The following is a 144,179-nucleotide window of genomic DNA, read 5'->3' on the forward strand; positions in this document are numbered from 1 at the left end:
GAATCCCAGGGACGGTGGAGCCTGACGGGCTGCCATCTATGGGGTCGCACAGAGTCGGACACGACTGAAGTGACTTAGCAGCAGCAGCAAACTGATTTAACTTTCAATAATTATACTTTTTTAATGAATTAGTAGAAAAATGTGGCATTCTGGTAAAGTTTGGAGACTCTGGTTCTTATCAATCAGCCTTGAATCTTATGTAAGAGGCAATGTTTAATCTTTGGAATGTATTCTTATTTCAGTAGTGAAGGTGCCTATGCAAGCTACTAGTACTCAATAAACTGTCTTAGCTATAAACGTCTTGTGCTCAGTTCACCTTGGCTATGACTTCGAAACTGATCAGAAGGTTTTAGTTAATAACAAGATTCACAATTTAGAGAGCACCTACAATACGTGAGGCACCATCCTGAGCATCTTCTACATAAAACCTCACTAAACCTCACCGCTGCCCATCAGACCCTGCATCACCGTGCAGAAGGTAACTGAGCCAGCCCATAGAGGGCAAACAACTAGCCTGCATTCAGCTAACTGGAAAATAGAGCGCCTGAAAGTGAAAGTCGCTCAGGCGTGTCTGACTCTTTTCGACCCCGTGGACTGTACAGTCCATGGAATTCTCCAGGCCAGAGCACTAGGGTGGATAGATGTTCCCTTCTCCAGGGGATCGTCCCAACCCAGGGATCGAACCTAGGTCTCTCTCATTGCAAGTGGATTCTTTACCAGCTGAGCCACCAGGGAAGTCCAAGAATACTGGAGTGGGTAGCCTATCCCTTCTCCAGGGGATCGTCCCAACCCAGGAATTGAACCGGGGTCTCCTGCGGTGCAGGCAGATTCTTTACCAGCTGAGCCACCAGGGAAGCCCTAGAGTATCTGAACTCTGGCCTATTTGACCTCAGAGTCCATCTCTTAACACCTTCACCAAATCACCTTTTCAAACCTCTGGCACTCAAAGGCTCTGCTCTTAGTCTCTGTGTGAAAGAAACTAGAAAGAAACAACCCCTAAGTATTAATTGATTGATTGGCTGATTAAATGTAAAGATCTATAAGTCCTATGACTTTTGCTTTTAATCAGAAGGAGATAGTCGTTCACTTTAAATTTTTTAAACTTTCAAATTAATTTCCTCCAAGGAGAACAGCTGGCCTATTTGAATTTAACAGCTAGATTTACTGAGTACATGTGCTCAACTGTATATCGTTGATTCAATATATCAAGTATATCATTGATTCAATAAAAACTCCTTTGAGATCAATAAGTTCTCAGATTTATTTTGAAATTGTTTGGAAGATAATACATGTGTTCGGGAATCAAGAAAATATGGTAAATTATCCTAGCTATCTGGTGGCTAACTAAACAAGTCGTCTATTTGCAAACTGTCTATATGTTCCTTAAAGACAAGAAGTTTGTTTTACGCCCCCCTCCCATGAACTCTAAATATATAGCTGTTGGATATGTACATGAATGAATAAACATTTTCTAAAGAAAAAAAAATCACAGAAACTGAATTGCTTTGAACAGAATTTAACAGGATCAGAAATGTAAACTTATTTCACAATAACACCAAATCAATTGGAGAAGACTCTTGAGAGTCCCTTGGACTGCAAGGAGGTCGAACCAGTCCATTCTGAAGGAGATCAGCCCTGGGATTTCTTTGGAAGGAATGACGCTAAAGCTGAAACTCCAGTATTTTGGCCACCTCATGTGAAGAGTTGACTCATTGGAAAAGACTCTAAGCTGGGAGGGATTGGGGGCAGGAGGAGAAGGGGACGACAGAGGATGAGATGGGTGGATGGCATCATTGACTTGATGGACGTGAGTCTGATTGAACTCCGGGAGTTGGTGATGGACAGGGAGGCCTGGCGTGCTGCGATTCATGGGGTCGCAAAGAGTCGGACACGACTGAGTGACTGAACTGAACGGAATTAGTTACTCCACATCCTTACCAATTTACAATTGGAAATTGTCAAACTTTTATTTTAGCCATTCTAACAGGTACAAAGCGATATCACATTGTGGTTTTAAAGTGCATTTCCCAAATACTAACAATGTTGAATCATTTTTATATGTCTATTCGTCATTCTTATATCTTCTTTGGTGATGTGCTTGTTCAAGACTTTTGCCCTTTTTTTTTTTTTTTTACTGAGTTGTCTATTTATTGTCAGTTTGTAAGAAATCTTTAATTTCTAGGAAATCCTTATCTATTCTGGATGTAGGTAATTTGTCAAATGTATGGATTGGATTGTGAATATTTTCTTACAGTCTGCAGTTTACTTTTTTTTTTTTTTTTTGGTTGATGTCTTGTAAAGCGGTAGTTAATTTTGATGAAGTTAACTTTAAAAATTATTTTTTCCATACTGTGTACTTTATATGTCCTAAGAAATCTTTTTTACCTCAAGGTCAAAAAGATATTCTCCTGAATTTTCTTCTAGATGTTTTATAGTTCTAGCTTTTACATATAAGCTTGTGATCCATCTCCATTTTTATTTATACCATGAAGCTATAGAGGCTGAGGCTTATACTTTTCCCTATGAATACCCAGTTACTCCATCTCCTTTGTTGAAAAGACTTTCCTTTGCCCTAAGAATTCCTCACTGACCATGTGCCTGGATGGAAAATCAATTGATTATCTATGTGTGAGTCTATTTCTGGGCTCTATTCTGTTTTATTGATATATTTACTCTATTCTTAAAACAGTGCCTTAGTGCTGCCAATAATTGATGCCTCTTGATTATTGTAGCTTTATAATGTGTCTTGAAATCAGGTCCTACAAATCCTCACACTTTGTTTTTCAAGATTGTTTTGCCTATGTTAGATTCTTTTCTTTTCCATATAGGTTTTAGAATTTGTCTAATTTTCCAAAAGTTTTAACATTTATTATTTCTTTAAAAAGTTTATTTGGACTGTGATTGAGATTGAGTTAAATCTGTAGATCAGTTTGGTAAAAACTTAACAATGTTGTAGTTTAAAACAGTCCACAAATATGGTATTTCTCTATTATGTTTTCTTTCATTTCTTTTAGTAATGTTTTATAACATTCAAGGTAGGGTTTTGTACATTTTTCATTAGACTTATTGTCAAGTATTTGATTTTTTTTTTTTTTGGTGCAGGTGAAAGTGGTATATTATTTCAATTTTGTTTTCTAATTGTTAACTGCTATTTTATAAAAATTCAATTGATTGTTTCATATCAATCTTATACCTTGCATTTTCATTAAATTATTAGTTCTTGTAGTCTTTTTGTATATTCCATAAAATTTTCTTTGTATATTATTATATCACCTACAAAGAAAAACAATCTTATTTCTTCCTTTCAATTCTCTATACGTCTTTTTATCTCATTATACCAGCTAGGATTTTAGTTGAAAAGAGGTAATGAAAATAGATATCCTTTCTTCTATCTCAATCTTAAGGCAAAAGTATTTAGTATTTCATCATTAAATAAAATATTAACTGTAGGCTTTTTAAATAGATGCCTTTATTAGGCTAATGAAATTTCATTTTTGTTCTAATTTGCAGAATATTTTTTTATTTTGAAACAGTTTTAACATTTTTACTAGATGGGCATTTCTTAATTTTATCCCTGAAATTCAAAATTTAGGCTTATTTTTCATTATAGCCATTTTGCTGCTGCTGCTGCTGCTGCTGAGTCGCTTCAGTCGTGTCCGACTCTGTGCAACCCCATAGACGGCAGCCCACCAGGCTCCCCCGTCCCTGGGATTCTCCAGGCAAGAACACTGGAGTGGGTTGCCATTTCCTTCTCCAATGCGTGAAAGTGAAAAGTGAAAGTGAAGTCGCGCAGTCGTGTCCGACTCTGTGCGACCCCATGGGCTGCAGCCCACAGGCTCCTCCGCCCACGGGATTCTCCAGGCGAGAGTGCTGGAGTGGGTGCCATTTCCGTCTCCAATGCGTGAAAGTCAAGTCGCGCAGTCGTGTCCGACTCTTGGCGACCCCATGGACTGCAGCCCACCAGGCTCCTCCACCCATGGGATTTTCCAGGTGAGAGTACTAGAGTGGGGTGCCATTGCCTTACATTGTTTTGTTTTCAAAAATCATTATTTGGTATAGCTTTTAAATTTCATATCCCACTTCTTGAATCAAAATACATTTTAGGAATTCAGTTAAACTGGTTGATTGATTTTGAATTTCATTTAACTATTCTTGTATATCCCTAAGCAAAGAGTTTTTGCAATTTAGTGAAGAAAACCCCACTGCGTGCTTAAGCTAGATGAAATGAAATAAAGATAGCTATTCTGTGCCTAGAATATGTGTCTAACTAAAATAAATGGAGGTGTTCTGTCCTCTTTATTATAAACCAGTAGGCTACCTACATCATATTATGTGGTAAGCCATAGAAGATTTCAAGACCTCACCCATCCCCTCAAAATCATAGGACCCAAAGTCTCATAATTGAAGTTAATCTTTTGTATTAAAGCATTTCCTTCAGAAGACTCTTTCAAAGCACACAAGCCAATATGAGGGCTAACTAAACCCTAACACTGTTACCTTAAATTATGGAATCATTCATTAAATCAGCAAGCTTTATCATGGGAAGCAGAAAGGAAGAAGTTAGAAGAACACTAGGTAGGAAAATTAAGTATTAATGAATAGGAGAATTTTTTTTAATTAGAAAAGCATACCAGTAAGAGAAAATAAGTGACTCTCCTTAAACTATACAGGCTCAGCAGATTTGCAATATTTATTTGGAGGTAGACAGTTGACAGTAGCCTAGGGTTAGGACATGCAGAGGAGGGCTGGCTCCTCACCAGATTGTTGATCATTCCAGAAGGTGAAGGGTCTTCAAAAAGGAGAGTAAAGAACACCAAGGGGAAATTTGGGATGGCATTCTAAGGAAGACTGAAAGAACAGGATAAACTTTGCTGACCCAAGCAGTTTATCTAAGCCAACCCTACTGACTGTACTCCTCACTTAGAAATAAATCATACAACCAAACAAATATTTCAAACCAAATCTAAGTTATCCACAGAACATTTTGAACAGAGAAAGAAAGGTGACTTATTTCCAGGGACTGTTCCAAAATACTTCCCTAACTCATCTATCTTGTTTTATCGTCCTTCCCCACCTTCAACAACTTCAGTTAGAATCATTCCCTTGAATTAGAACAATGTTCCTCAAATTTCAGTGGGCCATAAAGAAAGAGATCATTTCAAGAGCCCCAGTGTTGATACTAGATAAACTTGTTTGCTTGCTTGCTCAGCCACTTGTGTTCGACTCTTTGCAACTGCAGCCCACAAGGCCCCTCTGTCCATGGGATTCTCCAGGCAAGAGTACTGGAGTGGGTTGCCGCGGCCTCCTCCAGGGGATCTTCCTAACCCAGTGATCGAAGCTGTGTCTCTTGACTCCTGCATTGGCTGGTGGATTCTTTACCACTAGCGCCAGCTGGGAAGCCCCTAAATATACTTAATGTTTTTTAAATATGTGCCATCATAAAACCATATATAAATATTTTATATTTATAACTCAAACTTTAAAGCACAAAGTCAATTTAAGCTATGAAAATACAACTTATATTAAGTTAAATGAAAGAATAAGCCAATGAAAATCAAGTTTGCAACCTTAATTTAAATAGTAGCCGAGTTACTACTATTCCCTGGTAACTCAGCTGGTAAAAAATCTGCCTGCAAGGCAAGAGACCCCGGTTTAGTTCCTGGGTTGGGAAGATCCTCTGAAGAAGGGATAGGCTACCCACTCCAGTATTCTTGCCTGGAGAATTCCATGGACAGAGGAACCTGGCAGACTACAGTCCATGGAATCACAAAGAGTAGGACATGACTGAGTGACTTTCTCTAATTTAAAGGGATGGACACTAATTGCTAGTCAAACATCAGAAAACATTTATTCCTATGCAATTGGTTGTTTTGAGTCCAGCATGCCTGAAGTGTAGGGCACTGAATAGTGGCTCAATTTCTCCATCACTGGTCTCTACAGGAAATACCATGAAATCGCCTATAGAAATATGTATCACACTCTATAATGTGAGATAGGTAACTAATTAAAATTATACTTTCTATACCTCATATTACTTTACAAGACTAAGAAGCTCCTTCCACCAGGCTGGCAGCACAAGTAAAATCTCAGACTTCCAGGAGCTCACACCCTAGAACAGAGCTACAGTTTCCTTGTGCCAATGCATCAGGGAACTGGGGAGATGGAGCCAGCTCTGGACCATCAGTCCTCACAGATTGCCACTGGAAGCTTGTCACACCTTTCTGCTCAATCCCAAACAAGCTACCATCCCTGTGTCATGCCTTTCTGAGGTTGCCTTGGTCTGACTTCACCCTACTTACTATGCAGTCTCACTTTCTAAGCAAACACTTGCCCCCCATAGCAAAACTATAGTAGACCTAAGTAGAGTTTCCCCGGTTCCTGGAACCCACGCTTCCTACTGAATCCTCCCATAACATGGACGGGACCTACACCCTGTTCTAGGTGCGTTCCTCCAATTCAGAGAACCAGAAAGTGAAACTGAAAGTGAAGTTGCTCAGTCGTGTCTGACTCTTTGCGACCCATCGACTGTAGCCCACCAGGCTCTCCGCCCATGGGATTCTCCAGGCAAGAATACTGGGGTGGGGTGCCATTCCCTTCTCCAGGGGATCTTCCCAACCCAGGGATCGAACCCAGGTCTCCCACATTGCAGGCAGACGCTTTAACCTCTGAGCCACCAGGGAAGCCCAAGAGAACCAGAGAGGGTCTGAATTCTGAGCTGGAGGAAACACTGAGAGAAAGAAACACACACATGCACACACACACACACAGAAGGCTGGTCTCGTCCACATGCCATTTCTTGCCACTGAGCTTCAGGTGCCTCTTCTTCAAAATGAATAGCACACAAGATGATGTATGTAACGATTCTGGCACAGTGCAGCAGTTCATAAAACTATCATTACTATCATTATTATACCATGGACTTCCAAGTAACACCACTGTCACCTAAGCTTCAGTGAGCAGCATTCATGAAGCTGAGGAGAATTGCAGCTGGATCCGCAGCAGCTGCACAGTAGAGACACAATGTTCTCTTTGCCGTCAAGTATTTAAATGGAAGAACTCTAGACTATCTAAACTACAATTTTTGAGAGGTATAGAAAGAGGTAGAAATCAAACTGCCCAAATCCTTGGCCCAGTTTGCGTTAGGTATTTGCTACAGTTTGTAAGTTCATGACCTGCCTGCTCTGAGACTCAGGTTACTCCTCCTTAAGCCGGAGAGACCCTGATGCTGGGAAAGATTGAAGGCGGGAGGAGAAAGGGACAACAGAGGATGAGATGGTTGCATGGCGTCACCGACATGAGTTTGAGCAAGCTCCGGGAGATGCTGAAGGACAGGGAAGCCTAGCGTGCTGCAGTCCATGGCGTCGCAGAGGTGGACACGACTGAGTGACTGAACAACAATAAATGTTTTCTATTTCACCTACCTCCAGGATTATTGTAATGCCACATAAAGTGTGTCAGGGCACTCAGAAACATAAGGAATTAGTAGTGATTTTCAAAATCAAAGTGGTATCTTGTCCAGCTCCCTTATTTTACAGAGGACAAGACAGAATCCTGAAGAGAGAGCTGGGGCTTGCACTGAGGGTTAAAGGTCTCTCTCCAGGTTGTGGGCATCAACCATCCCCCAACCTCGCCTTCTCTCTTTCTTTCTTCCTCCCTTTTTCTCTCTCTCCTCTCTCCCTCCCTCTCATTAAGTAGACAAAGCACCACATACACACTAAAAATTAAACTTAGATTTCTTGTTTGAAATGCCAAGGTGATAGAATCGGAAAGGAAACGGAGTTTACAGTCAGGGAAGGTTTCATAAAGATGAGTTCCCTGAGCAGGTGTCCTGCAGTTCACAGGATCTCCTTTCAATTCCCTGTCCACAGCCATTGTTTATGGGCACAGCAATAAACTTCCCCAGCACTTAGCACTCCCTGGGACCTCTTTAAAGGGCTTCCCGCTCTCCTACGCTGCTCGAGAAAGCTAATTAATAAGCCTATCTCAGCTCCTTTACTGGAACCTTTCAGAGAGCCGCACACTTTATGAACCCATCAGTCGTTTCCTACTTTTCATGAGGTGGCTTATTTTGGTCAACGCGACACCCTGACACCTCGGCCAACTCGTGAAAGCTTTCACCCCGCTCTCGTTTGGGCCTTGTTTACAGGAGAAAGTTTTACTCTCAGTACTTTGGACTTGGAGCACTATTCGGAAAGACAGCTCATAAAGTCTTACAGTTCCTTTGTTGGCCTTATCGTGACCTGAACATCTTGTTAACAAAGCGCCCTGTTAATGTTTTGACCACAAGAACTAATGTGCTGGGGGCTGATGGTGCTGCCAAAGTGGTGCTTGCTCCTAAAAAGGGAAAGTTTTAATTCTATTTTCAAAGTAAGTCATCTCACCCCTGCTATATTAGGAAATGCCATCTATCAGTCCAAGAAGCCTGCAGGGTGAGGGTGAGCAGTGTTGGGTGAGGGGTGCATGAATTCCCTTGTTGTCAAGGCTTCCCAGTGTCACCAGCCTCAACATCCTGCAGGGGGATAGGTGGAATGCAATATCCCCAGCTTTAAAACAGGCTTGAAATTGGGCCTTTTAATTATAGAATACATAAAGGTTTTCTCAATGGATGCAGCCTTGCTGATACTCAAGAGACTGGGGAGAAACTGTAAAATAATAAAGGTGATCTGCAGGTAGAAAGACACAATGATTCAATTCATTTCCTGAATAGTCACTCTCAGCTGAAGAAATGGCCTGAACAGAGTCATAAGCATGATTCCTCTAAGAGTGAATTTGCAAAGCTGTCTGCCTACCTGCACCAGGAGTGAAACAGCAATCTCACAGGAAGTATATTGCCCTGTCGCAGGTGCCCAAGGGAAGGAGTTCAAATCCTCAGAAGAGGAGCCATATTACAGAGCAAGGGGCTCAAGAAACCATGCTATGTCAAGCACAGACTGTGTAGTGGAAAATGAGATGAAGAGAGTGCTCCAGAAAGAGACTGCTGAAGACAACAGTGCTCAAGTCCCAGCAGCCCATGTTCAAGCAAAGCAATCCTGTTCCAGATACGCCTGAGTGGGAAGTGGAGTCCAAATTCCCAGGATAAAAAGAACCAAAAAGCAGAGGAAAGAAGAAAGTCTGCCCCAAACAGCAAGGCTCTGGGTACAGATTAACTCCCTGGACCCTTCTGCTCCGTGCAGATTTGCAGACCACCAAAGGATCCCTCTGGGCTTCCCTGGTGGCTCAGTGGTGAAGAATCCTCCTGTCGATGGATGGGATGCATGTCTGATCCCTGAGTCGGGAAGATCCCCTGGAGAAGGAAATGGCAACCCACTCCAATATTTTTGCCTGGAGAATCCCATGGACAGGGGAGCCTGCCAGACTATAGTCCATAGGGTCACAAAGAGTCAGACACAACTGAGCTGACTAAACAGCAAGGATACCTCTACCTCATGAAACACCTCATCCTTCCCCCAAAGCTTCGTCTCAATCCTGCAAAATCATATTCTTTCCTTCTCTTTTGCAGAACTGTTTCAACCTCATCCTGCTTTGATGAGTCTGTGCATTCTAGAGTTTACATCACTGTGTAATACTTCATTCTATAAAGTTACAAAAGCTTTCATGCGTTTTATGAGTTGCTTGTCTCTTGTCTCCACCAGTTTGTAGATTCATTGATAGTATCTAAGGAGTTTGTTCTTCAAGTATCTGCTGTCTGACAGAATGACTTGCTATGTTTTTAGCGGATCTTATTTCTTACCTTTGCTGCTGCTGCTGCTAAGTCGCTACCATCGTGTCCAACTCTGTGCGACCCCATAGACGGCAGCCCACCAGGCTCCCCCGTCCCTGGGATTCTCCAGGCAAGAACACTGGAGTGGGTTGCCATTTCCTTCTCCAATGCATGAAAGTGAAAAGGGAAAGTGCAGTCACTCAGTCCTGTACGACTCTTCGCAACCCCATGGACTGCAGCCCACCAGGCTCCTCCGTCCATGGGATTTTCCAGGCAAGAGTACTGGAGTGGGATGCCATTGCCTTCTCCAGTGTTGACAAAAAGTCATTAAAATGAAGGAATCCGTGAAGAAAAGAGGGTAAGAGTAGTGAGAAGCCTGGCTCAGCAAGCTGTCTCAGTTGCCTCAGTTTTCCTGAAAACGGGCCAGACCCCAGACCACTCTTGAGTCAGGATATTGACATTAACCAGTCTCCATGCCCCACGCTCAGGGCCAACATGGCTGACAATCTTTTCTGTTAAGTACTGTAATCACAATCCCATGGGAACAATGGTACCCTTCTCTTGTAGGTCAGAGTTCACCCTGGTCAATTTACATTCCTGAACCTTTTAAGATTAAGCCTTCTTGCTTCATGGTCCAACCTACAAAACACTTTGATAGGTAGGAATCTGTATTAAGGTGAAAATAGCTGGTAATGACCCAGGCATGACCCAAGATGCCTAAATTGAATAGAAATTTCCCCATCACTGGGAGTAACAAAACAGAATTTAGGTGATGTATTTAGCAAAGTAATTGTCAATTAGCAAGGTAATATTCAGCAAGGCAATTGTCAATATTAGCAAGGTAATATTTAGCAAGAAATTAAAAAACAGAGACAGGAATGAGACTACAGGTCATCACATGCATTTCCAACGATTAGGGTTATGGATTAAGAATCTTTCTAACAAAAAGAAGATAGCAGATTTAGGTGAGACATTTCTACCAGCTGAGTTATTGAGCCAGAAGGAAATTTAACCCATATACAAAATTTAAATTTAAAGTAGTAGTTTAAAGAAGTAATTGATAAAAGTATTTATATTATTAACCTTGCAAAAGAGATTTTTAAAAATTATCTAAGGCAAAACATCTAATAAAAGAGTTCTACGTTTTGATCCAGAAGTAATCACTAAAATACTAAAAAAAAAAAAAAACCTCATCTTTGTAAATGTGTGTCCTATTTATGGAACAATGAGCAGTTTAAATCTTGAGAAAATTGAGTTCTTGTAAATTCTCATTATGTAAATAATGAAACATAGACTAAAATATAATTTGTTTAAAATTTTCCAAACAAAAGATTTTACTGCTTAGGGAATGCCCTTTGCGCTTTAAACTATTAAATTAAATTTTTTAATTAGTTGGGTTTTGTCATTCAAGCCTTGTTTCTGTTACATGAAAAAACAATGGGACAGAGCTTTAGTGGTCAGATTAAGACAAGCAATTCCCATGATTTGTAAACCATAGAACTGTGTGGCCAAGTGACTGAAGATTCAACACCTGTCTTAGACTCATATCAACCACATGTACATACAGTTGTTGAAGACAGATAGACAACTCCTCATTAATTTTGCAATAGAATTGAAAACATATGTATTATTCTAGCTTCTATGTGTTACAGCTCTGGACTAAACTTGTTCCATTCTCTATATTAATCAATTTAAGAACTAACATTTTAGGAAATTGCTTATAAACACAACACTAAAGTTTTCATGCCAATGTGTCTTTGCTGTAAACAAAGGGGCTATCCAGTGAGTGAAGCAGGTTTACCTAGCTAATGGCAGCAGTTACTATGGTTTGGATTTTAGGGAAAATCCATTGTGTACTAATGACATAATATCTCAGATGCATATTCAAGTTTGAAAGGCATAAAATACACTGGTATGTATTTTTAAATACATATTCACAACAGGAAATCTGTGCAGATTATCTAAGAAGACAAATAAAATGTTTCCAAAAATATGATTTCATAGGTCAATGATCAAGAAATACAATCACTGGTGCTTTTTCTATAAAGTTATATTTTATCCTATTTCATTCCAAACTACCTTTAATCATTTTATCACATAGTATATTCTATTTGAATAAAGCAGGTTTGAATGATTATTTCTGATTCAAGCATATTGAGTCTTACTTTTATGAAGTTTATAAAAATTCTCTTGCTCTTTCTGGTACTGAAAATGGTTTTAGCAAAATTCTATCATTTACAGAAATTGTCTATAACTGAAAAGAAACTCAAAAAAGCATGGATCTCAATTTTGGTGATTTTTTAATTTTCTGCCTTAATTATTAGAGATTAATAAATTAAAATATGTTCAGATTTTCAAATGTTTAGATTTCATCATAATATTTCAGAAATGAGAAATTTTAAACTCTTTTTCACTTGTTTGAGTGCCAAATGATTATCTTTGAAAAGAGATCTATGTGCTTCATTTTTACTTGGGAATTGTCACAGTTAATCTTTGCCGTGCATTTAGCCTTAGAAAGAAATCTTAGATTAGAAATCTAGCATTTAGTCTTTCACTTGTATCATCTAAAGATATTTATCCCATTTAATGTTATTTAGTAGAATTGTCCTATCTTGAGGTTTGTTTTTTTTTTCATGTTAAGATTGTCTTTAAAAAAATGAGATAAAAAAACATACTGTGAAAATGAACAGCCAGCAAAGTAGGAAGAAACCGGGCAAATGTGTTGTCCTAGAAGCCAACAAGAACATGTTTCTGAAAAGAAGACATGGTCCACACTGTCACATGCCATTGATTTGGTATAGTAAGAGTATACTGATTTAAATTAGTTCGAGCAAAGCCTGTGTGTATATCCATTCTCTTTCAAGCTCCACTTAAATAACAATAAAGAAGCAAAAAGAGAACTGAACTAAAACATAAAATAGAAGCAGAGATGACGGCAGGTGAGCAATATCACCAAAATGTTGGAAGATGGAAAGATGATGGATGAATAGTAACTGATTTAGCTGAGAGGAGAGAGAGCCCGAAGCCCTACAGGGGCAAGGTCGTCCACAAGAAGCAACATAATTCCTACTGCAGTACTTAGAAAGATCATGTTCTAGAGGTACACCTCTGGAGAGTCAGGGAGCTGACGACAAAGGAACCGGGTGAAAATCGTATAAGGAAAAAACAGATACTTGAAATCACTTCCCAGTTCCATATACCTTGAGAATGCCCCTCCCACACTCTAGTAAGAAAAAAAAAAAAAAAAAAAAAACAAGAAAGAACAAAGAAAATTCTCTAGAGAGTTCATAACAGAGAAGTTTAGTAGAACGGAAATTGGAGCCGAGACTCCAGACTAAAAACCTAGAATATTACATTACAATGTTTACACTAATAGTGGGACTCCCAGATTTTTCTCCCATCAGGCTGTAGGAAGCTGTTATCCAGGTTTATGCTCTCCAAGCAGGAGAAAGGAGGAAGACTGCATCCAAATGACCCACAGACGCCAAAGAAACAGCTGGTTCCCTGGTTTCTACCTGGTGACGCTACAGACACACGCCATGCACACTGAAGCTTCCCATCAATTCTGCACTCAAGTAAGATCAGATGGAAAGTCTCTAGTATGAATGTCAAAGTCCAAAGTGAATAAGCAGAATAAAGGTAACTTAGGAGAAACAGATACACTAACTAGAAACAAGAACAGTTGTAGCTCTGGTTCCCTGGGAAGCGGATGCTCAGATGGAGTCAAGTGTGCAAGATGCTTACTGTGGAGTGCCCTTGGAGGGGATGAAAGCAAGAGTGGACAGGGAGAAATCAAGCTGCAAGGGACAGCCCATGACAGACTCAGCCTCGGTCTCAGGGGTCACAAGAGCCTTTCCGAGTTACCCCAAGTTGGGTCAAGATGCCAGAGCATTCATACCCCATATAGAACAATCTTTGGATATGAATCATCCAAGAAAGCGGAGTGATCCTACATGAGGCAGCTCTCTGTAGCTGAGATGATCCTTGAAGGGCCATCAGCTGAAGATTCTCTGCTCACAGCACTCCCGGAGTGGGGGCCATGGGGCCTTCTTTGAAGGGCCCTCTGGGTCCTGTACCGCATTGTCCAACACAAAAACATCAGAGAAATCATAATAAATATCTTTAGAGTGCTAATGGCATTACGACATCTGCTGAAACACAGAAAAAATGTTATAGGTTTTGTCTTTTTTGCTTTTAATGTGGAATATTTTGAGAACATAAAGGAACTCTTGAAATCTAAAAATAGAGTGGCAGAAATATTAAAGCAACTCCACGGAAAGGGTGGAAGATAAAGTGGAGAAAATATGTCCCCCCCGACACACACACCGAAAATAAAATAGTCAAATAACTTAAATAAAAGGAATTTGGAAAGTTAGAGACACAATTCAATTCTTATATCTGAATAATGGAAGTTCCACAAAGAGAGAATGGATAAACTGAAGCAAAGAAATGGTCAAATAACTAGTACACAAAAATAACACCAAAAAAAAAAAAAATCACCAATGGTATGTGTTTCCAGACTGAAAAATTCCATTGTGTCCAGAACAAATAAGTGAGAGAAAAAAATATTTATTTTTTGTATGAAATTTCTGTACTTCAGAAATAAAGCAAAGATTCTAAAAACTTCCAAAGAGAAAAAGTAAATCCCATGTGCAAGATTATTCATTAAAGTAACACTGGGCTTCATAAAAACAAAATGGAAGCTAGAAAGTAATTGAAACAACACCTTTAAAATTTTGAGGGAAAATAATTTCCATGCAAAATGCCATAAGTAGCCAAACTTCTATAAAATATAAAGGCAGAAAAAAATACATTTCCTATCATCCAGCTTTTCTTAGGAAGCATAATAACTGGGAAATGAATCCTCCCCACTCTAAAAAAGAAAGAATAAACCAGAAAAGCATGTGATTCAGGAAACAGGAGCAAAGCCAGAAAAGGATAAAGACAATCCCCAATTTGTGGAGGCAAGGAAGGGGATGGCTAGTCAAAAAAAAAAAAAAAAAAAAAACTCATGTTTTGAATCTATTGAGTAGGGCTGTATACTTCTTTCTGAGATTTAAAGGATGAATTAGTACTAACTAGATAAAAATAAGTTAATGAAAAAATGATACAACTCTTCATTTAGGAAAACAAAAAGTTGAAAACATAGGTCAGAGCACCCTGCTTAGCTCAGCTGTGTGCAGCATTTACATAGTCATGATAAACTTACTCAACTGGAATTCCATCACCTCCACTAGCTTTGTTCGTAGTGATGCTTCCTAAGGCCCACTTGACTTCGCATTCCAGGATGTCTGGCTCCAGGTGAGTGATCACACCATCGTGATTATCTGGGTCGTGAAGATCTTTTTTATACATTCTGTGTACATTCTTATTCTGTGTATTCTTGCCATCTCTTCTTAATATCTTCTGCTTCTGTTAGGTCCACACCATTTCTGTCCTTTATCGAGCTCATCTTTGCATGAAATGTTCCCTTAGTATTTCTAATTTTCTTGAAGAGATCTCTAGTCTTTCCCATTCTGTTGTTTTCCTCTATTTCTTTGCACTGATCGCTGAGGAAGGCTTTCTTATCTCTTCTTGCTATTCTCTGGAACTCTGCATTCAGATGCTTATATCTTTCCTTTTCTCCTTTGCTTTTCATGTCTCTTCTTTTCACAGCTATTTGTAAGGCCTCCTCAGATAACCATTTTGCTTTTTTGCATCTCTTTTCCATGGGGATGGTCTTGATCTCTGTCTCCTATACAATGTCACTAACCTCCTTCCATAGTTCATCAGGCACTCTATCTATCAGATCTAGTCCCTTATATCTATTTCTCACTTCATGGTGATTGCAGCCATGAAATTAAAAGATGCTTACTCCTTGGAAGGAAAGTTATGATTAACCTGGATAGCATATTGAAAGCAGAGACATTACTTCTTGCCAACAAAGGTCCATCTAGTCAAGGCTATGGTTTTTCCAGTGATCATGTATGGATGTGAGAGTTGGACTGTGAAGAAAGCTGAGCGCTAAAGAACTGATGCTTTTGAACTGTAGTGTTGGAGAAGACTCTTGAGAGTCCCTTGGACTGCAAGGAGATCCAACCAGTCCATTCTGAAGGAGATCAGCCCTGGGATCTCTTTGGAAGGAATGATGCTAAAGCTGAAACTCCAGTACTTTGGCCACCTCATGCGAAGAGTTGACTCATTGGAAAAGACTCTGATGCTGGGAAGGATTGGGGGCAGGAGGAGAAGGGGATGACAGAGGATGAGATGGCTGGATGGCATCACTGACTCAATGGACGTGAGTCTGAGTGAACTCCGGGAGATGGTGATGGACAGGGAAGCCTGGCGTGCTGCGATTCATGGGGTCGCAGAGTCAGACACGACTGAGCGACTGAACTGAACTGAACTGAATAAACTTAACCCTGAACTTGGGATGAACTAAAAAGGATGACTTGACTATATTTAGAGGATGAAGAAATAGGAAATATAGGTCAAGTGGTATCGAGAGAATTAATAGTACTGGATTCTGTCCTCCTCTAAGTGGAAGCAATAGAAAATAGCTAAAACTTATTCATACATACACAAGAAGTACTATATAAACAGGTTATTTAGACATGTGGAGTTATATGCCAGAAGAAAGAGCTAAATAAATAAAAAACTGGTTTCATTTTTGCACGAAACTAGCTAGTAATAAAAAGTGGTGGAAAAGGGTATTGCTGTTTTTCATTATAAATTTTCTATTGTTTGACTCTATATACTATATATGTGTATTAAATACAGAAAATACTAATTAATAATCCCTGTTTCTATAATAATTTTACATATAATCCCTGTGAAAATTTGCATTTATAATGCTGCAATTCACTCCAAGAGGAATGATCTCAAGTTCAAGTATCATCTATGGGAAAAAAGAAATACATGAACTGATTATATTTGCACATTAAAGTTGGCTTTAATGATTTGAATTTGCATCTTAGCTCTGATGAAACACAATGGCTTTGCTGAACTTGACCCATTTTACCCTTTATCTCAGCTAACTTTTCTTCAGCCACCATTAAACAAGAAGCAGCAGCTGTTGGAATCTAGGTAAATATAACTTTGATTTCTCTCCAAGTTGTACATTTAACCTGGGTGAGTGAATGAAGAGCTGAAGGATTATCACATTCTTATGCTATAATTTATGTTTATGTCAGGCAAGGGAACACTGTTCATATATCAAACTGTCAAGTATTGTCACCTTCATAGAGTAAACAATTAAAAAGAAGAATTGTAACCACCATTTTAATGGGCTTCTTGTTCATTTATTTCATAGAAAAAAACTAAAACTGATTTGTAAAAATAAACTACCCATACTTTGCCCCTTTCTCTCTTTTTAAAGTGATCCATCAAACAGACCATCACAAATGTTCAGTAAATCTATTTTATTTTAATAGGAAAATTAGAGAATGGATCCAAGTGGAGAAGAGGGTGTTGTCTGGGTTCCTGTCATCTCTTTGTCACTCATAAGTTAGAGGAGATTTTCAAAGTTCTTTAAATTGCTTACTATTTTTTTTTTAAAGATCTGGGTTCCTTTTTCCAAATAAAATAACCCACCACCTCCCTCAAGTGGTCAGTTGGATTAGTTTTCTGTTTCCAGAACTGATTTGTGGCTTATTTCTAAGAACTGTAGAGTCATGTACAATGGCTGGGCAAAATGGGTTCTTTTCCTTTAATAAAGTCTTTGGCCTTTGGGATAAAAGAAGGAAGGTTACATTGAATTGTGCTGCTATTTTAACACCTCTGTGTTGAGAGAAAAAGGTATTTACTGGGGCTAGCAGTTGTTCATGGGGCTTCTGATTCAAGGCTGCTCTCCATCCCTCTCCTTTCCTGTTTAAGGGCTTAATCCAAACTTCATCATTTCTAGTTACTTAAGGCTTTGTAGCAACTTTTTTTCCACTAGAGGTGTTAATTCCTGCTTCCTGAACATTCTGGCCTTTCAGTAATTACCCACCACCCAACAAAACTTGTTTAGTAACGTTATTTCCTAACTCACATAGCATACTTTTAAAAATGTTTCCTCAGTTAGTCTCTGAGACCGGGAGCGGGGTGAGAATGGAGGCTGAGGCTATCTTTCTGATGAACAACAATGAATGAAATTCTCATTAATATCTATAGTCAAATCCATTCCAGAGCATTTAGTACCAAAACTTCATTTCAGGAGACACTTATAAAAGTCACAGCTCTAAGTCATGAGGCTAGTTACAGTTCTACCAATTTCCCAGAATAAAATATACCAACAAGGATGTCTGTGGGGTTATTAACTTGAAAGAAAATGCATGAGTTGATGTTACCACATAGTCACCATTCCAAAATATTAACACTCCTGTTGCTGTTCATGCTTTTGGATGGTAACTAAGTGAAATATCTTTTCTACCAGATTCACTCCTTAAGCTTCTGGAAAGATTAAAAGAAATGAGAGCAGATAGCCTGGCAGTCAGGTATAAGAGCAGACACCACTGAGTATAGTTTTGTTCTCTTTAGTACAAAAATAATGCTTATCCAGAATTTTCAGGTTGATTTAGCTAACCTAGAAATCAGCTAAATCAGATGTGGGGGAGAGGGATATTGCTAAGTTTTTTCTCCTTCAGCCCCAAACAGAAGATAAACTCCTACTAAAAAATACTCTGTCTCTCTGAGATATTTTGGCTCCTCAACTGACTTTACAATGAAGCCAAGAACCTAGGGATGAAAAAATGTCCACACATGCACACAAAAGGTATACTAAGCCTATGTCAAAAAAAAAAAAAAAGAGCCAAGACTGTAAGAGTGGAGAGGATCCATGCACTTTAATCTCGAAACAGAACAAGATAGAACAGGGTGCCATTTCTCTGTACCTCAGTCTACTCATAGAAGAAGACTGCCAGTTATTCTTGACAGGGAGACCTAGGTTCGTTTACCGTCACAACGCTATGTGTTTGAGACAGTCGACAGACCCAGAAAAGTAGTCAACGATACGAAACATTTCGATATATATATCCTTGCTGGCTGAAGATCTTGTATTAAGATCAAGATTGGATCATCTGAGGCCAATCCGGGAAAGCTGGCTCAACTTTGCTAATAAAACAGACTCCTTTTGATACAGTGTTCCGCAAAATAATCACTTATCTGTGCTCTCCTTGCTGCCACCACAAAAGAATGAAGTTGGGGCTCAACAGGAAGCTTCATTCCTCTCATTCACTGTTTTTTCTTCTCGTTCTCATTTGCTCTTGCTCTGTAACTGCTTCCTCTTTAAAAAAAAACACAACACACATCGCATAAATTTGCAAAGGTGACTTTACTGTTCACTCACAAAGAACTAGAAGCGTAGGACCATTCAAGGTGAAGATAAGAGTTGGACCATAAAGAAGGCAAGAAGGCTGAGCACCGAAGAATTGATGCTTTTGAACTGTGGTGCTGGAGAAGATTCTTGAGAGTCCCTGGGACAGCAAGGAGATCACACCAGTCAACCCTAAGGGAAATCAACCCCGAATATTCATTGGAGGGACTCATACTGAAGATCCGATACTTTGGCCATCAGATGCAAAGAGCTAAGTCATTGGAAAAGACTCTGATGCTGGGAATGATTGAGGACAGAAGGAAATGGGGGCAACAGAGGTTGAGATGGTTGGATGGCATCACCGACTCAATGGACATGGGTTTGAGCAAATTCTAGGAGATGGTAAAGAACAGGGAAGCGTGGTGAGCTGCAGTCCATGGGGTCACAAAGAGTCAGACACAAATGAGCAGCTGAACAATAGCACCCCAAACAGGAAATCCCCTTATCTAGATAAAACTTTAATTGAAGAGTTTTGACTTCTACTCAAGAGGCCTGTGATAATCAAAAGAACTCAATATTGTTTCTATTTTCCAAGAAGGAAAACTTCACTTATATTAACTTCCAGGGAACCAATATCCTGGTTCATTTTTTCATGTAAAGTGCTATTTAGGAAAGTGTGGTTGGGGATAGTGTTTGCTTTAGGGGCTTGAGGTTGAGACAAACATCAGCAATTTCCTCATTTTATGGGTAGAATGCCATAATGAAGTTTCCGTGTTTTGGTAAACTGAACGTCAAGCCAGCCAAAGAGATGGGAAGAGGTAAAGATTCCAAATTCACACCCTAACATGTCTAGGGGCTTTTAGTGGGCTTCCTGAGGTTTAACCAACACAGACTCTAGGCCTGTCTGAAATGAGAACATTCCTCTGTTTTCTGTGACTTATGCTCATCTGGGTTTGGGGTACTGGTTGCTTAAAGAAGCACTGAATGTTTGTGGCCTGTTGCCTCACCTTAAAGCCCACGGTGCCATTCCTGAAGGTAGCCTCTGTGGAGTGGGGGACGAGTGAGAGATGCAGAAAGGCGAGGGCGGAAGGGGCAGCGCCTTGGCCAGTATCCCCAATTTAACCTCCTGATTCCGGGGTGGGGTCTGAGATTCTGCACGTCTACTAAGCGCCCAGGACCACATTTTGAGAAGCAGGGACCCTGGACCAAGGCTTCTCGCACTATCTACTGAGAAGGAATACCTCCCCTGACCATTCAACACACCCAGGAGCTTGCTCCTATTTTTCTCGGACAAGAGAAAATTTTCCCGAGCCATAGCAAGATTCCACGGTAACACACTAATCACTTCTGCAGCACACCCAGGACGGGATGCACAGCCGGAAGTTCTGCTGGGTTCCAGAATGAGTGTCTGAGAAAGAAGGCACAACAAAGTCCCCCTCGCTGCACTGCTTAAGGCCGAATGGCCCCCGTCTCACATGGGGGAAGGCTGAGTTCCTTGAGTGTTCCTGAAAACAGCCGCTGACACTCACCTTGTATTCAGAGGAGGATTCAAAATCCTCCACAGCCTATTCTTTTTAAAGGAGCAGATCGCGAGGCTGACTTTCCATATGCTTCCCATCTCCGGGGGTCTCTTCACCAATCGACTCCTCGTCACACGTTTGCCCCTGCTGCCTTTCAGTCTCTCCAGATGAAACTCCAGATTCTCTGGTAACTGGAGCAGGACAACTCCTCAGAACAATGACCTTCCAAATAACCTTCTCATTCCTCTCTTGTTCAGAGAATGGGGAAGGATGCCAGAGAGCTATGTGAGGGTGAACGAGGGCCAGAATTGTAATTTATATCTATGACCTGACAGAAAGGTGGAAACAGAGGGAATGTTACTCAGGGCTTTCCCCCCCCCCCCCCACCGTTCTAATCTCTCCTCAAGGATGTTTTGCCAAGACAAAGCATATATTTTACATGACACATCTCCCATTTAAACTGTCTCTGCCGTAAACAGGCATCTCAAACTTAACAAGGGAGAAAGAAGTCTTTTACTAAAATGCTAGCTCCTTGAAGGCAGGAATTCTGTCAGCTCATTTGCTGCTATACCTCCAGCAACCAGAACAATGCCTGGCCCGTAGTAGGAGCTCAGGAAATGCCTGTTGGTAGATGGCTAAGAAATATGCCGTATTTCTATGGCATATTACAGCGGAGAAATAACTGAGATTCAGCCACTTTATTTACTTTGCAGGGTATACCGCGCGACAGGCAAGATCTTAGTTCCCCAGCTAGGGACTGAACCCATGCCCGCTGCAGTGGAAGTGAGGAGTCCTAACCACTGGACTAGAGGAAAGTCTCTAAGAATCACCTACTTTAAAAACTCATCTCCTCGGGTACTTCTGGGCTGCCCACTCGCCCTTTCCCTGCCACACCTACTAAGGTCTGACATCTTTTTACAGCAACCCATGTTCTGGACTCTCCTTCTCAGTCCATAAGCAAAACATACCCCTCCTGGGTCCGCTTCCTTCAGAGCTTTTTTCTAAGAGCAAAATCATCCAACCTGTTAACCCATGAACAAAAAAGCATTTGGTCTTCTCAGACACTTCTTTGCATATTACCAATGACCCTGACTAAAAGGAGGGGCTTTACAATGGGAACTTGAGGCCTGAAGAACAAATGTAGGGGAGAGCTTCATTGCTGGTGTTTTCACCACCTTCAAATAGTGCCCAGCAGTGCAGGTGGATTGTCTTTTTTATCCCAAATGGAAGAGGCTCCCAAATAAAAAACAGCTCATCCTGACACACCTATTAGGCTTCTTCTTTGAGCAGGACTGCAGTTCAGAGACACTGTGAGTTAGCATGCTGACCATCCTCTCCACGAGCTCTTGTGCTAACAATTCAGACAACTCCAATATTTGAATCTGACAACTAGACAAAAAATAAGCCATCCCATCTCAAAGTGAAAGTAAGGTGAGTGAAGTAGCTCAGTCGTGTGGACTCTTTGTGACCCCATGGACTGTAGCCTACCAGGCTCCTCCCTCCATGGGATTCTCCAGGCAAGAATCCCATCTCAAAGACGACCCATTATTTCAAACTTCCCTCTGCAGTCTGGAAACAATAGGGAAAAGAAAAAAAAAAACAACAACCCACCATCCAGTAAGAATACCACATGACAGGGAGTAGAAACTGAAGTTTTCATTAACTCACAGCAAATTCCAAATACTCTCAGGAGAAATCACATTCTAACCAGCACCAAGCCTACTTTTGTTGTTCTTTAAATTTTCCACAGCATTAATGAGGTTATGAGAATTTTCATAAGGCTGGAGTATGTTTTAAATGGTTATACCACAGTTCAGCAGCAGCCTCGAGGAAAAAAGCACCAGAATGCCTTCAGAGTTTGTAGGTCCAGAACACTGGCTCAAGCTAGCTGCTTTGCTGTCTCTTGATGTATGTGAAAGTGAAAGTGCTAGTTGCTCAGCCATGTTTGACTATCTGCAACCCCAGGACTGTAGCCTACCAGGCTCCTCTGTCCATGGAATTCTCCAGGCAAGAATATTGGAGTGGGGAGGGAGGTTCAAGAGCGAGGGAACATATGTATACCTATGGCTGATTCATGCTGATGTGTGACATAAAACAACAAAATTTTGTAAAGCAATCATCCTTCGATTAAAAGAAGAAATAAATTTAAAAAAAAGAATTCTGGAGTGGGGTGCCATTTCCTCCTCCAGGGGATCTTCCCAACCTAGGAATAGAACCCAGATCTCCTGCACTGCAAGGCAGATTCTTAACCCTCTGAGCCACCAGGGAAGAACCTGTTGATGTATAGATTGACTCAAAAGCCATGATTATAAATTAGAAGGTACTAATAATTTACAATCAGAAAGATTCCAGACCCATGAAATGAAACTGATAAGAATCAGTCTTATTATTAATATATATGCACGCACACACACACACACACACACACACACACACACACACACACACACGGGGCTTCCCCAGTGGTACAGAGGTAAAGAATTTGCCTGCAATGCAGGAGACGTGGGTTCCATCCCTGGGTTGGGAAGATTCCTTGGAGAAGGAAATGGCAACCCACTTCGGTACCCTTGCCCGGAAAATCCCATGGTCAGAGGAACCTGGCAGACTCCATGGGGTCTCAAAAGGGCCAGATGCGACTTAGCAACTAAACAACAACAACAACACATACACAACAGGTATTATATTAAATGTCAGGTGAAGGTATCTGTTCGTTTTTTTCATGCAGCTAAATTTTAACATCACAAAACATACCTCTAACTGACATCATGGTTTCAAAGACTTAGAAAAATCCAAACACCCTAAGAAGTATAGGGGAAAAAAATAGTTTGATTTGCTTGATTTCCAAGTTTAACCTATTATTTCTGTACCTCCTACCACTCAAGTACACCCAATACCACCACCCTCTCGTCCTATCTCAACAGAAACCTGGGGAAGACATTTTTCTCTTTAGAAAGTTCTAAGAAAATGGGGAAATGATACTTTTATATAGCTTTGGAATATGGATTATTTTTTAAGTGAGAGGTAAGATTTTTTTTAAATATTTTAGAATTCCCCCCCCACAAAAAAAAATCAAATAAAATAGCCATATTGGAGTCTCCTCCCCTGTACAAAAGAATTAAGAAAGCTGAGGAGAGGTATCAAACAATGTAAAAGAAAGATTTCCTGTTCAAATGAAAAACATGTCAATTTAGAGATTTCTTTATCTGAAAAAAAAATGAATAGTAACAGAGTGGTTTGAAGAAGGTGTTGCAGGGATTCCCTCCATCAACTGTAAAAAGGACAAGCACAAAGCCATGCCAACATTAGGAAGACACGCTTCTGTGAGAGAGAGGACACAGCTGAAGGAAAAGTTTTCTACTTTGCAGTTGTGACCAGGGCTACTATAAATCCATGAGTAAATATTTATGGAGTCTTCACGAGACTCTGAACAACGTGTGATATAGCCCATAGCTACCCGAGACTCTCTGGAGACCTGACACAGTGACACCACCACCCCGCCTTTGCTAAAGATTCTGCTTGGGGTTCTGCCACACAGTGGGAAAGACTGATGTCCAACCGGATCAGTATTTCTCTAATCATGTCATTTTCTGGAGTGACACTCAAGGAACCAACCAAAATGACATCTGCTTTGCACCTTACTCTCTTCTTCCATGTGACACTCCAGAAATTCCCCATGATGATAGAATCTGGGCCCCTCAGATAAACTTAATGATGCAGAAATAACTCAGGATATGAAAACCGAGAAAAGAAGGTGGTGTGCTTACTAAGTAGAATATGTTTAAGGAAAATATATTTTTTGCTTTTGATCAAAAAATTTGATCACTTCAAAAATATGATCATTTGCTCATGTTTCTTACTGTACACTGGAAGAAAAAAAAATAGGCTTAAGGAAAAGCAAAAAAATTTTAAAAACACAGTCTCAAGGTCTAACTTGGAAAACTAGAACATAAAATAATTTCCCCATAATAGCACTGTTACAACTTCCACTCTTGCGACAGACTACTTAGTGACTATTACTTCCCCAGTTCTCACACTAAAAATATTTTAATGTATGTTTTAGAAAAAACAAATCTGTTGGTTTCAATTTTTCTTAAACCAGCTATAGTTCAACAACCTGAAATAATTAAAAGTAAACGGGAACTTACTGTTTGGTAACCCCATCACAGCACATTGCTTAGTCGTGCTAACCCGGGCAACAGTAGCACCAAGTTATGATGGAATGAAACCATCCCACTGAAATATCCACCCCCATTCCCAAGACTCAGGATACAATGTCATGTCTCTCACTGGCGAGGAGTTCCTTCCTTCTTGCTACCGCAAACACTCCCATGATCAGCAGAAGCCTGAGGGAAGCGTGAGGAAAAAAAAAAAAGTGAACCTTTTTTTGCTCCCACGATGCTATAAAAAAATATATGGTCACCTTCAGAAATTCTTTCCTAAACTCTTTAACCTTCCCCAGAATAATTTTTGGTGGGTTGAAGCAGGTAAAACCAAATAGCTTGGAGTTCTTCTCTTTCTATAGTAATTACTCACTTGCAAACCAGAGGAAAGCAGTTCTAATGGCACCAGAAAAGAAGGTTAAAAAGTTCCAGTAGGACAACTGAATGGGTCTCGGTTGGCTCATTAAAATCACCTGGGACAGGAAAACAATTCCTCAGAGTTTCCAAATTGGTTGATCTGAGGGAGGACCCCAAGGCATTTACATTTTATCAAAGATTCTTGGGTGATTTTTACTGTGACTTGTAAGCAACGCAATTTTTACTTTTTCCACTTATTGTACAGGAGACAGGGATCAAGACCATCCCCAAGAAAAAGAAATGCAAAAAAGCAAAATGGCTCTCAGGGGAGGCCTTACAAATAGCTGTGAAAAGAAGAGAAGCAAAAAACAAAGGAGAAAAGGCAAGATATACCCATTTGAATGCAGAGTTCCAAAGAATAGCAAGGAGAGATAAGAAAGCATTCCTCAATGATCAGTGCAGAGAAATAGAGGAAAATAATAGAATGAGAAAGGCTAGAGATCTCTTTAAGAAAATTAGAGGTACCAAGGGAACATTTCATGCAAAGATGGGCTCAATAAAGGACAGAAATAGTATGGACCTAACAGAAGCAGAAGATATTACAAAGAGGTGGCAAGAATACACAGAAATTGTACAAAAAAGATCTTCACGACCCAGATGATCACAATGGTGTGATCACTCACCTAGAGCCAGACATCCTGGAATATGAAGTCAAGTGGGCCTTAGGAAGCATCACTACGAACAAAGCTAGTGGAGGTGATGGAATTCCAGTTGAGCTATTTCAAATCCTAAAAGATGCTGTGAAAGTGCTGCATTCAATATGCCAGCAAATTTGGAAAACTCAGCAGTGGCCACAGGACTGGAAACTGTCGGTTTTCATTCCAATCCCAAAGAAAGGCAATGCTAAATAATGTTTAAACTAACACACAATTGCACTCATAAAGTAATGCTCAAAATTCTCCAAGCCAGGCTTCAACAATACATGAACCGTGAACCAAACTTCCAGATGTTCAAGCTGGTTTTAGAACAGGCAGAGGAATCAGAGATCAAATTGTCAACATCCACTGGATCATCAAAAAAGCAAGAGAGTTCCAGGAAAAAAACATCTATTTATGTTTTATTGACTATGCCAAAGCCTTTGACTGTGTGGATCACAACAAACTGAAAGAGATGGGAATACCAGACCACCCGACCTGCCTCTTGAGAAATCTGTATGCAGGTCAGAAAGCATCAGTTAGAACTGGGCATGGAACAACAGACTGGTTCCAAATAGGAAAAGGAGTACGTCAAGTCTGTATATTGTCACCCTGCTTATTTAACTTATATGCAGAGTACATCATGAGAAATGCTGGGCTGGAAGAAGCACAAGCTGGAATCAAGATTGCCAGGAGAAATATCAATAACCTCAGATATGCAGATGACACCACCCTTATGGCAGAAAGTGAAGAAGAACTAAAGAGCCTCTTGATAAAAGTGAAAGAGGAGAATGAAAAAGTTGGCTTAAAGCTCAACATTCAGAAAACAAAGATCATGGCATCTGGTCCCATCACTTCATGGCAAATAGATGGGGAAACAGTAGAAAGAGTATCAGACTTGATTTTTTGGGCTCCAAAATCACTGCAGATGGTGACTGCAGCCATGAAATTAAAAGACGCTTACTCCTTGGAAGGAAAGTTATGACCAATCTAGACAGCATGTTAAAAAGCAGAGACATTACTTTGCCAACAAAGGTCTGTCCAGTCAAAGCTATGGTTTTTCTAGTAGTCATGTATGGATGTGATAGATGGACTATAAAGAAAGCTGAGCAATGAATAATTGATGCTTTTGAGCTATGGTGTTGGAGAAGACTCTTGAGAGTGTCTTGGACTGCAAGGAGATCCAACCAGTCCATCCTAAAGGAGATCAGTCCTGAGTGTTCATTGGAAGGACTGATGTTGAAGCTGAAACTATAATACTTTGGCCGTCTGATACGAAGAACTGACTCACTGGAAAAGACCCTGATGCTGGGAAAGATTGAAGGCGGGAGGAGAAGGGGACAACAGAGGATGAGATGGTTGGATGGCATCACCGACTCAATGGACATGAGTTTGGGTAAACTCTGGGAGTTGATGATGGACAGGGAGGCCTGGCGTGCTACAGTCCATGGGGTCGCAACGAGTCAGACACGACTGAGCGACTGAACAACAACATCAAAAGCATCCACTTGGGGGGAGTAGTTTGTTTTTAAGCAAGAGGCATAAATACATGGTCAGGGAATAAAACAAACTGGAGCGAGAAATAAGCAGACCATGTGAAATAACACATGAGGGAAGGCACCAAGAGGCAGAACACAAAACAATAGACAGAAAATAAAAGAGAGCAGACTGACAAAAGGAAAATAAGAATAAAAGTAGAAGACTGGAAAATTAAACACAGATTGTAGAATAAAAGGAAAATGCAGCATCAGAGAAAGAAAAAAAAAAAAGAAAGAAAGGAAAACCTAATGAGATGGAAGGGTTCCTGGAAAAGGGACTGTATGAAACGAATGCAAGAGAACACAAAGCATGGGAAGGTGAAGCATTTATGAGAGTCAGAAACAGGGACACATATAAAATAATATTTTGTCTGATTTAGTATTAAAAACCAGAAAAGGGGTTGCATTTCATATACTACGATTTTAATATTTTTTCTGATCATATTTGCAAAATTAAAAAAATAGGTTTTCCATAATCAACTGGAACCTGAAAGAAGGGCATAGTCTTGGGAGAGTGAAGAACCCCTTTCAGGTGACCATATCCTTCAGGAACTAATAGTTAAAGAGAGAATGAGAACTAACTAAACCCAAGAGCATCCCAGTTTTCTTGTCCTGTGTCATATTACAGGACCCGAAACTTTCTTCCCTCCCAAGGTGACCATAGTGGAATACAGCCTCCTTTGAAGCCCTAGTTGCAGGCACGCAATACCAACGCCACCATCCTTTTAAACATCTCCCCTTACAATGTATCTACAGACTAAACATGTATTGCCTACTGTTATGCCCAAGTCGCGAAATCTCCCAATAACCACCAGGGAGCCAATATCCGATGCAAAAGCAAGAGAGTTTTATTACCAAGCTCGAGCTGGGGCTCCCACCGATACCGACGCACCGGCTATAGGGAGGAGCCCCAAGCTCTGGGTTTCATTGCTTATATAGGGTATTCTCGTGCAAAAAATTTGAAAAACGAGAGTTTTCAGGTTGGAAGATGTCTAACTGGTTACCTTCTGTGGAAGGGTTAGGTGTTGGGTTCTGATTGGTTCCCATTTCCCGGGCTTGCCACGGGTTCTGATTGGTGGTGGGGTGAGGTTAAGGAATTTCCAAAAAGCTCTTTTCCGGGAATTTTTACAAAATGGAGTCTTCTTTAACAAAATGGAGTAGCTTAGGTCCTTCACTACCTAGTTCTGATGATTCTATTAGTCTTTCAGACATGGGAAACACTGAACCCAGTTATTGTCAAATTTACTTAATTGTAGTTAGCAAAGCCCATGTATTTTATACATTTTCAGTGGCCATTTCCACTCCCTTGCCATAACTCATTTCCATTACAAATTTTTAAAACTTTTTTAAAAACCACTCTAGTATCCCAAGGAAGAAAATTTAAAAATTGTTGAAGCCTGCTTTCCTTTCCTATGGATCAGGGACAACAAATTCAAATGCCTTCAAGGATGGGCTTTGTTATGTTAATGAGTACAGTGGGCATGCATTAATAGGAACACTGTGTGCTGTGCTTAGTCGCTCAGTTGTGTCTGACTCTTTGCCATTCCATGGACTGTAGTCCACCAGGCTCCCCTGTCCATTGAATTTTCCAGGCAACAATACTCTAGGGGGTTTTCTTGCCTTCCTCCAGGGGATCTTCCCAATCCAGGGATCGAACCCAGGCCTCCCGCGTTGCAGGCAGACGCTGGGCCGTCTGAGCCTGCTCCCCTTCAGTGTGGCTCCAGTGTGTGCTTCCAAGTGGAAATGCAGGCTCGGGGCTGTCACAGGCTGGTTTTGTAAGAAATGTGGATTCTTAGGTGCAATCTCCTGACTTCCAAATGTTGATAACTAGTTTTTGTTTTGGTATGATTCTTGAATAACTGTTTGCATTCTCCTTTGCTGTGTGTTAAGTCACTTCAGTCATGTCTGACTCTTTGCAACCCTATGGACCACAGCCCACCAGGCTCCTCTGTCCAAGGGATTCTCTAGGCAAGAATACTGGAGTGGGTTACCATGCCCTCCTCCAGGGGATCTTCCCGACCCAGGGATCAAACCCATATCTCCTGCATCTCCTGCATTGGCAGGCGGGTTCTTTACCACTAGTGCCCGTGGGGGAAGCCAAATTCTCCTTTAGATTTTGCATTTTCTTTAACGAAGGTGGAAATTTATACTAGGAGATCAAAAGTTAAATAGGTATGGGACAAGTGGATTCACCACAAGTGGACTCCCATAAAATACAGCAAAAGTGAGTCATACTTTTATAAGACATCTTTTCATCCTAGGAAACGGCAATTGTCCGTAACAGCCTATACGATCCGTGGGACACTATTGGCAAAATATGAGCCTCCCTATTAACGCTTGTTCCTATAGCTCTACACATTGGGAGCGTTTTTCTCTCCATTTGCCAACTATAGGTCAGTCGTGTCATTTACAGGTATAACTTTGTTCTTGGACATTGACTTGAAATTCCCTGGGTGAATCCTTTCTATCTGGATAAAGTCGGGTGGAAAAGCCACCAAGAAAGGCTTACTCTGCACTAGTTCTGACTGTGCAGGTTGTCTGGGAGGCCCAAGGTTGTCCGTGGAAGAGGAGAATTTTCATGGTCTCAGTGTTCAACATCAATACTCACTGATAAAGACTTAACATGATATAACCTGCTTAACACTTAACATGATAACCTGCTCCTGAGTCTCCTGGGGCCCCACTGTGGTTGATTTTCAGGAGGCCCACATCAGTCTTCCAAAACACATCTGAAACCATCCAGTGCGCATTCCAGCTATAAATGGGAGGCACTGACCCACGTCCAAACAAAAACAAAAATCATCTAAAACCTCCTTTCTTTCCAACATCAGAGACCTTTGAATGATATGTTTAGATTCTCCCAGGCTAGAGTTCCTCCAGACAGGCCTGGAGGACTCAGTAATGGTGAGCATCTCAGCTGACCGATCAGACATCAGAAAACCTACCTGGAAACACATCTGAGGTGTGAGAAAGAGGGCTGGCCTGATAAGTATATAGACATGAGGAAATACACCTCTGTGCTGATCATTTGCATACAATGGAGAAACATTAATAATTAAACAGACATAAACACAAGAACATTGCCTTCCCAATATTCACTGGTTCCCTCATTTTGTTTTATATCTAGGCTGTCCACAGGATAGCAAATTAATTTTTTAAGAACTAAAATAACAAGTTTACCAGGCGCTACCTATCAGTATTTTCACCTTTTGATTCACCTTGGCTTGTAACTTTGTTTCAAAAGTTTGCTAGAGAGAAATCATCGAAATCAGTATTCTGATAGTATTCAATTTTTTGTAAATTGAAAACCAGTTACTTCTGTCAAGCTTTACCTAAAAGAAGGCTATTGCTTGGAGATAGAGGTGAGGTTCTAATCATCATTTATCTTTAACACCTTTTACAGCTCTCAGCAGAAGTACAAAGCAGGCATGTCTTCTGTGTTCAGGTTAGGATTAAACATGTCCGGTCATGTCTGCAGGGGTGGTAACAGGAGGGTCAGAAGAAAAGGAAGCGGTTCTGCCAAGATTACAGTTGACTAATGAGCCTCCTGGAAACAGTTTATGCTGAGCGAACTAAGCAGAAACACAGCTATGCAGTCCTGGTGAACAGCAGGTAGAACGATACTCAGGCACAAAGCCTGTGCTTTGTTGAGACGACTGTCATCTTTCACCTCTCCATTACCACTTCTGGCTTCCTTCCAGCCCTCCATGGACTGGGCCATGAGTTCTGGGAAGATAGCGGCTCTTCTTTCAGGTGAATAAGTTGCTTCAAAACAAAACTTCTCAGATACACTGGGTGAATTTTCCCCAAATCAATCAAGTGCAGCGTGCCACTGATACAGTCATAAAGTGTGCCCAGTCATAAATAAATCCCTCCCTACAAAACATGATCTCTTTTTATAAATTGAATTGAGTCCCTCCAGAAGCTATGTTGAAGTCCTAACCCTTCGTACTTGGGAAGGGGCCTTATTTAAAAACAGAAACCTTGCAGATGTAATGAAGATGCAAATTAAGATGAGGTCATACTGGAGTAGGGCAGACCCTCAGTCCTACTATCGTCCTTCTAAGAGAGGAGGAGACAGAAACACAGGGAGGGTGCCATGTGCCAATAAAGGCAGAGACTGAGGGATGAAGCTGTGAGCTAGAAAACACCAAGACAGTCACAACCAGAAAGTAAGAAAAGGCAGGGAAGGGGCTCCCCTGGTGGTCCGACAGTTAGGACTCTGAGCTTCCAGTGCAGGGGCCATGGTTTTGATCCCCACTCTGGGAACTAAGCTTCCACAAGCTGCAAGGAGCACTACAAAAAAAAAAAAAATTAATAAGAAAAGAAAAGGCAGAGAAGGAATTTCCATACAGGTTTCAGAGGAAACACAGCTCTGCGGACACTTTGATTCTGTACTCTAGACTTCAGAGTTGTAAAACAATAAATTTCTATTATTTTAAGACATCTATGAAATTAAAAGATGCTTGCTTCTTGGAAGAAAAACGATGACAAACCTAGACAGAATATTCAAAAGCAAAGACATCACTTTGTCAACAAAAATCTGTCTAGTCAAAGCTATGGTTTTTTTTCCAGTAGTCATATACAGATGTGAGAGTTGGACCATAAGGAAGGCTGAGTACCTAAGACTTGATGCTTTCAAACTGTGGTGTTGGAGAAGATTCTTGAGAGTCCCTTGGACTGCAAGGAGATCAAACCAGTCAATCCTAAAGGAAATCAACCCTGACTATTCATTGGAAGGACTTATACTGAAGCTGAAACTCCAATATTTTGGCCACCTGATGTGAAGAGCCGACTCATTGGAAAAGACCTTGATGCTGGGAAAAATTGAGGGCAGGAGTACAAGGGAACATCTTTATCTTCCTGAGGATGAGCTGGTTAGATAGCATCACTGACTCAATGGACATGAATTTGAGCAGACGCCAGGAGCTGCTGAAGGACACGGAAGCCTGGTGTGCTGCAGTCCATGGGGTCACAAAGAGTAGGACACAACTTAGTGACTGAAAAACAAATGGCAGAAAATAGATAAAAAATACGTAAATCAAATACAACAAAAGCTGATTTCTCTTTCACATGACAGTTGAAGGTAAGCGTTCCTGGTCAATACTCAGCTTCCAAGCTCTTAACAGCTTGTGGCTCTGCCAGGCCAAGTGCCAGCAAACTACAGCCCATCCCTTTTTTGGTGAATAAAGTCTGATGAGAACAGAGTCGCACACTTGCCCATTGTCTATGGCTGCTTTTGCACAACAGCAGCTGAGTTAAGTAGTTATAAGACCATCAGTTCAGTTCAGTTCAGTTCAGTTCAGTTGCTCAATTGTGTCTGACTCTTTGCGACCCCATGAATCGCAGCACGCCAGGCTTCCCTGTCCATCACCAACTCCCGGAGTTCATTCAGACTCACGTCCATCGAGTCAGTGATGCCATCCAGCCATCTCATCCTCGGTCATCCCCTTCTCCTCCTGCCCCCAATCCCTCCCAGCATCAGAGTCTTTTCCAATGAGTCAACTTCGCATGAGGTGGCCAAAGTTCTGGAGTTTCAGCTTTAGCATCATTCCTTCGAAAGAAATCCCAGGGCTGATCTCCTTCAGAATGGACTGGTTGGACCTCCTTGCAGTCCAAGGGACTCTCAAGAGTCTTCTCCAACACCACAGTTCAAAAGCATCAATAAGACCCTGAAATTCTGCAATACTTATACTCTTTGTTTTAACCATAGCATTACCATCATTTGCATCTAGCCATCACAAAAGATAAGAGGTTCCCTTGAAAAGGCACACATCACTCCCAAATGTCCAGCACTGTGTAGAAATTACTTACGAGCCACAGCCATTGCTAGAATGACTGAGTAATGTAATCTAGCTGTATATCCAGGAGGAAGAGAAAACAGCTATTTCCTGGGCATCAGTGGAAGATGTCACCCACATCAATGCAGTAGCAGCAGCATGAGAGGCCACCTATAATAGGGATTCATAGAGTCCAAGAGATTTAAAGAAGATTTTACCAAAGGGAATCAAAGTCAGGCAACAAGTGAAGAGACAGAAAGATGTCCCTTGGTTGCCAAGGACGCTGTTTTCCAGAGCATACAGGAGACACCACCTGGAGACTTACAGGAGTAACATGTGACAGGAAGAGACTTTGCAGGAAGGAGAAGTGCCACAACCGCAGATGGGGCCCGTTGTTGGTTAGCAGCTAAGTCATGTCCTACCCTTTTGTGACTCCATAGACTGCAGCTTGACAGGCTCCTCTGTCCGTGGGATCTCCCAGGCAAGAATACTGGAGTGGGTCGCCATTTCCTTCTCCAGGGGGCTCTTCCCAATCTAGGGATCAAACCCCTGTCTCCTGCATTGGTAGGCGGGTTCTTGACCACTGAGCCACCTGGGAAGCCCAGGTCAGGCATAGAGCCAGAGAAATTGCTTTTTCCCTGAAACTGTCACTCCGCATTTGCTCCAAGCTTGATGTGACCTTGGTAGCCTAGTTTATATCAAATACAAAAGTTAGCAAAGCACATCTAGAAAATTTTTAAATTGCTGTACCATTTGGGAAAGCTTATCTCCCATCTGCCTGCAGTTTGGGGAGTCTTGCATATATATTAATAATTCAGGTCTGATCGAGGCACTAGAGTGTATAGTATATAATCGATTTAGGCACTATAAACGTCAACAATTTCTAAACTTATAGACAGACAAGCAGACATTATGTGCCTCCTACAGTTTTCCCAAATACCATCCCTAGTCATGCCAAAGACAGTAAACTTGAGTCTAGCATTGCCTCTGGGCAAGCTGCCAATTTGCAGGAAATAGAGGAGGACAAAGGAACACACTAAGCTACACCATGAGCGTGCAATCAGCAAAATCCAGACTGCGGGAAACTACATACCCAAGAGCCCATGCCTTCAACAGAAACGTAGGGAAAAGAAAGAGATAGGGGGAGGAAGCACAGATTAGAAGGGTCTTTAAAACATCAGATTTTAAATAACGGTCAAATTTAAATCCTAGTATCTAAGGGTGCACATTCGAATATCAAAACTAAACACACACGAGGAAGTGATTACTACAGAAATGAGGATAATAGTTACGTGTAGTGGAAGGGAGGGGATCTAGCATATAGAAGGGACTTCTGTGTGGCTGGCAAAGTTCTATTTCTTGTCATAGTGATGGTTACAATGGTGTTCACCTTAAAACTTCTCAAGCAATTCATTAATGTATACATAACTCCATTTGTGAGGGTCTATATCTGCATTTTATCTTACGATTAAAAAATGTAAAGACTAAATTATCAAAGGAAGAAAAAATGACTGAGAAACAACAAGGTAAAGAAAACTAGAGTGATTCTTCTTTTTAATAAAAGGTACTGTTCATTAATAGACATCCAAGTGTGGATTTCATTCCTTTTCATCAGACCCATCTAAAAATCTCCATGGTAAACTGGTGACTTACAGAAGATGTTGACGTAATGGGTATAATATTTTTGCAATATTAAACCAATGTAGCTTCATCCTTGGTGAATTTTAAACCCTCATTTTCCGGTAGTTTTCCCCATATCCCCCACACTCTCTTAATTCATTGCTTCAGGAAAAGGGCAGCACACAGCCAAGAACAGCAGTCATCAATCAGCTTACAGTTTTAAAATACAAGATTTTACATCCATAGCAAGACTATTGCCTGAATGCAAAAGCTTTGATTGAGAGAGACTAGCCTTTCCTGAAGAAAAGGGCTCTACTGAAACTTCCCAAAGCTGAGTATTTTGCATATAAAAGCCAAGCCTGAAGGACTCATCAGTGATTAAATGTTCTAGAGTAGAAAAGAAAGATGATGTGAACCAAAATCAATTTCTAGAAGACAGGAATTGTAGAGGTCAAACCATATCTGTGCTGGAAGGACAAGGAATCAGATGTGAGAATTTCACAACCCAATCCCCTGCCCAGGGGTCAAGTCTCAGGGACAGAGGGTAACACCCTCTTAAGTTTGGGGGAATCTGAGGAGCCATTACTGAGCCTCTGCTTCTGAGGGTAGAGACTGGACCCAACACAAAACTTTCTTAAAAACTGCATTTCCTTGCTATGCACCTTAAGCATTGCGGGTGATAGTTGCTCTGTCATGTCCAACATTTTGCAGCCCCATGGACTGTAGCCTGCCAGGCTCCTTTGCCCATGGAGTTCTCCAGGCAAGGACACTGAAGTGGGTTCCCATTTCCTCCTCCAACATTGAAAATCAACTGTACTTCAATAAAATATACATTAAAAAAAAAAACTCTACATTTGAAATGACATAGCATTTAAAATGGCAGCAGGAGTGCAAGTGAGACACGGTCTCCACAGCTGAGGAAGATGCCTGTGTGTGAATCTGGGGTTCATCCCCAGCAGGTTCACACACTCCAGTGAAGACTGGAGAAAGAAACCAGAAGATCCTCTAGGGAAATGTGAAGGTGCTCAGAACCTGGGTCCAGAAAGGACCTGCCACATTGATTCAGAGTCTCAAAATCAAAGGTACATAAGCACAAGCTACAGAAATGATCAGGATGCTGAAAAGACTGTCATGTGCTGGAACCAGGCAGGTCGGGCACTGCAGGATGAGACCAGCAGGGACCGGGAGACAGCTAATCCGCTGCCGCTGCCCTAACGGTGGCCACTCTCCCTGGCTCCCAGATGCCACTGAGGGAAACAGAAAGAAAGCCTTTCAGATGCCCTTCACTGAAAAGCAACTGCACTTTGAAATGAACGATGACGAAAATATTTAATTTTGGCTGAAAAAAAATCATTGGCTCAAATTGAGAATACTGGGTTGGGAGAAACTGAGTTGTCTTTGCAGAGCAGGGCCTCAAGAGTAAAACTGAGACTCTTAATCTGAGAAAAGAATATCACATTTCTGCCTTCCTTGGTTGTGGTGTATACATTTCTATTTGCTACGATAGAAACTGTTCCATATTTCGGTTAATGCCATCACCTGTCAAAAAGTCATTTCACCTGCTCTTTAAACTTTTACTACACACACACACAATCGTGCAATCACACAAGTTTTGCTTACCTTTCAGCATTGACATTTGGCTTGTCAGGACAACAACAGTATCATAAAAATTGCTAAGAAAACTGAACGTGACACTTAAAGAAATTTCAAATTGCACAAACATTATAGTTCTCTATATTAGATGACAACACTATAAAGGCTGAAAGCTCATTAGATGAGCGGTAGTCATAAGATCGTTTTATTTATTCCAAAATCAGGAGGCTTTTTAAAAGAGGCAGATATCAAGGGAAAGTTTTCATTACCAGAAACCTACACATGGCATACACTCCTCATCAGCGCTGCTGGTCCTGATGTGGAATCAACATGCTTGGTATCTGCCAAGCCACCTCAAAGACATCAGATGGTACACGGAGCTCCAATGTCCCTGCAGGGAGAATTACTCACTTGACAGTAGCTTAACCTGGGTACATCACGGGGAAAGGAATTCCCATCACACATTGGGTCTTTCGGTCACACCCACACACATGGTTAGCAATCACCAGCAGCACACCATTTAAAACACAGTGTGCAAAACATGCATTGTGGAAAACATTGCTAAAGGAGCTAAATTAGGCATTAATAAGACGGAGGTGGTTAAGTGGGTGCAGACTGACAATTTGAATGGTTTTTTCCCACTTTATTATCCATGATGTGGTTGTGTGTAGATTTGGTTTAAAAAGTTTATAAACAAAGCAATCTGCCCTTAGCAACTAAGAGATTAACCCAGCTAAATAAGGAAAGCACAACCACTAAGAGCTTTCCTAGTATTTTTTAAAGAAAGACTTAAAGTAACAGTGTCTTGTTAGTTACAGTTATATTTTTATATGATAATTTTTCCATTATCAATATTTATTCATTTGGGAGTTTTAGCCAAAAATGAAATATACCGACATATTTTGTTAACTTTCTTTTTCATTTTTTATTTTTTATAATTTATTTATTTACTTTATGTTGATTGGTTGCACTGAGTCTTCTTTGCTTGGCAGGGGCTCTCTATAGTTGCCACGAGTGGGGACTACTCTTTGTTGGGGTCCATGGGCTTCTCACTGCGGAGACTTCTCTTGTTGCAGAGCATGGGCTCTAGGCACGTGGGATCTTCCCCCACCAGGGATTCAACCTCTGTCCCCTGCACTGGCAGGTGGATTCTTATCTACTGTACCATCAGGGAAGTCCTAAATTCCATTTTTTTAATTGAAATGTAGTTAACAGATAATACTATGCTAGTTTGGGGTACACTACTTAGTGACTTGATATTTGCATCCATTATAAAATGAACCCCACAGTAAGTCTAGTAACCATCTGTCCCCAGAGAGTTATTATGTTATTGACCATATTCCTTAGGCGATATACTACGTCTTCACGGCTTATTTAATTTTATAACTGGAGATTTGTGCCTCTCACTCTCCTTTACTCATTTTGCCCCTCCACACCCTTCCCCTCTGGCAGCTACGTGTTTGTTTGCTGTATGTATGAACGATCCTGTTCTCGCTTTGTTTATTCAATTGTTCTGTTTTTTATATATTAACCATATATCAAGTGTAAGTAAATTATCACAATGTGGCTTTACTCTTACAGGAATTTCAAAACTGAATGAAATAATGAAGACAAAAATTAGATCGGAAAAGTTCATTTTTGTTTACTTCCATGTCAAGAGTTTTGCCTGTTGGTTCCTACAAATTAGCAATCTTTGGACTAAAACATACTTTAAAGGACATGTTCAAATGTTTTATGTTTTATATTTACCTTTATTTTATTATTTTAAAATAAAAAGTTTTAGACCTTTTCAAATGAAATCAGCTGTCCCAATAGGGGCTGTATAAATCTCATAAAGGTTACAGCCTTCCAAGGGGGAAATCATTCGTGAACTTTCATCTGATACTTCTAAGATATAATATTGCTGAGCAACTAAATAGATTTTCAGTCCTTCCAATTAATATGTTTATAGACCTTTGAGAGGTCCCTATATGTTTAACAATATCTGGAATCGTGAAAATCATCTAGCATCATTCCCTCCATTTTGCAGATGAAGTATCTGAGGGTCTGAGAAATTCAGTTGCATTATTTGGGTCAGAGCTTGGTTTAGATTCCATGTCTGTGAAAACCAGTCCAGAGGCCTTACACTTCCATAACTGCCTCAGCACAATTCTGACATCACCCTTCACTGTACTGTAACAGAAGTGACTGGGGAAGGGCTAGAAGCACGCAAATTAAGACTGACTGTTAAATAATAAAATCAGTACAACTGTCATCTTTCTGCCTAGACTGATATGAAGAACCTAAAGACTTGGTTGGAGCCAAAGTTGGAAGAATGGTAAAGAGCAATCAAGGTTCCAGCATCACTTCACACATAGGCCTGAGAAATAGTTGTTCCTATTTTTTTTGTATTCAACCTTGGAAATACAGTTAATATTACTCTCATTGTAATCTCTTAATTCCCATTGTCTTTTTCTAGCCCAAGGCAAGTGTGTCTCAGTAATCCTTCCATAGAGTAACCATAATCTGCAATTTCTCCTTATAATGCCAGTAATCCTTGGATTTTTCCCAGGGTGAAAGGCAGTGACTTCCCAAGTCAAGTCTTGTCCTTTTCTCAAATATACTATCAAGTCAAAGATAATTCTCTTTACTCACTTAAAGACTGAAGTATATTTACGTCCACTGTTTATTTCTTCATTATACATTTCCTTAAGTATGCTGATTGATTTTTTTCAGCAATTTGATGAAACTATATTAATTGAAAAAGAACAGTACACTGCAACATAATCCACACTTCAGAAAGTCATTAAGTTTCATTCAGCTAGCAGCTTTAAACTTTTTTGTATAGAAACACACACCCCACCGCCATACTTACCTCATCCTCAAAGAAGGAGAGAGAAAAAACAAAACAAAACTGGAATATATGCTGCCTGCAATAGAGAAAGAAAGAAAGGGAGAAAGAGAGAAAGCTAGCGAGGCGAGAGGGAGGGAAGGAGGGAGGGAAGGGAGGGAAAGAAAAAAGCATTAAAGTCAAATAACTAGGAATCGAGGATATTTAGTTCTTATTTTAATCCTTCAACTAACTTGCTAAGGGATCTTGGCAACATGACAAGTGAAGTCTCATAAATAAATTGGAAAATTAGGTAATTCTTTCTCAAAGAGCTTTGAGGTGTTCTAATTAGAAATAAAAAGTGCCAGTGCCAACCCGGAGTGTTCCATAGATTAAAATACATGAAAGTCTACTGGAAAGATAAAGATAAAAATGCTGATGTATATACAAACACCACAAGGGAAAATAAATACTCTTTCAAAAGTAGAAAATGAGAACTAATAATTCTGATAAATTAAAGGCCTGCTTAAAAAATTAGATGTGAGGCTTTTACTCTAGCCAATCATTCTGAACACCAATCCTGGCTCTGGTTATATCTCTATCACTCAAAAGTATTCAGGGGGGAAATGGAGCTACAACTTCACAGCTGAAATGAACCAACAGTTGCTTGTGGTGGCAGGGGTTTAGTCGCTCAGTCGTGTCCGACTCTTTGCAACCCTGTGGACTATAGCACAAAAGGCTCCTCTGTCCATGAGAGTCTCCAGGCAAGAATACTGGAGTGGGTTGCCATCTCCTTCTCCAGGGTATCGTCCCAACCCACGGTTCAAACCCAGGTCTCCTGCATTGCAGGAGGATTCTTTACCAACTGAGCCACTAGGTGCTTGGCCAGGCTCAAAACACAGAACTTTGCTTCTTAGAAGGATTCTGGTGACAAAATGAGAACCCCAAGCTACCAGAGTACTCCTTAGTTGGGAAAGGAGCGAGAACTCAGGAATAACCTGGGGTGTACTTAATGACCACTGAAACACTAATGTCTCTTAAGGCAAACTTGGAGCAGGCAATGGCACCCCACTCCAGTACTCTTGCCTGGAAAATCCCATGGATGGAGGAGCCTGGTAGGCTGCAGTCCATGGGGTCGCTAAGAGTCAGACACAACTGAGCGACTTCAATTTCACTTTTCACTTTCATGCACTGGAGAAGGAAATGGCAACCCACTCCAGTGTTCTTGCCTGGAGAACCCCAGGGACAGGGGAGCCTGGTGGCCTGCCATCTCTGGGGTCGCACAGAGTCGGACGCCGACTGAAGCAACTCAGCAGCAGTAGCAGCAGCTTAAGGCAAACTAGAGTTTCTGGAGATGTGGAGGAGAAACAGTTAACACAGATCCATGTTTTCAAACTTGTTTCTTGGCTTTTATAGATGATAGACAAATTGCTATGCCTTCGTATTAACAAGTGTTCCTTGAGCACAGACTGCACTGGGCACCGCAAACCCAGTAATGAATAAAACAGTGTCCATGTTCACGTTTTTGTGGTATGGGATACAGTGATTAATATATTGTGCTAAGGGTTATAAAGGGCATGTAAACAAAAGACCTAATGAGAAACAATTTAGAAAGTGAGGGGTGAGGGTTCGTACTTTGTAAGTAGCATACAACAGGCATGGCCCTTTTTATCACTTCAGAAGTCAGAAGAGATGCTTCCGAATGACCTAATCCCTTGTCTCTCAAAAAGGGCACAACTGGCATTTCAAGGGGAACAGTTTTTATCGTATTGTCGAGAGCACTGTGGGACATTTGGTATCCAGTTCCTACTCCCCAAATCCAGCAGCACCCCATCACCCCAGTCACCATGACAATCAAAAATTCCCCTGTATACTTTCAAACACTCTGCAGGGAGACAGCATCTCCCTCCACTGAGAACCACTCCTCTTTCCTGTCCTTTTTCTACACTTGTGCTTAAACAATATGAGCACCAATTAACTAAAGTAGTGGAAAGAACAGAGCCTTAACTCCAGTTCAATAAGAGTTTTAATCCCGGCTCTACAATTTACTCTTGAGTGAGTTAGTGAGCCTCAGTGTCCTTATCTGTTAATACAGGTGATAAAGCACATTTTAGCAGATGATTATAAAGTTACTGTTAAATAACATAGGTAAAACTGCCTCAAAACATGTCTTGCTTAATGGTGGATGCACAGGTCATTTATCTCAACAGTTAAAAAAGTAGAAAAAGAAGAAAGAGTGTTCCTTAGCAAAGAAACTTGTTTAGAAGTTGACTAATGCTGGAATTCCATAGTAGCTACAGTGCTAAAAAAAAAAAAAAAGCAATGACAGTGACTGTGCCAGGCAAAGGAAACACAATTGAAAGCTGCTGCTCTGCCAGCCTCTCTGGACACGGCATCCTGTTCCATTGTCAACCATCTATTTGGCTCCCCAGAAACACTGGCCCTAGGTCTGAAAAGACTAGCACTCATCAAAAAACTCTACTATGCTGATTCTGGCCATATATATTAAGGTAAGAAGAGCTCCCAGATGTCATCTGCTTTCTTTCATCTCTGCCATAATAATTATCACATGGTTTATGAAGCACAACCACACTCAGTCCCTTATTTAATTCTCATAGCACATCTGTGTGTAGGTCACAGCATCAATCTGTAGGTAATATTATCCTCATGTTACAGATGAGGAAACTAATACAAATCAACTTAATCAAGCATTATGATAATAATTGTAGCAGTAGATGACATTAGGTATTTTTAATGGTAATCAGTATATTTATTAAGCAAGTTATTAACAATGCAAACACAGTAACACTTACATTCATAATTAAGTCACTATTATTAATATTATCAATTTTATTTAATGGTGATTCACTACATATCAATCACTCTACTAGGTGACTTAAACTTTTAACCTTTATTTAAAAAAAAAAAAACTTTGCAATAAATACTACTATTATCTCTATTTTTCCAGGGAGAAAACAAGCTTAGAGAGCTTAAATAACTTATCCCAAATATTAAAGCTAATAAGTCGTGGAAACAAAACTTCAACTCCCATCTGTTTAGTTTCAAACACGTTTGCTTCCAAGAGAAGTTCCAATACAATGGCCAGCAGAACCTTTCATTACAGGGGCTTTCATGGAAAATAAAATACTTTTGGAAAGAATTATGTAACTAAACAGATCACATAAATTTCCCCTACACTTGATAAAGGAGCTAAAGGTAAAAATGCATATGTAATATCTTCTGTCATTTTTACCCTTAGGTTGATAGGCTGGGCATTGAAGGAGACCATTTAACTTTGCCCAGCATGTCCGTGTCGGTCAGGACACCATGGCCAGGGTGGGTGGCCAACCTCTGGTCATGAACCAGACTAAATGAGAGGCCAGCAAGGCAATACCAGGAGTAGCAGCAAACAATATTTCAGTAGAGTATGAACAAAATGAATAAATCACTATATCACTAGGTACAATTTAATGTTATCTCTCTCTAAATTTTATTTTAAAAGTATCATACAATCTCAGGATGTTTTTAAGTGCCTCCCTAATCTCTTTACAGTTGCAAAGAGAGAAATCCTGGTTTATGTTTTTAACTTCCTTCATTTACAGAGTCTTCAGCACTCACACCCTGCCCCCCTACCCGCCAACTCCCACCCCAACTGTCTTGATGGCTCCACTTTATTTTAAATCCCCATATCCAAAGTTTCCCTCGAGGTTGTGACTCTGGGCAAGTGCTGAGGACGAGAGGTAACTGCAGAACCATGTCACTCCATACAGTAGACCACTCCATACAATTTCCTTAATCAATGAAGGAACAGCCATCACAGACACTAGCTGGTGTTTACTGGTCACTGAAGCACATGCTTTTCCTTAGAAATTTAGTGTCGTCCTTAGGAATATACCAGGGCTTCCCTGGAAGCTCAGAGGGTAAAACATCTGCCTGCAATGCAGGAGAGTTGGGTTTGATCCCTGGGTTGGGAAGATCCCCTGGAGAAGGGAATGGCACCCCACTCCAGTATTCTTGCCTGGAGAATCCCATGGCTGGAGGAGCCTGGTGGGCTACAGTCCATGGGGTCGCAAAGAGTCAGACACGACTGCAAAGAGTCAGACATGACTGAGCGACTTCCCTTTCCTTTCTTTTTTTTTTTTTTTTTCCCTTTCCTTTCTTAGGAATATAAAGTCTTTCTATTTGCCCAGTCTACATGCAGTAATGCAAATACAGCTTTCAAGAATTAATTCCAAAATGGTATGCTTTAAAAGCAGCAGCTGGATAGTAAACTGCTCATGACTCTTAAGGATTTAAGTGATTTGATATTATGAGTATATTTATTATTTTGGCACAGGTAACAGCTAAAAAACTCAATGAAATTTATTAAAAAGCTGTTAATAAAGAAGAAAAAGAAGAGAAAGTATAAATGTTGCCAAATAACCCAGAAAAACAGCTCTGAAACCCTCCCCTTTTCTGTTATATGCATACTCACACTTTTCTCCCTGACCTCCTTTCTCTTGAAACTTAAATTCTCCTTTGTGTATTCTAAATTCTGTCTACTCTTCTAGGTACAATTCAGTCCTCACTTCTTCAGGGAAATTTTCTTTTCCCCATCTGCTGGTCCACATAAATTTTTCCTTAACCTGAATGCCTATAATTGAAAACATGGTTATTATCATACAGCTTAACATTTTAATATCCTCAAGTAGCCTCTGGGTGATTGGCCTCTGATAATTTTAACCCCTAAACTAAATATAAACATCCTGAAGTTATGGCTAATTATTATTATTAATAGAGACAATCATAATAAAGCCAGCAGTTACTGTATATGGAGAACTTATTAAGTACCAAGTACATATAAAATGTCGTTTAGTCATCACAGCAATCCTGTAAGGTAAATACTATTATATTCCCATTAAATATATGGGGAATCCAAATTATAGTTAGAAGACCGTTTTGGTAGAAGAAGACAGAGCTGGAATTTAAAGCCACTGCCTAATCCCACCACTTCTTTTCCCTCCAAAGCAAGTAGGCCAGTGTGTTATACAAAATATATCTCATCATGAGGATACTAAGTGTCTTTACCAGAGCTAGAGAACTTCTACTGGGAAAGGTAGAAAATTCCCACAATGTTATATTATGGATGAGGCTGAATTAATAAGAATAATAAGCAACTGTTGTAATTCATACTTTATTTTGGAAAAATCCCAAAAGTCCAAATTACCCCAAAGGTTACTGAACAAATGCATACTTGCCATTATGTGTATCTAAACTTAATCATTGGCACTTAATAAAGGTACCCCTGGTCCTCTGGGTGAAGGTTAGGTTTCCCAGAGGTAAAAAATTGACGGGGAAAAAAAATGACGGTATCTTTAGTGTAGTTAGAAGAAAATGTTAAAACATCTTTTTGTAAAGGGCCTCACTTAGCTAAAAGAGGGAAATAGAGAGCTAGAGATACCCAACTATACAAAACACAGAATGGAAAAGAGAGCAAAACACAAACACAGAAGGCCAAGTGAGAAGGTTGTAATCTAACCTGAAATAGACTAAGGGTGCCACTGGGCCTGAAAGCCCTCACTGACCCCCACTCCCAAGCCTCCTTTTACATTCCTGGATAGCCCCTTCTTCTGGGAACAAAATGCCTAGCAGCAGGAGAAGCGGGGCGGCCAGGTCCATGACAAGGATAAATTGCCTTTTCTCCACTGGGTGTCTGGTGCTAAATGGAATGTTGGCTGTAAATATTCTGAAGCCCCCTCTCCCTTTTCCTCTCTTAAAGCTTCTCCCAACCTGCTAGTCCAGCATTTTCCTCTCTTTTCCATCTTATCTTCTTCTTCCATCCTGCTCTCTCTTTCTTTTCCCACTTCCCTTCTCTGTCCTATGGAGTTAGGGGCTGTGAGGAACAGACTGAGATCTGAAATTCCAGCAACCATGGATTCAAATTCCAAAATGCTAACTTAAACGCTTAGTGTTAAGTGCAGTGTTTGGGTAGTGTTCTGTTGATTCAGACCAGAAGGCAATTTCTTTTGACCTTTTTAAGCCTGTTTCTTCTCATTTCTCCTTTCTAGAGGACTTCACTAGTGGGATTTTTTTACCTTCTCTTCCCATTTTTAAGTTACTTCTGTTTTCTTCCTAAAGTCATCCTAAAGCCAGGACTATAAAGATACAATACTTTCGTTGGCAGTCTTTAAACATTATCATGGAGATCTGTATTTTTTTTGACATGGAAAGATGATCACTTTAAAATGAAAAATTATTTTAAAGCATAATCACATGAAAAGTCATATATCAAAGAATATAATTATATAAAAACCAGAAGGTCTGCTTTAAATTGTTGAAAGTCTCTGGTTCGGGGGAATTTGGCTGATTTTTTTTCCCCCATTTTCCATATTTTCTTGAAAAATAATTTTAAAGAAATATACATGAATAGCTTGACTGACCAGAAATACACAAACAAAAAGAATGAAAATAAATTGTAAGCCTTTACTATCTTCTTGACAAGGAAACATGTCTGAAACCTGGATGGGCAAGGGGTAAGCAGAGTGTAAGAATGTAGACATCCATCTGACAGTGAGACAGGGAGTTGGTGACAACATGTGAGTAAAAACTGGGAATGCTGTCATTGTCTGGAAAGCTTTGAGGAGAAGCAAATTACTATGTGTTATAGAGAAAAGCCTTTGGTCATAATAGCCACTCCAGCCATACAACTGCTTCTTTGCAGCCTCATTAACGTTGGTTCTAAATAACTCACATAATCAAAAAAGGGGGAAAGGAAAAGTTGGGCTGTAACCAGGACAGGGCTAAGATGTCTCTTCGCAAGGAGCATGGAGGTTCTCACTGAGAAATAAATTGACTAAGAACCCCCTGTTTGGATGTTAGTCCTGTGTGAGTGATAATAACCCCATCAAATTCCCAAGAGGAAACAGCTATAGAAATAAAAGGAAAACACCACAACAATGTTTAAAGCTGAAGAACACAAAAACACTGGGCTGAGCCTTACAAAATGGAACAATGGTCCAAGTAAACCCTACACAGCGGGAGCGCCAGACCGTGAAATGGAGAAACAATGCTTGCTGGAGTGGGATTGAAGGCTCAAAAGCAGCTATTAATTCAAGCAAGATCAAAACAGAAATCTATCTATTCATGGGACTTCCAAAAGATCATTAAAAACTAATTACTTTCTGTCTACCTCAATTCGCTTTGTTGCTTGGCTAGCAGATTGTTCTTCCTCACTCTCTGTCTAGAAGGCTGTGGAATAAGACAGGGTGTTCCAACTCAGATCACAGGGAGTCAAGTGGCCCTATCCTAAAGCCCAGACACTAATTCAGGATTTTTCTAAACGTTATCACAGACTCTCCACTTAACAGCACTAAGCTTATGGAGGCAACCAAGAGCCATTAAATCACGTAAAGTGATGTCATGAGTTATTCTGATTTCCAGGAAAAAAAAAAAAAGATTATGAGGAACATTATGCATAATCTAATTTTGAAAAACAAAAGTCAAACCCTTCTTTTCTAGGGCTATGTATGGTCAGTGACTTAACATGTTGGTAATTCAGTTCTATTGTTTGAGAAGAAGCTACATAACAATACTAGAGACAATTTTTATTTCTTCTCCAAATCTGATGCATTATCAAAACACAAAATCTTCTGCCATGCAAGCAAATTTATTTTGTCAAGTGACATTGTCCAGACAAGTAGTGTCTTAAAATAATAATAATAATAAAACTTCTAACAATATTTACTTTAATTTGACTTTGGTAAATAATTTCATCTCCTTTCAACTCAAAAATTTCCATTGATTTTCCTTCAAAATAAAACTGTTCTTTTCCTTGTGTATATATAAATATTCTCCCTCAGGAGAATATTTGTTGTGGCCTTAGTTGTTTCTCAGGAAGCTAAGGGAATTTCTATGACCCACAGCAATATGTGTAAAAGAATAAAAGTCAATAGTCAGAAAAAAAATCATTTTTTAGAATCTTATTTGTACATGGACTTAGAAAATGACCAAGGATAAATGTGATGCCATATGATCTTGGATATTAAGAACTCTTTCCTGAATGTTTATCCACTGTGTTTGGGGGGTAAAATACAATACATATAATATCAGTGCCTGATTAAATATCTACTTTTAAGGAGAATAGCTTCTATTTCCTGAGCATTCTACAATTTTCAGTTTATTGCATATTAGTTTCTCATTTGATAGCTACTCAGTTTCTCTAAGATTTTTCTTATGGGAGCATACTTCTTCCCATTCTACGGTTAAGAAAACTGGGGCTTAGAACATTTATGGGAAGTACCCATAAATGAGAACTAACAAGGTGATATCATTTGTGAGAAATAGAGCCTAGAACAGAGCAGCCTCCTGTTAATGGAACTATTGAGGAAAAGAAAAATTAATAGACATTGAGAAGCTTCTATGTGATACCTTACTGGTGCTTTACAAAGGACATTTCATTTCATCTTTATGAGATGGGTTATTTTTATTTCTATGAATGTGTATACCAAAATTCAGAAATTGTGAGAGCTCTCATCAAATTTGAGTATGACTGTGTTAGTCGCTCACTCGTGTCCAGCTCTTGGCAACCCCATGGATGGTGGCCTGCCAGGCTCCTCCATCCATGGGATTTTCCAGGTAGGAATACTGGAGTGGATTGCTATTCCCTTCTCCAGGGGATCTTCCCAACTCAGGGATCAAACCCGGGTCTCCTGCATTGTAGACAGACTCTTCACCATCTGCTCCACTAGGGAAGACTATATTTACCGTTAGGTAAAGGCGTCCAGGACCCCAAAAGAGTGTCTAACAGTCTTTTTAATGGTGAAGCGCTCCCGGGCGGAGTTCCCGACCGGAACAAGGCAGGTCGAGGAAGTCCTCGCCCAGACAGTGTTAGAAGCGGCTTATATAAGTTTGTCGCGAGGGATGGTCAGGTTAATGGGCGGGCGTTCCGATAGATCGCCAGGCCGAGGCGTCGCGGGCTGATAGGTCCTTTTACGTATCTGGGATGGGGCGGCTTTAGCTGGCTAAGTGTGCTGTCACTGGTCCCCGGGATCTGGGCGGCTCCTTCCATTAGGGACTTCCCCCGCCGGCGGGAGGGAGAGGAGAGGCGGCCCATTATGGCCCCCAGGGTCCGGCCTTACATTTACTATTTAAATTTCATCAAATTTACCCAGCTGAAAATATGGCATAGTTAGAATTCCAGTGTGGATTTCTGACTATACAATCCATGTTCTTTCCATTATTTTTTGATGCCAATTCTCCCTACAAATTGGGAGTTACAGTCTTGCATAAAATTCAAATTTAAGTGCTTAGAATATTCCACTGATTTTAAAACTAAATCAATAAACTGATGTTTATAAATCATAATTTAATACAAATACAATCAAAACCAAATGCCAACAGAGTAGTTACAATATACCATGTTTATACCCTATCTTGCAAGGACATCTCTCAAGGACTTGGCATGGTTAGGCTAAAAATAAGCTCCTTACTCCATAAAGCAAGGCAAGCATGATATCCTTTTCAACCATCCTTTCCCTCCTTTTTCCAATGTAATACCCACCATCTATCATCTATTATTCCTTTCCAGGGGAGAAGAATTAGGTAAAATACAGAAATCTGCTCATCACAAAAAATTCAGAGATCCCCAACAATAAACTTTAGATTTATTACTAGGTGAAACTAACTTTCTTGAGTAGAATAATGCAAGGAAGGACACAAACTTCTAATCTTGCATCATCAGTCTGAAATTTTAGTCAGTAAGACAAATGGTTCTGCTAAGAGAGATTGGGAACTTTTCCTGGTAGGGTTTAACAGAGAAATAAATATCCAAATTACAAGAAAATCAAGACCAAGAGTCTTGGAATAAGTCTGAGGCAACCCTATGAGAAAGAAAAAATTAACTAGACTGGATTTTACTTATGCTCAGTGTAAAAGAAACTTACCTTGTAAGAAGCTCGAAGGTAAGGGGCAAAGCCATGCAAGTGCTGCTAAGCAGTGGATGTTGAGCTAATACTGAATATAGCCTCTTTTTCCAAAAGAAAGATTTTATTTAGATAACTGTGAGTGGCAAACTTAACAGAACATCTAGTTTGGCTTCTTGACCTCATCTCCTGCACTTTTCTTCTCACATCAGCTTCACTGTCCTGCGAGGCTAAGGGGAGAGAAGCTTCTCTCCATGCCAAACACACTTTAGCTTTTGCAGCAGCAGAAAACCCTATAGATTTATGGCGAAACAAAATCTTCAGAACTGCTACTTTCATAAAATCACAAGCAAGTCAGAAAAAAAATCATCCTCACTGATCTAAGGTACGTGTAAAAACACATACTTTTGACTATTTAGCTTATTTATTGAATTGATTAGAACTACAATTAACTAGGTATAATCACTTTTTGTTTTGCTTTTAAGCTGACCAGTCTACTTGTTTGATAACTCAAATTAGACAAAGTAGTTAACTTTACCCTATTAATTAAGATGATGAAATAACAGTCCAAAGCCCCAGATTCAATTCTAATTACTTATACATAGAGTAAAACTCTCTTAGGCAAATAATAGTTTCCACTAAATACATTTTCTCTAAAGCAAAGGGATATATTAATAAAAACCTATCCCTATAAGTTAACAAACACAAACTTTGGATGGAGGCCAATATGAGTCATTATATGTTTTCATAGAGTTACCCCTGTGAGATAGCAAAGTATTATTTTCAATTTTATTGGTAAGGAAATACACAGAGTTTAAGAAAATAAGAAGCATTCTGGAATTCTCTGGTTATTGAACCTGGAGTTGGGGTGAAAGTGAAAGTGTCAATTGGTCAGTCGTGAATGACTCTTTGCCAGGCCGTGGACTACAGCCTGCCAGGCTCCTCTGTCTATGGGATTCTCCAGGAAAGAAAACTGGAGCAGTAGTCATTCTCTTCTACAGGGTATCGTCCCAAACCAGGGATCGAACCTGGGTCTCCTGTATTGCAGGCAGATTTTTTACCATCTGAGCCACCAGGGAGTTAGGGGCGGCATTACTTAAATACATTGCCTCTTTTTTTTTTTTTTACTTTCCTACAGTTACTTGATGGCAAAATGATTTAATTCATTGTAAACAGCACAAAAACTGGAGTGAAGCATAGGTTGTTTTGTTGGTACAAAAGATAAAATTCACTCAGCAAGAAAAGCAATATATCTACTTCTAGCTAGTGATAGGGGAAAGAATTAATGCATCTTTAGTTTTTAGGTGGCAAATTTAGTATACTTAGATGTATACTAAATACTTAGATGCAACACTTAGCCAAAATAGACAATTTTCCAGAAAAGATATGTGGGTCACCAAAACTGACTCAAAGAAAAAGTGTTACAAAACTTCACAAATAAATAACCACTGAAGGAATTAGACTAATAACTAAAATGCTGTAATTTAAAAGGAACCTGATTTAAGTTTTTGCTTGAAATTTTATCACACCCTTAAGAAACAGATATATCTTATTTAAACTTTTTAGAGCAAAGAAAAAGATGACAAGTTATCTGATCCATTTTACTGAACAAATACAGCACTGATACCAAAACAAGACAAAGCATGAGAAAAGAAATTATAGCTCAGTAACATTTATGAATGAAGATATATACAGCCTGAATAAAATACTAGCAAGTAAGATTCAGAGATGTACTTTTGCAAATTAAATATTAGGACCAAATTGGGTATATCCCAGAAACGCAAGCACAGTTTGGTATAGAAAATTCACCAATTCTCTGTACCATACTTAATAGATGAAATAGTAGAAGCAGTTAAGAACAGAATAATACAAAAAACTATACAATACAATGCTTATTCACTATCCTTATCTATCCAAGAAAAAAATGAGATATTAAGACCAGAAAAGATAGATAAAATGATCACTATTTGCAAATTACATGATCATCTTTCAAAAAATCTAAGAAAATCAACTTATAAATTGTTAAAGCCCATTAGAAAGTTTATTAAGGTGGTCAAATAGAAGTTGCAGAATAACTCATACATTAAATACAATTTACATTTTAAACCACACACATTTGTGAATAATCATAAATATATCTCTTGTAAATAAAGATAAAATGGTTTGGAAAGATATACATCAAGTTACATGTTGCCACTTCTCAAAAAAGAATTAGGATTGATGTTAATGATGAAAAGAGATTGTAGCTTTATCTATAATATTTTTGTTCCTGCAGCCTAGATATATTTTAGTTGTACCATTACAAATTTATGAATGGAACTGAAAATATACAATAAATAGTTTCAACTATTTCTAACTATTTCAACTTCAAACATTTATTTAAATAACTTCTTACTATTTCTTAAAGTTTGAATTATCACTTATTTCTAGGATAGCATCAGGAAAATAAAGAAACATAAAAATTGCAAGTTCATAAAACTTAACTTTGCTAATAAGTACACATTATTGAGTTAATATCTGTGAGAACTGATTTATTGATGTTTTCAAATTTCAATAAATGAAATATAAGAATATGAAGGCCAAAGATCGAAAAAGTTTGTATATGTATACATATACATGTCTATGTATATAATTTTTTCCACAACTTCACTAGCACTACAATATAAAAATAATAAACTAGCCATAAATTCAGGTCAGTGAAATAGGTTCATTATGAAAAAACATTGGAAGTTATCATTCAAGACTATGACAACTACAATTTTTAATGCTATTTTTCAGAAAAGACCACTATATCACTGAATTTCTCTTTCTCTCTCAGATATATTAAACATCTGGTAACCAGGTTCTATTTTGCACTTGTCAGAGGCCTTGAAAATTTCAGAATGATGGACATCTGCTCCCAAATCAACTTTGTGCCTTAAAAATAATAGTAAACTCTTAAAGAATTCCATGCAGATTGATGACTCATTTATAGGCATGATGACATCCTATTGTTAAGGACAGTCTCAGTGTGTGCTTCAATAATAAATATTCTCTAGATGCCATTGAGAGAAAAGAATATACATTTATTCTAAAATGGTAGACATTAAAAAGTATACAAAATTGCCCTGTCAAAGTCATTATTCTCCACTGACTGTTGTTATTCAGTCATTAGGTTGTGTCCGACTCTTTGAGATGCCATGGATTGCTGCACACCAGGCTCTTTTGTCCTCTGCTGTCTCTCAGAGTTTGCTTAAATTCATATCCATTGAGTGGGTGATGCTATCTAACCATCTCATCCTCTGCCACCCCTTTCTCATTTTGCCTTCAATCTTTCCCAGCTTCAGGGTCTTTTTCCAAAGAGTCAGCTCTTTACATCAGGTGGCCAAAGTATTAGAGCTTCATCTTTAGCAACAGTCCTTTCAGTGAAAACTCAGGGTTGAGTCTCCACTAATATTCTCCACTAATACTGCACAACAGACTTAATTTCCTAAAGGAAAGAAACAGTCTTTTAGGAAATATAATTTACTCTCTGTTGTTCAGACTATCAGTATCCTGGAGATTTTAATTTATATCAGTTGATTCTTAGCTAATCATAATACACATTTTTATACCTTACTGTGAAATAAAATCTTATTAACTTTTACTCACTTCTCATCTGAAATAGATTTTTAGTCCCATGTCCACTCAAACGCAAGAAGAGTGTTGACAACTCCACTCACCCCAGCAATCTTGATTAAAGAATTCTGAGGCATATGGATGAATAGGATTGTAGAACTTTTTTTGTTGTTGTTGCTGAGAGTCATTCCTTGTCGTTGGATATTGAGGCTCAATGGACAAAATTTGTTTCAGAGTTCCTCCCTGAAATGATGAGACTTTAACTTCTAGTCATTATTGGTCTGAATGACTTTAGCCTCATAACTCTTCAGTGACATTGTCCAGTATGAGATATACACTGACTTTCTTGAAATCTCTTCAGGGCTTGAATTTCTTGGGAAACACTCGACAGATGGGAACTCCCATTTATATGTTTAGTAAGTGTCCTAGGGTCATCCCTTCACCTAGTAGGAAAGATGTGAGGATTCTCAAGTAGTCGAGCATATAGACAACAGCAGCTCCCTATCCCCCTGAAACACAGGAAAAGGAGCAGTGAGAGACAGAGCAGGCAGAACTCCACGGAAATGCAGGTGGGGAAAGGAAAGACAGTCTGAAAGTTTGTAGCTCTGCACCAACTTCAAAAGGAGTGTAGAGCTCAATCGTTGTGTCTTCTCCTTATTTTTTGAACTTGTCTTTATCTTTTACACTAAAGGAGAAATTTTGAGCAGTATGTATTCAGACATTTGACTGTGAAGTAACGATTTAATAAATGATCAAATTACACAGCTTGGCCAAAGCATACATGTACTTAGAAGTAACTGAAAAAAATGGCAAGAGAATAACATGCTCTTTCTAAGTGGAGTTTGGTGGCTCTCAAAAATATTGTGTATTCTCGATTTTCATCCGAACTTAATTATTTTGTGGGTTCCATTTCTGTTTCCAGCAAAACACAACTTCCTAGTACTGCAGAAGAAAAGACATAAATGGGTTTTGTGGAGCTCAAATAGCTCTTTAAAACAATATCTTGATGAGTTAAGTGTAAATGAGCCAAAGCATATGGATTAAATGTCCTTTTAAATACACACGGATTTAAAAATTAAGGGAAAAAAGGTTTTGGCAAAATGTGTTTCAGATTTGGTTGAAAGAAAACGTTTGAAAGGAATAGTTTGAGGGACTAGACTAACCCAAAACATACCTGAGCTCTTCTAACCTTCTATAGTACAACCAACTCTAAAACATATGGATTTTATACTACAATTTCCCTACCACACCCAGTCTGAGTTCTGAGTTTTTCTTTCTATGTTGGAAATCATTAAAAACAGTCATGGTGTCATTACTGTGTTGAAGAGACCATAACCTACTACTGTAATCAGTTGCAGTCAAAGAGAATGAATGTAACTGGTCATCACTATATAAAAATAACGCTATCATTTTTGTTTAAAATTCACAAAATTAATCTATATTTCACATTGACCTTTATTAGACAGTAAGACTACATCATAGATACACATTGAGATAGATATAAACTCTGGCCAGAACATGAAATGGCAGGATATCCATATTGTGACATAGTACTTAACCAAAGTTAAGAAACAGACATAAAAAGGTCAGTGGGAGAAACACCAAAGCACAACTTGAATCAGGTCAGGTAATTTTGACCTGCTTGGAATAGTTCAAATGTACTCATCTGATGCAGATGACTAGAAGCAAAAGCAACTGACCGATTCAGAAGTGGGTCCACTGAATGACAGGTGCTAGAACCTGTGTTACCCATGTCTTAGGGTTCTCTCCAAAGTTGCCACCTCCAAAACACACAGATGATAATGCTATCATCAAGCTCTCCAGTCAGTGAGATTTATTTCTAATTTGTGGGTAGGACTAAAACCATGAAAATTTTGTAGATATCAAATAGATAAACCATTTATGAATTTGTAAAGCTTTATGAAATTTGTAAAGTTATCTGTGTTGCTGTCCCATTTTTTCCCCCCATATAAACCCATAGAATCTCTCCATCTCTATCAAAGAAAGAAGACTGGTTAGTTATTTATTGCCATTCTCTCCCAGATTACATTTGAAAAATGGCCATTAATATGAGTAAGTGACCCTAGTCATTATGCCAAGTTGCCATAATTAGCAAGCACCCTCATCTAAGCAGTCTAGTTGCTATGCCACTAAGGTATACTGCATTTATTCAAAAGCTTATGGATTTTTTTTCTGGATTTTTCCCACTTTATTGAGTTTATGATACATAATTGACATACAACAACTATGCACATTTTAAGGTATCCAGCATAAGGTGTATGTTTATACACTGCCAAATAATTACCATAATAAGTTTTGTTAACATTCATCATCTCACACAGATACAAAAAACAAGAGAGAGAGAGAAAATGTTTTTTTCCTTGTGATGAAAACTCCAAGGATTTACTCTCTTAACTTTCATACATATCATACAGCAAACTACAGTTATCATGTTATACACTACATGCCTAGTATTTATCTTATAACTGAAAGTTTCTAACTTTTGACCACCTTCATCTAATTCACCCATTTCCCAGCCTCTGATCGCCACAAATCTGATCTCTTTTTGAATAAGTTTTATTTTAGATTCTACATATAAGTGAGATCATATAGCATATGTCTTCCTCTGTCTGAAAGTGAAAGTCACTCAGTCGTGTCTGACTTTTTGGGAACCCGTGGACTATACAGTCCATGGAATTCTCTAGGCCAGAATACTGGAGTGGGTAGCCATTCCCTTCTCCAGGGGATCTTCCCAACCCAGGGATCAAACCCAGGCCTCCCACATTGCAGGTGGATTCTTTACCAGCTGAGCCACCAAGGAAGTCCATGAAATAAGTCCTCTGTCTGACTCATTTTATTTAGCATAATGCCCTCAAGGTCCATCCATATTGTCACAAATGGCAGAATTTTCTCCTTTTTATGCTTTGCTTTTTATCTTTTATTGCTGATTATAGCAGTCCAAGGGACTCTCAAGAGTCTTCTCCAACACCACAGTTCAAAAGCATCAATTCTTCAGCGCTCAGCTTTCTTCACAGTCCAACTCTCACATCCATACATGACTACTGGAAAAACCATAGCCTTGACTAGACGGACCTTTGTTGGCAAAGTAATGTCTCTGCTTTTTAATATGCTGTCTAGGATGTCATAACTTTTCTTCCAAGGAGTAAGCGTCTTTTAATTTCATGGCTGCAAACACCATCTGCAGTGATTTGGGAGCCCAAAAAAATAAAGTCTGACCCTGTTTCCACTGTTTCCCCATCTATTTCCCATGAAGTGATGGGACCAGATGCCATGATCTTCGTTTTCTGAATGTTGAGCTCTCAGCCAACTTTTTCACTCTCCTCTTTCACTTTCATCAAGAAGCTCTTTAGTTCCTCTTCACTTTCTGCCATAAGGGTGGTGTCATCTGCATATCTGAGGTTATTGATATTTCTCCTGGCAATCTTGATTCCAGCTTGTGCTTCTTCCAGCTTAGCGTTTCTCATGATGTACTCTGAAATAAAATAAGAAGTTAAATAAGCAGGGTGACAATATACAGACTTGACGTACTCCTTTTCCTATTTGCAACCAGTCTGTTGTTAGTCCATTCTAAAGGAAATCAGTCCCGGGTGTTCATTGGAACGAATGATGCTAAAGCTGAAAGTCCAGTACTTTGGCCACCTCATGCGAAGAGTTGACTCATTGGAAAAGACTCTGATGCTGGGAGGGATTGGGGGCAGGAGGAGAAGGGGATGACAGAGGATGAGATGGCTGGATGGCATCACTGACTCGATGGACATGAGTTTGAGTGAACTCCGGGAGTTGGTGATGAACAGGGAGGCCTGGCGTGCCGTGATTCATAGGGTCTCAAAGAGTCAGACATGACTGAGCAACTGAATTGATACATATGTGTGTGTACATACATATGGGCTTCCCAGGTGGCAGAGTGATAAAGAATCTGCCTGCCAATTCAGGAGACACAAGAGACTTGGGTTCGATCCCTGGGTTGGGGAGATCCCCTGGAGCAGGAAATGCAACTCACTCCAGTATTCTTGCCTGAAAAAGTTCATGGAGGTACCTAGTCTGCTACAGTCCCCAGGGTCTCAAAGAGTTGGTCACTACTGAGCGCCACCACCACCACCATATATCACCCATCTGTGAGCACTTATGTTGTGTCCATGTCTTGGGTATCATCAATAATGCTATTATGAACATGAGGGTGCAGCTATCGCTTCAACATAATATTTTCATTTCCTTCAGATACATTCCCAGAGGAAGAATTACTGGGTCATATGATACTTCTATCTTAATTTTTTGAGAAACCTCCCCACTGTTTTCCATAGTAACCATACCAGTTTACAATCCAACCAACAGTGCATGAGGGTTCCATTTTCTCCACATTCTCACCAGTATTTGTTTTCTCTTGTCAAAGACTGAGATTGTATCAATCTACTGAGGTAGATCAAATCTCCCTTCTAAGACATCCTTGAGGACATTGAGGACATTCTTTAAGAAAAAGAAATGGTAATCAATGATAAAATATATATATATATGGAAGAAAAAGAGTTGTGATCTGAACCATTTTGCTAGGGAAGCAATGTCTGAAGAAACAATCCAAATTGCAGTATGCTCTTTGGGGTCTAAAAGAAAATTCAGGAACCTGAAACTGATGTGGTGGTGGGCTGTTTGGGAGGGGAGGTGAACTTGCTCTCAATGAAAATGATAGTGTCTCTAACATGTGACTTCAGCTGACTGACAGGGCAATTGAAGAGAGAAATGGTGGATTTGTCTTTGGGAGGGTCAGTCTGGCCTCATTCCCGCACTCTAATTTCCTTTTAAAGGCGTGGTAGAACTGCAGCTTTATGTGTTGAGTTGAGGATTTACTTGAAATATACTTAGACATACTGCCTCTACCCAAGGGAATTGATGCAAGTTCTTAAAATTCCTGCAGTTCTTTCCTTGGGGAGCAAACACTCTATAGCTAAATCCCATAATGCGCCACTTTGCCAATACTGCTAAGCCCCAGATCAGTTATCTCCTCTGTGGACTGGGGTCTGTGGGAGTGGAAGTTTTAAACCCACGAGTTATCCAGCCTGTGACAGGGTCAAAATTTGCTGTAACAGCAATTCTCTTGTTCAGGATAAAATAATTCCCTTCTATTTTATGCCTGTCTGTTGTCTTCAAACATGGAAGCTATTATTATCCTTTCTGTGGTAGTTTTTTTTTTTAAATAACTGCTTTGTTTTTCCATTGACTTGAAGTACTTTTCAAAAATGTGTTTGTCGACTTCTGCTGAAGGAAATATATATATACATATATATATATATATACATATATATACATATAAATATCCATGTAAATAGACTTGACTCCAAGAAAAAAAACATTTCCCATTGCACACTAAGTAATTATAGCAATTCTTCCAAAGCCTAATAGATAGTGACCAAAACTGTTCACATGATGTCTTTCAAACATATTCATGGAAAACACTCTGATGGTGGCTTCCTCTTACAAAGGAGCAAAGGTTCAAACTGACCTCAGATTCGAACATTCATTCAGAGTCATTTGTCATTGCTAATTTTTTCCCATGGAACTGGACTGCCTAAGAGAGAAAAATCCCTCTACTCTTCTAGAGGAAATCTTGAGAGTTGGCTGCTGTGTGGTTAGCAGCGAGGTTGTGGTAAGTGTTGAGAACCACCATGTCATAATCATATGCTTGAAACTTTAAATCATGACTCTGTCAAAATTCATAGCTGGAAAATTGTGGACCACTTTGGAGAATCAGAGATGTACTGCAGACTGATAATAAAACATGCTAGGAAGCTCTGCATTTTACCCAAGTTTTCTCTGGCAGAAATATCATTACATTCTCCTCTCTGAACTTGGAGCACTATACCCAAGAGTCAGAAGGCCCAAATTCACCTTCTGGCTTGGTAACCTGCTAGTACCTTATTTAAACTCTCAGGTTTAATTGACCCTTTGATGTAAAACATCAAATAATAGTGGTGAAAGATTAAAGGGTATCACATGTATTAAATGATTTTGTGTGCAATGAGTTTCCTTGTGTCCACAATCATGTTCTAAGGCATACTGCTCTCAGAATACCTAGAACACCACATCAAATAAGAATGCAAACTCCTTAAGACCAATGACTCCATTGTTATTTCCTTCATAGCTTTCCCTCTTCCACCTTCAGAAGAATGTATTTCTTTACATATTCAAAACTAGTACAGGGCTTATCACAGATAAAAATGCTCAACAGATTTAATTAAACTTCTAATGTACTGAACTGGAATAACTGGCATTCCATTATGTGAAGGTAACATCTTCCTCCAAGCCAAAATAAAGGTTCTGGTAGAGCAGAGCATTCTCCTGCTGAACCTTCCATTAGACTCTTAGACTCAGATACTCCAAAGACACCATCTCTGCATGCCACTTTCTCCATCCATGCTCCTGATGAATTCTATGAACATGGAAATAGCAAGGCCAAAATCTCTCCCAGAACACAGAAAAATGAGCCAAAGTTTGCTTGTGTAAAAGCAAACATGCAGAGTATCACAGAGTAGGAGGTGAATGTAGCATATTGTGAACCCCAGTGAATGAGTGATCAAGATATTCTAAGAATAGGTGAAAATACAACTTTATATAATGCTGCTTAAAAGATGAATGATAGAAAATAGATTTAAAACCCATATAGGGTGTACTTCTTATGCCAGACACCATGCCAGGAATTCATTTGTAATTTTAACAAATTTGTGGTGGACTAACATATTTTCAGCAAAGTAGCAAAATACTGGGTTGGCGAAAAAGTTCATTTGGGGTTTTCCATACCATATGGCAAATCAGAACGAACTTTTTGGCCAATGCAATAAAAGCACTAACATTAAGTTGGTGCTGCTTCTGCATCAGACAGTGTTCAAATACTTGACGTGCATCAACTCATTTAATTCTGATCATAATGCTAGCAAATGGGTATCCCCTATTTTATGAGTTGGAAGGTTGAGCCACACAGAGGCTAAATAACTTGTCTGCAGCTGCACACACTGTGAGGAGTATAGAGAATGGGAACAATGTTAGACATAGAGGGAATCTCTCAACTTTTTCTCAAGGAATATTAGAGCTGGTAGGGGCTAGAATTCCAATGAATTTAAGCTTTCTTGTTTTATAGATGAGGAAGTTAAGACCAGAAAGACTTGATGCTTGGTCCAACGCAACACTGCTAATTAGTGGTAGAGCCAGGATTAGATTCAAGGGTTCTCTGTCCTTTCACAACTCTGTTAGTGCTGGGAACAGTAACTCCAGACTATAGGAAAAGACTCTCCTCTCTTAAAAACTGTGTTTTTTTAAAAAAAGACACATTTTCTTTTCAGCCATGCACCTACATGTCCAGAGTCATCAAGTTTGTCATCTTTCAGGCAATGGTGGTGATCTGTAGCTTTCAAAGTGACTTCATTACAATCTCATAGGAGTGATTTAATGAGTGCTAGCAATGGCACCCCACTCCAGCACTCTTGCCTGGAAAATCCCATGGATGGAGGAGCCTGGTGGGCCACAGTCCATGGGGTCGCGAAGAGTCAGACGTGACTGAGCGACTTCACTTTCACTTTTCACTTTCAGGCATTGGAGAAGGAAATGGCAACCCACTCCAGTGTTCTTGCTTGAGAATCCCGGGGACAGGGGAGCCTGGTGGGCTGCCGTCTCTGGGGTCGCACAGAGTCGGACACGACTGAAGCGACTTAGCAGCAGCAGCAGCAGCATATTAACTGCTAGCCCAGACTTGTGGTGAATAAATGGAATGAGTTTATGATAAAATAATTTAAAACCACAAACATTTACTGACAATCACTTCATGCAGGAGAAGGCAATAGGGGTTGCGGAGATTACAACAATGTACAGGACAGATTCCTTCTTGTCACCCACAGGAGGCAATGAACATGTTCACAAATGGCCACGCCCTGGTCAAAACACAGGGAGTGGTCCAGGGACACAGACGAAAATGGAAAGAATTCAGTTTGAGAAGATTAGGTAAGGCTATGGGGAGAAAAATCAATGACTGAGGTTCATCCCATGATAGAAATGAGAATGAATTATTCAATTGTAAATCCTCATAACTAGATTGTCCAGATTTATCATATTCTTAATTCTCAGCAACAATATGCAAAGGATAGTTAAATATTTTGTCTATTAATTTGGAAGGATAAAAGGAAAAGGGAAAAGGAATAAATGCTATTTTTAACCTAGAAATTGGGGTCAAAGCTGATATTTGTTATGCTGTTAATTGACCCGAAATGATTAATTTATGGAAAAAAATGCCAAATTTACTTCAGCAATGTGTAGTGGCATTCCTTGAGCCAAAAAAAAAGTCTAATTTGAGTAAATAGAACATACTCACATATTAATATTTTATTATTCCCATTATAATAGGCAGAAGTAAATAAATTCCTAAGTTATATAAAAGCATGCTACAATACTGTGATGCTAGTGTTTTAAATGTGCAGGAATCACCTGCCATAACAATTTTAAACATTCTAGAATCTCTGGGTAAAAGGAGACTTTAAAATCTCTGGTCCAATCAACTCATCAGTGAATCAATCCCTTCTACAACATCCCCACCAAGTGGTCATCCACTTTATCCTTGGTTGCCCAGAGGTCTAGAATAGTCTCCCTGGACAGCACATTTCAGTTTTAAACCATTCTTTTTTTACAAAAAAAAAAAAAAAAAAAAAAGCCCAAATATGTCTCCATGGGTTCCTACTCTTAGAGCCAGCTTCAGTTCCTTGCAGTCATCTGCTTTCTCTTCCACATGACAATTTGATGGCTCTGATGATAACTATATTCCTTGTCCTCTCTCAAACCATCCCCAAGTCTTCTCTTCTCCAAGTTTACTCTTCCCAGGCTTCTCAGTCTTTCCTCAGCTAATATGGCCTTGGCTTCCCGCAATCTATCCTAAAGGTTCTCATGGGGACCCCCTCTAGTTTATATACTGCTCTCATTTGGTGGTGTGTAGGTGGAAACACAGTGCCTGGAAGTAGTGGGCTGAACACTGTGGGGAAGAATAAGATCAGCCTCTTTCTTCTAATATTGTCCTCCAACTACAACAACCTGGGCTTCCCAGGTGGCGCAGTGGTAAAGAATCCGCCTGCCAATGCAGGAGACACACGAGATATGGGTGCGATCCCTGGGCAAGGAAGATATGCTAGAGTAGGAAATGGCACCCTGCTCCAGTATTCTTGCCTGGAGAATCCCACGGACAGAGGAGCCTGACGGGCTACAGTCCACGGGTTTGCAATGAGTCAGACACAACTGAGCAGGCGTGCACTACAATACTCTAGAACGGTATTCTGTATTTGCCTTTATTAATCTCATCTCTTGAATCAGGCAAAATATAAGGTTACCATATAGTATCTAGAGAACAAAGTGTTAGTCCCTTAGTTGTGTCCAGCTCTTTGCAACCCCTGGACTATAGCCACCAGGCTCCTCTATCCATGGAATTCTTCTTACAGGAATACTGGAATGGGTGGCCATGTACTTCTCCAGGGGATCTTTCCAACCCAGGGACTGAACCTGGATCTCCTGCATTGCAGGCAGATTCTTTACTGTCTGAGCCACCAGGGAAGCTCCCTAAAAGAACAAAGACTAATTTTTTTTCCTAAGGAAGTGAGGAGAATAAATCCCTGTTCATGAGTTTGCATAAGTGGAAACCAATTATAAAGTTTATTTCAAGTGTTCAAATCTATCTTAATGTCTTAAGAATGTTCTGCTCAATGTAACTATCATAGGATCCTAGGGCTACAGGATGTCTGAACCCCCTTTTTTGATCTTGGGAGCAGTGGGCCTCAGCAGGGCTGAATCATCTAACATCCTGCAGAGATGAAAGGGTAAGGCAAACCATTCTTTTGAACCACCAAAGTTAACAGGAGGCAATAGGGACTGGAGGAATAAGCCAGGATGGAGTGGTAAAGGAATATCCGCATCAAAATATCAGAGAGCAAATATGAAGACTGGATCTGAAGGGAGAGTATGAAGCTGAATAAAAGGAGTCATGAGTTCAGTCATGTGTGGAGATTAAATGAAAGTGAAAACAAAGCAGAAACAACTTGGAGGAGGCTACTGAGGCAACTGGGGACAGTGATCTGGCATCAAGAGTTGGGGATCAGGTAGATGAGGAATTTCACAGAATACCTCAGAAGGCTGAAAATCTGTTCAGAATCCACAACCTAGTCATTAACAAATACGGGTTAAACAAATATTGAAAAGCAATTTAAAATATATACCAATAAATACATTTATATTTAGGGAGAACTGATTAATAACAGAAAAAGAATGTGGTCTGGGAAAAGTAATATTGTATCTTATGTTAATATAAACATCTAAAATAGCCAGGTCCATTACAATGGGAAGTTGTGGGGACGTTGACAAATGATACAGATCAAACCCTATTTGAGAGGTCAACCCTGGGAATTCCCTGGTGACCCAGTGGTTAGGACTCTGTACTCTTACTGCTGAGGGCCTGGATTCAATTCCTGATTGGGAAACTAAAATCCCACAAGCTTTGTGGTACAGTCAAAAATAAAATAAATTTTTAAAAAATAAAGAAGTCCACCCCATGAGTTCTACTTAATGTTGTCATGCAGGAAGGTGGCCCAATGTTGTAGCACTTCTGATTTTTCTGAAGTTGGAAATCAGAATGTGTGTGTGTGTGTGTGTGTGTGTGTGTGTGTGTGCATTCAAGCTTATAAATGCTTATATATGTCAGAGAGAACGAGAAGAAGAATCCTGCTTTTTAAATATTGACAAGATATTCTAATTTTTTTTAGGACTCTGCACTGTACTCCCAAAAGTTAAAGAGGATAAGTTATCACCCAATAGTTAAGCTGACAAGGAGGGCATGGCAACCCACTCCAGTATTCTTGCCTGAGAAGCCCATGGACAGAGGAGCCTGGTTGGCTATGGTCCATAGGATCGTAAAGAGTCGGACATGACTGAAGTGACTTAGCACAGCACAGTTAAGCTGACAACTATGTGTGGTTCAGTCACTGTCATATCTGACTCTTTGCTACGCCATGGACTGCAGCACAGCAGGCTTCCCTGTCCTTCATTCTCTCCCAGAGTTTGCTCAAACTCGTGTCCTTTGAGTCGGTGATGTCATCCAACAATGGGACTCCATTCTTAAACTGGCTCAGCACATTATAAACCCCAGTGACCGGTGGAGCTAACTGTTGGGTGATCTCAGTATATTTATTAGGTAAATGCAGAAAGAAGTGTTCAGGGAAGACATCTGGTAGATCTCCATGTTGTACGTTCCCTAAGGAGAGCAACCAAGTCTATTTTGTTCTTCACTGTTTCACCAGTGCTAGAACAATGCTTGGTCCATCGCAGACCCTTGACAAGTAGTCATGGAATGAACTAACATGAGATTCAACACAAACGAGTGAAAGCATTGGCAGGAGAGTCAATTATCATCATACTATTAAATTTTTCAGAGAGATGTTTATAATCATATCATGTATCACCCTGAAGTAAATCACACTAGCAGATGAACAATCATAAGAAAACAACAAACAAAAACAAGACTTAGAATCGGGGAGGAAAAAAAAAACGAGATATTTCTGGCTAAATATGAAATATTGAAACACATATTTATCCCCATGTCCTCCTAAAGCTTTACATATGAGAGGAAAAGAATTAAAGAGGTTTAAACTTCAAAGGACAAAATGAATCAAGGAGGAATAAATGTAGAGAAGAATGAGCAAAAAAATCTCAGACACTGGCAAGTGGATGGACATGTGACTTAGCCAACAGGAAAAGGCTAAATCCTGGTGCCTACAGCAAGAGAGTCAAAAAGAAACAACTCCAGTTATGACACAGAGCCCTGGAAAAGCTCAGGAATATGGCACATCAGAGACAGCTGAGAATGGGGCCCAGGGTGTGACTTAAAAGAGGATCTGTGGAAAATTAGTACAAATAAGGTGGAATTAACCATCCCAATGGGTTTACCCCATGACTTAGTGGTAAAGAAACCACCTGCAAATGCAGGAGCCGCAGGAGACATGGGTTCAATCCCTGGGTTGGGAAGATGCCCTGGAGGAGGGCATGGCAACCCACTCTAATATTCTTGCCTGGAGAATCCCCACGGAGAAGAGGAGCCTGGTGTTCATAGGGTCACAAAGAATGGGACATGACTGAAGCAACTTGGCACACATGCATGAATCAACCCAATTCCTCTCCTACTGTGTATAACATGGTCACTTACCTGCAGTCTGGGCAGAAGGCAAGAGGTTAATTTCTGAAGAGGTTTGCAGCCCTGAGAAGGAGGGCAGAGCCTTGCAGTAGTATTGATAGTTATCTGCGATAATGCTTTGTAAAAAACAACCCCCAGACCACAGTGGTATTCAACAACAACAATGCATTGCTTATGAGTATGGGGTGAGCTGGAGATGCAAACACGTCGGGAGATTGGTTGGCTGATCTAGGCTCACTTAGGCTAGGGTGACCAGAGTGACACTATGCTGATCCACAAACCTCTCATTTTCCAGCAGGAGAGCTCAACACGTCCTTGTGCTGATGACAGGTATGAGAGAACAGGCCAAAATTCATGAGGTTTTTGGAGTCCCAGGCTTGAAAGGGCCACACTTTCAATTCTGCCACAATCTATTCCCCAAAGTAAAGTAACAAGTAGCCCAGATTTAATTCATGAAGAAAGAGACACCTCTGGCGCGAAAGGAACTGCAGTCACACAGCAAAAGGGCATGAATACAGGGAGGTGTGAAGAACTGGCATTGTTGCAACCTGTCACACCTGCATTAAAAAAGAGGGCAACGAAGCGAAAGTCTGTGGACTGAGGAGTGATACTCCCTCATTCCCTGCCCACAGCCAGTTCTGAGAATGCGAGCATTCAGCTGTATACCTTCCAGTGTGAAATTCTTCTTCAGACACAGAAGAGAGAAGAATTAAGACTGGGACATTTTGGGGACCACTCCCGACAAGAAATCGGAATTACTCCCATGTTAATCTTCTGTGAAGCACAAAACCAATATACCTTTTTACTTACAATTATGAATGAACAACCTAGGTTCACTGGACATTCAAGGAAATCTCCTAATACAAAAGGCAGAAACAAACAACAACTCTTCCCCAACATAGCAAAAGAGACAGTGTGCAGGGAGCAGGAAAAAAACTTTAAAATATGTTAAATCATCTGTTAAATGATAAATTAAAACTATTACAGCCAAAATAGATATTCAATCAAAGATTAGAAGATTACGCTTAAAAAAGACTCAAGAGAAGGGCAACAGACAAGAGGTAGAGCAGCAGGAGAGAAAGAGGGAAAAGTCTGATAGATCATTAGAGGAGATTCAGTATCCAAAAGTTAGAAGCTAGATACAAGAAGATAGTGCCTGAAACATCAAATGACTTAGCCATAGTGTTTGTTGCTGTTTAGTTACTAAGTCATGTCCAACTCTTTGTGACCCCATGGATGGTAGCACACCAGGATCCTCTGTCTATGGGATTTCCCAGGCAAGAATACTGGAGAGGGTTGCCATTCCCTTGTCCAGGGCATCTTCCCCACCCAGGGACTGAACCTGGATCTCCTGCATTGCAGGCAGATTCTTACTGAGCTGCCAGGGAAGCCAATCTGGTAATCAGAGCAAATTGCACATTTTCTTTCTTTATTAGGGTCATCAAGTTACTCGGTTATCCACCCAGGCATACCACTTTATTTCCAATATAATAAATGCCCATGTTGCAAGTAGAGGTCGAAATTATATCAGAAAACAAAGATGTTCCATTATCAGGAAGTTCCTGTGTTTATTTTTTTCAGATGCCAACAGCATCTGAAAAAAGAATAAAAATCAGTGGCGTCAAGAGTGAAGGAAAAGATTTCTTAGGCAGAGCCATCACTTTCCTTGTCTATTTGTCGGGAGTATTCAAGTCTGTCACTGCTCACAGGATGCTCCTTATCTCATTTGGGGTCTGGCAACCTTTTCAGCACACTGTGTTCCTTGACTAGTGCTGTTAACAAGTCCAAATCACTGTGAGGCACAAATCTCCGAGGTATATGCTCCTTCCCTTGTGCCACCAAATATGGCACCAGGACTAAAACAGAAGCTTCATTTCATTATTGGAAGACTTGGCTCAACATAATCCTTCAAGAGCTCCATCTTCTGAATTAGTTGATTAGGTGTTGCTAGCTTTGGTTGACTGCTTACTATGTGCTGGATGGACACTGTTCTAAATGCTTGGCAGATATGCATTCATTTTATCCTCAGAGAAGCTCTTTCTGGCAGGTATTCTTATTACAACTATTGTTAGTCCATGTTACAGACAAAAACCTCTCCAACAGAAAGGTTCAATGCAGCAGCAAGAGGTTTTTTTAAGAGTTTATGTTTTTGATACATTTGGCTGCACCTGTTCTTAGTTGCGACATCCAAGATCTTTCCTTGCTGCATGTGAACTCTCAGTTGTGGCATATGGGATCTAGTTCCCAGGGCCCCTGCAGCGGGACGGTGGAGTCTTAGCCACTGGACCACCAGGGAAGTCCCCACCACAGTAAGATTTTTAATTCAAGCAGTTCATCTCTGGAGTCCACTAAAATCTCCTGCTTTGAGTGTATAAAAAAATTCACAGATTATGTGTAGGGGGAGGGAGTGTGTGGGTGTGTGCTTAGGCACTCAGCTGTGTCTGACTCTGCGACCCCATGAACTGTGGCCCACCAGGCTCCTCTGTCCATGAAATTTTCCAGGCAAGATTATTGGACTGCGTTGCCATTCCCTTCTCTAGGGGATCTTCCCAACGAGTCATCTGGGAAGCCCATATAATACATACTTATAGCCAAAGTCTTTTGACTGCAGAAATTTATTCAATATTTCATCTCGGTATTCCCTCATGATTTTCAAAAGGGGCCACTACTTGGGGGCATGTGTTATAAGGAGAGATTAGTGATTTCAGCGGAGAAGGCGATGGCACCCCACTCCAGTACTCTTGCCTGGAAAATCCCATGGACGGAGGAGCCTGGTGGGCTGCAGTCCATGGGGTCACGAAGAGTCAGACACGACTGAGCAACTTCACTTTCACTTTTCACATTCATGCATTGGAGAAGGAAATGGCAACCCACCCCAGTGTTCTTGCCTGGAGAATCCCAGGGACAGGGAAGCCTGGTGGGCTGCCGTCTATGGGGTCGCACAGAGTTGGACACGACTGAAGCAACTTAGCAGCAGCAGTGATTTCAGAGCAACAGCATACTGCCCTACAAATTCTAAGGGGCTTAGCCCTGGCTTTCCAAGAGGACATAAATTGTTCAGGACATGATGAATCCTCTGTCCTCATGAGTGCAGAGACTTAAATCTGCGTGCCAGATACTATGTTAAGTGCTTTCATGCCTCATTTCACGTAGTCCTCACAACAAGGCTGGGAGACAGCCATTAATTAATTTCACATGTTACAGATGAAGAAACTGAGGCATGGAGAGGATAAATCATTTAACACTGCCAATAAGTGTCAAGGTTAGATTTAACCCAGTTCTTCCTAACACTAAAGCCCACATCATTCTTCTACATTATAAAGTTAAGTAAAACATGGTGGAGGGCCCTGGTAACTTAAATCAAGTGTAGATTGTAGCTCTGCACGCCATATTTTCCATCAGTAAGCAGGTTACTCTAGAAAGATGCCTCTTTTTAAAAAGTTTTTTTTTAAGTTTTTAAAAATTTATATGCAGGAACTTTTTTGAGTTGATAGATGGGCATATCACATCTAACTTGCTTGAAAAGAGGAAGGGGGACTCTGGGCCAGCCAAATTACCACCTGATTCATTAAATAGGTAAGTTCAATTCTGCCAGCATGGGCAGGTGCTATTCACTCAGACGTGTCCAACTCTTTTTTTTTTAATTTAAATTTTATTTTTTTACTTTACAATACTGTATTGGTTTTGCCATACATTGACATGAATCCACCACAGGTGTACATGATCCCAACCCTGAACCCCTCTCCCATCACCCTCCCCATATCATCTCTCTGGGTCATCCCAGTGCACCAGCCCCAAGCATCCTGTATCCTGTATCGAACCTAGACTAGCGATTCGTTTCTTACATGATAGTATACATGTTTCAATGCCATTCTCCCAAATCACCCCACCCTCTCCCTCTCCCACAGAGTCCAAAAGTCTGTTCTTTACATCTGTGTCTCTTTTGCTGTCTTGCATATAGGGTTATCATTACCATCTTTCTAAATTCTATATATATGTGTTAGTATACTGTATTGGTGTTTTTCTTTCTGGCTTACTTCACTCTATATAATCGGCTCCAGTTTCATCCACCTCATTAGAACTGATTCAAATGTATTCTTTTTAATGGCTGAGTAATACTCCATAGTGTATATGTACCACAGCTTTCTTATTCATTCATCTGCTGATGAACATCTAGATTGCTTCCATGTCCTGGCTATTATAAACAGTGCTGTGATGAACACTGGGGTACACGTGTCTCTTTCGATTCTGGTTTCCTCTGTGTGTATGCCCAGCAGTGGGATTGCTGGGTCATAAGGCAGTTCTACTTGTAGTTTTTTAAGAAATCTCCACACTGTTCTCCATAGTGGCTGTACTAGTTTTTGCGAACCCATGGACTGTATCCCATCAGGCTCCTCTGTCCATGGGGGCAAGACATGGGGAATAAAAGCAGTATTTGTGCTTAAAAAATTGACAGTCTAATGGAAAGTCATAACACACTACATGTGTCATGGAGGTTCAAAGGAGAGGGTGATCACACTCGAAGGCTTCAAGGAAGTGCTTTCATGTAACACAGGCCCAAAGAACATGAGAGGGGATAAGTCTAAGATGCATTTCAGGTGGAGAAAACACCACCAAAATGGTAACAAGATAGTAAGTCCAGATCAGCTCTTCAGATATGGCAAATATGTCTAAAACATGGAAAGCAAACCAAACTTAGGAAAAAAGAGTTGGATGACCCAGGCCCATGTCCAGTGAATAAGTGAAACTATAACATACACGTTTGGGATGAGAGAGATCTAACTCAAGGCTTCCTCTGCTTCTCACATGTATCTGCCACTGTCCAATTCTAAGAAAATGGCTTAAAAAATTATACTCCATCGAATTTGTTTTTTAATCTCAAATTTGGATGTCCTTTTCATCATAGGGGACTGGAATGCAAAAGTAGGAGGTCAAGAGATACCTGGAGTAACTGGCAAATTTGGCCTTGGAGTACAAAATGAAGCAGGGCAAAGGCTAATAGGGTTTTGCCAAGAGATCTGGTCACAGCAAACACACTCTTCCAACAACACAAGAGAATACTCTACACATGGACATCACTAGATGGACAATAATGAAATAAGACTGATTATATTCTTTGCACCCAAAGATGGAGAAGCTCTATACGGTCAGCAAAAACAAGACTGGGAGCTGACTGTGTCTCAGATCATGAACTCCTTATTGCCAAACTCAGACTGAAATTGAAGAAAGTAGGGAAAACCACTAGACCATTCAGGTATGATCTAAATCAAATCCCTCATGATTATACAGTGGAAGTGACAAATAGATTCAAGGGATTAGATCTGATAGACAGAGTGCCTGAAGAACTATGGGTAGAGTTTGTGACATTGCACAGGAGGCAGTGATCAAGACCATTGCCAAGAAAAAGAAATGCAAAAAGGCTTAATGGCTGTCTGAGGAGAACTTACAAACAGTTGAGAAAAGAAGAAAAGTGAAAGGCATAGGAGAAAAGGAAAGATATACCCATTTGAATGCAGGGTTCCAAAGAATAGCAAGGAGAGATTAAAAAAAAAAAAAAGCCTTCCTCGGCGATCAATGCAAAGAAACAGAGGAAAACAACAGAATGGGAAAGACTAGAGATCTCTTCAAGAAACTTATAGATACCAAGGGAACATTTCATGCAAAGATGGGCAAAATAAAAGAAATGGTATGGACTTAATAGAAGAGAAAATATTAAGCAAAGGTGACAAGAAAACACAGAAGAACTATACAAAAAAAGATCTTCATGACCCAGATAACCACAATGGTGTGATCACTCACCTAGAATGAGACATACTAGAACGCAAAGTCAAGCAGGCCGTAGGAAGCATCACTAGAAACAAAGTTAGTGGAGGTGATGGAATTCCAGTTGAGCTATTTCAAATCCTAAAAGATGATGCTGTGAAAGTGTTGCACTCAATATGCCAGCAAATCTGAAAAACTCAGCAGTGTCCACAGGACTGGAAAAGGTCAGTTTTCATTCCAATCCCAAAGAAAGGCAATGCCAAAGAATGTTCAGACTACCACACATTTGCACTCACCTCACAGACTAGCAAAGTAATGCTCAAAATTCTCTAAGCCAGGCTTCAACAGTATGTGAACCATGAACTTCCAGATGTTCAAGCTGAATTTAGAAAAGGCAAAGGAATTAGAGATCAAAATGCCAACATCCGTTGAATCTTCAAAAAAGCAAAAGAATACCAGAAAAACATCTACTTCTGCTTTATTGATTACACCAAAGCCTTTGACTGCGTAGATCACTACAAACTGTGGAAAATTCTGAAAGAGATGGGAATACCAGACCACCTTACCTGCCTCCTGAGAAATCTGTATGCAGGTCAAGGAGCAACAGTTAGAACTGGACATGGAACAACAGACTGGTTCCAAATTGGGAAAGAAGTACATACATCAAAACTGTATACTGTCACCCTGCTTATTCAACTTATATGCAGAGTACATAATGAGAAATGCCAGGCTGGATGAAGAATAAGCTGGACTCAGGATTGCCAGGAGAAATATCAGTAACCTCAGATATGCAGATGACATCACCCTTACGGCAGAAACCAAAAAACTAAAGAGCCTCTTGATGAGGGTGAAAGAGGAGAGTGAAAAAGCAGACTTGAAACTCAACATTCTAAAAACAGAGATCATGGGATCCAGTCCCATCACTTCATGGCAAATAGATGGGGAAACAATGGAAACAGTGAAAACTTTATTTTCCTGGGCTCCAAAATCACTGCAGATGGTGACTGCAGACATGAACTTAAAAAACGCTTGCTCCTTGGAAGAAAAGCTATGACCAACCTAGACAGCATATTAAAAAGCAGAGTCATTACTTTGCCAACAAAGGTCCATCCAGTCAAAGTTATGGTTTTTCCAGTAATCATGTATGAATGTGAGAGTTGCTGAGGGTCGAAGAATGCTGAGGGTCGAAGAACTGATGCTTCTGAACTATGGTGTTGGAGAAGACTCTTGAGAGTCCCTTGGACTGCAAGGAGATCCAACCAGTCAATCCTAAAGGAGATCAGTCCTGAGTATTCATTGGAAGGACTGATGCTGAAACTCCAATATTTCAGATACTTGATGTGAAGAACTGACTCATTGGAAAAGACCCTGATGCTGGGGAAAAGTGAAGGCAGGAGGAGAAGGGGACAGAGAATGAGATGGTTGGATGGCATCACTGACTCAATGGACATGAGTTTGAGCAAGCTCCGTGTGTTGGTGATGGATGGGGAAACATGACGTGCTGCAGTCCAGGGTTAGCAAAGAGTCAGACACAACTGAGTGGCTGAACTGAACTTGGCCACAGCAATCTCTAATACTATCCAAAATCAAACATTAGATGCCAAATTTCATCCTATATAGATATCTTTATGTAGAATTATAACCCTTGAATATAAAGGACCCAAACATAAGGGAAAGTCTGACAGATATTTAATTACCCACTGGGAAATTGCTATATAACAACAGACACACTCCTCACAGGACACCCATATTTTAGGTTTATAACCTTGATGCAAATATTTGCTCTTGAATCAATTTCTTAATAACATTTTTTCTGTCTGTAAAGTAATAAATGAACATTGTGGAAAAGTTGGAAAATATAAAAGGAATAAAGAAAAATGAAGCCATTTATGGACAGCCACTAATTAAAATTGCATTTTATCTATGCATATGTATTTTATATGCTTGAGATCTTTTTATTAATATATTTTATATACTCCTTTAGTTATATTTATGGCATAAATTCATTCTCATAGTATTCATTCTCCTATTAATAAACATTTAACTTGTTCCTTTATTTTTGCAATTACAAATAATGTCCCAATGAATATCTTTGGGTCCAAATTTGCTCATTCTGATTCTTTTTTTAGGATAGAGTCCTGCAATTGAAATTATTGGTTCTACATATATGAATGTTCTTTATCCCTTTGATAAATATTTTTATCTTGTTTTTCCAGAAAGATATTCTCAATTTACAGTCGACCTGATGCTCCAACTAATGGGAGCATTCCGAAGGCTAACAGTGCACAGGCACATTGAATCCTCATTCATAAATTTAGGGCATTTAATAGAGGATCAGGCTGATTCTCATTGGCACACTGTTGCTTCATTTTCCATTCTGTGCATTGTTTCTTCTTCCAACATATTTTCCTTGCCAGCCATCCAGTTTTCTCATCCTGCCTTATCTCTTTTGTCAGAGGAGAAAGGATCTTAGGAGTCAAGCACACTAAGCTGTCAGGACCTTTCCAGAGCTATGGCCATATTTTCAAAAGGATGACCTGGAAAGACAAGATTTAAGCCACTTAGTGACACACTATTAGTGAAAATCTGGAGCTCAACAGGAAATATGTTTGGGTCAAAATGTTTAAGATTTCTCAAATCATAGCACACAGACAGTCATAAGCTTTTAAGGAAAACTGGACCTGTTCTTACTGTGAAGGACAAGCCTTTGCTTCGGGAGCTTCTATTTTGCAAATGACCAACCTTCCCATATTTATCTAGTGACTAATGGCTGTGCTGAAAGTCTCATCAGAAAGGACTCTCTTGGGTCAGTCTTCAGAGGGATCATACAACCAAATGTAGGAAGTGAATGGCATATATTTTGGCCCCGGGGATTTGGATTCAGAGTTCGTGGAAATAAAGCAGAAGTCTATGTCTGTCAACTTGGTCCTTTGGGAAAGTGTATAAAATCCTACCTACCTACAGAAATATTTATAAAAGAGATTTGGCAGCCTAAATAATTGTCATTCTTCTATTAATGAATACATGCAATTTAGATTTTAAAAAAGGGAAAACAAATGTTTCCACAGTGAATATTGGCTGAAATACAGTGGAGATCTTCCTCTGAGCTTTGCCTTACAAACACAGTACCTTCTCTAATGTTTCATTTGGTAATCTTTTTTACATTTATTTATTTTTTAATTGGAAGATAATTAGTTTACAACGTTATGTTTGTTTCTGCTGTACAATGCAAATCAGTCATAACTATATTTGTATATTTATATACACAGGGCTTCCCTGGTCGCTCAGAGGTTAAAGTGTCTGCCTGCAATGCGGGAGACCGGGGTTCAATCCCTGGGTCGGGAAGATCCCCTGGAGAAGGAAATGGCAACCCACTCCAGTATTCTTGCCTGGAGAATCCCATGGAAGGAGGAACCTAGTGGGCTACAGTCCATGGGGTCACAAAGAGTTGGACACAACTGAGTGACTTCACTTCACTTCACTTCATACACATGTATGTATATACATATATATATATATATATCCCTTTTATCTTAAACTTCCCTCCCACCCACCCCCCATGGTAATTTCTTAATAGTCAAAATTTCTATTGCGGAAAAGATAGGGAAAGTTTATTTTCAAGCTCTTCTTAAAGAATCAAAAGAAAATCCATTAGAACTAAATTCAACTTTTGAGTCATGCTTTTGAAAGTCAACTTCTTCAAGAAATAGGAAGAAAGGAAGTGAATTTATCCATCTCCCTAGAAATCACAGCTCATTTTTTCTTTTGTCCTTTGTTCTCTTTCTTCTTTCTTTTTTTAATTGAGGAACTGTTGACACACCGTGTTGTGTTAGTTTCAGGTGTACAACATAATGATTCAACATTCACATACAAATGAGCACCATGATGAGCTAGAATCTGTGTGTCCCCATCCAGTCATTGTAATATCATGAAGCATACTTTTATATATATATGGTTGACTCATCTTGCTGTACCATGGAAACTAACACAGCATTGTAAACCAACTAAATTACATTCCAATACAAACTATTTTTTTTATTATGCTTTTGAACTGTGGTGTTGGAGAAAACTCTTGAGAGTCCCTTGGACTACAAGGAGATCCAACCAGTCCATCCGAAAGGACATCAGTCCTGGGTGTTCATTGGTAGAACTGATTTTGAAGCTGAAACTCCAATACTTTGGCCACCTGATGCGCAGAGCTGACTCATTTTGAAAAGACTCTGATGCTGGGAAAGGCTGAGGGCAGGAGGAGAAGGGGACGACAGAGGACGAGATGGTTGGATGGCATCATCGACTCAATGGACCTGGGTTTGGGTGGACTCTGGGAGTTGGTGGTGGACAGGGAGGCCTGGCGTGCTGTGGTTCATGGGGTCACAAAGAGTCGGACATGACTGAGCAACTGAACTGAACTGAAAAACTAATTTTAAAAAGAAGTACAAAATGCTCATTTTCTAAATGCTATCACTTCATCAATCCTTTATCCCATGTCAGATACCAACATTACTACAGTTACCTACTCCATTCAAATGACAGAACTTCATTATGGGTTATATGCCTATTTGTTCAATATTGTTTTGAAAGATTTAGTTGTAGGAAGAAGTTTTTTTAAAAATAATAATAATAATAATGAACATTGCCCCCCCCCCAGGAACTTTTAGAACCTTTAGAAGATAAGGTAGCATCCTCTGAACTACTAGAAATTACTAAGGACTGACGGCCACTTGAAGTGTAATCATCTTCTGAGAGGGCCTGCTGCTGGTTTTCTGGGCACTATCTCCACAGTAGCAGGCACTTAGTCATTCAATGTTGTCTGAAGAGGTTTAAGAGGTGCTACAGCTGCTGCTTCTCAGGGTTCTATTTTTAATTGGGATGAATTTAACTGGGGCCTGAATCTCTTCAAGGGAAAGACTCTCAGGAAGCATTTATGGTACATCTACTGACAGTGGTGGAAATATAAAGATAACTCAATAATCAAATCCTCTGAAAACAAAGCTCTTTTCAAGAACGTCAATCTGCATCAAAGGGTTGGGGGATTTTCAGGCTTCTAAGAGTTCTAAGCCTGCGAGGTAGACAAAATTCATACTACAACTTATGCTTTGCAGTACAGACTAGGAAACTAAGATTCAGAGCAGTTATTAAGTGGTAGTACTTTGACTAAGACTCTCTTTTCTGACTCCATTTTCAGTGATCTTTCTCCTATTCACTGCTCTCTGGAGGCAAACATTTTGAAGAGTGTATTGTCGTGGTTTGTTTTGTTTTCCCAAAGGGCAGGGCTACAGTTAGTTATCCATATTCCTTTTAAGCTAATGAATAGATCCTACGAATAATCACAAGTCAGAACAAAAGGTGCAGTTGAAGGTCTTGAAGGTCTAGATTACACCGTGTGTGCGTGTGTGTGTGTGTGCGTGCGTGTGTGTCTGTGTGTGCATGTGCTCAATCTTGTCTGACTCTTTGTGACCCATGGAATGCAGCTCTCCAGGCTCCTCTGTCCACGGGATTTTCCAAGCAAGAATACTGAAGTGGATTACCATTTCCTTCCTCAGGGGACTTTCCCAACCCAGGGATTGAACTCGCGTCTCCTCCACTGGCACACTACTCCACCTGGGAAGCCTCCTAGATTACACTATGCACTAAATAATATAAGCAACATAGGAATAAACTAGACATTAACAGTGGGACTTGACCTACCCATTCAAGGTGGGAGGAGAAGGACAATTGTTTCCTGCATGTTATCACACATCAGGGGAACCATTTTCAGATGACAAACAGGAATTGAATCTCCCTCTCAAAGAAGGTATAAACATCCCTTTCAACACCATAGAAAGAAAGAAAAGAAAAGAAAGAAAGTGAAGTTGCTCAGTCATATCCAACTCTTTGCAATCCCATGAACTGTAGCCTTCAGCTCCTCCGTCCATGGGATTTTGCAGGCAAGAATACTGGAGTGGGTTGCCATTTCCTTCTCCAGGGGATCTTCCCAACTCAGGGGTTGGACCTGGGTCTCCCGCATTGCAGGCAGATGCTTTACCTTCTAAGCCACCACACCACAGAGAATGCTAATCACACAGACAAACAGACTCATCAAGGAACAGGATTTGAGATTTGAGAGTCTTCAAACTAGGAAAAGAAAGCTCCAGTATTGCTCAGCCAGTTGAACAGATATTAAAACTAAACATTTTTGTAATTAATAATAAGCATCAGAAGCAAGAAATAAAGATCTCATTAGACCAGGAGTATAGAATTCATGATAGAGGATCTAAGCTGTATTAAACTTCCCCTAAATATATGGGGGAATAGTTATCCTTTTCTTTAGCAGAATATAATAAATTTAGTACATAATCGTGACAGTTGGTGCATTTATGGCAAAACAGCACCCAGGCACAAAGAGTTAATATTTGTGGTTTCAGTAATTGATAAGCAACACCCCAAAATTCACCTCTGCAATTTTTTGGTGTCATAATCTGAATCACGGGTTGGGATTGAACCCCTTGACTAGGTGTTGAGCCGAGGTTCTGCATTTTAGCAAGGCTTGGTTTTTCCTTACACTGTTGCACATGAAAAAATATTCTCAAGAGGGGATTAAAATGTGTTCATTTTTAGCACAAAATAACACCAGAAAAGTTAACAATAGCAGACTCTCAAGACAATGAAACAATATGGGAAAGTGGTATGCGAATTTAACTCTCCCTTATGAATGCCTAAAGTTCTTTCATTAGAGTACGTGAGTCAACTCCCTGTTATATAACAATGGTTGTCAAGTTAATACACATTAAATGCAGTAGGGGTAATTGGGCCAAATAGAATCCCCTTATTTTTAGAGGTAAGGTACTGCTGACCAAAATGAACAAATCTGAGAGAGAAGAATCTAAATGTTGACTTAATGAAACATATCCACATGGATTTACTACATGTTGTGTAAGAACAGGCAGGATGATCTGAGGTGTGCTACTCCCAGTAGTAGTCGGAGTGAATCACACACGCAAAAGATTAGCCATTTGCACTGCCCTGTGATTAAGGATGAGACCACAAATACAGAAAAATTACAAACCGTGGGCCTCTAGGAAGGAAAGGGGATGCTGGCCAGAAGGTCTGTATTCTTAACAAATGTCACTGTTGGATTACTGTGGATTCTTCCTTGCTTACCCTTATCTCAGATTCATATTTCCAGAGTCTCTTAGCTAAGACAGATCAAGCAAAATTATGAAGGTTTGGACCCAGTGTACTTTCAACCCCCAGGTCTGTCCACCTCTTGGTTCTTGCATCCTCACCCCCAATTCCAGCCCCTAGGAAGATTTCCAGCACACTGTCATTGTTGCCCCAGATGGAGATGAGCCACCAGAGCCTTCTTGGTTTTTTGCCTCCGCTGAAAGCCCACCTCGTTGCAGAACCATACTTGTTAAACTGGATAATCTGGAGACTAATTTCATTTAGAGCATAGTAAGTAAGATTCAGATCCGGTTGGAGAAGAAAAGAACAGATATTTCTATAAAGTAATTTAATACAGGAAATTCGTTAAGCAAGTGTTGGAAGATTTTTTTGTTGGTTTCTTTTTTTTAAGATTTTAATGTAACACAAGTAATAACGACAGGCGAGTACAGTAAGCTGGAATCTTGAGGGGCCCACAAGCTGGGATCCAAACCTAACTGCTGCCAGTTCCTCTCAGCAGGGGCATCGAGACTGATTCTGGGAGCACCCAAAGGAGCTGGAAACTTGTCCCTCCTGCCACTCCAGGGTGAAAGCTCAGTGCTGCGGTGACCCTGATAGGAACAGAAAGCAGACAGGAAGAAGTGTGTTCCTCTTCCCTCCCATAGGGTCTGCCACCGGCACTCCCAAGGAGCCAGATGGTTAAGAATTTGTCATTTGTAGATTCGCAGCCCCAGCATCACGAAGTGGAATACAAAAAGGAATCTTGGAAGCTAAGGAAATAGATTAATAACCAGCACAGGTGAGAGGTTAAGTAATGATTTAATGCCTTTTCCCTTTTGGGTAACGTACATTCTAACTGCTTTACCTCAAACCGTAATGTAAATACTGTCAGATCTGGGCAGGACTAGAAGAGACACAAATACATTTTGAGCACTGAAGAAAGTTCCTGAACTTTTTATGAAGCGGCTGCATTCTCCTCCTACGCATTTGTTCGTAATCTTTACTGCTCATTGAAATTGTGTGAGATTAGAAACACAGCAGCAATTCCTGAAGCTGGGCAGGTAGTTTTGGTGGCTGGGGCTGGTAGAGAGAGGAAGCTTTGTGCCATAAAGGCTCCCCAACTACAGCACGGATAAAGCTGATAAAGCTGATGCCCTCAGGAAGAGCAGTCAGAAGGCAGACGTTTAGACCAGGTTATGATAGCTCCTTAGTAATTTAGGGCTTCCCTCATAGCTCAGTTGGTAAAGAATCTGCCTGTAATGCAGGAGATCCTGATTCGATTCCTGGGTCAGGAAGATCCCCCAGAGAAGGGACAGGCTACCCTCTCCAGTACTCTTGGGCTTCCCTTGTGGTTCAGCTGGTAAAGAATTGGCTTGCAATGTGGGAGACTTGGGTTTGATCCCTGGGTTGGGAAGATCCCTTGGAGAAGAGGAAGGCTACCGACTCCAGTATTCTGGCCTGGAGAATTCCATCCATGGGGTTGCAAAGAGTCAGACATGACTGAACAACTTCCACTTTTCACTTAAATGATTTAGGGAGCAAAGTCTATGGGAAACACACATGAAGTAACAAATGCTTGAAGGTAGGAGATAGGGGTTGATATACGAATCTTTAGGAGAAAAACCAGAACTTAAAGCAAGGGGAATGGAAAGTAAGATGATACAGAATAAAAATTAGTGCCAACTGTGACTTGCTATGCTGTACGATTCCATTTAGGCTTCCCTGGTGGCTCAGAGGTTAAAGTGTCTGTCTCCAATGCGGGAGACCTGGGTTCGATCCCTGGGTCGGGAAGACCCCCTGGAGAAGGAAATGATAGAGTTTGTTCGTTACAGAGTTACTATTTATCAAGCCTGTTCACCTGTATGCCTTCTAGAAATATTGTAGCATGGATGACAGAAAATAAACTCTCCAGAATAACATAGAAAACAGTTACTGAATGAATGAATTTACTGAATATCTACTTTTAGGTGTTGAATTAGACATTAGGAAGAAAAAAAAAGATGATAAGACTCAGTTCCTACTGGTGGAGGCAGAAATGACTTTAATTGCAACATAAGGTGTGTTGCTTTGTATGAAAGAAATAAAAAGTCAGGGTACACAGAAACTCCTGCTACGGCACAGCACTCTTATAACTTCTTGCAATAATGCACAGACCCTGTCCTCAAAGAGGTCACAGTCCAAAATATCAGCTCATGAAGAAATCCTAATGTCAACTGGCACATTCAACTAAACATGGTATCTCCAGACCTAATCATCACCCACATTGGTACCCCAATAGAGGATGCCTCTAGCAACAATAGTCTACTTTTTTCTGGGAGTTTCCACCAGGATTCAAGATGTTAACTGAGTACTTTTGGTGTGACCTCTGCATTCGAGCCTTGAGTCAGCTCTGAGGACTTCATTCTGTGCCTATGTAACTCTGGAGGAGTTAATTCAGACTTCTATTCAGTTAGACTCATATGAAGAAATACACTTTTATCAAGACCCAGTACATATACTTGTGTGTGTGTGTAAAACAGCTGAGACAAGTTTCATAAAACAGCACATCATCATGACATAAAATGCACTCTGATTTTTTTTCTTTTCTATTCTATTTTAAATGTTTTCAATGTACTAGTCTTTTTTTTTTTTTTTTGAGCTATTTAGTCAACTCCTTAAGTAGTTAGTTATTTTAAAACTCAAACGGGTGAGGGGGAAATGCTTTTAGAAACTCATACTATTGTTGAATCTATTTACTAAAAGAACAAAAGAGGCTGGGGCAAAGGATTGTCACCCTATGTTTGATGTAACTGAAAAACGTACAAGTATTTCTGCTGGTGAGAAAGATAAACCAGATCAGGAACCTACCCCACTGCCTCAACCACTTATGTAAACCCAGGCAAATCAAAAACCCTCAATAATTAGGAATGTAATTGTCCCCCAATTAAACTAGCTTCATATATTGGTCCTTGATTTATAAATAGGAAAACTACATAATTTATACTGAAATAAAGACACCCAAAGGGAAAGAGGTTCCTTATTGACACATCAGAACTGCTGGACAAACAGAGATATACAGTACTGCAGAGGAAGTCAAAATACTATAGAGTGCTTCATGTCCATATGGAAGTAACATCACATCCCCCAAAGCCACTTTGTTTATACTTTAGTTATAGCACTTAGCATATTGTATTATGTTTGTTTAAATGCCTAACTTTCCAAATGAAATGGGAATTCCTCAAGAACAGAAAGGGTGTGACACCTCTGCATTCCCAGCTGCAAGCCTACTATCTGACTAGTTCAGGCCATATGTTCAATAAGGATATACTGAATGGATTTGACAGTCTAGAGACACACAGTCTACTTCAGTAATAGGTTATCTGGGCTAAGGTGTGAAGTCGCTCAGTCGTGTCCGACTCTTTGCGACCCCATGGACTGTAGCCTATCAGGCTCCTCTGTCCATGGGATTCTCCAGGCAAGAGTACTGGAGTGGATTGCCATTTCCTTCTCCAGGGGATCTTCCCGATCCAGGGATTGAACCCGGGTCTCCCGCATTCCAGGCAGATGCTTTAACCTCTGAGCCACCAGGGAAGCCCATATGAAAAAAAAAGAAGATGTGAGGAGATACTGATTCAAAGGGACTCAGTTTCTTTTCCTTATGACTAAGGAGGCCATTGGGCTTCCCAGGTGGCACTAGCGGTAAAGAATCTGCCTGCCAATGCAGGAGGCACGGGAGACGTAGGTTCAACCCCTGGGCCAGAAAGACCCCCTGAAGGAGGAAATGGCAACCTGCTCCAGTATTCTTTCCTGGAAAATTCCATGGACAGAGGAGCCTGGTAGACTATAGTCCATGGGGCCACAAGGAGTTGGACACAATTGAGTGACTGAACACAAGGGGGACATTAAATCTCCAGTTTAGTGAAAAATCACAGTAAAAGCCAGAGGCTGAAAGACTGACAATGACATAGAGGAAAGTAAGCAGCTAAAAATCAGTGAAAGATTTGCGGTAAAAATGAAAGATGAGAGAATGCCAAGAAATAGAGTCTAGACAGAGTTGCTAGCAGCCAAGCTGAAATTTAGGGTAATTAATAAAGTTCACATTTTTAGACAACCAATTATGTACCCAGTGATTGTTATTACTACAACAAATGGTTGTCACACATAGCAAGGCCAAGCTATCTGTAACTTATCCCACAGCTGAAATACCCTGGAGGAACACTTGGCTGGCACCTAGCCAAGCTATGTCAGTTGAAAGAATCTCCCCTCTGTATCTCCACTCCCTCAGAAAGAACTGACTGCTTGAGGCAAAAAAAACAGTACTCAAGTAGAAAACCAGTGAAGATATGGAAAGAATTTATAGATCCGAAGATGTAAGCTGATGTAACCACAGCAATAATGTCATAGATCTGGAGGGACCGAACCACTCCTGCCATTCTTAATAGACCTCAGTAAAGGGTTGTTAACTGATTTACCAGTTTGTTCTTGTTTAGTCGATAAGCTGTGTCTTACTCTTGCAACGCCACGGACTGCAGCATATCAGGCTTCCTGTCCATCACCATCTCCTGGAGCTCACTCACACTCATGTCCATTGACTCTGTGATGCCACCCAACCATCTCATCCTCTGTCATTCCCTTCTTCTCCTGCTCTCAATCTTTCCCAGTAGGGGGGTCTTTTCCAATGAGTCAACTCTTTGCATCAGGTAGTCAAAGTACTGGAACTTCAGCTTCAGCATCAGTCCGTCCAATGAATATTCAGGGTTGTTGATTTCCTTTAGGATTGACTGGTTTGGTCTTGCAGTCCTACGGCCTCTCAAGAGTCTTCTCCAGCGCTAGTTTGAAAGCATCAATTCTTCAGTTCTCAGCCTTCTTTACAGTCCAACTCTCATGTTCATACATGACTACTGGAATTATCCGGGCCAAAATACTGGAGTGGGTAGCCATTTCCTTCTCCAGGGGATCTTCCCAACCCAGGGATCAAACCCAGGTCTTCTCATTGCAGGCAGATCCCTTCCCATCTGAGCCACCAGGGAAGCCCTACTTCTCAGCTTAGTCAAGCTCAGTTCAGAGATGCATCCATGAAGAACCCAGTTCCCCAATCAGCAGGTGACAGCACCAGTTCAATAACCAAAGAGGGATGGGAGAAAAAGTTAACACCAGGTAAATAGTAGTTCCCATCACACAGCAAATCCCCTTTCAAAATGTAGTCCTGTTTGAGCTTTTGATTCTAGATTTAGACCAAGCCAGGTATGTATGCTATCTTTTATGCTTTCTCAGTTAAGTATTCAGAAGTTTGAAAGAACATAAAATGGGATGGAAAGAAACTAAGAACCATCATTTATTAACAATTCACCCTAGCACCCAAGTACCATCTTGTACCACTCATTTCAGATTCAGAGCCACACTGGAAAGTAGGACCATTATCATTAATTTATATACAGAGAACCATGAGGCAGAGAAGCTACTTGCTGAAGATTTCACATACTCAGGAAGCTGCCGTACCAAGTCTCTGAAAACTCCATTGGAAATTTCCCCAAAGTTACATAGGCAGGTGACAAGGGAAGCCCAACTCATTCCATTCAGGCGCGAGATGATGAACCCTGCAATCCCTGTGTGAGCTGCAGAAATAACATGTGAAATCTGCAGTTTCTTATGTCCGTCTTACTTTGAAAACACACGGTAGTCACAGCAGTTGGAAAACAAATGGGAGGTGACGTGGTCCTGGGAAGTGAGCAACCATGTAATTAGCAAAGTTAATATTGTGTAGCTTCCATAAAAAACATGCAGTTTACTTTTGTTATTAACAGACATTTAATATAACAGTGTAGGGGGGTGTCTGAGTTAGGAAAGAGATGGTCTGAGGCATATGTTAAAGGGGAAAAAAATTATTCTAAGAAATTTTGTGTTTATTTTCAAGTAACCCTTACATCCTTAAAAAAAAGAAAAGAAAAAAACAAACCCTCAGGGTTTCCCTTGAAGTTTGAGGACTTGATTTTGCTGCACTGGTTATTCGAAGGATAGGCTAAGACTTCCACCTGAAAATTTGCCTACAGAGAGGGCTGCTTGTTACTATTACCCAAGACAGGGAGTCTCCTCATCAAGAACCCTCCCCATGGGGTCTGAGCTGTGGCAGACAAGGATTAAAGCGTTAGGTCATGCAGTCTCCACAGTCCCTCCAGGGTTCTTGGAAATGGCTGCAAACCATCCTGAAGCTTGACATTTAAGTCTTCTCACACTTGCTTCATTCCTAACTGCCTGGATCAAACTCATTTTCTCCTTACCTACCTTTTCTGGGAATGCATTATTCAATAGTTCTGTTTTGGAAGTATTATCTTTTTCCATTTTGTGGCTTTGCTATCTCATTTCAAGCATAAATTGACTAAGCAGACTTGACATTTAATTCCAGGGTCTGTCCAAGGGACTACAGACTTGCAATAAATGTTTAAATAATGATGACAACAACACTAGGTTCAACTAGCAGTGTGATCACAATGAAACACTTCATTTTCCCAAATGCATGAACCCTGCAAAGCTCTGACCCCAAAAGAGCCTTATATATACACACTTGTGTGTTTCTATGGGCTTCCATTGCCCCATTTTATGTTTATACAACACCTCATTGCTATGATCTCCAGGAACACTGAGTAAATTAAATGAATAGGAAATATCATGGGAGAAGAAAAGGATGAAAATAAAGGAAGCTGAAAGGGACCAGAATTACAGAGGCAAGAATGGGCAATTTTTTCAGAAGCAATTATTTTCTAAATAAATTTTATTCTGACAGTTCTTTAACAATACATATGTCATTGTGCATTCTAGTTTTCTCCTATTTTCACCAAACTCAAAGGTATGGAAAGCAAGCCATATTTCTCAGTCTTCAGCTATTTCTTGGAAGGGTATGGAGACCAGACCAGATTATGCTATGTGTTTCTCAGCCCCAACAGCATTGCACAAGTGATATGTAATTGAAGGATAACCTGGAAAGAGAGAAGTTTTCATGACAATGACAAAAAAAGAAAAAAATCCTTACCCCACCTAAAAATGATGCAACACCACGGTGAGTATAGCTTGGATGAGGTGAGTATAGCTGCTCACACTGATTGCCTAAATGCTGATTATGAGTCTCAGATCTTTAACAGCAAAGCCATCACACTTGGTCCACAGACCAGTGTCCTGCTCAGTCTCGAAGACCAGTCCAGACTTTAGGCTAAAAGTTTCACTGATTCTCTAGCCTCTCTGACTGAAGTCTCCTTTGAGTTATACCTGGTACCAGCCCAGACTTGGCCTTGCAGCTCAGTTCAATAATCCTCTGATTTGTTTCCCTGTGCTAGAGTAGGAATCTGTGCATCTGCTTAATTCCCCAAGCCTTGCCACTTGAATTTTTACCTTTCCTCCTTTAATTATCTTCTCTATCTGTGCTACCCCTACTTACACATTCATTCATTTCCCTTCTTCATTTCCCCATGACACATACAAGCACATGCACACACATCGGCTGCTGGTGGACCCAACTGCCTGCTGCTCTGGACATTATCCCGTATTACCTTCTACAGGAGATGATGTTCTGACAAACCGAGCTTCCTCCATTCCAGGAAAGGTTGTGACTTCAGATGGCAACCCTTCCCACTTGGTCCAATTTTGCTGCAACGAGTTGGGCCTCCAGACTAGATATGAAGGCATTTACTTTCTTGTCTAACAAGAGCTCAGAGCTAATTGGCCACACCCCCCATTCCCACCCCAAGGGCAACTGCTCAGAAATTACTCTGCTCAGCCATAATCTGAATCTATGGTAAAAGTCATATTTTGTTTCGACACAGACATATTTTGCTATTTTATCTATCTATTAAAAATTCACCAAATATCAAGATACTTTCTTAAGTTCAAACAGAATCACAACACGAGATTCTGAAGATAGGAGATGAGATTTAGGTTAATTTCTTTCTCAAGGAATATCTCAGCTGAATCACCAGTTTTCACAGCATGTTCCTGAGACTTAGAGATTGGCAAGCTAGCTTTTTCAGAATATTCAAAGTTGGTTCAGGTAACGGACCTTCTTTGAAACAAGTTCCCAGGAAACTGGCATCTAAATCAAATTTAAATTTAATCCCTTGAAAAATGGCAACTTTACACTAAAGAAACCTACCAATATCAACAGTAATGGGACAAATTAGTATCATGTGCCTCCTGACATGATGCACTGAGAAGAACACGACTTTGCTTCCATGTTATTCCTGCCCAAAGTGTATAGTGTCAATCCAATCACAAGGGAACATCAGACAAACTCACGCTGAAAGACAGTTTACACAACAGCTGGCCTGAACTTTTTTTTAAATGCTAAAGTGGAAAAAGACCAAGAAAACTTTCCAGGCTAAAAGAGACTAAAGAGACACAGCAACTAAAGGTGTCATGTGATCCTAGACTGGTCTCGGAACACCCCCTCCAAATATTTTTACTGGTACAACTGGTGAAATACAAATTATATCCGTAAACATTAGCAGTGAATCAGTGTTCATTTCCAGAGGGTAACCATTATAATGTGGTAATGCAACAAAATTTACCTATTCTTAAAAAAGTGTACACCAAAATAGTTAAGATATAGGGACACTGTGTCTATAATCTATTCCTAAATGATTCATAAAATAATAATACGTATCTATAGAGAGAAAATGATAAAAACAAATATAAAATATTAATAATTGGAGAAGACTGAGTGAAGGAAAATGTTCTTTGTACTTTTCTTATAATTTTTTAAGAGTCTAAAATTATTTCAAAAGTAAAAAGTACCCATAAATATGCAATCTCTAGAAGAACTTTGTCTTCGTCTTGTGATCAGAATGTGTGAGTGACCCACTCACATCACTGCGCACTAACAAGGTACCTGAGAAGACAATTTAACAAGAGCCAATTGTGTGACTAAGATTCTCTCACGTTGGTAAAACTCCATGATATATCTCTTGCCACACCTCCCACTCTTTCTTCGCATCTCCCTCCTTTCTGTGTGTTATGCTCATGCTTTCTAAGGCACTGTATTTAATGAACCATAGTGTCAGAGACGGAGTGCAGTGAAGCAGACAGAGCAGAATGTTAAGATGCTATTTCTGGCTCTTCTGTTTAATTGCAGTGTGTCTGGGAAAACAATTTTTTTTTTAATCTCTAAAATGAAGGTGATACTACTTCTTATCTCACGAGGTTGTTATGATTAAATAAGATTAAAATGTAAGATGCCTGCCACATATGAGGATTCAACAAAAGTCTCCTGCTTGTCTTATTAGGTTAAATAAATTAAGTACCTTAAAAGAAATAAGAAAATTTGACTCTAATAAATGAAAAATTGGTGCAACCCAGAATGTGTTCATATCATTAGGACATCATGGGCTAGAATTCAAAAGGGAATATGAATTCAAGCAACTACAGAACCATGACTGAATAAAGAAATGCCCCAAATCCAAAATAATAGAAGATATGAGCATAAATAAGCAGCTTAATTCCATTTTAGACCTGTGACAAATCTAAAACAAAGTGGAAATTACAGGCAACAGCTTAAGGAAAAACAAAACCAAAAAAAAGCAGTACTTTGCCTCCCAGGGGGAGACTTTAAAAAGATAGGGAAGAATATTTGATTATGAGACAAAAACATGTGTAACTTTCTCATTTCCTGCTCACGAGATGCTCTGGCTGCCATTATATAAGCTGTGTTGAGGATGTAGAATAAGAGACCAAGCGGATATAAATGTCCAACTTGGTGATTCTTTACGGCTCCTTGGCACCCCATGCCAAACCTTAACAAGGTTTACGAGAAACCAGTGAGCACTGTAAATTGCTGTGCCTCTAATTTGAATCACACTGCAGACTTCGTTTGTGTCCTACATGCTGATCTGACAGTGAGAGATAAATCTGATAAACTTCTCTGAAAGAGATTTGTTTTCTGTCCAGGGAATCGATCGCTATGAGGAAAAGGTTACTGGGCCTGGAGCCATGGGCAATAATATGTGCACCCGAACTCCTCTTAGACACTCTGAGTGTTGTCACATGGGATACTTGCTTATTCAGCCTTTTTAAATGGTCCTGAAGGAACGTTTTTGTGCAAGCCCCTCAGCTGCAGCCCTGCCTGCAGTGAAGTGATTTAGGGCTGCAGTGTTAATAGGTGAGCCATATTTGACCAGCAAGGACAGGGTGGCTATCACTCTAGATCTATTGTCACCCCAAACTCTACTGCTTATTTATATTCTTAATACTTAGGAGGTAAATATTTCCAAGACACATATTCTAGCTCATACCTTGTCAGGGTATCCTGCAAGCAGGTCAAAGAAAAGGAAATTGGCTTCACCTTGGCTTTCAAGTAGTATTTCAAACTGGTTTGCATTCTTGACCCTAAGTAATGTTCTTCCTTAAATAGTACTGTGTTGTAATTGCTTGTAGGAAAAGTCATAACAGACAACTACTGGGAAAATAAATTTCATCTTGTGGGGAAAAAGAGATACCAGATGCTTTCTATACAGCAGCATATTCTCATCTTTTCTTAAAAATTTGGAATCACAAAAATTACATTTCAGAGTAACAAGAAATCAAAGCAACACTCTCCATCCAAAATGGGGTTCTTTTAGTGAATATCAGTGATACTCTTTTCTTTTCCTGCAAGGATGCCCTGAAAAGCTACACAAATGGTTAAATTAAAATTGCAATAATTTTTACTTAGGACAATAGTTACCTTGCCACAAAGAGTCTGAATTTCAACACAAAAGTAAAAACTATAGCAATTACTGATGTATACACTAATACTACTAATAATAATGAAAAATACGTCATCTGTTCAGTCATTCAGTCGTGTCTGACTCTTTGCAACCCCATGAACCACAGCATGCCAGGCTTCCCTGTCCATCACCAACTCCCAGAGTTTACCCAAACTCATGTCCATTGAGTCGGTGATGCCATCCAACCATCTCATCCTCTGTTGTCCTCTTCTCCTCCCGCCTTCAATCTTTCCCAGCATCAGGGTCTTTTCCAATGAGTCAGTTCTTTGCATCAGGTGGCCAAAGTATTGGAGTTTCAGCTTCAACATCAGCCCTTCCAATGAATATTCAGGATTGATTTTCTTCAGGATTGACTTGTTGGATCTCCTTGCTGTCCAAGGGACTCTCAAGAGTCTTCTCCAACACCACAGTTCAAAAGCATCAATTCTTTGGCACTCAGCTTTCCTTACAGTCCAACTCTCACATCCATACATGACTACTGGAAAAACCATAGCTTTGACGGCTACTGCTAAGTTGCTTCAGTCATGTCTGACTCTGTGCGACCCCATAGACAGCAGCCCACCAGGCTCTGCAGTCCCTGGGATTCTCCAAGCAAGAACACTGGAGTGGGTTGCCATTTCCTTCCCCAATGCATGAAAGTAAAAAGTGAAAGTGAAGTCACTGAGTTGTGTTCAACTCTCAGCGACCCCATGGACTGCAGCCTACCAGGCTCCTCCGTCCATGGGATTTTCCAGGCAAGAGTACTAGAGTGGGGTGCCATTGCCTTCTCCGACAGCTTTGACTAGATGGACCTTTATTGGCAAAGTGATGTCTCTGCTTTTTAATGTGCTGTCTAGGTTGGTCATAAATAGCCCACATTTATTGACTATTTACTCTATTTGAGTACTAGGCTAAGCACTTGACATAGATGATCTGTTTGAATGATGTCTTCTATCCTAAGACATCAGTACTGACACAATTATGATCGCCTCCCTTTCTATATACATATATATTCTATGACACATAGCCCCCATTTTACAAATCGAGAGAGTGGAGCTTAGCAGAGGGGATATTACACTCAAGGTCACAGAGCTGTTAAGATATACGCCCAGGTCTCACTCCAAAGGTGGAGTTCAGCCACTCTGCCATATCACTTCTATCTTCTGATTCTGTCCTGTTTTTCAGCAATAAAATTCTTTCCAGGACTCCGAGTACTAGTGATGCCATAAAGCTAGCAGTTTCTTAGAAGACCCATCTGGCGTTCTAGTGAGGAAAAACACTAAGATATAAAAAAACAAAGATTCCAACTAGACCAGGAATGGCCACAGGAAAATTCCAACATCCCAGTGTTGGCAAGTAGCCCATTTGTTGGAAATTCAACAAATAAGTATTAAGTACCTACTATGTGTCTGGCACCGTTCCAGGCACTTGAATTTATGGAGGCAATATACCTTTGGATTCTCTGTGTTCATTCAATGTTTTTATCATTGAAGGAAGCCCAGGAAGCAAATTCAACACTAAAAGCCAGGGTTTCCAAGTTAAATAAGACACAGCCTCTGGTTTCTGAGATCTCACAATCTAGTGCAAACCCAACAGGTGAAAATCAGGAGTATGCTCTTCTTTACTACTGTTGTGCTATTCTCCTTTGCCCTAAAAAAAATTAGCGTTAACCACCCACATCCAAAATAGCACATCAAACCTTAGTGATATATCCTGTTGGGTTTCTTAACAACCTTTTAAAAGAAGCCACATGCGAAAAACCATCTTCAAGCTATAGAATCAGAATGAGTGAGAGCTAAATGGAACCTTAAAGATCATCCATCTGGATCCACCAGTTTCTGAGGAAACTGAAGTCTGGGTCTCAGGAAGCCACTAGCAGATCCCATATCATCTGGCTCCGGGGACATTTTCCTTCCCCAGTGCATCATGTTGAGCCACCTCCCTTGTGATCAACCCATGTCCCTTCTGCCTGCCAGAAGAAAAATGAAAAGTTTTACTATTCATAATTTTGGATAGGTTGTAATATTGTAGGTTCATGTGAATTCACTCAAAAATTATACTCAAAAAACCCCAGTGAACAATTTAAAGGCACGATACCACCCCCCAATCTTGCAGGGAGGGCCAAGGTGATGATGGAGCCGAAGGGAGGAGAATGGGGGAAGCTCATAAATTATGAGAAGCAAAGGAGTGATTTCATCAAAGTGCCAAGCTCAGTCCATGGAATGTTTCAATTGTATGAAATTTATAGTTTTCTGAGGGGGATGATTTACAGGCCCTAATTTTCCACAATAAAAAGCTCAGTGGGGATTCTGTGAATGAAATATCTTTAAAAAAATAAATTAAAAATGTAACTTGAAATGAGGGTCAACGGTGCCACGTCTGGAGAATAACTCCTTCTCGGACCAGCTCCAAAAATGAGTCATGAGAGAAAGACCCTATAAAACATGTGTTGCTTTAAAAGATATAGGAAGTTGTAAAATAAATAAGAAAATTGCAAAAAAAAAAACCCATATCTGATACAACTGATAGGATTATATCTTATCATTAGATAAGTAAATTGCAAAAAATAGCATATCTGATACAATTGATAGGATTATATCTTATCATTAGATTTTCAATGAAAAAAGAATAAGTGGACAGAAATCCAAGGATTTTAATGAAAACTTGTGTCTAAAGAAAAGGAGAAGAGGAGATAGGAAGATGGAAAAACAGAAGTCTTATTAAAAATAATTAAGAATATAGGCCTTATAGTCAAAGAAAAACAAAATGCAAATAGCAAATATATATTTTATCGGACAGATTTGATCAACATGGAATCAGAGCCTAGATTTCTGCAGATAGTTCTGACTCTCCCCTTTCAGCAAGGTCTTTCACAAGGAATACATTAGGAACCTTCCCTCTGCCTACAGATGCTGCCAAATTCTAGTCCTCTGAGCCAGGAATGGGCTCAGTGATTCACAATCTGACCTCCACCCCTCCCCAGTGAGTGCATGCTCAGTCACTCACTCATGTCCAACTCTGCAATCCCATGGACTGCAGCCCACCAGGCTCCTCTGTCCATGGAATTTTCTAGGAAGAGTACTGGAGTGAGTTGCCATTTCCTACTGCAGGGGATCCCCCCAACCCAGGGATCAAACTCACACCTCTTGCATCTTCTGCATTGGAAAGCAGATTCTTTACTACTGTACCACCTGGGAAATCTGTTGATGGCTATGACTTAACAGTTAAAACAAGAAGATTAGAATCAGATTTCTTAATTATATTTCAAGTACTATTACTGATTTGCAAAATAAATTTGATAACGTTTCAAATATTTGTGCATTTCCTACTTCTTTCACTTTTGTAGTACGTAGACATTAACATGGTCTTCTCATGATCCTCAACTCTTGCTGTTAAAGCTCTTGTATAATTCTATCCCCTCGAGAGTGGGCACAGTGTGTGACTTGCTCCTAGCCAATAAAATGTGGCAAAGGCAATGGGATGTTACACTATCTAAGACTCCATCTGGGCTTCCCTTGTGGCTCAGCTGGTAAAGAATCTGCCCGCAGTGCGGGAAACCTTGGTTCAATCCCTGGGTTGGGAAAATCCCCTGGAAAAGGGAACAGCTACCCACTCCAGTATTCTGGCCTGGAGAATTCCATGGACTGTACAGTCCATAGGATCGCAAAGAGTCGGACACGACTGAGCAACTTTCACTTTCACACACAGGACTCCATCTTACTAACAGACTCACACCAGAGACTCTCAGTTGCTGATTTTAAAGAAGAAAACTGTGACTTTGGAAGATGGTCTATGGATGAGAACCATGCAGCATGGAACTGGGGCAGCCTATAGGAGCAGACAGTGGCTCCATCTGATAGCCAACAAGCAGCTGGAGACCTCAGTCTTACAAACACATGGAAATGACTTCTGCCAACAACCTGAGTGAGCTTGGAAACAATCATCATCATACAAGACTTCAAGGGGATGCTAGTGGTGGAGAACCTGCCTCCAATGCAGGAGACATAAGAGACACAGATCTGATCCCTGGGTCAGGAAGATCCCCTGAAGAAGGGCATGGCAATCCACTCGTGTTCTTGTCTAGGAAATATCATGAACAGAGAAGCCTGGTGGGCTACAGTCCAAGGGGTAGCAAAGAGTCAGACAGGACTAAGCAACAGCACCCACACATTCAAGACTCCAGATGAGAACTGAGATGCAGCTGACACCTAACTTGCAACTTTACCAGAGAAAGAACCCAGTCAAGATGTGTCCAGCTTTTGACAGAAATTGAAAGACAACACGTGTGTTGCTTTTAAGCACAATGTTTGTGGTAATTTGTTAAGCAGCAATAAATGAGTATACTCTAAATCAAATAAATGCAAAAATGATTACAATGTACACTGTGGTGGATACTGTAGGAGACTTGTTTTTATCATGCCTAAGACAAACCCTCCAACTTTCAAAGAGTTCACAATTTAGATAGAAAGATTAAATGAGGCTAAACAATACCATGTGATAAGTGAGAGTTAGTTTAGAGCTGTTCATTATTAGTTGTCAAATAATTGAGGCTGGCTAAAGTGCTCTAGATGCACTTTGGAAAGAGAGCTCACTGAGTCCCAGAAAGAATTTCTGATGGAATCTGAGCTCATCCCACAGTTTTTGAAGGATGAATAGGGTTTGTTTCAGCAGAGACAGGAGTGGAACAACTTTGTAACATGAAGTACACCTCCTTGGTTTGCATGCTCAGTCACTTCAGTTGTGTCTGCCTCTTTGTGACCTCATGGACTGTAGCCCACAAGACTCCGTCCATGAGATTCTCCAGGCAAGAATACTGGAGTGGGTTGCCATGCCCTCCTCCAGGGGATCTTCCGATCCAGGTATCGAATCCATGTATCTTACATCTCCTGCATTAGCAGGCAGGTTCTTTACCGCTAGCACCACCTGGGAAGCCCTCTTTTAGAGAATCTAAATCTCAATCTCTGTAGAATGAAAATGCAATTTTCTATGGGATTAACAATTTTATGAGACTATAATTATTTGACCTTGACAAGTTAGTTTATCTTCAAAACTAAGTTTCCCTCACTGTAATATAGGTATAAGAATGATATCTCTCCAAATTTCATTTTCATTTGAGAGTCAAATGAAAAAAAAGAATTAAAGTGCTTAGCTCATCTAGTTCAGTTCAGTTCAGTTGTTCAGTCATGTCTGATTCTTTGTGACCCCATGGACTGCAGCACGCCAGTTCCCTGTCCATCACCAACTCCCAGAGTTTACCCAAACCCATGTCCATTGTGTCAGTGATGCCATCCAACTATCTCATCCTCTGTTGTCTCCTTCTCCTCCCGCCTTCAGTCTTTCCCAGCATCAGGGTCTTTTCCAATGAGTCAGTTCTTTGCATCACGTGGCCAAAGTATTGGAGTTTCAGCTTCAGTATCAGTCCTTCCAATGAATTTAGAGGGCTTATTTCCTAGGATGGACTTGTTGGATCTCCTTGCTGTCCAAGGGACTCTCAAGAGTCTTCTCCAACACCACAGTTCAAAAGCATCAATGCTTCAATGCTCAGCTTTCTTTATGTCCAATTCTCACATTCATACATGACTACTGGAAAAACCATAGCCTTGACTAGACAGACCTTTGTTGACAAAGTGATGTCTCTGCTTTTTAATATACTGTCTAGGTTGGTCATAGATTTTCTTCCAAGGAGTAAGCGTCTTTTAATCTCATGTCTGCAGTCACATTCTGCAGTGATTTTGGAGCCCAAAAATGTAAAGTCTGTCACTGTTTCCATCTCTTTGCCATGAAGTGATGGGACCAGATGCCATGATCTTAGTTTTCTGAATCTTGAGCTTTAAGCCAGCTTTTTCATTCTCCTCTTTCACTTTCATCAAGAGGCTCTTTAGTTCTTCTTTGCTTTCTGCCATAAGGGTGGTATCATCTGCAAATCTGAGGTTACTGATATTTCTCACGGCAATCTTGATTTCAGCTTGTGCTTCATCCAGCCCAGTATTTCTCATGATGTACTCTGCATATGAATTGAATAAGCAGGGTGACAAAATATAACCTTGACGTCTGATTTTGAACCAGTCTGTTTTTCCATGTCCAGTTCTAAGTGCTGCTTCTTGACGCACATACAGATTTCTTAAGAGGCAGGTCAGGTGGTCTGGTATTCCCATCTCTTTCAGAATTTTCCAGAGTTTATTGTGGTCCACACAGTCAAAGGCTTTGGCATAGTCAACAAAGGCTTTGGCACAGTCAATAAAGCAGAAATAGATGTTTTTCTGGAACTCTTTTGCTTTTTTGATGATCCAACGAATATTGGCAATTTTGATTTCTGGTTCCTCTGCCTTCTCCTCTGCCTTTTCTAAATTCAGCTTGAACATCTGGAAGTTCATGGTTCATGTACTGTTGAAGCTTGGCTTGGAGAATTTTGAGCATTACTTTAATAACATGTGAGATGAGTGCAATCGTGCAGTAGTTTGAGCATTATTTGCATTGCCTTTCTTTGGGATTGGAGTGAAAACTGACCATTTCTAGTCCTGTGGCCAGTGCTGAGTTTCCTAAATTTGCTGGAATGTTGAGTGCAGCACTTTCACAGCATCATCTTTCAGGATTTGAAATAGCTCAACTGGAATACCATCACCTGCACTAGCTTTGTTCATAGTGATGCTTCCTAAGGCCCACATGACTTCGCATTCTAGGATGTCTGGCTCTAGGTAAGTAATCATACCATCGTGATTATCTGGGTCGTGAAGATCTTTTTGTTATAATTCTTCTGTGTATTCTTGTCACCTCTCCTTAATATCTTCTGTTTCTGTTAGGTCCATACCATTTCTGTCTTTTATTGTGCCCATCTTTGCATGAAATGTTCCCTTGGTATCTCTAATTTTCTTGAAGAGATCTCTAGTCTTTCCCATTCCGTTGTTTTCCTCTATTTCTTTGCATTGATCACCAAGGAAGGCTTTCTTGTCTCTCCTTGCTTTTCTTTGGAACCCTGCATTCAAATGGGTATATCTTTCCTTTTCTCCTTTGCTTTTCACTTCTCTTCTTTTTTCAGCTATTTGTAAGGCCTCCTCAGACAGCCATTTTGCTTTTTTGCATTTCTTTTCCTTGGGGATGGTCTTGATCCCTATCTCCTGTACAATGTCACGAACCTCCATCCATAGCTCATCAGGCACTCTGTCTATCAGATCTAATCCCTTGAATCTATTTGCCACTTTCACTGTATAATCATAAGGGATTTTACTTAGGTCATACCCGAATGGTCTAGTAATTTTCCCAGCTTTCTTAAATTTAAGTCTGAATTTTGCAATAAGGAGTCCATGATCTGGCCACAGTCAGCTCCCGATCCTGATTTTGCTGACTGTATAGAGCTTCTCCATCTTTGGCTGCAAAGAATATAATCAATCTGATTTCGGTGTTGACCATCTGGTGATGTCCATGTGTAGAGTCTTCTCTTGTGTTGTTGGAAGAGGGTGTTTGCTATGACCAGTGCATTCTCTTGGCAAAACCCTATTAGCCTTTGCCCTGTTTCATTCTGTACTCCAAGGCCAAATTTGCCTGTTACATCAGGTGTTTCTTGACTCCCTACTTTTGCTTTGCAGTCCCCTATAATGAAAAGGACATCTTTTTTGGGTGTTAGTTCTAGAAGATCTTAGAGGTCTTCATAGAACCATTCAACTTCAGCTTCTTCAGCATCACTGGTCAGGGCATAGACGTGGATTACCACGGTACTGAATGGTTTGCCTTGGAAATGGACAGAGACCTTTCTGTCATTTTTGAGACTGCATCCAAGTACTGCATTTCAGACTCTTTTGTTGACCATGATGGCTACTCCATTCCTTCTAAGGGATTCTTGCCCACAGTAGTAGATATAATGGTCATCTGAGTTAAATCCACACGTTCCAGTCCATTTTAGTTCGCTGGTGCCTAAAATGTCCACATATACTCTTGCCATCTCCTGTCTGACCACTTCTAATTTGCCTTGATTCATGGACGTGACATTCCAGGTTCCTATGCAATATTGCTCTTTACAGCATTGGACCTTGCTTCCATCCTCAGTCACATCCACAACTGGGTGTTGTTTTTGCTTTAGCTCCATCTCTTCATTCTTTCTGGAGTTATTTCTCCACTGATCTCCAGTAGCACATTGGGCACCTACCGACCTGGGGAGTTCATCTTTCAGTGTCCTATCATTTTGCCTTTTCATACTGTTCATGGGGTTCTCAAGGCAAGAATACTGAAGTGGTATTCCATTCCCTTCTCCAATGGACCACATTTTGTCAGAACTCTCCATCATTACCTGTGTGTCTTGGGTGGCCCTACACAGCATGGCTCATAGTTTCATTGAGTTAGACAAGGCTGTGACTCATGTGATCAGATTGGCTAGTTTTCTGTAATTGTGGTTTTCAGTCTGTCTGCCCTCTGATGGAGAAGGAAGAGGCTTATGGAAGCTTCCTGATGGGAGAGACTGACTGAGAGGGAAACTGGGTCTTGTTCTGATGGCTGGGGACATGCTCAGTAAATCTTTAATCCTATTTCCTATTGATGGGTGGAGCTTAGCACAACTAACCACCTGATAAATACTTGCTCTTTTATTATTAATAGAACTGTTAATATGTGCTGGGAAAGAGAACTCCCTTTTCACCATACCCTTTATCAGCTCCTTTACCATCTTTACCACCATATCCTTTACCATCCTATAGGTGCTTCCCTGGTACCTCAGGTGGTAAAGAATCTGCCTGCGATGCAGGAGACCCAGGTCAGTCTCTGGGTTGAGAGGATCCCCTGGAGAAGGGAATGGCAACCCACTCCAGCATTCTTGCCTAGGAAATCCCATGGACAGAGGAGCGTGGCAGGCTACAGTCTATGGGATCACAACAAGTGAGACATGATTGAGTGACTAACACTTTGACTTTTAACATCTCAGAGGCAAGCTAAGAATCTTATCCTCTCTCTCCGTGCTGGGGCCATTTCACAGAAATGTTGCAGTCTACTCTGGCTTCCTGCCTGTGTCATTAGACACTATGATGGCAATGCAGATTCCTTGTACCAAATTATGAGTGACTCAAGGATGTTGTTGTTGTTCAGTTGCTCATTCATGTCTGACTCTTTGCGACCCCACCGACCATAGCATTCCAGGCTTCCCTTTCCTTTACCATCTCCTGGAGCTTGTTCAAACTCATGTCCATTGAGTCATGATAACATCCAACCATCTCATCCTTTGTCGTCCCTTCTCCTCCTACCTTCAATCTTTCCCAGCATCAGGTCTTTTCCAGTAAGTCAGTTCTTTGCACCAGGTGGCCAAACTATTGGAGCTTCAGGTTCGGTATTAATCTTTTCAATGAATATTCAGGATTGATTTCCTTCAGGGTTGACTGGTTTGATCTCCTTGCTGTCCAAAGGACTTTTAAGAGTCTTCTCCAACATCACAGTTGAAAAATATCAATTCTTTGGCATTCAGCCTTCTTAATGGTCCAACGCTCACAATCACACGTGACTACTGGAAAAACCATAGCTTTGACTACATGGACCTTTGTTGGCAAAGTAATGTCTCTGCTTTTTAATACACTGTCTTGGTTTGTCATAACTTTTCTTCCAAGGAGCAATGCCTTTTAATTTCATGGCTGCAGTCACCATCTGCAGTGATTTTGGAGCCCAAGAAAATAAAGTCTTTCATGGTTTCCACTGTTTCCCCATTTATATGCCATGAAGTGATGAGACTGGATGCCATGGTCTCAGTTTTTTTAATGTTGAGTTTTAAGCCAGGTTTTTCACATTCCTCTTTCACCTTCATCAACAAGCTCTTTAGTTCGTCTTCAACTTCTGCTATGAGTCAAGGAGAAAGGCTAGTCTGTGTCATCTTCTTAACTCTTACCAGGTCTCAAACAAAGCTTTGCATGTAATAAATTCTCCTAAAGTGGTTTTGTTTTGTGTTTTTGTTTTCTCTAATGTTGATTAGGCCAGCAATCTTGGGACCTGGGAGAGGGCTGGGGATATAGAGAGCTTTCTTAAAATTCTAGCCTCTATCCTATGTTTTTTGAAATATTTTGTGCCAACTTAAAGAAAAATGCACAATGTGAGAGTTATGAGTTAAGTTTTACTTGGGGTAAAATGTGGACTCTAGCCTGGGAGACAACATATAGCTCTAAGAAATTGCCATGAAGAGGTAGGAGGAAGGTCAGCATATATGTGATTTTGGTGAAGGGGTATCACATGCAATCAAGGACTTATTTTTTTTTTTCAGAAGGTTTCTGCTAGTCCTGTGGCAGTTAATGCTGGTCATGAGGAATGGATGTCACCATGAAGGAGTTTAGTGCTTTCCTAGATATCAGGAGATACAAGAATTGGACTCATAAAATCAGCTCCTGAGAATATCTATCTAAGGACCTTTTCTGCCAGTTTTTCCTAGAGCACAGAGTGCCTCATTTCTGCTCTACACCCTGAACTCCTTTCAGGAAGTGTTGGAAGTCAGTAGCTGCAGCAGCACCTGACCTAATCCTTGTAAAGGTAGATGGCAAGTGCCCATGGCAAATGCCAATATGTCATTCACATCTGCTTGAAGTTCCAAAAGATAAGACCACCCTGTCCAGCCTCAGGGGAATTTACCCAGCTCAGTTAGTATAGGTAGTTCAACCATTTTTTTAAGAAAAGTTTTGGTAATACATTTGCTGCCTACCACTTATACATACTTCTTTTCTTTCAGGATCCATCTTGAGAAAAGTTCCTTGTTTGTAAGCTTCTCTACAATAATCAATTGCTATAATGAAAAATGACAGCAATAACCTGATGAGGTCCCATCAACCTGTACTTTTGCAGACTGTTATTGCTTCCCTGGAGAAAGCATACAACATCTCTATCATACTAAAAAGTCAGATTTAGAGTGTGTTATATCTATTGAACGCTTATAAATATGAGGCATATGTGAGTCTTCTGGTTAGGTGATGGAATTTACAGTCTTCCTGTTATTCAGTGATGACATCGGAACGTAAGTCCCCAGGAATTTACTGGAACATTCACATATGGTCAAATATTATACATACATTTGGCATCCTGGTTTATTTGAGAAGCCGTGTGTCCTCACACAGACAGTTGGCATCTGGCCTGAATGTTGAAAAGTATGTAGGGAAATAGAGATGCTAATAGGAAATCAAAAGAAAAGAGAAGCATGGTGAATGGCCCTTCTCCCAACCAAAGGAGAAATGGAAACACTACAGGTCCAGCAGATGATCAGCTGTCCAAGTGTGAAAATTCCAGGTGCTGCTAGGAGTAAAGAGTCCTCCTGCCAATGCAGGATGCTGGGGTTCAATGCCTGGGTCAGGAAGATCTCCTGGAAAAGGAAATGGCAATGCACTCCAGTATTTTTGCCTGGAAAATCCCATGGACAGAGGGGCCTGGTGGGCTATAGTCCCTGGTGTCGCAAAGAGTTGGACACAACTGAGCACAAATTATTATCAGGGTACTTTTACTTACAATTCATCCATGATGTTGTTTTCTTCAAATAAATGAAAAAGATCTAAACAACAGAGTTGATTTATTTTCAGAATCAAAGCCTCTAGATGGAGGATGGGGTGGAAAATGCTTGAGTTCAATCACCATAACTTAACAGCTGTGTCCTTGGACAAATGGTAACATCTCTGCATATCAGTTTCCTCATCTGTAAAATGGGAACAGATACATCTGCCACTTGATTGCATTAATAGTTGTGATTGGAATTAGATCATGTATGATACCACTCTAATGGCAGAAAGTGAAGAGGAACTAAAGAGCCTCTTGATGAGGGTGAAGGAGGAAAGTGAAATGGCTGGCTTAAAACTCAACATTCAAAAAACTATGATCATGGCATCCAGTCCCATCACTTCATGGCAAATAGAAGGGAAAAGTGGAAGCAGTGACAGATTTTATTTTCTTGGGCTCCAAAATCACTACAGATGGTGAGTGCAGCCATGAAATTAAAAGATGCTTGCTCCTTGGAAGAAAAGCTATGACAAACCTAGACATCATATTAAAAAGCAGAGACATCACTTTGCTGACAAAAGTCTGTCTAGTCAAAGCTATGGTATTTCCAGTAGTTGTGTATGGATATGAAAGCTGGATCATAAGGAAGGCTGAGGGGCAAAGAATTGATGTCTTCAAATTGTGGTGCTAGAGAGTCCGTTGGACTACAAGGAAATAAAACCAGTCAACCCTAAAAGAAATCAGCCCTGAATATTCATTAGAAAGACTGATACTGAAGCTGAAGCTCTAATACTTTTGCCACGTGATGTGAAGACTCATTGGAAAAGACCCTGATGCTGGAAAAGATTGAAGGCAAAAGGAGAAGGAGGTGGCAGAGGATGAGATGGTTAGATAGCATCACTGACTCAATAGACATGAATTTGAGCAAACTCTGGGAGACAGTGAAGGACAGGGAAGAGTGGCATGCTGCAGTCCATGGGATTGCAAGGAGTCAGACACAACTTAGCAGCTGACAACAATGTACAAAGGAGCTTCCCAGGTGGTGTCAGTGGTGAAGAACTTGCCTGCCAATGCAGGAGACATAAGAGACACAGGTTTGATTCCTGGGTTAGGAAGATGCCTTGGAGGAGGGCATGGCAACTCATTCCAGTATCCTTGCCTGAAGGATCCCATGGACAGAGGAGCCTGGTGGACTACAGTCCATAATGTCACAAAGAGTTGGACACAACTGTGGTGACTTAGCACACATGCCCACAATGTACACAGATGATCCCTGATTTATGACTGGACTTACAATTTTTTACTTTATGATGGTGCCAAAGCAATACACACTCAGTAGGAACTGTACCTTGAATTTTGGTCTTTTCCTGGGCTAGCAAAGTATAGCATGATAAATTTTCATGATGCTGGGCAGTGGCAGCAAGCTGAAGCTCCCCATTATTCATGTGATTAGGAGGGCAAACCACTGATAGCCTTACAACCATTCTGTTCCCACGTAACCATTCTGTTTCTCCCTTTTGGTAAGTATTCAATAAATTACATGAGATGTTCCACATTTCGTTACACATGGTTATGTTCAATGATTTTGCCCAACTGTGGGCTAATGTATATGCTCTGATCATATTTAAAGCAGGCTAGCTTATGATGTTCAGTAGTTTAGGTATTGGAGAAGGCAATGACACCCCACGCCAGTACTCTTGCCTGGAAAATCCCATGGACAGAGCAGCCTGGAAGGCTGCAGTCCAAGGGGCTGAGGGTCAGACATGACTGAGCGACTTCACTTTCACTTTCATGCATTAGAGAAGGAAATGGCAACCCACTCCAGTGTTCTTGCCTGGAGAATCCCAGGGACAGGGGAGCCTGGTGGGCTGCTGTCTATGGGGTCACACAGAGTCAGACATTACTGAAGTGACTTAGCAGCAGTTTAGGTATATTTAACATATTTCAAGACACATATTTTCAATTTTTGATGGATTTATTGGGACAAACCCCATTATAGGGTTAGTTGACTCAGTCGTGTCTGACTCTTTTCGACGCTATGGACTGCACCCAGCCAGGCTCTTCTGTCCGTGGAATTCTTCAGGCAAGAATACTGGAGTAGGTTGCCATTTCCTACTCCACAGGATCTTCTGGACCCAGGGATTAAACCTGTGTCTCCTGTATTTAAGGAAGATTCTTTACTATCTGAGCCACCAAGGAAAGTTGAAGAATATCTGTATAGTCTAATGAAACATTATTATGATGATGATTAGGCTTCCCTGGTGGCTCAGAGGTTAAAGCGTCTGCCTCCAATGCGGGTAGACCCGGGTTCGATCCCTGGGTCAGGAAGATCCCCTGGAGAAGGAAATGGTAACCCGTCTATGGGGTCGCACAGAGTCGGACACTACTGAAGCGACTTAGCAGCAGCAGCAGTTGAAGAATATCTGTATAGTCTTATAAAACATTATTATTATGATTATTGGCCTTACTGAATCATTTTGTAAGTGAGGCATATGCAATAATAAATACATGGCTAGCTGTAATAAATATTTGCCTTCCAAAGAAGACGTCTTCTTGTGGGAACCGTTGCCTCAGCAACCTCTCCCCCTTCCCTAGCCTGGGCTTCATCTTAAGGGTCAGAGCCACCACGTTAGTATAGCATGAGTCTGCCTGCTCACAGACGACGGAGACAATGTTCCTGAGGCTTAGCCACATTCTTACTCTCAGAGTATGTGAAGCAACCCCCGCATCCATACAGCAAATTTCATGTAGCAAATTTATTTAATAGTGACTTCCCTGGTGGCTCAGACGGTAAAGCGTCTGCCTACAATGCAGGAGACCTGGGTTCAATCCCTGGGTCGGGAAGATCTCCTGGAGAAGGAAATCGCACCCCACTCCAGTACTCTTGACTGGAAAATCCCATGGACGGAGAGGCCTGGTGGACTACAGTCCACGGGGTCGCAAAGAGTCGGACATGACTGAGTGACTTCACTTTCTTTCACTTTAAGCTGGGTTTCTGTCACCTGCAACAAGAAAGATTCCTAAAACCGTATGGGAGACAACAGGGAGATAAGGGTACAAGGAAAAGGACAGAATTTCAACGTGGGGCGGATATGAAAAAGAAGGAATGTAATAGATAAGAAAGGAGACCATCTAAGATACCAGGTTACAGCTATTGAAATTCCAGCACGGTGACTTGTTAGTCATGTGACACTGAGCACATCACATTCCATTCCTAATCTATAAAATGGAGTTAGTTTGAAATGCTTATAAAATTTCGGGTACGAATGAGATCCTGTCTCTTATTTCACCAGATATGAATACAACTAACTCAAGAATCTTATACTGGCTTCATTTTCTCCTTCTTCTCCTTATCCTGCATCATCTGAGAACACTAGGTTTAAATAAATCCACTAGTAGGGTCACCTAATTTCCAACCCAAGCATAAGAAAAGTGTCCTAGGTTGGCATGGCTTCTGGAAAGAAGGGAAAGCTGTCAGCAGCACTGCTCTCTCGACACCACACTCCACCCAGGCTGCCAGACCTGCCAGGCACAAACTCAACAGGCCCTTCCAAAGTCCTTCTGCCCCACAGGCTCCGTGCCCAGGCTGGTACAGATTCACATCTCCTCCAGACCCACAACCACATATTTGTTTCCAATCCCAAAGATTACCTCAGAAGCCTGATTGCTTTCCTTTCCAATCTCCGGGATTAAAAACAGCAATAGTCTTATGTCACTTCTTCCCTTGATTATGCAGCTACACTTGTTCCGTCTTCCTTCATTAAACCTCTTTCCCAGAGTAGCTACCTGGTCTATCTTCCCTCGTTGAAGTACCTCCACTTTAAGCATTAGGCTGAATTATCTTCCCTACTCACTTCCAGGAGACCAGGAGTTTGGAACTCTTCTCATAGCTAACTTCTTAAGGTTTGTTCCCCTTCTAAGACCATGAGCTCCTTGAAAACTGGGAGAGCACTTTTATTTTTCTTTGGGTCAACCCATACCCACCACCAGTGTCCAACACCTAGCCAAGAACCAGGCACATGGCTGTGTGTGTATGTGTGCTAAGTCGCTTCAGTCGTGTCTGACTCTGTGCGACTCTAAGGGCCATAGCCCGCCAGGCTCCTGTGTCCATGGGATTCTCCAGGCAAGAATACTGGAGTGGGTTGCTATGCCCTCCTCCAGGGGATCTTCCCGACCCAGGAACTGAACCCGCATCTCTTATGTCTCCTGCATTGGCAGGCAGGTTCTTTACCACTAGTGCCTCCTAGGAAGCCCTACCAGCCACATACTCAGCTTAAAAATGTTGCATATGAAACCGCAACATGGTTTGTCTTGATATTTCTCCAGCTACTTCCTAGATCATATCATGGTGTGGCTCCCTCTTCACGGGCAGGGCTCGGGTTTCTTCTTGACTTCAGAGAGTTTAGTTACGCTCCTCCCCTTGCATTTTTGCTTCTGACATCAGCTGAGAACAATGGAGGATGAAATAGAGGGGGGAGGTGTACTCACATGAAAGGCAATGTCTATTCTCATCATGATTTTGAAGCAGAATTGGAAAGAACAATGTCTGTGCCTCCTTTTGGATAATATATTTTGAATTCAGGTTTGTCTCTCCATGTACTACTTCATCCACTACTCTTACCCAAGAAACTCTGTTAACATCTTATCTTCAGTCTTGGTGTCTTCACTGTAATTAAAGAGCTTAAAATAAAAGGTTGGATCGTATAGACATTATAGAATCCTCTGGACACACTGCAACATTTCCATGTCATTTTAAATCCATAAGTTACTATAGTTATGCTTTGAAGTGAAAATTCTGGAACTACAATATATTCATGAATATATTGTAGCTTTTGTTTTCAAAAACCTGGTTTTTGTTTTCATTCAAAAAACTATACTACAAAAATGAGAGAATCATCATATGTTGAAGTCCTTACAGTCTCTTTCATATTGCAGGTCACTTTCTCAATTGAATTTAGCTTGAACAAAGTAATTTGGCTGAAATTGTATCAGACAATGTTTACAGAGGTCACCTGAAACACCTGATATCTAAAAATTAGGGGGCAAAAAACTCAATACAGCTTTAGCATTGTAAGCAGGCTTCTTGAAAACAAGTTATTATAATACAGAAATTACAAATAGCATAAAATTTCCGTATCAGCATCATATACTAAACCAAAAATATTATAACAAATAGTTAAAGGTAAAAGATGAAGATGTTGGTAAACCTTTGATGGGCAATTCAAAGTTCTTCTGCTGATAAAAAGGACAATAATGTTGAAGATATATGTGACGCATTTAAGTAAAATCATTTCATGAAAAGTGTATAAAAAATAAATCACTTCTAAATCAATATACTAGCTCATGTATTATTTTATATCAATATATTGACTCTAAAATCAATATTTCAAATACACATGGATAATTAATTAATCAACTATATAGGCACAAATTACCTATTTTAATCCATCCCTGAAAGAATATATGTTCAAACTGGCCCCAAAACTGATTCTGTTATCTTTTCATTGGAAAAATGAAAAATGGCCTAAAACCTGAGGTTGTGTTATATTTAGACATATGATGAGTGAAGTGACTGAAGTGAAGTGAAAGTCGCTCAGTCGTGTCTGATTCTTTGTGACCCCTTGGACTATATAGTCCATGGAATTCTCTAGACCAGAATACTGGAGTGGGTAGCCTTTCCCTTCTCCAGGGGATCTTCTCAACCCAGGGATCAAACCCAGGTCTCCCACATCGCAGGCAGATTCTTTACCAGCTGAGCCACAAGGGAAGCCCAAGAATACTGGAATGGGTAGCCCGTCCCTTCTCCAGGGGATCTTCCCAACCCAGGAATCAAATTGGGGTCTCCTGCATTGCAGGCAGACTCTTTACCAACTGAGCTATCAGGGAAGGCATATGGTGGTGGTGGTCTATTAGAGATACACCCACACACACGCTATGTCGCTTCAGTCAAGTCCGACTCTGTGCAACCCTATGGACAGACAGCAGCCCATCAGGCTCCATCATCCACAGGATTCTCTAGGCAAGAATACTGGAGTGGGTTGCCAGTTCCTTCTCCGCTCTTAGAGATAAGACATCCCCAAGTCTTATCCCACTCTTGTAAGCCCATGGACTGTAACCTGCCAGGCTCCTCTGGATTTCCCAGGCATGGATACTGGAGTGGGTTGCCATTCCCTTCTCCAGAGTACCTTCCTGACCCAGGGATCAAACCCACATCACTTGCATTGCAGGTGGATTCTTTACCACTGAGCCACCAGGTATGCCCCATTCAGACATACATAGTATATCAAAATGATATACACAGTATATCAATATTTAATAATATCTACACTGTTTTTTTAATTCAATGTATTTATTTTGCTGCTAAGTCGCTTCAGTCGTGTCCAACTCTGTGCGACCCCATAGACGGCAGCCCATCAGGCTCCCCCGTCCCTGGGACTCTCCAGGCAAGAACACTGGAGTGGGCTGCCACTTCCTTCTCCAGTGCATGAAAGTGAAAAGTGAAAGTGAAGTCGCTCAGTCGTGTCTGACTCTTAGCGACCCCATGGACTGCAGCCCATCAGGCTCCTCCGTCCATGGGATTTTCCAGGCAAGAGTACTGGAGTGGGGTGCCACTGTATTTATTTTAATTGGAGGCTAATTATTTTACAATATAAAATGATTTTTACTAAGATCTAATCTCTGTCCCCCTGGTTTTTGCATTCACTGTTGCAAAGATGTGGGAAGGATTTCACAATCCTTAAAGAACTTCATTTTCTTTTTCCTTCTCAAAATACACTGAGAAAAAACTACCTTACTTTACTTTTATAATGTTTCAGGTCCTAAAAAAGACTCTGATTTTTCTAAAACTCCCAAACATATCTGCTAAATTTGACTTGTTATCATTATGACTTAACCTAGGTTTCCATTTCCTCAAATGCACAATCAGGGGAAAGAATGCACCCATCCTCACAGGACTGGCAAAGGTTAAATGAAATGCTGTGCATAAGCCCAGCCTAGCTGACATCAATAAAATTTAACTACTATTATTATCAGGAAAAGTACCTGGATCTAACTTGCCATGTACAAAGTTACTGAGAATCATCTGGTAGATTTCAGCATTGTCTCAATTAGGAATACACAGACAGTCAATTATGTAGAGTCTATTAGTTCTGATATCAACTCACAAGCATGTGGATAAATTTTGAGTAATGAATAAAATTTATTTTCATTTTAACAGAAGATATGTAGAACAAGAATTCTAGACAAAGAATTTTGCTGAACAGGAGGTGTGACCAGATAGACCACAATGTGAAAGGAAAAGCTAAGAGGTATGGTTGGTATTAACATTACATCAAAGAGTAGAGCTTTTCTGAAACCTGGGGGAGCTTTCTCTCCTGAATTCAAAACACCACACATTCAAACAGTATCCCAAATGCAATATATTCCTGTTGTAGTTCAGTCTCTCAGTCATGTCCAGCTCTTTGCAACCCCATGGACTGCAGTACACAAGGCTTCCCTGTTCCCCACTATCCCAGGATTTGCTCAAATTCTTGCCTATTGGGTTGGTGATGCTATCTAACTATCTCATCCTCTGCTGCCCCCATCTCCTTTTGCCTTCCTGAAAGGCAACCAAATGATGAACATTATTTACAGATACTTTAAGGATGTACCTTGACTTCCCTGGTGGCTCAGATGGTAAAGCGTCTGCCTACAATGCACGAGACCCGGGTTCAATCCTTGGGTCAAGATCTCCTGGAGAAGGAAATGGCAACCCACTCCAGTATTCTTGCCTGGAAAGTCCCATGGATGGAGGAGCCTGGTAGGCTACAGTCCATGGGGTCACAAAGAGTCGGACACTACTGAGCGACTTTACATTTCACTTTTTTTTTAAGGATGCTACCAAGTTCCTAGCAATGAGAAGTAACTCTCCAAAGAGAGAGGGTGGGAAGCAACTCCTTGGTAGATTGAATCCTGTGTGAACAGTTGCCTAATTTAATTATTTTCCAACTGTCTGGTACATAACTGGTACTAAATATATACTTGTAGAGTTAATGAAATGTTGAATACCTACATTTTCTAAATTGATTAGTTGCTTAAATCCATAATTTTTTAATCCATTTCTTGTTTTGTTTTTTTTTTTTTAAATCCCCCTTTTGGACATTTCTTAAGCTACTAAAGGGCTTCCCTGATAGCTCAGTTGGTAAAGAATCCACCTGCAATGCAAGAGACTCCAGTTTGATTCCTGGGTCAGGAAGATCCCCTAGAGAAGGAATAGGCTACCCACTCCAGTATTCTTGGGCTTCCCTTGTGGCTTAGCTGGTAAAGAATCTGCTTGCAATTTGGGAGACCTGGGTTCAATCCCTGAGTTGGGAAGATCCCCTGGAGAAGAAAAAGGCTATCCCCTCCAGTATTCTGGTCTGGAGAATTTTGTGGACTACAGTCCTTGAGGTCAGAAAGAGTCGGACACGACTGAATGACTTTCACTTCACTAAGCTACTGAAACATTAGGGAGCAAAACAAAGTAGGTATGTGTTTATGTTGGCCCCTTTGACCAAGAGGGAAACTGATCCCTGAAGTGAGGGACTGGTACATATTAATATTCCTTGGTGGGCTTCTACTAACTATCCATTCTCCAACTTGTCATGCTCCCCACCTCTCTCTCAATCTTGTTTCTCTCAGATCCTAACAGGAAGGCTAAAGAAAGGAAGTGATTGCAACCAAGTCAGAGGGCAAGGCATAGAACTGAGCTGAGGAGAGAGGCAGGCTGGGGCAGGAATGTGAAAGAGTTGTATGGTACCCATACCCTATACGGAGTGATACAAGGCACACTTCGAAAAAAAAAATCAGATCTTTATGGAACCCAAAGTAACCACTGTTCATTCCTTTGCACTACAATATTGCATCTGAGAAACATGCTTAATTAAAAGGCACATATATCTATGTTTTCTAAATGTTATGCTATGCAATGTAACAATTTTATAGTTTATAGTAACTGAATTGTACTATTTAATTATTCAGTGACTTGCTTTTCCTACATAATAATTTAGGTCTCAAGTTAATAAATATGGTTTTATAGCACCAACAAGAACAAAAAAGCACATAAATAATCCTTTTAAATTGAAATCGCACCCAAGACAAAGAGAAGACTAATTGTCATGAGGGTACAGAAGTTCAGAGTGGGCAGGATTGCAGGGAGGCCTTACAGAGAAAGCTTGCCACAGTGCAGTCAGGAGCGCCTGTGCAGAGGCTGAGCAGCACCTGACCAGGGAAATGAGGGCCAGCACAGAGGACGTGGAGGGGAGCAGGGACGACAGCGAGTGGACACCAAGTGCAGTAAATTAGTCCAAATAACAACTTAGAAGACAGGGGCAGCAGAAGGGTTCTTCAACAAGAGGAAAGAAGGATGGTACCTCTGGGGTGGCCTGCTGAGTCTAGAGGTGTGATCTGTCCAGAAAAACAGTGGGGAAACTCCAAACTAGACCACACGCCCTTCCATTTAGAGTTCTGGAAGAAATTTTGAATAATTCTTCAGGTCATTAAAATCCAGGGAAAATTTCAGGGAAATTATCCTACCCAGCACTTTGTAAAACCACTTACCATAAGAATAAACACAGAGAGCCTGGAGATGTTTCTTTAAACGGGTAAGAGGCATTTTTAAGTGCTTTTCTCCACTTCCTCTCTTAACTGCCCACACTCCCCAGCTTGTACCCCGAGAACACACACATATTGAAATGTAAAGAAATTAAAGAGTTCAGAAATAAAGAGTTTAAACAGATTTTCATCTTCATAAGCCAACTAAATGTCTAGAAGCAAAGGAAGTAAAGATGAGATGAAGAAATATTAGTTCAAGTTCAGATTTTTAAAAATTTCAGTTGATTAAAAAGTTTGAGAACACCCAAGATATTACCCAAAAAATTCACAAATCATGCTTCAGAAGCCATTAAAAATACACGACTGTTTCACACTCAATATGTGTGCAATCGAATAAAAATTATGTCATATTTCTCAGACAAGAACCATAATATACTATTGCCCGAAGGTAAGGAAAGTTAAAATGATGTAAAATGCTCGTTTTATTCATCAGCTTGGCACATTAAAAATGCATTCTCTGGAAGTTTTCTTTCCCTTGAGTAGTGTTTAAAATAATTGTCATTTATTACTATACGGTCTTTTTAATACAGAATGTAGGTCCTGTGATGTAAGCATTATTTATTGCAGCTTTTTAGCAGCTAATGAGACATCATCAGTGCTAACAAACAGGCTGAGTCAGAGAGATTTCCTTCCATAAGGGAAAGCTATTTTCCAATCTAGATACTCTATTAGAATGCTGAAGTTAATAACTTTCCTTCTAACACTACCATCAGAACATTCCTCTGTTTCATAGCCATCACTGTCAAATCACACAGTTTGGGGAAAATACAAACCCACTCATTTATGTATCTAGTCATCTTTAGTTTTGATACATTAACATCAAATAAAATTTAAGCTGTTTGAGAGAAAGAAAAGCCTGCAAGTCGGAATAGTTTGATGAAATAAATAACATTCCCTGTAATTACAAATGGTTCCAGCCATTCACTGTGGTTATAAACCCCAAGCTTATATCTGTAGCAGTGACTCACTGCCTTGTGTCCTCTTCTCCAAATTTTAGCCTTTCATACGGAGAAGGCGATGACACCCCACTCCAGTACTCTTGCCTGGAGAATCCCATGGATGGAGGAGCCTGGTGAGCTACAGTCCATAGGGTCGCAAAGAGTTGGATACGACTGAGCGACTTCACTTTCACTTTTTACTTTCATGCATTGGAGAAGGAAATGGCAACCCACTCCAGTATTCTTGCCTGGAGAATCCCAAGGACGGGGAAGCCTGGTGGGCTGCCGTCTCTATGGGATCACACAGAGTTGGACATGACTGAAGCAACTTTGCATGAAGGCTATGGTTTTTCCAGTAGTCATGTATGGATGTGAGAGTTGGACTGTAAGAAGGCAGAGTGCTAAAGAATTGATGCTTTTGAACTGCGGTGTTGGAGAAGACTCTTGAGAGCCCCTTGGACTGCAAGGAGATCCAACCAGTCCATTCTGAAGGAGATCAGTCCTGGGATTTCTTTGGAGGGAATGATGCTGAAGCTGAAACTCCAGTACTTTGGCCACCTCATGCGAAGAGTTGACTCACTAGAAAAGACTCTGACGCTGGGAGGGATTGGGGGCAGGAGGAGAAGGGGAGGACAGAGGATGAGATGGCTGGATGGCATCACTAACTCGATGGACATGAGTCTGAGTGAACTCCAGGAGTTGGTGATGGACAGGGAGGCCTGGCATGCTGCGATTCATGGGGTCGCAAAGAGTTGGACATGACTGAGTGACTAAACTGAACTGAACTGAACTGAAGCGACTTAGCAGCAGCAGCAGCAGCCTTTCATAGCTCTGACATAACAATCCTCTCTTTAAGGAAATTCTCCAAGAAAGTTGGATCAATTTAAATAAATTTCATATTAATAGGTGATGCAAAATATCAAAAGACAGATCCCAGATGCAACCAAAAAATTACTTACAGAAGAAATATGATTGTGATATCATCATTTGGTGAACCATTACTGAACTTCTACTAAATGCACAAATTCTAGGCATGATGGAGGCAGGTGAGTATTTGACATTCCAAACATGCTATTTCTAAATTTTAAAGATGAATGCTATCAGCTTAGAGCCATTCCTAACTATAAATACATGGAAAAGTATGATCTTGAAGAAATAACTTTCTGTGTTTTATGAGTTTACAAAGGGAGTGGAAATAACAAAACTTTAGAAGCATCTTATCTTAAATATGGGGAAATTGAGGTGATAAAGTTGATTACTAGAATCTAAATCTGATTCTCAATCCAAGCTTCTTTCACTATCTCAAAAAGCAGATCTCCATCTGCCTTGTAAAATCACTGCCTGGGTAAAATAAGGCAGAATGTGTTAATAGAAAAAAATTTGAGAGTTCTTTGAAAAGACTCTACATAATGCATTTGTTATTAAGTAGAAAACAGACCACTGTTACTGTGACCTGCAGTGTCCACCCCAACCATGTTCTTGAACATTCAGTTCACACATAGTCATTAAAGGGTACAAAAAAGAGCCATTGTCTTGTTTCTTCCTACATTCAAACCAAGGTGAGGTCTATGAGGTCCCTGGCATTCTCCATGCCCATTGACTAGGCAATAACTTTTCTATGACATGCCTACAGCATCCAAGGTCTGGGTGGAAAGCCTCAGGAAGACACAACAGAGGGAAAAGTTTTCTATTTCTCCATGGTAAAATCTTAAGTATTGAATCCAGGCAACCAGGGCAGTAATTGTAAAGCTCCTTTGAGACTATATCACCATTGAAACATAAATATATAAAATAGTCCCATATAACATTGCAACAGTTTTAAATGAGAAAATTTCCCTTCTGAAGGAACATGCTTCTCCATCCTACTGGATACATGCTCTTCTTTGACTGAGTTTCTATCTCAGGAATAGAGGGTACAACCATGCTCAAAGTAACACATGAGATTTTATTACACTGAAAAACACAAACAAAGTTAAATGATTGTGATTATGAGAACACCACCCCCACTGCCCCCACCCCAAGGTGTATTTCACCAAAAATACAGTAGTCAGAGAAAATGCAACAGATAGTTCTATTTGTTTGGTTAGTGATGTCTCATGTACACAATCACGTTTTTTTCTATTCCACTACTTAACCATGAATCAAGGAACAACTGTTCAAGTACATGCCACCCTGAAAGTCAGTTCAAAAACACAGTTCCAGAAACCATTCAGTCCTCTTGCTGCTTACATCCTACTTTGGGGAAAATTCTAGAGCTAGGTGAAGCATCCTGGATAAGTCTATTAACTCAGAAAATTTTCAATTATTCATTGCTAAGATTTAGAAATCTAATTTATTTTTACATATTGACTTTATGTCCTATGAACTTGCCAAATTAACTTATTAGTTATAGGAGATACATATGTCTGGTAGGTCTCAAGCTATTCAAGTAACTGATTAACTGTACTCTCCCACTAATATGCATTAATTCTATAATTTAACTTGCTTACAGAGTTCATCTTATTTTTTGTTTCTAAACAGAGCAAGTTCTTAAGCAAGTTCCAGAACCCAACTCATTAGCCAGTACTAAGAAAAAATACATATGTTATTTTCTACACTAGGGTACCAAATGAAACTATCTTGGCCAGTGTGCATGTCTGCTAAGTCACTTCAGTCATGTCTGACTCTTTGTGACCCTGTGGAAGACAGTCCTCCAGGTTCCTCTGTCCATGGGATTCTCCAGGCAAGAATACTGGAGTGGGTTGCCATATCCTCCTCCAGGGGATCTTCTCAACCTAGGGATTGAACCTGTATCTCCTATGTCTCCTACATTGGCAAGCAGGTTCTTTACCACTAGCGCCAACTGGGAAGCCCCTTGACCAGTGTACTGAAGCCTAAAGCAAAGCAGCTTTAGCTTACCCCTCTTGAGTCTGGAACCCAATTACACTCAGAAGAAAGTAGTTGTAAGTCCCTTCTACTGGTCTCCAAACTTTACATCCCTGCATACTTAATTGGAATTACCTTTAAAGTCAATATATCTTGACATTCCAAATACATAGCATAGAGAGAGTGTACAATAAGGAAAAAAATCCCATAGAAAATCATAGCTAATAGTGTTTATATTTCCTCTCCAGGATCTGAAGTTCAAATTAAGCAATGTGAAGGAGTTAACATATTAGGAGAAATCATTAATTTTTCATGTGTTTTTTATCTTACCCACATAGCTCAGATTTATGATTAAATGTGAGAATAACATATAAAACTCACAGAATTACATTTGGACTTTTAAGGAAATAATTTGATTCCTTTCTAGGAAAATATCTCCCTCTTTCTACCTCAATTAAATAAGCAATGTGGAAAGTATTTCCTAAGTAAGAAACAGTTCATGGAGCAGATTAAAATGTAAGATTCCTTTTCACACAGACAAATTCCAGCACATAAAGAGATGTGAGTGAAGGGTTCAGAGTACATGGGGGTAAACTGAGAACTCTTACAGTTTCTAGAACTGTATCATATGACTCCACCAAGATTGGCAGAGCTCGCATACTTTCTGAGTCACAAATTAAGAGTGTGTCATATTAACTTATTTGTGAGAATTCCAGTATGCAACTGATCAGCTAGCAAATAAGTCTTTCAAAGCAGAATCACTGATATAATCAAAGTTCCTGAAATTTCTAGAAATCACCAAGACAAATGCCCAGTCACCACAGATTTCAAATATCGTAACAAAAAGAAATAAACATAATTACCAACCACTGAGAAGAGCAAAAGGCCTCAGACTATATTCACTGTGTGCTCCGGTTTCTTCTTCTAACAGTTAGGAAACCAGGTGTGATACTTAAATTAAAATAAAAACTAAATCTACGCAGAGAATGTAACCACTATGAGCAAGTAATTATGATTAATCATGCCAAATGAAGTTTTTATAAGACTAAAAGTGAATCATATAAATACTTGCCTTAATTGGTCACTTCATGTTTCTTGCATAGCACCTTAAATTTTGAAATCATATGACAATATATAACTTAAATGTTTCTTAGGACTCATAAATATAAGTGATGAGTTATTTCTAACTTCTCACTCTGGGTAATTTAAAAACATGGAATATGAATTAACAAGTTAAGAAGCCAGAACTTAAGCAAACTGAAAAGATCTCAAGATACTGAATGAATTTCCATACAGTCATTTTAAGGTCAGGATATACTGATGGAAAGTAATCAATGTGTCATCAAGATGCATGATATTCTGTAGACTGAGAGAGAACTATCTGGGTTTTACCACTTCAGCCCAAAAAAGTTAACTAGTGCTCTTTAGGTTTTTATGTAAACAATCAAGTTGCCATACTGGATTACCAAGCCCTTCAGGGTTGAGGACCCTCACAGTGCGAGGCAGATAGGACGTGACCCAGGGTACCCAAGACACTGCCCCAAACACCTCTTCTCAGTGTGAGAAACATAACAACGCAAAGGAAAGTTTTGAAGAGCTGAATTCAGAGGCTGTTTCCCATATTAATAACTATAATACTCACACTTCACGTGTATGAAGTCATTACTGTAGTTACAAAAATTGCACAGATGAATGTTGGGATGAATCAGTCTTAAGTATTAAACAGTGATGTAAGGATGTCTTGGCTTATTAAATTAAATGTACAGAAGTTAAACTGGGATGACAGGGACTTCCTTGATGATCCAGTGGTTAAGAATCCACCCACCAATTCAGGAGACACAGGTTCAATCTCTGGTCAGGGAACTAAGATTCCACATGCCATTGAGCAACTAAGCCCACAACACACCTATTGAAGCTCGCTCGCCTAGAGCCCATATTCTACACAAGAGAGTAGCCCCTGTTCACCGCAGCTAGAGAAAGCCAGCACACAGAAAGACCCAGAGCTGCCATAAATAAGTAAATAAATACCTTTCAAAATAAAACCGAGAGGACAGGAGACAAAGACTTCATTCATGCACACCCATACACATAAACGCTGCTAAGATGGCACTAGAGATCAACTAATTGCTTTCAGAGAAGGCTGTATCTTTGTTCAACAGTAAATGTGTTTATTTGCACATGCATATCTATATTTCCCTTAAAAACTTTTGGGGGAGGCAATAGGTTTTTAAATAGAACAGAAATCTAATCAGAAATGGATGAAAGCTTTCACAGCATGGCCTTTTTGGTCAATTCCAATTTGTCTAAAGCATCATTTATTCAAAACTTCAACCAACCAACCATTTCCTGAGCACACACCATGTGTTAGGTACCGTGGATAGAGAATTAAGAAAAGCCTTGCCCCCAAAGAAGCCTCCTGCTTCATCAGTTCAGTTCAGTTCAGTTGCTCAGTCGTGTCCGACTCTTCACGACCCCATGAATCGCAGCACGCCAAGCCTCCCTGTCCATCACCAACTCCCGGAGTTCAGTCAGACTCACATCCATCGCATCAGTGAGGCCATCCAGCCATCTCATCCTCTGTCGTCCCCTTCTCCTCCTGCCCTCAATCCCTCCCAGCATCAGAGACTTTTCCAATGAGTCAACTCTTCGCATGAAGTGGCCAAAGTACTTAAATTTCAGCTTCAACATCATTCCCTCCAAAGAAATCCCAGGACTGATCTCCTTCAGAATGGACTGGTTGGATCTCCTTGCAGTCCAAGGGACTCTCAAGAGTCTTCTCCAACACCACAGTTCAAAAGCATCAGTTCTTCAGCGCTCAGCTTTCTTCACAGTCCAACTCTCACATCCATACATGACCACTGGAGAAACCACAGCCTTGACTAGACGGACCTTTGTTGGCAAAGCAATGTCTCTGCTTTTAAATATGCTGTCTAGGTTGGTCATAACTTTTCTTCCAAGGAGTAAGCTTCATAGGAGAGACAAATAAGGATTGTCAGGAGAACTGTAGAAACCATAACAAAGTCATAAGGTCTAGCCTGAATGAGAGAAACAAAGAAAAAATGTTATTTAGGCCCCTGGTGGGAAGTAGTGAAAAGAGTTCAACAAGAGGAAAGACGCTTGAGCATCTTGAAGGATTGGCTGGAATTTGACAAGTAAACATGACCAAGGAGAGTAGGGCACAGGGCCTGATGGAGCAAACAGCATGTGTACATTCACAAGGCAAGAAACAGCACAGCATGTTCAAGAATGAGTAGTTGAACTGTCATTGGATGCAGAACAGTTGTATTAATATATTCTATAATTTCCTTATACATAAACCATACATTAAAGCCCTGTTGCTGCTTTTCCCCATCTTTTAATACTGAGAAAAATAAATCCCATGAATTTGCCTTGAAATCTTACTAGATCATCCAAAATACATTCTAGGGGAAAGTTACAAACACAGTTACAGTAGACATAAATTCACAAATGACTTACAGTTGAACTTAAATCAGGAAGAAACTCCTATAATTTATTTCCTTTTCATCACCCTCGTGTTTCAGTGCAAGCACCTAATTCAATGCTTTTCTCAGAAGCCCCATGTGGTAAAAGTCATTCCTGGAGCACAGTGCAAAGGTTAAGAACTTTGGGCCTCTACTCATCTGAGTTTGAATCTTGCCTTTGTTTCTCAGGCCTGGCATGCTGCAATTCATGGGGTCACAAAGAGTAGGACACAACTGAGCGACTGAACTGAACTAAACTGATGTGACCTTAATAAGTATCTGCTTTCTTTTTTTTAATTAAAAAATTTTTTTTTAATTTTAATTTTCTGGGTTTCTTTGCCATACTACAGGGAATGCAGGATCTTCATTCCCCAACCAGGGATTGAACCCTTGCTCCCTGCCGTGGAAGTGCAAAGTACTAACCACTAGACTGCTAGAGAAGACCAGTTTGTTACCTTCTTGAGCCTCAGTTTCCTTGTGTATAAAACAGGAGTTATACATGCCTCAAGTGGATAGTCTGATAAGTGAGATATATGTAAAGAGCTTTGCAGAGAGTCTGGAATGTAGTAAGATCTTAATAAATTATTTAAAAATAAGAACAAAACAAAACAACATAACACTTGTCTGCAACTGCAAACAAAACTAGGAGTTTCTGTAATTACCCAAATAGTTATGAACTAATTCTTATTTTTTGAGAAATAAATAGCTATTTTAGATATTTAAAAGGATGTGGGTTTCAGATGAAAGTGGTTTGGGGTTCATTTTTCTAGAAAAGCAAGTCAATTCTCTTTTATTTCTGTAAGTGTATAGAATCAACCTAAACTTCTATTCTCATTAAACTCCTTAAACTTCTTGAACTTTGGTTATCCCAAATTACTCTGTAGTTATATGTCACTTATATTGTTCATTATAAATAGATGAATGAATGGAGAACAGTGTGGAGATTACTTTAAAAACTGGAAATAGAACTGCCATACGACCTAGCAATCCCACTGCTGGGCATACACACTGAGGAAACCAGAACTGAAAGAGACAAGTGTACCCCAAGTGTACAAGTGTTCACTGCAGCACTGTTTATAATAGCCAGGCCATGAAAGCAACCTAGATTGTCCATCGGCAGACAAATGGATAAGAACATTGTGGTACACATACACAATGGAGTATTACTCAGCTATAAAAAAGAACACATTTGAGTCAGTTCTAATGAGGCGGATGAAACTGGAGCCTATTTTACAGAGTGAAGTAAGTCAGAAAGAAAAACACTGACACAGTATATTAACACATATATGTGGAATTTAGAAAGATGGTAATGAAGACCCTATATGTGAGACAGCAAAAGAGACACAGATGTCTAGAACAGTCTTTTGGACTCTGTGGGAGAGGGAGAGGGTGGGATGATTTGGGAGAATGGCATTGAAACGTATAATATACGTGAAATGAATCGCCAGTCTGAAACATGTGTGTGCATATATATATATATATATACTTTATACATGTACAATATAAACATGTATATATTACCATGTGTGAAACAGATGACCAGTCCAAGTTTGACGCCTGAAACAGAGCACTGAAAGCCAGTACACTGGGACAACCCAGAGGGATGGGATGGGGCAGGAGGCAGGAGAGGGGTTCAGGATGGGGGACACATGTACACCCGTGGCTGATTAGTGTCAGTTATGGCAAAAACCACAATACTGTAAAGTAATTAGTCTCCAATTAAAATAAACAAATTAATTTAAAAAAATTTTTAGATAAATAGATGAGTGAAAGAAAAGTACCTATACACCAAAGAAGAGGATATTGAAATAGTTGAGAAGCCTAACAACTCACAAATAGCATGGCACACTCTAAAAAGGCAACCAGTAAAATTCCACAGAAAATGTTTCCAAGAACGCCTTAATAATTACCACTGTCAATAGACTAATTAATTGATGCAATTGCACAGTGCTTTTCGACCGTCACTGCATTTTAAAATCACCTGGAGATCCCTTTATGCTCCCTTGCGTCTTCTGGTTGAATTGGTCTAGATAGCAAGCAGCCTTCACATCTGCATTTTAAAAATTCCCCACTGCATTCAAATGGGCATCAAAGGTTGAAAACTACTGGTGTGAAATAATGCCCTCTTTAACACTGAAAATAAAAAAGAAACTCTTGTTACATACAGGGACCCTTGAAAATGGTCATTTTGATTTTTGTTTCCATTAATAATTTTGCAAGGGAAAAATAACATCATGTCTTCTTTTCTTTTTGTTTAATTCAATTTAATGACAATGTTTACTAAGTGCTCACTACATACACTGTCAGTCAGTCAGTTCAGTCACTCAGTTGTGTCTGACTCTTTGCGACCCCATGAATCACAGCACGCCAGGCCTCCCTGTCCCTCACCAACTCTGGGAGTTTACTCAAACTCATGTCCATAGAGTTGGTGATGCCATCCAGCCATCTCATCCTCTGTTGTCTTCTTCTCCTCCTGCCCCCAAACCCTCCCAGCATCAAGGTCTTTCCCAATGAGTCAACACTTCACATGAGGTGGCCAAAGTATTGGAGTTTCACCTTCAGCATCAGTCCTTCAAATGAAAACCCAGGACTGATCTCCTTTAGAATGGACTGGTTGGATCTCCTTGTAGTCCAAGGGACTCTCAAGAGTCTTCTCCAACACCACAGTTCAAAAGCATCAATTCTTCGGCGCTCAGCCTTCTTCACAGTCCAACTCTCACATCCACGCATGACCACTGGAAAAACCATAGCCTTGACTAGACGGACCTTCGTTGGATCATGGAAAAAGCAACAGAGTTCCAGAAAAACATCTATTTCTGCTTTATTGACTATGCCAAAGGCTTTGACTATGTGGATCACAATAAACTGTGGAAAATTCTGAAAGAGACGGGAATACCAGACCACCTAACCTGCCTCTTGAGAAATCTGTATGCAGGTCAGGAAGCAACAGTTAGAACTGGACATGCAACAATAGATGGGTTCCAAACAGGAAAAGGAGTACGTCAAGGCTGTATATTGTCACCCTGCTTATTTAACTTCTATGAAGAGTACATCATGAGAAACGCTGGACTGGAAAAAACACAAGCTGGAATCAAGATTGCCGGGAGAAATATCAATAACCTCAGATATGCAGATGACACTACTCTTATGGCAGAAAGCGAAGAGGAACTAAAAAGCCTCTTGATGAAAGTGAAAGAGGAGAGTGAAAAAGTTGGCTTAAAGCTCAACGTTCAAAAAACAAAGATCATGGCATCTGGTCCCATCACTTCATGGGAAATAGATGGGGAAACAGTGGAAACAGTGTCAGACTTTATTTTCTTGGGCTCCAAAATCACTCCAGATGCTGATTGCAGCCATGAAATTAAAAGACGCTTCCTCCTTGGAAGAAAAGTTATGACCAAACTAGATAGTATATTCAAAAGCAGAGACATTACTTTGCCGACTAAGGTCCGTCTAGTCAAGGCTATGGTTTGTCCAGTGGTCCTGTATGGATGTGAGAGTTGGACTGTGAAGAAGGCTGAGCGCTGAAGAATTGATGCTTTTGAAGTGTGGTGTTGGAGAAGACTCTTGAGAGTCCCTTGGACTGCAAGGAGATCCAACCAGTCCATTCTGAAGGAGATCAGCCCTTCAGAATGATGCTGAAGCTGAAAGTCCAGTACTTTGGCCACCTCATGCGAAGAGTTGACTCATTGGGAAAGATTCTGATGCTGGGAGGGACTGGGGGCAGGAGGAGAAGGGGACGACAGAGGATGAGATGGCTGGATGGCATCACTGACTCGATAGATGTGAGTCTGAGTGAACTCTGGGAGTTTGTGATGGACAGAGGCCTGGCGTGCTGCGATTCATGGGGCCACAAAGAGTTGGACACAACTGAGTGACTGAACTGAACTGAAACTGACTAGACAGACCTTTGTTGGCAAAGTAATGTCTCTGCTTTTCAATATGCTATCTACGTTGGTCATAACTTTTCTTCCAAGGAGTAAGTGTCTTTTAATTTCATGGCTGCAATCACCATCTGGAGTGATTTGGGAGCCCAAGAAAATAAAGTCTGACACTGTTTCCACTGTTTCCCCATCTATTTCCTATGAAGTGATGGGACCAGATGGCATGATCTTCGTTTTCTGAATGTTGAGCTTTAAGCCACCTTTCTCACTCTCCTCTTTCACTTTCATCAAGAGGCTTTTTAGCTCCTCTTCACTTTCTTCCATAAGGGTGGTGTCATCTGCATATCTGAGGTTATTGATATTTCTCCCGGCAATCTTGATTCCAGGTTGTGCTTTTATGCTAATAACTGTCAGGAATATTTTTTCTAAGTCAGTGATACTGTTCTTGGCAGAGGAAATAATCTGGTTAAGGAGACAATATTCACACACAAAAGCATAATTAGTGATAGCAACAAAACAATAATATGAATAACTGAATAGTCTGATTCTAGAGCTCTCATTAAGGTCAGGAGAAATGACCAAAGTGACTGAATTTCTAGGGAACATTTGAAAGACACTGGGAGAAACTGAGACAGATCTTAAAAAGATTAGATTTGTAAAAGCAGGGAGAAAAGAAAGAAGTTCAGCACTTCTTTAGGGGGATGTATGTGGGGAAGAAACCAGTTTTCAAGGCATCTTTCTAGATGGGCTTATTTATCATCATCTAGTTTAGAGGCATACCTAGCATGCCCTAGGCCTCTTATGAAGCTCTCCTTTCTTTATAATTTGGTGACTGTTGTAAGACATGAACAAACACACACCATGATAAAATGACAGCCATGGCCTCTTTCTGCAAAGAAAAGGTCTCTGAGTTCAGTTTATAGGGAAAAACAAAACCAAAAACAACAGGACAACCGTGTAGATATCAAGACATTTTCAACTCTTGAGTTTATTTCATTTTCATGCCAGAGTGGGTTTCCTAACATTTCAGTTTCTTGGCCAGTGTTCTTTAGTTTGCTACTTGTCTTCAGTCTACATTCTTGGTCCCTAGATTTGCTTGTGTCTCTCTTTAAAATGCTGGCAGTATTTAAAGTAGGTTTTAATACTGGTTGAAGATTTTTCTTCTTTAATTTGCAATTTGTGGTTGGGAAATGATCTGTTTAATGTTTTCCAATATAATATAATATTTCTTCTTGCACTCCAGTGGGTTCATTTACAAAACATTTAATGTCATTTGTGTCTTTGAAGAACAGTATATTCACTTAAAACAAAAGCGAGTTCTTACACTGAGCTTGTGATGGTTTATAATTGGAAAACTACTAACTTAACTAGGTTTGTGAACTAATAAAAGAATGGGGAACTTTTGGATGTACACTCTATTCCTTTTACTCATTGATTTATTTATTCAACAAATGTTTACTGAGACACCCTCTCTGCATCAGGCACCAGGCTAAGTGCAAATAAGGCTCAGCTCCTGCCTCCAGATAAGTTATGATTCTTTCAGAGAGAGGCTCAAACACAGTGTGAACAATGTCATAGCAAAGACAAGCACAGGCAGCTATGGGAAGCCCGGAAGGAAGGCAATCCCACCCCTAAAAACAAGTGTTTCAGCTGCACTAATAAGAGAGAAAGGTTCCCTCAGGCAGAAGAAGCAGTTTGTACAAAGGCCTAAATGTCATAGGAAATCATGAAGCTCCAAGTATGGAAGAAATAACCAATGATAAAACTGAAGAGATGAACAAGAACCAAGTATGGAACATGGTACCAAAAACCATGAACCTTAACTCTATAGACAATGACAAATCATGGAAGAACTTTTAAGTAGGAAGATGCACGATCCGGCTTAATATGGCTCTGATTTGCAGGACAAGGAGAACAGGTGGAGCAGGTACAGTGATCTGAGTGAGAAATACAGAAACTATGAACCCCAAGAGTAGAAATTCATATTATAAAAAGGGATGAATTTGAGAGGCAGATAGAACTGACAGAGTACGCAGAATGATTTGATGAGGACAGATATGGGAACGGGAGAAAGGTGGCCAGTGACGATGTCTAGGTTCTAGCTTGAGCAACTGCCTGCAGTGATACCACTAACTAAACATTCCTCTCTCACATTCCCTGTGGCTTAAGTAAATTTTTCCCAGAACTACAGTAAACACATGTGTTTGAGTAATAATGGAAATTTAAGTAATTCTTTCACGAGTCAATGAATAAAATGGGAAAATTTTCATTTGTGGTTCTGTCTGGATGATACCTGTGTTGAGTATCTCTTATGGCTTCGTGGGTCTGATGACATCCAGTTCATGATGGGAAGCTCAAGCCACCTATTCACTTGGTGTCCTGTGGCTGAACATTTGGTCTTTACACAGCACAGTAGCAAATCAGAAGCTGTTTCAAAGGATAATTATTTGCACAGGAAGGCACAGATCTGCTTCAAAAGCAGAGATCTTCTTGCCCGAAGCTCCATACTGCATCCCTGTTTGCTATACACACATTGCCGCTGGATCTGCTGGATCACTAGGCCCAGGTGGTGGAGCAGCAGGCTCTGAAGCTGGAATTGCTGCAGAGCCTGCTCTTGCTCTGGTTCACATTCAGAACTGGCAGCATTATGGGGAATACCCTGCACAGAGCTGGGAGCATATACAAATGTGGTATATGTGACCTCAAACTTTTTTAAAAACCACACCCTGAGCATTGTACCTCTTTTTTCATGGCGGATGGTGCAAGACTCAGCAACTTATCTTTCACCTTTCTCCAGACTGCAGAACCCCCAGAAATCTCACCGAGGTGGTGCGCCACTGAATTTCTGTGGGATTTATGTCCCACTCTCTTGTTTACACAATTTTTTTTTGTACCAAGGCATCTGATTTCTACTTTCTGCTCCTTAGACACAATCAACATCATATTATGTAGATCACCAGTATTTTGTTCAGTGTCATGACAATCAATTGCTCTGCAATTGAATACCTTATAGCAATGAGCAGAGTTAATATAGCTCCTACTCAAGAGTGTGAAGGTCCACTGTTGACTGTGCCAGATAAAAGCAAACTGCCTCTGGCGGTTCTTGCAAAATAGTTTATAGAGGGAAAGGCATGATTCAGGTCAGTAGTTGTATTATTCCAAGCTCCAGGGCCAGTGTTTCTTTGTTTGAGTCACAGTTAGAGACTAGAGAGTAATTGGAGTTAGTACCTGTTGAAGTTTATGATTCACAGTCATTCTCCAAGATTCAGTCACTGTCTGCACAGGCTGAACAGGTGAGTTCAATGGGCACATGAACAGGCACCCTGCACCTTTCAAGTCTTTGACAGTGGCACTAATCTCTGCAATTTCCCCCAGGGATGTGGATTTGCTTTTGGTTTACTATAGCTGTAGGAATGGGAAATCCCAGGGGCTTCTACTTTGCCTTCCCCCTATTGTAATGACCTTTTCTCCACAGGTCGGAGAGCCTAAGGAGGAATTCTGAGTGCTTCCAATTATATATCCCAATTACTACAATTATATATTCAGCAGAAATAATCACAAAATCGGTCAGTTGAAAAACTGAGCTCATGGTGAGTCTCTTGACCACTGAAAACCCCCATTTTAACTGGTGGACTACAGTGGGTATTTAGGTCATAGAAATTAACATAATTAAGAGCTAGTATCTAGTAATTACTGAAAGACCTGTGTATTTCCTTTTGCTTTCCACAAGGCATGGTCATTCTATCAAATGGCTGCAGGTCCCTTTAGGAAAAGACTTGCAGGAAATCTATGGTATTCACTTGAAGCAATAATGAAAGGTCCTCCCTCCAGGGGGCCTGGCTTTCAATCAAGAAGCTCTGAATCTGTGAACTGGATTCGGTCAGGAAACTTGGTGAGTTGCCTTTATTTTCCATTGTGGCAACTCAAGCCAGGTTTTGGCTAGCCGAACTTGTGGTTTTCTTTTATACAGATCAAGCAATACTTGATACAAGCAAACTGCTCATCTATTTCATTCCTAGGAACACCATGATCAATTAGCCATCACCAAAGATCTCTGCAGCCCAATGCATTCTGATGATTGTGATGTCCCTGATGTCTACACCGCAGTAGAAAGAAGCTCTCTATCATGGGTAGGAAGAAATCTTACTGATCTTGTCCTGGGATTGTCACAGTAAAGATTCTCTCTTTGGCTACCTCATGTGGGTCTGAGGTTCTGATTTATTCTACATTTATGGTCCAGGAACTCCCCAGCTGAAAAACTAACAAGCAATAACCCCTTCCAGTCATAGTTCACTTGTCTAAAAGACGTAAATAATATTTACCTCCCACAAAGGGTAGTTCTAAAGGTTAAATGCAATAATGTATAAATGTACATAGCATAACACATAGTACATATAAGATTTTTGAAAAATATTAGCTGTTATCATTATTTTATAAGAGAAGACTATCGCACATTGATTCTACATTAAAAGTGCACCTCCGCTACTATATGCTGTCCAGAGTAGCAGGACAAGAGCACGCAAACTTCCCAATGTCCCTGGGTCAGCTTTTGCCACTTGTCTGAAGCAGCTGTTCCCTCTCAAGCTGACTGAGGCTGTATACCTCTGGCTCCTCGAGCAGGGCTACGTGCATACCCCTCGGTGCTGGCTGAGTTTGTCCTCAAAGCAGCATGACTCTCTAACCTTAAGTAAACTCAGCCATCCAGGGCCTTGACAAATGCACTGGAAGGACGACGTTACAACAGAAGAGTTGCTTGATTTATTGTGTCTTATGAAATAAAAACCTCCTCACATCATGGGAATTAGCGATGGAATTTTTAAAAGAATAACAAAATGAAATCATGAACGGAAGGGAAAAAATACCCTGATCCAACTCAAAAAAAAAAAAAAAACTTTCTAATAAAAAATGCAAACCAGATGCAGTTAGAGATGACTGATAATTAAGGATGATAAATGACTAATGTTTTCTATTGAATTATCCAGTGCACACTATTGTTTCTACATGAGGGAATGATTTACATATGGCTGCTGGGCTATCTTTTTACCTAAATTTGATTTCACAGGCAATTCACCCAATCCCAAAGTGCCCACTCCATCACTGAGTTCTATACTTCCCTCAGGAAAGTGACTATCTTACCTTTCAAGTATTCCTTTTATAAGAATAAAAAATAGGATATATTATAGATAAATATTTTCTCCAATGAATGTAAAATGTATTTCAGCAAAGCCACAATAAATAGGATACAAATGCTGTTTCCTCAGCAGTGGAAATGACGCATTAGCATGAGACTTCCCATATTCCCAAACCAGTCTATCTTGTGACAAAGGGAGTATATTTTTCAGGCACACATAATGGGTGAGGTGCATGGTCTGTAATTAAACCTTTCTTAAATCCCTGGAACAATCCTTCACTCTCACTGTCAATGTATCATTGACAGGCCACAGCCTGTTTTTTGAGTTCCTGAAGTTTCAGTCTACATCACATCACATAGTTTTAGTGATATGCTGCCTTTTGCTAGGAACCACTTCCCAGGTGGCACTAGTAGTAGTAAGGAACCTGTCTGCCAATGAAGCAGATGCAACGGGTTTGATCCCTGGGTCAGGAAGATCCCCTGGAGAAGGAAACGGCTACAGTCCATGGGGTCACAAAGAGTCGGACACAACTGAGCAACTAACACTATATACCACTGCTTAACCTATGCTAGTATTATCTCAGCAACTACATTTTGAGCAGACTTGAGCCACTGACCCCATCTACTTAGTACCATGCGAGCATGATGAGTATCCTCAACAAATACTTGGAGGATGTGTTCTCCATCTCATATATCCATATACATGCTAATACTCAACTGAGACAATTAGCTTCAACCCAGACTTGGTTTACGTAACTTCAGGATTTTTTAGACATGAGCTGATTGTTAACCACATAATAAGCAGAATCCTAAAGAACGAGCTAATAGTCTAATGATCCACACTCTCTCTATCCCTAGAGAATCCTATGCAGATATGCCAAGTTGCTGTAGCCATGTCCGACTCTTTGTGACCCCATGGACTGTAGCCCACCAGGCTCCTCTGTCCATGGGATTCTCTAGGCAAGAATACTGGAGTGGGTTGCCATGCCCTCCTCAGAGAATCCTGCTGCTGCTGCTGCTGTTAAGTCGCTTCAGTCGTGTCCAACTCTGTGCGACCCCAGAGACGGCAGCCCACCAGGCTCCCCTGTCCCTGGGATTCTCTAGGCAAGAACACTGGAGTGGGTTGCCATTTCCTTCTCCAATGAATGAAAGTGAAAAGTTAAAGTGAAGTCGCTCAGTCGTGTCTGACTCTTAGCGACCCCATGGACTGCAGTCCACCAGGCTCCTCCATCCATGGGGTTTTCCAGGCAAGAGTACTGGAGTGGGGTGCCATTGCATTCTCCGTAATATTAGCCTTTCCTAGTCAAAGATGCCAGACATCAATTATTCTCAATTGAATTATTAAATCTCCACTCTCACACAGGGAAGAAAATAATGTTTAGTTTATATATGTTGAGGGGCTTCACAGGTGGCACAGTGGTAAAGAATCTGCCTGCCAGCGCAGGAGACACAGGAGATCCAGGTTCAATTCCTGGGTCGGAAAGATCCCCTGGAGTAGGAAATGGCAACCCATTCTAGTACTGTCTGGAAAATCCCATTGACATGGGAGCCTGGCATGCTACAGTCCATGAGGGCGCAAAGAGTAGGACATAACTGAGTACATGCACATACATACATTAATGTTAAGGGAAAAACAGTCCCAATTTGGGAAAAAAGGAGAGGTCTTCTAACAGCGGTCCCCAACTTTTTTAGCACCAGGGACTGGTTTCATGAAAGACCATCTTTCCATAGACCAGGGCTGGAGGGATGGTTTCAGGGCGATTCAAGTCCATTACATTTATTGTGTACTTTCTTTCTATTATTATTACCTCAGCTCCAGCTCAGATCATCAGATTCCAGAGGTTGAGGATCCCTGCTCTAAAAGGACACTTGACTCCTGTTCACCCCCCACCACCCTTCCAGAGCCAGTAACACTTTCTCTCCAGTCGGTAAGAGGATTTGGGTTTAATTAACCTTAATACCTGAGGACAATCTATGGGGAGGGATTTAAGGGAATTTTCATGTGGACTATTATTCAGTTCATTTAACTACCTTGGACAATAAAACTTTCTCTACTTTTGCTGCCTGGCTTGTGAAAGAGGAGGAATTCTGTTTTCCAGGTAGGGGTTTCCAGCAAACCTTAACAGAATCAGATGGAAGAAACTACATAAGAAAGGAAAGTGGTCTGTCAGAGCCTCTTGTCTCATTTTGTATGTCCACATGTCTTGTCTGATTTCCTAGTCACACTCTTCAAAGCCCAGATGTCGCACATCTGGGGCAGAGCAGGTTGGACCCTGTGGTGATGACAATGTTAAAGGAAAGTCACTCTGGTTCCACGTCAGACAGCCAAATTGCTCTGTTAGTTTTAAATTTAAAAATTGGCCCCAGCTGCTTCAACTTCTTTTGGCTCCTGACTGAGAACACTACATAAAGACAAATAATTAATCAGCCTATTAGAAAGAAAGTAAGCAAATGTCATGTGATTTAGAGACTGGGGTTACAATAGTTTGGGTCACCAGAAAGTTAGACCATATCTTCTTTCAGACTTTTCGGCAGAAGTGTTGGGTTGAATAGGACAACTGGGCCAAATTCCCTGACACATTCTGCAAAGCTTGGTTCCGGCTGTGAGATCTATAGCTCCACATTGCCATGGCCAGAGAAAACATCACTCAGATTTATTTCAGATATCTGCCAAACAGTCTCATTTTTGTAGAGGTGATGGGGATGGAGGGGATTGTCTCCCTTGATATTCTTGAAGCTGATTTAAATATTTGACTTGTCACAAGTGGAAATTATTAACTGGAAGAAGTAAATCCATTTTGACTCACATAGTAATCAGCCAACTAGTAATTATGAAACTACTAGCAGTTACACTAGGATTAGAAAAAAAACATATGTAGGACAGTTTGTTACCCTCCATTTATATGATATCTAAATTACAAAAGCAACAGTTCTGTGATGTAAATATATGGGTTATACCTATTAGTTTTTCTCTTAGGCAACTGCTGGTTGTTTGGGTTTAAAGACAAAGAAGAACAAGGGTGTATTTTGGAGTTTGTAGAGTGATAACTACTAGTGTTTTTTTTAGTTATGACTTAGAGAAACCAAACTCATCCTAGCTCAAACTAAAGGAATGCATGGCTTACATAACTGGGAAAGTCAAGGCATGAACTGGCACTGCTTCTTCCAGGGGTTCTATCAACGTCATCCAAATTGTGTCTCTTTTCTCTTGCTCTACAGCCTCTTTGTTTGACTTCCTTTCTGAGCAGACACATCCACTGATGGTATTGTGTCGGCACACCTACTGGCATTATGGACATAGGGAGACTGAAAGAAGGGCCCCCCTGTCTCATGTCTGCTTGCCCAGCTCCAGAGAGAAAGGCCAAGCCAGAACTACATGAGTGCTGGTTCTCCTAAGGAAACAGGAGTTCTGCTACCAGAGGAGACAATAAATATCTACAACCTATGTCCTCTTCTCCCCGCCTCCTACTCCTAACCCATCAGTTCTCATAGTACATTTACCAGGCAGAAAAGGGGATGAGCGAAATCCAGTTGCTCAGGATATTGTGGTTGAAGCCGTTAATGTTTACCAAGCATCCACATCCTCGCATGCACGTCTCAGCCTCCCCTGCAGTTATCTGGACTACTGCCACTAGATCTTGCCAAACAGACTCTGAACCACGGTGACACGTGTCACTTCTAGGCCAGGACAACTAAGACTCACGTGCCTCCTCCATCTTCTTCCTTCTTCGCATGAGTGACCTTGGAGACTCTGTGGTCCAGGTGGGATGGCTACCGGATGGAGAAGGATTCACCTACCCACATGGATTCAATGTGAGCAAAACGTAAGCTTTATTATACTGTTACTGAGGTTTGGAAATTTGTATGTTGTAGCAGCACCTAGCATTAATTATCTAACTAATATTTTTCAGCAATAGAGAGATGAGAGGTACCGTTTAAATAAAGCCTTACTTATAGATCTTGCATAGTCATGTACTCTATGACTTCTTAAAAATGGAAATTTCAAAGTTTCCTTTGTTTTTAAAAACTTTTAATTTTGTAGTGGGGTGTAGCCGATTAACAATGTTGTGATAGTCTCAGATGAACAGTGAAGGAACTCAGCCATACATACACATGCCTCCATTCTCTCCCAGATCTCCTCCCATCCAGGCCGCCACATAACATCGAGCAAAGTTATGCTTTACATATGCTACATGTGCTATACAATGGTCCTTGCTGGTTATCCATTTTGAATATAGCAGTGTGTGCATGTCCATCCTGAACTCCCTAACTATCCCTTCCCCTCAAAATCAGATGGACACTTTTAATTACTCACTTTAAAGGCATGACAGACAAGAGAAATATGAAAAAATGAAACAGAAAAATTCCACTTGAGACCATAAGTTTGTTCTCAATAAGTGTGTGAATCTCTGAAAGTTTCCTTTAACAAGAGTGAAAAGCAATTGTTCTAAGGTGTCCTGCATGTGTCTCCATGATTATTTTATTGACAGTATTTTCTTTACACAGAATACTTAATTGGAATTTAGGAATTTATTTAGGAAACTTGAGTCCCTAAATATCTTGTTAGTCAACATTTAAATGATCTTTTGAGTTTTTATTGAGAATCTTTCTTAAATGTATTATTCTCATTATCAGCCATTATTTTTCAAAAATTAAGAAAATTTTGATGATGTAACATCACCATGAAGATTGACTGATTATATACTTCAATAAATGATGAAATGGATTAAATGAGTGCTGACCTTCAGACTTTTCTTCTGGCAGCACATCTTGAAAATAAATTATTTAATTACTTGCTCTTTGTATTTTTCCCTAAAGTCTGATACAGGTAGGATCCAGTTATTTAGGGATTCTGCCTAATTAACTTCCTATTTATCTAGGTTCATTGAAATAAGAAATTAAGAAGCTGTCATGTTGAATGCAGTGTAGAAAACAGTGTAGAAAAAAAAAGAAAATATTCCAGGGATCCAACCGCAAAAAAAAAGGGATTAATTCCTAGGCTCTAATGTCTTTTCTCTCCCTGAAGGTGGCAGATTGGTACCACACTGGTACCAATTGGTAATGGCCCTTTAGATAATTTATTTTAGCTATAGGTACTATTCAATTAATTTAGCTTATATATACTTGTCCCTAACCCAAGAAATCCATTTTGCTGAGAAAAACCTTCATATCACTTATTCATTCAACAAGTAGTATGCACCTATAATAAGTAAAGAAGCCTGTGCCCTGGACTTAGAGAGCCCACAGTCCAGTGGGGCACAGGATAAGGAGAAATTATGGTGTAAGAAACGCTGAGTGCTGTGTAAGCCACGTGCACAGGAACACACGCAGCAGGAGGGTAGACAAGACTTCCTGGCAGAACAGATCCCTCAGCGTGTCCTTAGGGATAAGCCTGATTAAAATGCAAATTGAGGATATTTCAGGCAAACAGCACAGGTGTAGAGGCAAAGCAAGGAAGAAGGACCGGCTTGTTTTACTTATTAATGTAATCAGCCTGGGAATATCCAGGAGTCCATTTGCAACCATGGGCATCTTTTCAAAAGACATGATTCTATGACCAAGTAAGTTATGCATTATCTCTTGGAAGGACAATTCACAGCATGTTGCGTGAATTCTTGGTTTGAAAATGCATTGCCCACAAATTGACCCCAGGAAGCTGAGATATGGCAGTTACCCCTGCAAGGACTGTCAGGAACCCCAAGAGAGCCAGCCAGAGGGTAAGCAGTGACCTGTAGGCTAAGCTGATTGGCTCCACAGGTTAGCATCCACCTAAGATGAACAAAACTGGGGCTCAACATGGTGTGGATCAGTGAGCTTCCTACTGGTCCCCAACTGTGGGACCCCCAACTGTACAGTGAACCTTTGTCCCAGCTGTGTTAAAACCTCAGTGTAGTACCAGTCTGCCACCTTCATGAAAACACCACTTATAGACGATGTTTTCTTGATAAGAAGGGTGGCCTCCTCTTATATGAAGGGTATATACTCTATTCATTTCTCCATCACAAACACCATTGCTGAGGGAAACTACAGGGGATTTCAATGTTTTTTTTCACCTTTCATGTGATCAGGATTATTCCTTATCAATCTGTATCTAGTCACCAGATACTGGTTTGTTTTTTTAAGTGTGATTAATTCACATGTATCCTTCCTTGTTCTAAAAGGATTTTAGGTAGTTTAAAAGAAATATAAACACAGAAGGATAGCATACATTAAGAGTAAGTGATGAGAGACATGCTGTTTACAGAAAAAAAAAAAAGTGGCTTATAACACAGTTACATACTAATATGCCAATTTATTGAAACAGAAAGATGTACCTGGGCATAGAAAAAGACTATAAAATATTCTGGGCTTGTTGTTTTTGCCTTTCTATGTTTTCCAGTTAGTCTCAAATAAACATGAACACTTTTATAATTATAGTCTTTTTTATAAAGTAGATAAAAAAAGAATAGGACACACACACACACACACACACACGAAGGCAAAAGCACATATCCTATACATTAGCTGATTAGTCACAAAAGGGTCCAAGCTGTCTAACAGCTACTGTGAGCATGGAAACTCAGTAACAATTTCACATTATTTAAAAGAAACCAGCAGTTAAGGAAAAACACTGACATTTATATCCAAGAAAAAAAAATCTCCCTAAGACACTAAAAGAGAATGTAATAATATACTCATAATAAAGTATTAGTTTATTACCTAACTAGTCAACTTTTGATGCTCATTTTCCTGTGTACAGGAAAATAAAAGAGGAACTATTTTATATTCATGTCACGTGAATTTTTTTAGTATTAGGCAAGGAACTATTTCTAAAGTGGGTTTATGTTGTAACCTTGTCACTCATGTACCCATTTAAGCATGGATAACAAGAGTGGATTTTTGTGTTCAGTCATGTCTGACTCTTTGCGACCCGTGGACTGTAGCCCACCATACTCCTCTGTCCATGGCATTTCCTCTGCAAGAACACTGAAATGGGTTGCCATTTCCTCCTCCAGGGGACCTTCCCAACCCAGGGATTGAACCTATATCTCCTTGCATGGGCAAGCAAATTCTTTATCACTGAGCCACCTGGGAAGCCAACATCATTAGACTTGACTTATTAACTAGAGAAATGAACTTGCCCTGACAATTAAAAACAGAAAATGAAATTATCCACATATACTTAGTGTGCTAAGTCCAGTGATTCAGACTGCATTTTATAAGAGAGTGGTTTCAATAACCGCTCACTGAGTCTTCATGAGTAAAAGCTCAGGAAGAGTGCTCATTCTCCTGAGCTCAGAATGGGCAAATCCCCTGATGTGTGGCGCTCAACTAGGGCGCACAGCATTTCTACTACTTTCACTTCTTTAAAAAGTCTGTATTCTTAACAACGTTCAGAATCCAGCCATCAGTGATGGCTACAAGGGAAAAGCCTCCCAAAGAGACATAGAGCTGGAAGGTTATTCCTAGAAATCCTGGTAATAAGATCCTCAAATAAGGTCCTCTATGATCCAAGCCGCAAATGCTCAGTCATTACCTTCAACTTTTAAAAAATTGAGGAAAACAGATAATTTCTCTCAATTATGTATAAATTCTAATTCACATATGAAGGGTGCAAAATTTGTATTATTTCTATCTACTCAAAGACTATAATCTTACAGAATTGGCAACCACGTTTAAATTTAAAATTTAATGTTTCAGCTCAACAAGCATCTATTGAACACCTACTAAACTTAGAGATTCTCTCAGGTGCTGTGGCATACACAAAGACAAGAACACAAGTATGTGCCTTTCAGAAATAACTGTTTTCTTTTCAGAACGTCAGTGCTGAAAGTAATTATCAGGCTTTATTCTCTGTGTTCAACAATGCTACCTGACTTTGAAGAACATCATTAGTTCATTCTCAGAACTCCCCAAGAACAGTGAGATAAATATTTTTATCAGCTGGGATCCCAGCAAGTGCTATTAGATATATCACGTCATTCTTTTTTTTCCCTTTAATATGATTTTATTTTTAAAGATTTTTTTATGTGAACCATTTTAAAAATCTTTTTAATTTTAAAATTAATTTTTTTTTCTGAAGGATAATTGCTTTACAGAATTTTGCTGTTTTCTGTCAAACCTCAACACGAATCAGCCATAGGTATACATATATCCCCTCCCTTTTGAACCTCCCGCCCTTCTCCCTCCCCATCCCACCCTGTTTGAGTTTCCTGAGCCATACAGCAAACTCCCACTGGTTATCTATTTTACATATGGCACAGTCATTCTTAAAGTGAGTCCTAAACCTGCAGTGGACTAGGAGCAAGTGATTAAAAGAAAAAAAAGACACAGAACACTAAGAAGTGTTTAGATCACACAGCTGGATAGCATGGAGCTGGGACTGTAAATTAGACCCTCGAAATTTGGTACCTGTGCCCAGCAGCACCAGGATCAACTGAGAACAAGACAGCCATGCAAATCTCAGGCCCCATCAAAGATCTCCTGAGTCAGAAACTCTGGCCTGGAGCCTGGCGACATGTGCTGTGACATCTCTCCAGATGATTCTGATACATGCTGCAGTCTGAGAACCACTGATACACCAGGACACAGAGAAAACCTGAGCTGAGATTTAATTTTTCCAGCTGTGGCCATGATGTTCTGAGCTAGATCTGATGTTACATCTTAACACTAAAGGCCAACTGTAGTGTGACTTCTAATCCCATCTTCCTCGCCCCAACTCTTAGAACAGTTCATTTTAGCTTCTGAGAAAAAAGAAAAATCTCCCTCACTGATCACTATGCCAGGTTTTATTCTTAGAACCAGGCCTGCACTGAATTATCTGCAAAGATCTCAAAGATCTTTAATATCCCACCAACATATGGGAAAATAAACCACTGACAATGTGTCAATGCTTTCTTTTGCCCTTTTTTTTTTTTTGCTTTGCTTTTCTGTGATTGAGTTACTGGAAACAATGCAATTACTTTTGCAATTCTGAGCTCTGTGGACTTACAGAGGCTCTACTAAAAATGTCATAAATTCAAAGCAATTTGGTAAAGGAAAGAAAGAATTTAAGCTATCACACGAATGGCAATGGCTCAACTGGCTTATGATTAAAACATGACATCTACTTTCATGATTTTTACAGCTAATTAGAAAGATTTATCAGTTTCTAAAAGAAGCCCCCCAAAGAAACAGAGCTTCATGCGGTGATTAATGATAACCAGTTTTTCCTTCAAGGACAAACTGCTGCTGCCGCTGCTGCTAAATCACTTCAGTGGTGTCTGACTCTGTGTGACCCCATAGACGGAAGCCCACCAGATTCCCCTGTCCCTGGGATTTTCCAGGTAAGAACACTGGAGTGGGTTGCCATTTCCTTCTCCAATGCATGAAAGTGAAAAGTGAAAGGGAAGTCACTCAGTCACGTCCGACTCCTAGCGATCCCATGGACTGCAGCCTACCAGGCTCTTCCATCCATGGAATTTTCCAGGCAAGAGTACTGGAGTGGGGTGCCATTGCCTTCTCCGTCAAAGGCAAACTACTACACTCCAAACAACTAGCAATGAGAATGACAATTGTTTCTGAAGGGAAAGAACTGATCAGAACTGATGGCATAAGAAGGCCATAAATGACATTCACTTCCCCCACATATTCTTCACTAACTCAAGCCCCATCAACTCCATGAAGATTGACTCACTGGCACTTTATTTCCTTCTGTTCCTCACCAAATTAGCCAGCAAGGCACAGTGTAGGCTTCCCTGGTGGCTCAGCAGTAAAGAATTCGCCTGCAATGTAGCAGACACGGGTGTAATCTCTCAGGAAGATCCCCTGGAGAAGGAAATGGCAACCCACTCCAGTCTTGCCTGGGAAATCCCATGGACAAATGGGCCTGGCGGGCTGTAGTCCATGGGGTCGCAAAAAGCATTGGATATGACTTAGCTTATTTAGAAGTTGGCTTCTTTAAGAAAAAGAAACTATGCAGAAATCTGAGAAACCCAAATGATTTTTGCTGTAGGGATGTTTTCAGAATTCTCCCACAAATGTTAAAGGTATAGTCAGTAACAATTTGGCATTTTAGTGGTTGCTCACAGCTTTGTCTCTTTGGCATCACAGACAACACATCTGCTCAAAGGAATCCCCTACCTCTTGACACAAACTACCAAACCACAGGTTTACTGCTGCTTTAGCTTGCTGCCTAACACTTGTAGCCTGGCTGCCTAGTCCTGCCTATGTATTCATTCAAGCACAACCTTACAGGTAGTTGGGTCAGAGGAAGAGAACGGAGGAAAGATAACCATTTACCAAACATCTTCTGTGACTTGGCATTGTTTTATGCTTATGGATCACTCTTTCAATTATCAAGGAATCAGAATGATTGGATTTCACCAGCTTTCAAGCCCATACCTTCGTACCTTAACTTAAAGGGACTCCAAGTTCTCTCTCTCCAAACTGGCAGACTTTTCTTTTCCTGTGATCCCCTGCTCAGGTGTCCAAGAATCCCCAGATAGGCTGACTCATCTCCTTAGTGAGTCCGGTCTCTTTCTATCGGTCAGGAACTCCAATGGCTCTAAATTCTGGATAACTCCACAGCTACTGGTCTGGAAGTTGGTTCCTATAGAAATCAGTGCTAGACCACAGTCTTGGCCATCATATTAATAGCTGTAGTGCCTGGAATACTGTCACTCACAAAATGAGAGGAAACAATTTTTAGCGGATACACTTTGTAAAAATGGGGGGGACGGGGCGGGAGGGAGAATGAAGAAAGTCTTCCAGTCAGAATTCTAATACACACTTTTGTGGGATGTGACAAGATGATTTTTAAATTCATAAGAAAATACAAAGAAGCAAAAACCACTATAATATTGTAAAGTAATTAGCCTCCAATTAAAATAAATATATTAATTTATAAAAAAAGAAATAGTCAAAATACTCCTCTGAATAAAAGCTAAAAAGGAAAGAGACGATGACTTGGCTTTTCTAGATATCATACATCAAATCATATTCTAAAGTTACAGAGATTAAGATAAGGCAGTATTGGCCCAAACATGTACAACTTTATCAATGGAATATTTACTAGAAAAAGCCCTAAACAGACCTGTGCATAAATGAATACTTCATTTATGTCAAATATTGCTCTGAAGAGCAGTGGGGAATGGATGATAAATAATAATAATAATGAATATTCTAGCACTTTGAATAAACAGTGCTAGAAAACTGGTATTTTAACAGAATAAAAATAAAAATTTTCTCCTTAACTCACATCAATACACTAAAGCTATATCTGAGTGAATCATAGATATAAAGGTGAAAGGCAAAACAACAGGTTTTCTAGAAGATAATACAGAAGACTAACTATGATTGACAGGAAATTCAGTATTTCTTAAATAGGACACAATAAGTTGTCACCATAAACAAAAAAGTTGCTGAATTTATATGCAACAAAATTGAGACTATCTGTTTATGAGATAGCAGTCTTAAACAAGTAAAAGGCCACAAATTGAAGAAGAGTTTAGACACAGAATATTTCAAGAACTCCAGTGGAACAATTGAATAAAGAAGATGGGCAATCCCCCCAAAGGAGGCATAGACCTAGACACATCACGGCTGAAATCCAAATGACCTATAAACATATGAAGAAGTGCTCATCTATAGTACTAGAAGTCAGGAAAATAAAAATTACAAATAATAAGTGACGGTTACACAATTCTGTGAATATTCTAAAAACCATTGAATTGTTCACTCAAGAAATGAGTAGATTGTGTGGCATGTGAATTCTATCTCAGCAAAACTATTATGAAAAGTAATATATAGCACAATTAGTTGTCAAAATGACTAAAATTAAAAGGATTGTACTGGGGAGAATGCAGAACAATTAAGTTGTTAATCACTTCTAGTGAGAAAGTGAATTGATATAACCACTTGGGAAAATAACCTGACATAATCTGTTAACATTGAAAACAGGCATACAGTGTAACTAGCATATTAACTCCAAGGTGCATGTGCATTCTAAGTCACTCCAGTCATGTCTGAGTCTGTGCGACCATATGGACTATAGCCCACCAGGCTTCTTTGTCCATGGAGTTCCCCAGGCAAGAATACTGGCGTGGATTGCCATGCCCTCCTCCAGGGGATCCTCCCAACCCAGGGATCAAACTCATGTTTCTTATATCACCTGTATTTGCAGGAGGATTGGGAAGCCCCAGCTCCAAGGTATCAGTTCAGTTCAGTGGCTCAGTCGTGCCCAACCTTTGCAACCCCAGGGACGGCAGCAAGCCAGGCCTCTCTCTCCATCACCAACTCCTAGAGCCTACTCAAACTCATGTCCATTGAGTCAGCCATGCCATTCAACCATCTCATCCTCGTCCTCTTCTCCTCCCACCTTCAATCTTTCCCAGCATCATGGTCAATTGAAGAGTCAGTTCTTCGCATCAGGTGGCCAAAGTATTGGAGTTTCAGCTTCAGTATCAGTCCTTCCAATCAATATTCAGGACTGATTTCCTTTAAGATGAACTGGTTGGATCTTCTTGTAGTCCAAGGGACTTTCAAGAGTCTTCTCTAACACCATAGCTCAAAAGCATCAATTCTCTGGCACTCAGCTTTCTTTACAGTCCAACTCTTGCATGCATACTTGACTATGGGAAAAACCATAGCTTTGACAAGACAGAACTTTGCTGGCAAAGTAATGTCACTGCTTTTTAAAATGCTGTAGAGATTGGTCATAACTTTTCTTTCAAGGAGTAAGCATTTTTTAATTTTATGGCTGCAGTCACCATCTGCAATGATTTTCAATTCAGTTCAGTCGCTCAGTCATGTCCGACTCTCTGCGACACCATGAATTGCAGCACGCCAGGCTTCCCTGTCCATCACCAACTCCCGGAGTTCACTCAGACTCACGTCCATCGAGTCCGTGATGCCATCCAACCATTTCATCCTCTGTCATCACCTTCTCCTCCTGCCCTCAATCCCTCCCAGCATCAGAGTCTTTTCCAATGAGTCAGCTCTTCGCATGAGGTGGCCAAAGTACTGGAGTTTCAGCTTTAGCATCATTCCTTCCAAAGAAACGCCAGGGCTGATCTCCTTCAGAATGGACTGGCTGGATCTCCTTGCAGTCCAAGGGACTCTCAAGAGTCTTCTCCAACACCACACTTCAAAAGCATCAATTCTTCGGTGCTCAGCATTCTTCACAGTCCAACTCTCACATCCATACATGACCACTGCAAAACCATAGCCTTGACTAGACGGACCTTTGCTGGCAAAGTAATGTCTCTGCTTTTGAATATGCTGTCTAGGTTGGTCATGTCTTTCCTTCCAAGGAGTAAGTGTCTTTTAATTTCATGGCTGCAATCACCATCTGCAATAATTTTGGAGCCCCAAAAAATGAAGTCTGACACTGTTTCCACTGTTTCCCCATCTATTTCCCATGAAGTGATGGGACCAGATGCCATGATCTTCATTTTCTGAATGTTGAGCTTTAAGCCAACTTTTTCATTCTCCTCTTTCACTTTCATCAAGAGGCTTTTTAGTTTCTCTTCACTTTCTGCCATAAGGGTGGTGTCATCTGCATATCTGAGGTTATTGATATTTCTCCCAGCAATCTTGATTCCAGCTTGTGCTTCTTCCAGCCCAGTGTTTCTCATGATGTACTCTGCATATAAGTTGGAACCCCCCAAAATTAAGTCTCACACTGTTTCCACTGTTTCCCCATCTATTTGCCATGAAGTGATGGGACCAGATGCCATGATCTTCGTTTTCTGAATGTTGAGCTTTAAGCTAACTTTTTCACTCTCCTCTTTCACTTTCATCAAGAGGCTTTTTAGTTTCTCTTCACTTTCTGCCCATAAGGGTGGTGTCATCTGCATATCTGAGGTTATTGATATTTCTCCCAGCAATCTTGATTCCAGCTTGTGCTTCATCCAGCCCAGCGTTTCTCATGATGTACTCTGCATATAAGTTAAATAAGCAGGGTGACAATACACAGCCTTGATGTATTCCTTTCCCAATTTGGAAGTAGTCTGTTGTTCCATGTCCAGTTCTAACTGTTGCTTCCTGACCTGCATACAGATTTCTCAAGAGGCAGGTGGTCTGGTATTCCCCTTCCAGAATTTTCCACAGTTTGTTGCGGTCCACACAGTCAAAAGCTTTGGCATAGTCAATAAAGCAGAAGTAGATGTTTTTCTGGAACTCTCTTGCTTTTTTGATGATCAGTGGATGTTGGCAATTTGATCTCTGATTCCTCTGCCTTTCCTAAATTCAGCTTGAACATCTGGAAGTTCACAGTTCACGTACTGTTGAAGCCTTGCTTGGAGAATTTTGAGCATTATTTTAGTAGCCTGTGAGATGAGTACAATTGTACGGTAGTTTGATTATTCTTTGGCATGGCCTTTCTTTGGGATTGGAATGAAAACTGACCTTTTCCAGTCCTGTGGATGCTGCTGAGTTTTCCATATTTGCTGGCATATTGAGTGCAACACTTTCACAGCATCATCTTCTGGATTTGAAATAGCTCCACTGGAATTCCATCACCTCCACTAGCTTTGTTCATCGTGATGCTTCCTAAGGCCCACTTGACTTCGCACTCCAGGTTGTCTGGCTCTAGGTTGGTGATCATACCATCGTGATTATCTGGGTCATGTAGATCTTTTTGATATAGTTCTTCTATGTATTCTTGCCACTTCTTAATATCTTCTGCTTCTGTTCAGTCCATACCATTTCAACCAAACGCATGTATGTGCTTACCAGGAGACATATAAATGTGTCTCCTGGGACACATACCGTATTTTGGCAGCAGCATTATCCATGAATGCCTGAATCTGTAAATAACCCAAATGTCCATTATCGCTAGGACTGATACATACTGTAAACTATAATATATTCACACAGCAAAGAACATGAACAAACTTCAGCTAGATATAACAATATATATTTTAGATGAATCTTATAAAATTATTGAGCGAAAAAAGCTACTAAACTATGATGTCTGAAGATAAACTCTTATGTGGTAAAACTCTAAGGTAAGCAATAAAGTGCTTATCTGAAAGTCACGATTCCATTTAGCAGACACCGGAGTGGCTGTGTTGGAAAGTCACACGCAGATGCCTTCCTGTTTGAGCAATATTCTCTTTCTTGATTTAAGTGATGGTTACACGAGTCACAAGTGTTAGTGATAATTTATTGAGCAATATGTTTATGTTTTATGTATCTTACTATATTTGATATATTTTACAAAACAGCAATTAGTTTAAAAATTAAGTTCTTTCTCCTGTTTTTCCTTTTTTAACCTTTTTGGCCACACCCTGTGACATGTGGGATCTTAGTTCCCCAACCAGGGATTAAACTCACACCCCCTGAATTAGAAGGCAGGGTCTTAACCACTGGACTGCCAAGAAAGTCTATAAAATAAAACTTTGAATGGAGTTGCTTAGGCCTCTCAACATTCCACATCACCTCATACTTCACTCCTACTCCTAGAACTCTGATCTCAGTTCCACTATGATGAAACCTTCGAGTCCCAGACCCAGAAGGCTCAAATCCTCCCAGCGTCCTGCCCTGGACTGCAAAAGCTTTTGCTCAGTGATTGTTTATTTTTCCTTGGCTTGGAATGATTTCCAACATCATTAAGAAAGACAACTTTGGGGAATTCCCTGGTGGTCCAGTGGTTAGGATCCCACACTTACATTGCCCAGGGCACAGGTTCAAGCCCTGGTCAGGGAACTAAGACCCCACACGCTGGATGGCAGGGCCAAAAAAAAAAAAGAATGGCCTTTAGTCTAGAGAGTCTTGCCACTTGAAGCACGGCCCACACACAGACTGGCAACACTGGACTCCACCTGGAAGCAGGATGGAAAACACAGAATCTCTGGCCTCACCACAGGCCATCTACATTTTCACAAGATCCCCAGGGGATTCATATTAGCATTTGAGAAGCTGTGGTCTAGAAAATAGAAATGTCTGTTCTAACACAAATTTATCCCCTTTTTTTATCCCCAGTAACAGGATGTTTTTGCAAAATCTGAACAGTTGCAGAAATATTTTAAGCTCTACTGAATTTAGTTAATTAAAAATAAAAGCTAAAGTAAGATTTTCCCACATTTTCAGGGAGATTTAGTATTTTTATGTAATTCCTATACAGTTTAAGGTTTAGTCTAGATATCTAATCCTTGTTATATATCCCTATATTAATTTACACACAAAGTCCACCGAGTCTCTAATTTATTTTTAACTAAAAATAACCTTTCCAATGTTCATGCTATAAAAGCAAAACATGTTTGTACGGAAAAATCAGAAAATACACCTAATTGAAGAAACATAAAAGAAATCAACAAAATAATAAAACTACTCAGAGATAACCACTGTAAGACACTCTTATGACAAATAACAGATTATATAAAATACAATCACAAAGTATATACTCTTTTATCATTTTTCTATTATGAACATAAGTCCAATAAATATTAATCTAAAATATTTTTCAATGGCTGAAGACTATAGATTATTTATTTAGGACATTAAATTAACAAATGTTTCACCAGGATCTGTTCCCGTTTTTTCTAAAGGCATTTAAAAAATAAGTAACTTCATGTTAGTTATCCTCTAGACTTGAGTCAATTGATATTTTATAAACCAGTTTCATTTATTCATTTGATTCATCTCTATCACCGTCAGTTTTTTGTATTCACTAATAAAATTTAGAAATACATTTGTAATCCACCCCCACTCCCAATGTTCACTGCAGCACTATTTACATGAGCCAAGACATGGAAGCAAATTAAATGTCCACTGACAGAGGAGTATGAAATAATACTCTACAATTAAAAACAATGAAATAATGACATTTGCAGCAACATGGATGAACCTAGAGACTGGCATGCTACGTGAAGTCAGTCAGACAGAGAAAGAGAAATATCATATGATATCACTTGCATACAGTATCTAAAAAGAAACTGTATAAATGAAATTGTTTACAAAATAGAAACATTCAGTCTTAGAAAACAAACATGGTTACTACGGGAGTGGGGGAGGGATAATTAGGGAGTTTGGGATTGACAGGTACACACTGCTATATTTAAAATGGATACCAAAAAAGGACCTACTGTATAGCACAAGGAACTTGCTCAATATTATCAGTTCAGTTCAGTTTAGTCACTCAGTCATGTTCAACTCCTTGTGACCCCATGGACTGCAGCACACCAGGCTTCCCTGTCCATCACCAACTCCTGGAGTCTACTCAAACACATGTCCATTGAGTCAGCGATGCCATCCAACCATCTCATCCTCTGTCATCCCCTTCTCCTCCTGCTTTCAACTTTTCCCAGCATCAGGGTCTTTTCAAATGAGTCGGTTCTTCGCATCAGGTGACCAAAGTATTGGAGTTTCAGTTTCAGCATCAGTCTTTCTGATGAATATTCAGGACTGATTTCCTTTAGGATGGACTGGTTGGATCTCTTTGACGTCCAAGGGACTCTCAAGAGTCTTCTCCGACACCACAACACAAAAGCATCAATTTCTTTGGCACTCAGCTTTCTTTATAGTCCAACTCGCACATCCATACAGGACTACTGGAAAAACCATAGTTTTAACTAGACAGAACTTTTTTGGCAAAATAATGTCTCTGCTTTTTAATATGCTGTCTAGGTTGATCATAGCTTTTCTTCTAAGGAGCAAGCGTCTCTTAATTTCATGGCTGCAGTCATCATCTGCAGTGATTTTGGAGCCCCCTAAAATTAAGTCTCTCACTGTTTCCACTGTTTGCTCATCTATTTGCCATGAAGTGATGGAACTGGATGCCATGATCTTAGTTTTCTGAATGTTGAGCTTTAAGCCAACTTTTTCACTCTCCTCTTTCACTTTCATCAAGAGGCTCTTCAGTTCTTCTTCACTTTCTGCCATAAGGGTGTTGTCATCTGCATATCAGAGGTTATTGATTATTTCTCCTGGATATCTTGATTCCAGCTTGTGCTTCATCCAGCGCAGAGTTTCTCATGATGCACTCTGCATATAAGTTAAATAAGCAGGGTGACAATACACAGCCTTGATGTACTCCTTTCCCAATTTGGAAGCAGTCTGTTGTTCCATGTCCAGTTCTAACTGTTGCTTCCTGACCTACATACAGATTTCTCAAGAGGTAGGTCAAATGGTCTGGTATTCCCATCTCTTTAAGAATTTTCCACAGTTTGTTGTGGTACACACAATCAAAGGCTTTGGCATAGTCAATAAAGCAGAAACAGATGTTTTTCTGGAACTCTTTTGCTTTTTTGATGATCCAGTAGATGTTGGCAATTTGATCTCTGGTTTCTCTGCCTTTTCTAAATCCAGCTTGAACATCTGGAATTTCACAGTTCACGTACTGTTGAAGCCTTGCTTGGAGAATTTTGAGCATTATTTTAGTAGCCTGTGAGATGAGTGCAACTGTACGATAGTTTGATCATTCTTTGGCATGGCCTTTCTTTGGGATTGGAATGAAAACTGACCTTTTCCAGTCCTG

Source organism: Capra hircus, chromosome 9 (genome assembly GCF_001704415.2).
Source record: "Capra hircus breed San Clemente chromosome 9, ASM170441v1, whole genome shotgun sequence".
Lineage (NCBI taxonomy): Eukaryota > Metazoa > Chordata > Mammalia > Artiodactyla > Bovidae > Capra > Capra hircus.